General features: G+C 38.5%; 11 protein-coding genes across 15 annotated transcripts in view; 4 read left to right on the top strand and 7 right to left on the bottom strand.

Moving 5' to 3' along the window:
- The window catches only part of LOC146579191 (Fc receptor-like protein 5), an 8,351-nt gene extending 6,860 nt beyond the window's left edge, over positions 1-1,491 (bottom strand). Inside the window, exon 1 of the mRNA XM_085261797.1 lies at positions 1,310-1,491. Within this exon, the coding sequence (XP_085117923.1) occupies positions 1,310-1,340 (31 nt within the window). The 5' untranslated portion in view covers positions 1,341-1,491. The remainder of the gene's footprint in view (positions 1-1,309) is intronic.
- Positions 1,492-8,593: 7,102 nt separating this feature from the next.
- LOC146579190 (Fc receptor-like protein 5) lies at positions 8,594-15,856 on the bottom strand. Its single transcript, XM_085262042.1, has 5 exons — positions 15,820-15,856; positions 12,841-13,110; positions 12,452-12,721; positions 8,953-9,087; positions 8,594-8,683 (listed from the first exon to the last, which is right to left on the bottom strand). The coding sequence occupies exons 1-4, from the start codon at positions 15,848-15,850 to the stop codon at positions 8,969-8,971; spliced, it is 690 nt and encodes a 229-aa protein (XP_085118168.1). The 5' UTR covers positions 15,851-15,856; the 3' UTR covers positions 8,594-8,683; positions 8,953-8,968.
- Positions 15,857-40,902: 25,046 nt separating this feature from the next.
- LOC146579189 (uncharacterized) lies at positions 40,903-50,263 on the top strand. The gene is made up of 12 exons (XM_085261670.1): positions 40,903-41,058; positions 43,213-43,397; positions 43,818-43,955; positions 45,513-45,651; positions 46,011-46,188; positions 46,620-46,761; positions 48,162-48,305; positions 48,402-48,454; positions 48,538-48,612; positions 48,876-48,926; positions 49,044-49,157; positions 49,271-50,263. Coding segments are annotated over exons 1-12 (1,338 nt in total). The 5' UTR covers positions 40,903-40,941; the 3' UTR covers positions 49,273-50,263.
- A 2,443-nt stretch (positions 50,264-52,706) lies between these two features.
- On the top strand, positions 52,707-60,211 carry LOC146579188 (uncharacterized). Of its 2 annotated transcripts, XM_085261639.1 has the most exons (12): positions 52,713-52,961; positions 53,166-53,350; positions 54,247-54,384; positions 55,626-55,764; positions 56,002-56,176; positions 56,661-56,796; positions 57,547-57,690; positions 57,809-57,861; positions 57,943-58,011; positions 58,312-58,371; positions 58,484-58,597; positions 58,702-60,211. In XM_085261639.1, exons 1-12 carry the CDS (start codon positions 52,839-52,841, stop codon positions 58,713-58,715), a joined length of 1,350 nt encoding a protein of 449 aa, XP_085117765.1. In that variant the 5' UTR covers positions 52,713-52,838; the 3' UTR covers positions 58,716-60,211. The 2 variants fall into 2 exon arrangements, with proteins under 2 accessions (XP_085117774.1, XP_085117765.1); XM_085261648.1 differs by lacking the exons at positions 58,484-58,597; positions 58,702-60,211 and having other exon boundaries at positions 52,707-52,961; positions 58,251-58,371.
- Positions 60,212-61,692: 1,481 nt separating this feature from the next.
- Positions 61,693-66,550, bottom strand: LOC146579187 (high affinity immunoglobulin gamma Fc receptor I-like). Of its 2 annotated transcripts, XM_085261784.1 has the most exons (6): positions 66,424-66,550; positions 65,927-66,193; positions 65,545-65,790; positions 65,128-65,283; positions 62,789-62,891; positions 61,693-62,436 (listed from the first exon to the last, which is right to left on the bottom strand). In XM_085261784.1, the coding sequence occupies exons 1-5, from the start codon at positions 66,452-66,454 to the stop codon at positions 62,830-62,832; spliced, it is 762 nt and encodes a 253-aa protein (XP_085117910.1). In that variant the 5' UTR covers positions 66,455-66,550; the 3' UTR covers positions 61,693-62,436; positions 62,789-62,829. The 2 variants fall into 2 exon arrangements, with proteins under 2 accessions (XP_085117910.1, XP_085117901.1); XM_085261775.1 differs by having other exon boundaries at positions 61,693-62,891.
- Positions 66,551-70,767: 4,217 nt separating this feature from the next.
- Positions 70,768-79,476, bottom strand: LOC146579186 (butyrophilin subfamily 3 member A2-like). Its single transcript, XM_085261582.1, has 6 exons — positions 79,138-79,476; positions 76,976-77,326; positions 74,001-74,214; positions 73,593-73,657; positions 73,319-73,435; positions 70,768-72,093 (listed from the first exon to the last, which is right to left on the bottom strand). Exons 1-6 carry the CDS (start codon positions 79,187-79,189, stop codon positions 71,414-71,416), a joined length of 1,479 nt encoding a protein of 492 aa, XP_085117708.1. The 5' UTR covers positions 79,190-79,476; the 3' UTR covers positions 70,768-71,413.
- Positions 79,477-81,024: 1,548 nt separating this feature from the next.
- LOC146579185 (selection and upkeep of intraepithelial T-cells protein 1-like) lies at positions 81,025-92,798 on the bottom strand. 3 transcript variants are annotated; one of them, XM_085261610.1, is made up of 6 exons: positions 92,431-92,798; positions 87,211-87,561; positions 85,952-86,165; positions 84,459-84,523; positions 83,748-83,858; positions 81,025-82,508 (listed from the first exon to the last, which is right to left on the bottom strand). In XM_085261610.1, exons 1-6 carry the CDS (start codon positions 92,477-92,479, stop codon positions 81,844-81,846), a joined length of 1,455 nt encoding a protein of 484 aa, XP_085117736.1. In that variant the 5' UTR covers positions 92,480-92,798; the 3' UTR covers positions 81,025-81,843. The 3 variants fall into 3 exon arrangements, with proteins under 3 accessions (XP_085117736.1, XP_085117744.1, XP_085117753.1); XM_085261618.1 differs by lacking the exon at positions 92,431-92,798 and adding an exon at positions 87,665-88,100; XM_085261627.1 differs by lacking the exon at positions 83,748-83,858 and having other exon boundaries at positions 92,431-92,797.
- A 913-nt stretch (positions 92,799-93,711) lies between these two features.
- LOC146579184 (uncharacterized) lies at positions 93,712-103,517 on the bottom strand. The gene is made up of 6 exons (XM_085261595.1): positions 103,370-103,517; positions 100,967-101,317; positions 98,289-98,502; positions 97,640-97,704; positions 96,539-96,655; positions 93,712-95,348 (listed from the first exon to the last, which is right to left on the bottom strand). Exons 1-6 carry the CDS (start codon positions 103,416-103,418, stop codon positions 94,684-94,686), a joined length of 1,461 nt encoding a protein of 486 aa, XP_085117721.1. The 5' UTR covers positions 103,419-103,517; the 3' UTR covers positions 93,712-94,683.
- A 759-nt stretch (positions 103,518-104,276) lies between these two features.
- LOC146579183 (butyrophilin subfamily 2 member A2-like) lies at positions 104,277-110,190 on the top strand. Its single transcript, XM_085261763.1, has 6 exons — positions 104,277-104,513; positions 105,395-105,501; positions 106,337-106,672; positions 107,689-107,970; positions 108,051-108,141; positions 108,454-110,190. Exons 2-6 carry the CDS (start codon positions 105,456-105,458, stop codon positions 108,461-108,463), a joined length of 765 nt encoding a protein of 254 aa, XP_085117889.1. The 5' UTR covers positions 104,277-104,513; positions 105,395-105,455; the 3' UTR covers positions 108,464-110,190.
- A 10,942-nt stretch (positions 110,191-121,132) lies between these two features.
- On the top strand, positions 121,133-123,166 carry LOC146579182 (galactose-specific lectin nattectin-like). Its single transcript, XM_085261495.1, has 6 exons — positions 121,133-121,198; positions 121,293-121,369; positions 121,751-121,860; positions 121,961-122,095; positions 122,382-122,493; positions 122,825-123,166. Exons 1-6 carry the CDS (start codon positions 121,176-121,178, stop codon positions 122,890-122,892), a joined length of 525 nt encoding a protein of 174 aa, XP_085117621.1. The 5' UTR covers positions 121,133-121,175; the 3' UTR covers positions 122,893-123,166.
- Positions 123,167-130,359: 7,193 nt separating this feature from the next.
- LOC146579181 (ladderlectin-like) lies at positions 130,360-133,028 on the bottom strand. Its single transcript, XM_085261484.1, has 7 exons — positions 133,005-133,028; positions 132,834-132,900; positions 132,697-132,747; positions 131,313-131,422; positions 131,098-131,226; positions 130,814-130,922; positions 130,360-130,665 (listed from the first exon to the last, which is right to left on the bottom strand). The coding sequence occupies exons 1-7, from the start codon at positions 133,026-133,028 to the stop codon at positions 130,583-130,585; spliced, it is 573 nt and encodes a 190-aa protein (XP_085117610.1). The 3' UTR covers positions 130,360-130,582.
- Between the last annotated feature and the right edge of the window lie 9,351 nt (positions 133,029-142,379).

Below are 142,379 nucleotides of genomic sequence, written 5' to 3'. Positions count from 1 at the left end.
ACCAATACTCAAAAAATGGGAAAGTCCAAAGATCTGAATGAAGATCTAAGAAGTGACATACAAAGGCACAGACTAAGACACGCGAGCTTGACATTGGGACAGAGGGGGAAACAGACATGGGAACAAGACAAAAAGAGAAGATGGAGAGGACGAGAGACATGATGGGCTGTGGAGAACACACATGGATGCACATGAAGGACAGATGAGACAAGGATGAAACACAAGGAGGAAAACCTGGGACAACTAAGGGAGACAAGACACAGAGAGGGGGGGGGAGCGAGACCACAGAAGCCGAGCAGACATAGACATGAGTGGGGAAAGCTGTAAACTCAATGACATTAGAAGAACCAAAACTCAAACCTAAAACGTCTTAGCAAAGCAAAAAATCAAACATCAACAAATATGTTAACCTAATAAAGTAACCTCAAAGAGCTGGGTCAAAGACCCAGAAACAAAACATTCTGCCAATAAGAAAGTTCAAACTTCCCATCAGAGTTATGCCTGCAGCTTGTTGTTGGCTGTCACTAATATTTGTTAAATGTTAACCAAATATTTCAACCTTTTTTTGTTTAGTTTTTTAAAGTCATTAAAGATGTAAGAACAGTTGAAGAAACCATTAAAAGCCCACAATTACCTCAACATTCACTCCCCTGATGAGTGTATGGAAACTTCTGACCATGAATGTTCAAGAAGGGTTAATGTTAGCTTCAGGGAAAACTAATCCATGTAAATATTCCACAATGTATGAAGTGATGGGAGTTAGAACAACCATGACAGCTGATGTCGCATTAACATGTACGAGAGGAATTCAAATTCAAAATCATAAAACGCACAAAATCAGGAATCTGCCCAGCTTACAGGGGCTTAGAGACAGATTACACCCGAGGACTCAAGTCATCAGTCCATCACAGAGCTAAACATTCACAGACAACCATCCTTACCTGTGAACAATTAAAATAACTAGTTAACCTAACAGGCATGTGTTTGGACCGTGGGAGGAAGTTAGACTACCAGGAACTCACACAGTCCAAACAAAGACACAAACTCCACTCACAAGACCCTTTAACCCTTTGGCTCTAAGCCAACACGGCTCATTTCTCAAATGATTTACAGAAGAAAAAAACAAATATGCTTTCTGATGTTCACAAGTAAAGTGTTTTAAAGGATTTCAGAAACTGCTTTTAAAACTTTAACCATCATTTAAGAATTGACTCATTGCAAATGAGAAAAACTGCATGCAAGCTATAAATGTAAAAACAAACAAAGATCTGTTGTTGACAAATATGAAATAAAAAGTCAGTTTTCTTACTGATCATGAGGCAGACTGGTGCGATCATCATCCTGTTTTAAAGATGACTTTGTTTGAAGTCTGAAAAAAATAATTTAAACCACATCCTGCCAAAGCCTTCTCACACCATGCACAGCGCACACCCACAAAATAACATAAAAAAACTCATCAAGTACCCTATGCTGGACCTGCAACACCTTTGCATTTATATCTAGAGACCATAAAGTCTAAATGTCTTCTTTATTTCTGTTCCTTTAGAAAAAGTAGTTGAATGTGTGGACTGTAAAACAGAGTTTTACAGATGGAACATTTTCTGTATTAATATTACAAATATAAGCCACGGTTACATAAACCAGGCCTAAGGTTGTGCATGTGCACATTGGTATCTCTACTAAAGTGTAACAATCAATTCAATTTTATTTATACAGCACCAAATCACAACAACAGTCGCCTCAAGGCTTTATATTGTAAGGTAGATCCTACAATAATACATACAGAGAAAAACCCAACAATCATATGACCCCCTATAGCAAGCACTTTGGCGACAGTGGGGGGGGGGGGAACTCCCTTTTAACAGGAAGAAACTTCCAGCAGAACCAGGGTCAGGGAGGGGCGGCCATCTGCTGCGAGGGGTGAGAGAAGGAAAACATGCTGTGGGAGAGAAACAGAGATTAATAACAAGTATTAGGTGTTCTGGTAACGCCTAGTGGTAAATCCCGAATAAATCTTGCCAAAGGCTATTTGAGGCAACCAAGTCTTGCATACTTTATCTTGGCATTTTATGCCAATTTTGTATTAAAAAGTGGTCAATAAAACGAATAGAACAAGAAAATAAAATAAAATAAGTTGCTCATCACAACTTTGATGTCAAGTAAAACATACACAGATTGTCTAAAAAGCTGCACTTCTAAGAATTGATATTAAATGTCTTAAGCTTGCATTGTACCCAAGGATTCTGTAAAATATTTACATACTGTATACAAGATGTCAATACAGTGCTCAGAGGCACCAGGTTAAAAACTATTAACACCAAGATGCAGTTTACCAACATCTCTGTGCAAATTTGTGAAATAATAGTCTACTAAGGCCTATTAAGAAAGAGATCACAAAAATCACCAAAATCAAAAGTTTATTTCAAGGTAATTTCGCAGTCCAAATTAAAATCTGAAGAAATTCTCTCAGGGCATTGTGTGTTTATGTGGACGAGAGAGTCACACAGCGACAACAAAGAGCATAATGTAGTGGTTATCCCGAGCATAAAAGTATGTTTTGTTGATATAGTGCAATGTAAGAGCTTATGGAGTTTTCAGAGTCTAGACAGTCAAAAATGCTCATTGTGCACACAAAAACAGATATCAATCTGGATAGTGGTTAATTCAACAAGGACACTATTGGCGTGTCCAAAACCATGGGCTGTATCCTCCTGAGGACCTGGCCTTCGTGGTCTACGTGGGCCGGGTCCTCAGAAGGTCCAATAGGCCGGACGTAAAGGCCGGACAGTCTAGCCTACAGATTTGCGCCAGCGCTGTCTCGCTGGAGTTTAATCAACTCGGCCGTCTGCTCCTCGCTATCTAAAATATAACAGGACGATTGCGTAAATTCCCGACCATCTCACACTTCTGTTTAATCAGTTTTCTGTTTGACGTTTATTCAGCTGTGTGAAAACCCCGGAGGAACCCACCCGAGGGATTAATAAAGTTTTAATTTATCTAATCTAATCTAATGACTTTAATCCAGCCAAACTGATTTACTCCTGAACAAATAAAACACTGAAAAAAGCCAAACAATAACATTTTCAAGTTATCTAAGTGACTTATATATCAAGTTTAACCAGAGTAGCGAAAGACCGCGTTGCTCTGAAGATGATGTGCCGGGAGTTTGCCGTTCTCGGCAGACCTAGTGACCCTTGAGCTCCCGGCGAGCTATCGAGCTGGTGGGTAACAGACGTCTCTGAAAACATCGGAGCACTTTTGCAAATATGTGATATCTTGATCTAAGGAGCTTGGAAAGAAAAGCGTCTGGACTTCTTTAAGTTACTTGAAGACGTTTCACCTCTCATCCGAGAAGCTTCTTCAATTCTAAGAGTCAAATGGTGGAGAGTCCCAGATTTAAGCCCTGTGGGAGTTTCCCCCCAAAAGAGGGACAAAGGACCCCTCATGATCCTCTACCTAATCACATGAGCCAAGGTGTGAAAACGGGTGTGGGTCACAATCAGCCAGGGTTTCGGGTGAGCTCATTGTGAAACCTAGCCCCACCCTATCATGTGATTTCCTGAGGTCAAAGAAGCCATTTATGTCCACTGTGACGCCTTAACGCCCACTTACACTCTGGGCCATCTGACCTCAGGAAATCACATGATCACTGAAATCACTGTGAGCGACCATCTTTGAACAGAGGTGGTGGCCTATGACACCAACTGTCTGCCGTCTATAATCCAGTTTTGAAGGCGTCTGGGAATCGACGTTAAATCCATACTGTAGATCTGTGCAAACACAGAATACTGATTAGCAGCAATATAACAATTAATATAGCAATTAAATGAAATAGGCTGTAATTGCATGTAGCTTGCATGTATGCCGTTTTTCTTGTTTTCATAGCTCTGGTAATATGTGTTTAAACTCAGTGAGTTGTGAAGTCTTTTCTTCTTCCTCATTTTCAGTAGAAAATGCCCTTCTTTAATTATTATCAGTTCAAAGTTCAACATAAGTTGTTTTTTGGCAGAGAAAAAAAAATACATATCACCACACAAGTGATGGGTCTGCCTGGCACAGACCCCCTGCTGGAACAAGACAATTCTACTACAACAGCAAAAGCAAGACGCAAGTCACCAAAGTTCTTTGTGTTACTTGTGCACAAAGGAGAGAACAGTGACGAGCGCCGTTCCTTCGCTTGACCCCAGTTGCTCTCGTCTGCTCCCTCATAGCACTGCTCTTTATTGTCGTTACATGAATATGCATACGTTCATTAACCCACGACATCTTACATAGGCATACATGTGAACAAAGAGACAAAAAACAAAAAACTTTTCTGTGTGTCATATAGGTATGTGTGTGGGTGTGTGTGTGTGGGTGTGTGTGGGGTCAAGATGTGACCCTGTGAAGACTCCCCAAAGCTGGTGCCAGGAGTCTAGCGGTCCACCTAAACAAAAGGCACTTGTACTTAAACAGATACAGAGTAGGTGTCCTCCTATACCATAAATCAGTAAGAGAAGGTACGACCTCTCTCATGACCTTAAGATGTGTGTGCATGCCAGAGTGCTCTGGGTAGCACACAGAGTCTTTGCAGACTGTTAAGGATCAGACCTCTATCATTATGCAATCGATTATAATCGACTAAGCATTTCTGAGTACATATTTCTAAGCATAAATAACAATCAACAATATAACCCTAACAACTTCTTAATAGCAATGAACTGGTCTGCATTGGTGCATCATATCTTTATTCTCTTCCCCCTCCTGCCCCCCCCCCCCCCCTCTTTCTTAAATAGATAACTATCATATCTGATATCATATCTCACAGTACAATAATATTGAATGGGTTGCATTGTTGTATTTTGTCATGTTTCTCAGGTCTTTGTCTGAATTTCTACGAACATTATTGCTAAGGATTGTCTTATTGCATTGGAGTCACACTGGGTTAAATATGTACACTTGGGTTTTAAGGGGTATTTATTATTTTCTTCTTTTTTTTTGGGTTGTATGGAAGCCCCAAACGCAATTTCATTGTTCTTGACAATGACAATAAATAAATAAATACTAAATACTAAAGCAAACACCAAGGATCTAACTAACAGTTTCAAGGTTAATACTTCATAAAATTACCCAATGAGTGTTTGTGGACACACAGTCCAGTTTTGTTCTGTTACTTGACATAAACTGCCTCATCTTTGTTTTCAAATACATCATCAAGATTTTTTTTTCCATGTCCAGTTTTTAAGGACTAAAAATTCTGAAAGTAGAGGTCCAAATGGAACAAATTTTTACACCTCAATATCTTAATTAATAACAAGTGTGTGTGTGTGTGTGTGTGCGTGTGTGTGTGTGTGTGTGTGTGTGTGTGTGTGTGTGTGTGTGTGTGTGTGTGTGTGTGTGTGTGTGTGTGAGAGAGTGTGTGTGTCTATTTTTAGTTTTTGTTTTTTTATTTGCCAGGTAGTCATCTGATCATGCTGGAACTCAGAGTGCCCTGGGAAGAGCGGATCGAGGAGGCCAATGAGAGGAAACGCGACAAGTACCAGGAACTAGTGCAGGAGTGCAGGGGAAGGGGGTGGGAGACACTCTATGAGCGCATAGTAGTGGGTTGTAAGGGCTTTGCAGGATGATCACTCTGCAAAGTCCTTGACCAAAGTCCTTGTGGCTGGGGCAATGAAGAAGAGGTCCATCCAGGCTGTGAGTGAAGCGGCAGGGAAAGCCACAAGGTGGCTGTGAATTAAGAGGGCTGATCCGTGGCGATCACCCCCGGCTGCGTGTATGATGTTGCAAGATCCAAAATGCCTAATGACCCCAGGATACATCACTAAAGATGCATGCCAGTGCATCCAGGAGATGTTTCTTGCACAATCATATCAAATGTCTCTAAACACATATGTATTGTTAACTTAAAAAATGTCCATGACCAAAAACCAACACACAGTTCTTTTGAGATAAATTTACATTCTGCTGTGCGACCAAGCTGTTGGACAAGCTGTCAGTTTGGCTGTTCTTGCTCTTCTCTCAGTCAAATCTCTTCTTGTTGTGGTTCTGCTTGCTCATTGTTTGGATGATTGCTTTGTCCTATGTTTTTTCTTCCTGTGCAACATAAAACAAGTTATTTGCTTCTCAAAATTGATCATTAACATATTATGTTGTTTGGACACTCTGGTCAACATGTGGTTAAGCTAACAAACTTACATCTTAGGTTGTGGAAAACAAGAAATATTTCAAATTAAAAGCAAGAAAGACTAAAGAGAGAAAGTATTGGTATGTTAAAGAATTCATCAGTTTTTCTTTTGAGCTGAGAGGGAGGGCCAATAAAATTCACATTGAATAGCTTTAAGCTATAGCAGATCACCAACCACTCCACGCTTCAGTTATATGAGATACATTTATATTTTTAGCACAGACTGATTTTTGAACTTTTATTTCTTGATCTATATAAAGGATCCAGATCGTTGTAAACAAAGACTCTTGTAGGTCTGATATTAGACACCTTTTGTCAAGCAGGTGTATTCATATCAATCTGATTGATGTTTATTGATGCCCAACATTTACAGATTGCATTGAGTGATGTTAGGATGAAAATTGATAGTGACTGGAGATTTCAGAAATTTTATAATACAGCAACTGTAGCCATATATTTTACATTTAGTATGAGGTAACATGGAGGTTTTTGTTTTTATATTGCATGAGAATAGCACTGATGACAACACTGATATTACCACTCAATTACACATGGTAGTTTCTGTGTAATAAGCAGAAAGTTAATACTGTATTCATAATTAATGATTGAAACAAGCATCAGGAAGTCTTGAAGGAACTGGATTTAATTATTAGCATTTTGCCTAAGTCAGTTTAAAGGAATAATACATATTAATACATTAGATTCACGTGTGAGTGTAGAGAATCCTCTTTCACAGCATAGTTTATATCTGGATGACAATACATGATATGCTAAAAATATTTCAGATAGGAAAGAAAGTGGAAGACATGTTTAAAATGTCCAGTACACACAAATACAATGCCATGTTCTCGCACTTGTCTAATTCAGGGTTGCACAGGATGAAATCCACCGTCCTGTGCAGCATTCATCATTAACTGACCTCTAAGCATCCAAAGATCCTGTCAGAGTACCTCGGTTGACCAAGTGTTTTATATTTAGTTTCATATTTCATGTTTGGGCATCATAAATCAGAAATGATCTTTTCATATTTATATCATATAATATTATATTTATATTACATTATAGTTTTTGAGTGTTGTTTATTTAATATTTGCTGACTTATGTTCTCTACTAGTTTAATTTCTACCACTCTTGAGTTTATCTTGTTGTTTGGGTTGTCTTGTGTGTTTTATGGTTCCCTTTTATGTCATTGTTTCATCTGTGTGTTCTTCATCGGTGTCTCCCAGTTAAGTCAGTCTTGTCTTCATGTTGTTTTGTCATTTTGTCTTTCTAGCCATGTCTCTCCTTCCCTCTCTCTCCCTCCATGTTTCTCCCTCTCTGCGTCCCTCGCCCTCTTGCTCATGTGTTTGTTTCATCTCCCGTACCTGTTCCCATGTTCTCGTTCTTGTGTTTCATCCTTTGTCTTTCCAGTCCATCATGTGCGTCTGTTACTGTCAGTCTTTCCTTTGCTCTATTGTCAAGTGTACGTGTCCTTGTCTGGGTCTCAGTCTGCATTCCACTTCCTGTTTTTATTTTCACGATACCTTATCTCATCTGCATTGTGTTCAGTTTGCTTCCGCTGTCTCGTTATGTTTAATTTCTTCCTGCTGTGCTCCCATGTGTTTCCACTTTCCTTATCACCCCTTTGTCTAGAGGTTGTCTCAGTCTTTCTTTATCCCTGTGCTGAGTCTCTTCTCACCTCCCCTCATGTTTCATGGTTTCCTAGTATTTTTCCCAGTTCAGGTTATTTTTGCGTTCTGATTTTTGCTTATTTCTTATCCTTGTCTGCGCTTGGATCTGCACCTCGCCTCACATGATCTGCAACAGCAGGTCTTGACAGATGTAGCCTCTCCTGCAGCAAGCAGCACCAAGCTGCTGTTTGGAAGGTCTTTGAACAACCATTTCACAGAAACAGACTGTAATATAAAAAAAAAAATGCAGCATTATAATTTGTGTGTAAAGTAAAATTATTAATTTGTCTTTTTTCTTTTCTACCTAAAATAACATATTGGAATGCACTGGAATATTTAGATTATATTATTAGAAATAAACCACTACAAAAGTCACTGGGTGGAGCTATATTCTGAGGACACCACACCTCTGAGCCATTGGCCTATGCTGTTGAAGTTGGAGTTGAAACCAGTCCATTGGTTTATATAAACATGGATCTAGGATGCAAGTCCTCATAACATAGCTATCCACTCACAGCGAATTTCTGAGTGGCTCTTTTCTAATGATCGACATTGAATATTCCAATATGATATTTTAGAAAAAGCAAAAGAGTAGTTATTATTTTACTTTATACACAAGTTATAACAGTACCTTTTTTTAATAGGACACTGTATCTGTAAAATTGTTGCTCAAAAAACTAACAGTTACATTGTGCTTGCTTTAACATTGTTTTTTCTTTTGGATTTTTCAATATGCAAGTGGCTTGCTTGGCGTTACTTGCTGCAGGAGAGGCTGGATCTTTGGATGGTTAGAGGTCAGTCAATGACGAACGCAGCAGAGGCCTGTGGTGTTTCGACCCACAACCCTGAACTGGACAAACAGGAGAATATGGATGGCATCTTATTTTTCTGTACTGGACATTTTAAACATGTAATTTACCATATTATATATTATCATCATTATCATCATCAGGCAGTGTTGCAACCCTTATTACACAGAAACTACCACAGGTAATTGAGTGGTAATAACTTATAAATTGCCACAAATCTGTTCAGGTTTGTTCAGTTTTTTTCTTGTTGTTGTTTTTTTTATTGTGAGATGTTTTTTTTAAATTAAAAGAGAAGAAAACTGTTACTTACACTTTTGCCAAAGTTTCTAGAATTTGCACCAAGCAATGACAGCAATGACAGTGATGACAGTGATGACAACCCCACCAACAATGACACCAATGGCACCGGCACTAACAGGGTTGTTAGTGTTGTCATTATCATTACCTGAAAAACACAGAATCAATATGTCAACTTTTTTTTTTGTTTTTTTTTCTAACCATAGTCTTCTAAGAACACTTATCCTCCCATCAGTCTCACAGCAGCAACATATCTGCCAAATCTTATTTGCTCTGTTTATCACAGATTTATAGTGATGATAACAGCATTCAGTCACTGCCCACAACTGTGCTGAGTCTGCTAGATCAAAGAGGAGGTGACATGTATCGGACTGAAAGCCATTGATTATTTTTCTTTTTTTTTCTCTTTTTTCTTTTGTTTTTTCTTTCTTTTTTTCTTCTTTTCTTTTTTTGCTTTTTTCAAGTCTTGAGTCTCTTTTCACTCCATTTCTGCTAATGCATTCCCTCTTTTACCCTCCGTGAGTATTTACCTGTAAGCAAACAAAGCCTGATCACATGTGATTTGTCAACAAAGGTCTGACTACAGTGGGCTATAAATGGAAATCCAAAAGCTTCCAATATGAATACTTTGTTCATATTTTATGGACTATTTATAAAGACTGGCACAGCATAAAGTCCAGTTCACTCATGAGCAACTGTCACTGTTGTGGGTATGTGTGAATAAAGCCATAAATAGCATTACAAAAATGGGATAATTTCCTTAGGGATTAATAAAGTATTCTGATTCTGAAACTTCCGTTGTAATAAATAAGACAACAACTGATATCTGTGAAATAGCTACAAGTCTCCAGTGGATTCAAAAAGTAAATTTATGAGAGACGGGCTCCAGCAGCTTACTGGAGCGGACATTAAATCAGAGAGTATCTTGATACTCGTATTGGCTGCTGTTGAAAATATACTGCAATTCAATGCAAAAAGCATGAGAAATGTCTTTGTTCTGCACAATGAGCTCTTTACTCACTATCTGACGACCAAGCACTGGACCAAGCTTTTATTGGCAGGCAAGACACTGAAGAGCATGCAAATTGAGGCACACTGAAAAAGGAAGTCTGGGAGAGCTAATCTGTCATAGAGCTGCAGCACACTGAACAGTATAGCAGTATATTATGAGGAACAGATTGCATTGGTGTTCTGTTAGAGCCATGATTGTAACCATAACTGTCATGCAAAGCTTGAGTAGATGAGAGTATCAGAGGAAATGAGATAAGTGGATTTATGCTGGAGCAAGCACACGTGTGCATGTTTGGTTATATGCGTGGGTGTGCATGAGTCATGTGTTTATGCATCCCTCGCTTTTGTGAGTTTGAACACAAATACCTGGATAAATGTTAACATTCTAATTAATGAATATTAAGTATATTTAAAAAGTCGCTGTTAAGTGAGTACATTAACTTTCTAGATTTTTCAACAGGATTATCAGTATGTGTTTGCCACCAGGTTGAAAGCTCAGGAACTCCTCAATGAGTCTTAGTGGATCGGGCAGATTTATAGCACAGGTCCATGATGGAGGTGCTTTGCTATAACCGTATTAAACCCGGGTAGCAAGAGAAAAAGAGGGGGTTGGGCGCAATCTGATACAGGGCTTCCTCTAATCAGCCAGAGGCTCCACACTGATTATTTTTCAATAGGCTGATAACATCCAAAATAACAGTTACAAGCTCAGACAGAACGTTTTTTTCTAACCGTTCTCTAAACTACCATAACAAACCAAACGGTTTGTGCAATCTTAAAAATTACAACGGTTCCTGAAAGCAGCAACATTGCTTACCTTAATGATTTTAGCGTCACACTAGAGTCAGTGTCAACAGAAACATTGACAGTAGAGTCTTGTACAGTTATTTTATTTTCAACTTTAATTTATATATTTTATCTTATTCTTCCCAGTTAAATTTACCCTTCATTCTAATTTGTGTTGTACAGTTATTTCATTTTTAACCTTAATTTATATTTTATTCCTTCCTAGTTAAATTTACCCTTTTTAATTTTTCATATTTATTTCCTATCTTATTCATAGCCTTTTCCTTTTTTGTTTTCTTTAGGTCACGAGCAGTTGTCCAAGCATTTCACTACATATCGTACTGTGTATGACTGTGTACGTGACAAATAAAATTTGAATTTGAATTTGAATTTGCATCACAGCCGCCCAGGGTTGAGAAAGAGTAAGTGAGTGCGAAAGAGCCATACAGAAAACTGAATTTCAACCCAGATCAATGAGTAATGATGACAGGGTTTCATGGCAATAAGAACATTATGTGTTATGCCATGCTATTTTACTTTATAAATGACTCATCACCCATCACCAAATTAGAAAAAGACGAAAATAAGCAAGACAATATCCTGATTTGCATGTATTTACATATTGAAGCAACAACAAATGACTTGTCGCATACATGCAGGTTAATAAGGTTTTAAAATGGCATCATTGTAATTTAGACAGGAGTCATTTTTGTTTTGTTTTTGCTTATTTTGATTTCACATCATGTTTGATGGAAAGAGAATCCAGACTTTAAATCTGAGCAGGATGACAATATTACATTCATATTTTTTTAACACAGGTACCTTGTATGGATCTTTTTGTGTTTAAATTACAGCCGTCATGATCCTGGATCTGGTCACCCAGTTTTTATGTGTTGATCATTAATATTCTGTATATCTGTGGTTCTTGTGGTTTAGGTTTTTTTTTTGTATTTATAGCTTCCTAAGTTATCTTTAGTATTTTGTGATTTGTAGTCTTTAGGTTTGGTTACTGTGCCTCCATTGTGTTCCTTGTGGTATGTCTAATCACCCTGGTCCCCATGTTTGTGTATTTCCCGTTTTACTTTGACAGTCACGTGTCTTGTGCTAGAGTATCTGGTTGTTAAGTGATGACTTATGAAGCTAGCTTAGCACAAATATAGAAACATCCTCCAAAGAGCTGCTTTTTACTTTCTTGCTTTGAGTACATTTCAGAGACTTTACTTTTTTACTTTTACTTGAGTAAAGAAGTTGAAGCCAACTCTGCTTCCTGCTGCTTCCAATAAAATAAACCCATTGTAACTTCTTATTCTGTGTGTTTCACTTCATAAGAGAATTTTTCTGACACTTTGGTCCTTTGAGCCCGATTTCAACATCTCTCCTCTTCACTTCCACCAACGCTCACCAACACCGTGCACAGGGGAGACTATATGACTCCCGATAAAGACCTCTGCCCTATCACGTGCAAAGTGCTGTTTGGGAAGGTAAGGCCGGCAGCAGGAAGGATCTATAAAACTTACAGCTTTAAACCTGACTTTCACCAGGCAGCATAGAGGGACATAGAGAACTGTGATGTACGGTGGTAACAGGCTTTGTTAATTAGTTGTGGTCAGGTTTATACAAAAAACATCCCATTTAATCACTGAGTTATAAATGAAACTGCTTTATGTATGCAACAGTATTTATAAGCTGTCAGACGAAACCTTCATGAAACCTACCATCATCATCACCTCTCACTTCCAGCCAAACCTCTGGTGACTCTCCTTTTGTGGGATGTTCACACTTGTAGAAGCCTTCGTTCTCCTTGGACACATGGATAAAGCTCAACCTTCCTTCAGACCTATTTCCAATAACAGCACCATTTCTGTAGAAAGCAGTAATGAAATTGGACGTAGACTCCTTTGCATATTTTTCCTTATAGGAGCAGTTTAGTGTCACACTGTCTCCCTCAGTCAGAGGAACAGCAGGACCCTGCAGGATGACACCAGCTGAAATGCAGAGAGAGAAACTGTGGTCTCTGACTCTGGTTTTGCCCTTAGTTACAAAGTTGCAAAAATGTGTTAATTTTATTTTCTTTAATATAAACTATCTGTCATTGCAAGCTTACTTGCCACTGTGATGTTGATGGTGTTGCTGCACTCCCCGCTGTCAGACTCACACCAGTACACTCCACTGTCTGATGGGTAGACACCTTTGATGGTGCAGAATGATCCATTTAATTGGCCCCAGGTCTCACATGACACAGAAGACCTTGTGGAGGTGTTTCTCTTCACTGTCCAGCTGCTGAAGCTGCCTGGCACTGCACAGCTCAGAGTCACAGTTTCATAATAGAAGAAGACTGACCTGCCTGGATGGATGCTCAGAGTAGCAGCTGCAGCTTCAAAAACATCAGGTCGAGACACATCAGTTAACATGTAGTACACGCAGTGTGAGAAGATCAATGATATAGATGCTGAAACCTTTTCTGCCACTGCACAGATTCAAACCAGCGACCGTTTTGGACAAAAGTTTCCACAAACTCAACATTGCCAAGAACGACATGGTAATGTTAGGCTTTTAAGCCCCACGCCCGCTACCAGGGGTAAAAAGGAGGAGCTCACGTTTAATCAGTTATAACACAGTGTCAGAAATATAAGTCCGGACATGTGCGGTATCCACAAAAACCTCTGAATCTCAGTTAAAATCTCATATAAACCATTTCTACAAAAACTAAACAGAACGAAAACAAGTCATGATTAAACCAACAGTTACGTAAATGTCCGCTAAACAAACAAAACCAAACAAGAAATTCTCCAGACTTCATGTAACCGGCTAAAGAAAGGTGAGTTATCTTCCAGAGATATCAACGATTCCAAACACCAAGTTTCACAACACTCTGACCAAAATTCACTGAACGAGCCGCAAAAGAAGACCACAAAAACACAGAAAATGGCTTACTGTTCAGATTTCGCAGTTAGCTGTTAGCCACGTGATTATCAGCAGTTTCCACGGCTAACTAATGGCATCAGAGCCATTTCCGTCAACAACCTACATTTTAGACCCACCTACAGACACGTGACTGGATGGAGGTCACATGTAGTAATTTTGGGGCCACGTTGAGTTTGGCCTTGCAAGTTCTGATTGGTTGAAGTGACGGGAACGTGGCATCATTACTGTGATTCTATTGGCTCAAACGATTAAAAAGAGGTGTCAATCATGCAAATTTACCAAAAGAAACCAAAGTTACAGCCCCTCAGAATTTAAAGGGCCAGAGGCCAATTAAACGCTACATGCGCATGGCAGAAAAGGGCCATTGCCATGTAAATGTGTGGTTAATTCTTCAAAAAATGTATTAAAAAAAAAAAGCATTTTTAAGCAAAATTAATGAATTTCTGCTTAATTTTATTTTGATACCAAAATTGTAAGCACAGCGTTTGTATTGGAGGAGAAATAATCAATTAATTTTGGGCATTTCATTTTAGAGCAGGAAGCTCAGAAACCACTTTGGGGCTCAAGATTAATGATTTCTTTGAAATGTTTTCTTTCCACTTTAATCTCTAATCTTAACCTTATTCCATTTCAAAAAAAAGTAATTGGTTGCACAAATTTGAATTTATTTTCGATTTTCTCAAATCTGCACTGCACATAAAAAGAATACTTTCAGGTTCAATATACATACACTTAAATCTTTTAGTAAGTGACACGGTCAGCTTTTCATGGTTGATCATGATTAACTACAACTGGTACTTTATGTCTGTCAGCACTAACGGACTTGTTTCACAGCGTTCATCAGATTAACCAATACTCAAAAAATGGGAAAGTCCAAAGATCTGAATGAAGATCTAAGAAGTAACATACAAAGACACAGACTAAGACACGCGAGCTTGACATTGGGACAGAGGGGGAAACAGACATGGGAACAAGACAAAAAGAGAAGATGGAGAGGACGAGAGACATGATGGGCTGTGGAGAACACACATGGATGCACATGAAGGACAGATGAGACAAGGATGAAACACAAGGAGGAAAACCTGGGAACAACTAAGGGAGACAAGACACAGAGGGAGGGGGAGCGAGACACACAGAAGGCGAGCAGACATAGACATGAGTGGGGAAAGCTGTAAACTCAATGACATTAGAAGAACCAAAACTCAAACCTAAAACTTCTTAACAAAGCAAAAAATCAAACATCAACAAATATGTTAACCTAAAAAAGTAACCTCAAAGAGCTGGGTCAAAGACCCAGAACCAAAACATTCTGCCAATAAGAAAGTTCAAACTTCCCATCAGAGTTATGCCTGCAGCTTGTTGTTGGCTGTCACTAATATTTGTTAAATGTTAACCAAAAATTTCAACCTTTTTTTGTTTAGTTTTTTAAAGTCATTAAAGATGTAAGAACAGTTGAAGAAACCATTAAAAGCCCACAATTACCTCAACATTCACTCCCCTGATGAGTGTATGGAAACTTCTGACCATGAATGTTCAAGAAGGGTTAATGTTAGCTTCAGGGAAAACTAATCCATGTAAATATTCCACAATGTATGAAGTGATGGGAGTTAGAACAACCATGACAGCTGATGTCGCATTAACATGTACGAGAGGAATTCAAATTCAAAATCATAAAATGCACAAAATCAGGAATCTGCCCAGCTTACAGGGGCTTAGAGACAGATTCCACCCGAGGACTCAAGTCATCAGTCCATCACAGAGCTAAACGTTCACAGACAACCATCCTTACCTGTGAACAATTAAAATAACTAGTTAACCTAACAGGCATGTGTTTGGACCGTGGGAGGAAGTTAGACTACCAGGAACTCACACAGTCCAAACAAAGACACAAACTCCACTCACAAGACCCTTTAACCCTTTGGCTCTAAGCCAACACGGCTCATTTCTCAAATGATTTACAGAAGAAAAAAACAAATATGCTTTCTGATGTTCACATGTAGCAAAGTGTTTTAAAGGATTTCAAAAGGTTTTTAAAACTTTAACCATCATTTAAGAATTGACTCATTGCAAATGAGAAAAACTGCATGCAAGCTATAAATGTAAAAACAAACAAAGATCTGTTGTTGACAAATATGAAATAAAAAGTCAGTTTTCTTACTGATCATGAGGCAGACTGGTGCGATCATCATCCTGTTTTAAAGATGACTTTGTTTCTCTAAGAAAACTCTAACACATTTAAACCACATCCTGACACTGCCTGCCCACACATACACAACGCACACCCCCAAAATAACATTAAAAGAAAACCATCAAGTACCCTATGCTGGACATGCAAGACCTTTGCATTTATTTAGGCTAAGGTTGTGCATGTTATCTGTGCTAAAGTTTAACATCAAAATGTTCTGGTGTCACCTAGTGGTTAATCACCTTACTTACAACATATTTGCTTTGATGGTTGTACAGCAGTAAAAACATTCCTCTTTAATCCAAATTACATCAGTAAAGGTTATTCACAGTAATCATTGTAGATAACTGCTGTGAGTTTTATATTTCCTGTTTCCAGTCAATGGTTTTTTTTTGTATTCTTCAGCCTTATTTCACAGTTTAAATTAATCAAACTCAGGACACATGCGACATTTCACATTAATCTTTAACCATGTAGAGATGAAAAGAAATCTTTCCAACACTGCATACATTAGTGTAGCTTGGATGAGTAAAGAGCTGTGAAAGAGACTTTGTTAAATCTGAATGGATGAATAAGGAGACAAAAAGGTTAATTTTGTCAGATGGGGAGAGAAGAAGTCTCTTCCCTTCACATATATCAATCATACAGATATGACCTTGCCAACTGAACAACAGCTGACCCTGGTGGTGATGTCATTTAAATGCTTTTGACTACAAATCAATGCACCATTTAAAACCTCAATTTGAATATTGTGTGTACTGTCATCAATTTTCTTTTACTTTCTTTGAACATAGTGGACCATGAATATCCCCTGCTCCTCTGATGGTGGATATTTAGCAGGGGGAAGACATCCTGCACTTTTACAAGTCAGACTGGCTCATTCATGGTGATAAACAGCAAGCAGGGAAGTCACTGTCAGAGGTGACATCATGTTTTTGTCCACTGAATTTCAGTTTCTTTTCTTGATATATTGTACTGTTTAACATTTCTTGTAATTTTAACTGTGACTGAAAAAATGAGATTGACTAGATAAGCAGAAAGGAGCTGCCTCATCATTAGGCAGGTAAGGAACTCCCTAATTTGGAAGGGATTTCTTAATTAGAGCCCATTCACACCCAACAGAGCCAGCTGAGGTGATTGAACCAAAAAGCCTCCTAGGTGAAGTGTTTTGGGCACATCATAGGACGAGGAGGAGGTCAGGAGGTGAGGAGGGCACATCCATGCTGGAGAGATTACATGTCTGAGCTGGCTGATTGTCTGTTCATGTTAGTTGTGTTTTATTGGGGTCAGAATAACATAAAAAATATTTATTCAACATTACTGATAAACTAATAAATAAAAGGATTGTGAATACGTTTTTAAGTAATAATATCAAAATTTAATTCATGTATATAGTTCATGTAGAAACATGTCGATATACGTTTTTAGGTCTGTTACATTGCACCATGTTGTGAATTTGATTAAAAGTGGTTTTATAAAAATGTGATGAGTAGTGTTACCCCTCATGAAATAAAATACAGAATAGCTGGAGAGTAACACAACAATGTGTGATGCTGCAAGAACTTGCGCGTGTACAATTTGTAAAAAGAGAGAGAAAGCTGAGTACTTTCCGCTGATGTCACATAGTCCAAGATTTTCACTTTTTATTTTGTGGATAAAATGTGCGAGCGCATCACTTTTCCTGTCTTTTACTGTGGATAATGTCATCTTCTGCAGGAAATTCGCTTAATGTAGAGGAATTATAGTTTGGTAATAGAAACGTCTGTTGACCCACTCATGGAAATTCAAGTGACTTTTTGAGTGGCAGTTCTGCTCTTCAAGGTCCTTCACTGTGGTAAATGTTTTCTAATTTCATAATGTAGACTACTTATCTGTATCGGTCAAGCTATTTATTCATTAAAATGCATTTCTAATTTGATATGGGAAGTACAGAAACAACCAAAACAGTTTTTTTAAGTTTGGGCTCTGAGCAGACTCATTGCTCATGTTGTTTGTTTGTTTGTTTGTTTGTTTGTTTTTAAATGGGATCTGAAGCAGGTCTTTTATGCTCATGTAGCAGGTTGGATTTTATAAATGACGTTGTGTTCCTGCATAGTGAACTAATGACTGTATTGCTCTGAACGCAGCATGAACATTCACTCCTCCCCAAGCTGTCGAATCAGACTCCTGGTATTTGGCACTCATTCCTATGATAGATGGCGACGATCATGACCTTAGCGTTGCAGATCGGATTCATGCCCCCTGACCAATGTTTGGCTGTGTAACTGTGAAAGAGTGGTGAGTAGGATCCTCCTATGAGGTCTGCAATGTGGTTTATAGTAAGGTGGACCCTGGATGACTGCTCTTCTCTCTTGGTGTACCCTGCTGACGTCTTGTTGTCATCGTTTGTTATTTCTTGTGTCTTCTGGTACCTTGTTTTGTTTTAACTTTATTTTATTGTGTTTTAATCTTGTCGTGTCGCATTTGGGCCTCTCTTTGGGCTTCTCTGCGCTTTGATTGTTTCTCAGCTTGAGTGCCCCGGATGTTGCTTTTAATTGTAGTATTTTAAAGGTGTGTATATGTACTTCAGTTTTTATATTATTCACAGTTTGTTGTTTCTTTTTTAATTGCTTGATTTATAGGTTCATTTTACTTTCTTTTATTTTGGTAGAGAGACGGCCGCTTGTGAGCGTAAACACCGGGATACGAGCACATTTTAAAGCACAGTTTAAGTTGCAGTGCGAATTGCAGTGTGACGTCACGGGTGAGTAGCCGGTAGCAGCCCTTGGGCACACCTCCCTGTAGGCTGCCTGTTGAGCTGCTATTTTAACTAGAGCAACGTGATGCCAGTGAATCTTATCTCTTTAAAGGCATGTGCCGCTGGCCGCCGCCATTATGTAGTCATTTTATTCGGCCACACGATGGCACCAAAGTCCCTTTGTTCACAGTTAGAGTGGATGTTTCGGCTATGTATGACATTCTCACTGTGTTTAATTGTGTCCTTTCTGTGTTTGGAGCAAGAGATGTAAGATTGGCATAGTTCAAATTATATATGTCATGTTATCTGTATATTCAGATGGATGTGTTGGTTTATTTCATTTAATACTTATGTTTATCTTAGTGGAGCTGTTGCTGTATATATTAGGGCTGCACGATTTTGCATAAAATGAGAATCACGATTTTTTGGCTTAGAATTGAGATCACGATTCTCTCACGATTTTCTTTTCCAGTATAAATATTTATTGCACTTATTAACTGCACATCAACTTCGTAACAGTTGAGACTGAACATAAAAACAATAAATAAACATAAAAACAACAAATGTCTCACGTTTTGTTGTTGCCGCAAAATGTTGTACTACTTGAACTTCCGTCTCCACCATTGCTCGAAACTGCGTGTATAGAGCAGGTAGTGCAACAATAGAAAAATAGTTGCGGGACGGCACTGTGTAGCGTTTGTCTAGGGTGTTGATCATTTTCCTAAATCCCTCGTTTTGCACAGTGTTGATGGGAGCCATATCTTTGGTCAGGTGATAAGTGATAGCCTCCGTAATTTCTTTGTGCCTGCGGGAGTTCGACGGGTATAGGGAAGCGCTGTATAAGGTTCCTGTTATTGATGTTTGGGTGGTTGACCGGGACGGGTTTTCTCCTGTCACTTTCTCGTCATCCCTGACGTGCTCTCCGTTTTTTTTTCCCTACTAATTTTAGCATCACACGGCACAGCTTCTGTATCACGTGGTATAAGGCTCCGCCCTTGTCATTTGTTGAGCAGGAAGAGTGAGTGCTTGTTTTCATGCAGATTACGTCCCGGATCAAAATGCGGTACAATCGTCGTCGTTGTTTTTTTGTTTTTTTTTAATCGTTGTCATTTGGAAATGAGATCGCACATAAGTATAAATCGAGATCGCGATTTTCTAACGATTAATCGTGCAGCCCTAGTATATATTCATATACTCATGGCAATTTGTTGTTACTACAGACTGCTGGCAACACTGAGCATCCAAGTGGAAATAAAACAGATGGCGGTGACAATCCAGCAAAGTGGAAGCCTGTTGTCCTCCTTCCTGTATCCTGACCGATACACCATCTTGTTAGCGGCTGAACCTAAAAGAACTAGCCCTCACCAAGTACTCCTCAACAACCGTGATATGGATTTTAGGCCATATCGCCCAGCCCTACCTGGTGCCTCTGTACACTGTATTGAAGTCTTTTATACAGTATGTGAATATTTTACAGAATGTTTGGATACAATTTATTTTTTACATCAAAGTTATTTATTTATTTATTTTTAATTAACATTTTTTGTTATGCCAAATTGACATAATGCATTCAAGCCTTTATCCTTTCAATGTGAAGGGCTTTTTTTTCATTCAAATACAAATATATGGATCTTATGCTCCTGGGCTTTTTGTTTCAATGCCTTTCTTTCCTCTCAGCCTCAACAATAATTAACAGATGCTGAGATTTAAAATAATAAGAATAAGATAATAAGAAATGTTTTGAGGATTAAACTTTTATTTCCCACAGAGTTTATTTCCTTTAATAATCTAAGACACAGTGATGCTGATTTTAAGCATAAAAAACATCATGCATGCAGAACTCTGAATACTTTAGTGAGACAGTAAAAAGTCAAAATAAATAAAATCTTTTGAAAAACCTTCCTTTAGCTTGATGAAGTGGAAACAATTTTTTTTTGGATGAAATGGTTGAGCTGTCAATGCTCATCAATCAGAACCAATTTTATTGGAAACTTTTTTACACATTTACTCAGTTACTAATAACAGCGCTCTCCTGCACAACTGAACATTTTGAGAATGATGTTTGTCAGAAAATCAATTTCTGCTTCACTGACTAAGCAGACTGACACTATTCTTTAAATTTCTGTGAATCAAACATGTTCACGTTTTTAGATACAATAATAATAATAATACAAATTATAAAAAATGAATCATAATGGATTCAAAGTCTAAGCTCAATATATTTTATATTCAGATGTTCACGCAACAATAAATGATTAATAACCAAACATCTTTTGTAACACGATCCATTGAACTCACTGTGCTTTCAGTTTGAGTTACTCAAAGTGTTTTTATCAACACAAACATTTTAAAAAGCAGAAGTGAAACCATGAAGTGGCTCAAGAATGAGGAAATACCCAGACTCAGGTCAGTCTCAGTTTCAAACCAATCAAATCCCAGTTGCAGTAATGTGGGTGGAGTAGTCCAAACACAAACTGCAGGTTGGTACCAGAGTCAAAGCTCCGTCCTACAGTCATTATGTGTTAGGATGCCTGGGTCGTTGATCCAGGGTTTTTGAGTTTATTATATTATTTATTATCTCTAGTCTTTGGTTTCTTTGCTAGAGTTCTGTCTTATGGTTTATGTCTCTGTGTTCTCTAGTTGCTCTGTCTCCCCTGTCAGCTGTATCCCCTTGTCAAGTTCGCATCTCTGTGTTATGTTTCCTGTTTTACTTTGAAAGTCTGTCTCATATAAATGCGTCTGGTTTTGCTTCCTTTGTGTCGTTAGGCCTGATTTGCCCCAGCTGTGTTTCCCTCCTGTTACCCATTCACTGATTGCTCTCTCTGTGTATTTTAGGACTGTGTTTCTTTGTGTCGCGATCTACCATCATCTTGCTGTCTGGTGTGTCTGTCTGAGCATTAAAGCTGTTTTGAAGTACACTCTTGCCTCTGAGCTAGTGATGGGTAGATGAAGCTTCATGAAGCACTGAAGCTTTTCATCCAATTGGTTCACCCCAGTGCAAAGCTTCTTGAAGCTTCATTTGCTCTAGTAGGACACCTACTGGACGTAAAAATATTAGTTGGCATGAATTTGAAGAGTGTGGCCTTTTGCACACAGCCTGTAAATGTCAACTATAAAAGGAGTGTGTAAAACATGTATATTGTAGTGATGGCAGTATACTGTGTATATTTATAGTGGCAGTATGGAAAATGATCATTTGGAAATGCTTAAAATGGAAATGATCATTTACTGTGAGGTGTGGTTGGGGTGTGGACAGTGGTTGTGCTTTTGTAACGTTGAGGTATGGACAGCTACAGACTGAGGCCTCAGTCCTGCCTGTTCACATTTTATTCTGTAAAAACTAAATTTTCACTGCTTTTATGACCTTTTAGTGGGGAGAACATAGCTAGGATTTAATGATTTAACAAATCTTTTGAATCCTTTGTCCTTGACAATGCTAAATGGCTGGGAGTCCTCAATCACCATGCTGACCAGGCCTTCATCTATTTGAGATTGTTCTTCTGAGGAAAGACAATAAAGACAAAGCACAAATATAAATATCACACACGTAACTTATTACAGTTGTATAATATTGTTATATCATTTAGTAACATTACTGCATGCTATATTATCATGACATTTGATGGCTCACCTGGTCTTGCTCCACAATCGGTGTTCCCCTTATTCTCATGCAAAGCTCTGTAATGCCTAAGCATGGATGAGGTGTTGTTGTTATATCCCAGCTCCCTGGCACATAGCAAACACTTCACCTTGTACAAAAGTACAGACAGCTTAACATAAATTGTATTGCACCATCAGTATTATGAAAATACATCTGTAGAAATTTACATACCTTTGTTGGGAGGAATAAGATCAAAATGTTCCCACACAGGGGAGGACATCCTCCTCTTCTTAGCTGGCTCCATTCTCTCCTGACTTTCTCTCCTCACTCTCATAAACCTCCAAACTGTCTCCAAACTCTCACTAACCGCAACTCTCCATCAAACACCCACATTTTGAATGGAGTCTGAGGGGTTTATATCGCTGTCATATCTCGCGGCAAAGTTCGAACCACTTCATGAACCAGTCACGTGGTACAGCCGGGCAGCGAGGCTTCGGACGTCATCATTTTCAGCTCCTCCCATAAAAGAAGCAAGCCTCGATACGCGCATCGAGGAAACGCCCCCTCCATTACTCGACACAAGCTTCGAAGCCTCGATACAGAACGTCACATCACTACTCCGAGCGTCTGCACTTTGGGTCCTCCTTACCACAACTCCTGCCTGCACACAGCCCTAACCTGACATTATGTTCTTGTACTGATCTGTGTCGTGTCCTTAAACTCGCTCTTCTGCTTTCAAGGTAAACAGCTTTTATTTAGAATCACTCTCAGTCACATTAGCAGCTGTGTAGATTATAGACTATCACAGCTGATCAACTAGATTTAATCACATGTTGGTAAATTAATTAAATTCATAGTGAACATTTCTTCTTTCCTGATTGATGTTGTAGCTTAAAAGTGATGTTTCTCAAGTACCTGAAAGGTAAGTGTCTTTATTTTTTTTTATTTTCAGGAGAAATCAAGTATGATCGTATAATCAAAGTAAAAGTTTAGTGTAATCTGAAAATATGAGTTTCATGTCTGTGTTGAGATTTCATGGAGTTATTATGTCTGCAGGCTGAGTGTGAAGAGGAGAGAGAAACTAGACAAATGAAGACTCACTCTGGGTTTGTTCTCCTCCATCGTCTGTGATCATTGTGACTTCATGGAGTCGTCTCGTTCTGTTTCTCTGTGGATTTTTATCCTCTGCTTGGTTTTTGTGAAAGGTAAATAAATCTGTTTCTGTCAGACTCAAGTTTTAGTTAACTGTAAATAACTCTGTTTGACTAATAACTAAACTTTATGTGTTGATCCAGTGTCATGTGTTAAATATTTTTCCATTGTGACTTTTTTAATGCTCGCATGGTCTGTCCCCCTGCACTTCATCAGTGGAGACAGGAACAGAAGTCAAAATACTGATCACTGAAAAACTATGAAACAGTTTCAGAGTCTCTGTGTTTCCAAACTGAGCTGATAAATGTTTACAGTAACATCTGTGTTATTAGTTGATGTTGAGCTCCATCTGCAGGAGGGACACAGTTAAAATGTCATCAGTGTTTAATTTCCCTCACATTTATCATGTAGCAGATCTCAGTGGGAGTGGATGTTTGCTGTGGATGTTTACAGGCTGAAATCCTTCTAATGTGACATGTTTTCAGAGCTCACATGTAAATTACAACCATCCAGTTTCTTTTTCATGATTTCAAAACCTCTCAGTGAATCAAGTTTTCTGTGAGCTGTTTAAATTGACTTTAGATTTTGGTGGATGATCAAACTGTGGCTGCTTAACTGTGCTGACTGCAGAGATACTGAATAAGTCTGATCAACAGATTCATGATGAAAGTCATGGAAACAAAATCATCATCACAGTTATCTTGGTCATCTTCATTTCACTGACTGTGGAAACAAAGTGGATTTATTCATGTTTAAGTAACTCTGAACAAACCAACCAACACAGCATTGATTTTTGACAGTGTTGTCTCTGACTCACTGTGAAAGGAAATGTGGAATTATACTGTGGTGGAAGAACATGAAAAACTATCGTGTGGGAGGCTGTCAGAAAGACTGTTTGTTGTTCTTAACAGTTCTGATGTTGTGAGAGTGTCTGCTCCTCTCTGTCTCCTCAACAGGATCATTTGTAGTGGATGTGACACAGAGCTCCTATCAGGCAGAGGAGAACCACAACATCACACTGGAGTGGACGTTCACCACCAAACCAGACACGTCCATCTCAGCACTGGAGATCCTCTGTTACCTGAAAACTGGTCAAACATACTCAACTCTTTATATTCTGTTTGATGGTGTCGAGTTCTCAGAGGATGAAGAGTTTTCAGGACGAGTCCAGAGTGACAAAGACGCCCTCAGAGAAGGACGAATCAGACTCCAGCTGTCCAGACTCAGGACTGAGGACTCGGGTCTGTACCTGTGTGAGGTGGACACAGGTTATGGCCGCGGTTACAACAGCTGCAGAGTCACCGTCTCTGGTAAGACAATTCATTTATACACATGTGATCACTGGGAGCTGTTAAAATAGATCAAGGTTGGATCCTAAGGGGAAAAAAAATGGTGTTTATAAATCCTGACATTGAGTTTTTTGAAGAGACAACAAAAAGTTAAAATATAATTTTATTTCGGAATCAAACTCTGGGAAAACAGAAACAACTGGGCAACCTGGAAACATCGAACCACCAGGGCCCTGTTTCAGGAAGCCGGTTTAGTGCAAACTCTGAGTAAGTATACCCTGAGTTAACGAAAACTCTGGGTTTTCGGTTTCACAAAGCGAGTTTAGATTAATTCTGAGTGAGTTACTATGACGACACACTCCGTGAAGCTAACCTGCCCCCTAGCAGGTTTACTTCAACTAACCCTGACATTCTCTGCTCCTTTGTCGGAAACCTGACTGTAGGAAGTGTCAGACATGGCGTGCCCCTCCCTTGAAGAGCCAGTAGATGTTGAAGCCCAAATTCTCCGCAGAGCTCTCCGCCGGGAGAGAGTGATTAGAGCGCGTTTGGACATTTTATCATTGCCTGATGATTTCCTGTGTGAACGTTACCGTTTTTCAGCACAATCTATAATTTATTTGAATAACATCCTCAGGCCTAATATTGCTCATGTGACACATCGCAGACATTCTCTCAGTTCTGTACATATTATTTGTATTGCACTTCGGTTTTTTGCAAACGGGAGCTTTCTGTATAATATTGGTGACGCTGAGCACGTTCCCAAGGCTACCGTCTGTCGGGCAGTCAGGAATGTTACAGTTGCACTGAAACGTCTCCTGTACTCGTTTGTGGTGTTCCCTGGTCATAGACCCACAAGATTTATCAAAGAGAGATTCCACAAAATTGCAGGTATCAGGATGAACAAAACTTAATTCATGATGTGGTGATACTTGAACTACTACTTAAATTTTACATTTATTTTCAGGGTTCCCAGGCGTGATTGGCTGTACAGATGGCACTCACATTCCAATCATTGCTCCTTCAGTAAATGAAGGAGACTATGTGAACAGGAAGTCTTTCCACAGCATTAATGTACAGGTACATAGTTCCCTGTAGCATGTCAAACTAACAAATTATTTCATTATAGTAATGGATGCTAATTTGTGTTCTCTGCACTTTGAAGATCATATGTGATGCTGCCAACATTATCACAAATGTGGAAGCCAACTGCTCAGCCTCTGTGAGTGGTGGTGGTGGAGGACCCCCACCTGTTTTTCGGGCCTCCGCTTTTTTTCTAGTGGCTATAACAGGTCACATTTGAGCATACAGAGTAAGCAAATATGTACTTGTAATGTGCTCAGATAATTTCAATAAGTGCTTACAGAAAGAAAATTAATGTAGCCTCTAACTGCAATTGATTTACATCGGACACACAGACCAAGCACTATGGCTCATAATACAATTACACCTTACCTGTTTGGACTTTATTTTTATATTTCATTTTTACGTGCTGCCAGGAACGTTTGGGGCCTGTTGGGTTGCACCTGCGCTCACATCATGTCACAAAATAAAATGTATAAAATAAAAAATAAGATATAATAAAATAACGTGTTAAATGGGTGGAAATCCCTAGATCAATGTTTAAATTAACACTCACGCATTGACTCTGTCGGCTATGTTTTGCCATGCATGCTCTCTTTCTTTTGCAGCTGAGGCTGTGTTACTTTTTTTCTGCAAAATTTGCATGTTATCGGCATATGCTGCCATCAGAATTTCGGCCTCAAGCGCTGTGAAATACATTGACCGCGCCTTCTTTCCCTCCGTCTCCATGGTGACTCGCTTAATCTGTGCTCCACTAATCAGGGCTTTATGTATCCTCGTGCGCGTGCTTAACTTGGGGTTAAAGCAACTCCGCGTTGATTGAACTACTTGTTATCAGCCTTTCTGAAACCGAATATTCCGAGTTGGACAGTTCGGGGTTACTCAACCCTGAGTATCGTTTTTCACTCTGAGTTTTCTAAACCGGCTTCCTGAAATAGGGCCCAGATCTGAATAAAGAGACCAAATTCACACATAAAAAATAAACAAATAAATGTAACTTTAAAGCTTACAACACTTATTAGGCTCATTTATTCACTCATACAGTACAGATAAGGCAGGTGATCTGTGCCAAAATTCAGAGCTCCACCATCTTTAAAATACTACCCATAAACACATCCTGGGCTTCTGATTATCACAAATGTGTAAATAATAGAATAAAACTAATTATTACCCTATTCCGCTTCCTGTCTTTAAAATGTGATCTTTTCATTATTAACACTGAATAATGTTTTTCATGTTTGTGTAACTGTGGAATTTCTTTTTTTAGGGTGGGGAATAATTAGTGTTTCATGTATCTCCTGCTTGCTGATCCTGTGTGCATTTGTGTTTCTTCTGAAATATCTAAAACAAGTAAGTCTGTTTTAGAGAAAGATATTATTCTGTAAATATAAAAATATCTCAGTCACACTTTAAAGTTTCTTAAATTATATTCAGTATAACTCAGTGAATCTTTCAATTTTCTTTCAATTTTAAACAGATCAACACTTCCTCACACACGGCCAGTGAGTTCTTGATGAAGGATTCAGTAGGTGGATCATTGCACCCAGTCTCAGGACTGACAACAACAGCTGGAAGCTGCAGATCTCAGACTGTGAATATAAACTCTGCACAACAACATGATGAAAAACCAGATTTGAAGTCTTCAGTTTGAGGCTTATAACACGTTTTTACATGAACCCAGACACGCACACGACGTCCAGGTTATGCCTGAGTTCACTTGTTTTTGGAGCTGAAGTCTCGGTTCGGCTCCTGTGTGGCCCTTTGGCTCCAACCAGCTCTCATTCAGCTCCGGTTCTGCTTCTGGCCTCGGACACTACTAAAGTAAGAAAGGCGTGGTTAGGCACTGTCCCTGAACCCGTTACTCCTCCATCCTGCAGCTGAGCCACAAACCACCCAACTTACTGAACAAGGTAATAAGCTTTTCAGTAAGTTGGTGCCGAGAACTAACAAACAGAAACAAACATGTAAAATGTTGCATGGTCCCGGAAAAGCGGAAGGAAATGGATGGATGGATAATTTCTATACTCAACAAATGATAAATGGTCGCAGCTGTCATTAATACGTTTTTTGGAGTTATACAGAGTGCCTCTCATCTGTCAACAAAACTATATCACTGTCACATTTTGGACTTTACAATATTGCATCACTGACTTTTAATATTTAATGTCTCGCTATGCATAAATGTTTTTACAAATGTTTTAGCTGTTTAACTTCTTTTTCAACTTGTATTTGGCTGTTTTTGTTTGTTTTTCTTTTTGTTTTATGTTTGTGTTTTGATCTGTGAACCCTAAAGCAGTATTTTCTTTCATAAGGTGAATCATCTCTGGAAACTGACTCTGATTTTTTTTTTCCCATTATTAAAACTGCTGAACCCCTAATGCATTTCAAAATTCCGAAAAATGCAAACTGTATTATGGACAGTGTTGGGGAGTAACGGAATACATGTACCGCCGTTACGTATTAAAAATACAAAATATGAGTAACTGTATTCCGTTACAGTTACCGTTTAAAAAGGTGGTATTCAGAATACAGTTACTTTGTTGAAATAAATGGATTACACGGCGGTACTTTCCTGTTTCATATTGTGGCGGGTCAGGACTGTTTGAGTTTTGTTTGACAGCTACGTTCTGTTGTTCCTGGCGGCAGCGTTACGGTTGCCATGGTTACAGGGTGACGCTCTCTCTCTCTGCATGTTTCCTGGGTGAGAGAGCGCCTTTTTGTTGTTGTTGTTGTTGTGCTAAGCTAATAGGCAGAATGCTACAGCTCTAAAGAATGTAGCCTCATGGGCAGAGCGCGAGGTAGGAGAAAAAGGCGAGTGGGAAAAGTACGAGTTGTCATCGAGCAGAAACGGGAGCTGGAAGCATGTAAATATAATAATAACCACTGCAGCCAAGAAGAGTGCCTGACGAGCCCAGTTGTAAGTACGCTATTAAGACTCGACTGTACACCGTGTTCGTGTTTTCCTCCGAAACAATAAGTTCCGTTGGAGCAGTCTTTCAACGCCTCTCTTTGTCTCTCGCAAGCAAAGTTGACCCAGACAACAAAGTAAAGCTATTTTTTTCGGCTACGAGCCCAACACGAACCCGACGTATTAGCCAGAGATCCCTTTACTACGGGTTCGGAGCCACGAACCTTCAGTAACAGTAATAAATCACAGCGATAGTACATTCAGGTAGTTGTAAAAAGCATGATTAAGTAATCCAAAGTATTCAGAATACGTTACTCTCATCGAGTAATGTAACGGAATACGTTACATAATACATTTTGGGGCATGTATTCTGTAATCTGTAATGGAATACATTTTAAAAGTAACCTTCCCAACACTGATTATGGATTACCAATAAATAACTGTAGTGATTTACAATACATTCCTTTTTATTTCTGCCATTGAACATAGAACACATTTAATCTTCAAAATGAGAAAATATGACATTAGTTCATTTTTAATTTGATGGCAGCAAAACCACTTAAAACCATTACCTCAGTGAGGAGGGCTTATCGTGTACCCAGTTTGATGTATGAAAAATTATTTTTCTGAAATGTGATTGCATGCTGATTCAGCTCCATGTGTATCTATTAATTTTGTTCCCTTTGTTCTTTTTAAACTTCAAGAATTTGTAGTGCACTAAAAATAATGCATTTTGGGGTCATCTTGAAAGAAAGCACATGTGAAATGTAAATGTAAGGTCAAAGGTCAAATGTGACATGCTATTTGAATGCAAACAATAATAAGATAAGATAAGATAAGATAAGATAAGATAATCTTTATTAGTCCCACACGTGGGAAATTTGTTTTGTCACAGCAGGAAGTGGACAGTGCAAAAGTTATGAGGCAAAAATTAGAATACAATAAGAATAAATACAGTACACAACTGTACAGAATAGAATAAAATAAAATACTATATACAGTAGAATAAAATAAAATAAATATACAATAAGATAAAAATAGAATACAAATACAAATACTATATACAACTGAGTAAAAATACAACGATGACAGAAAGGATTATTGCACTTAGTATTATTGCATATGTATGGATGTGTGTGCTTGATCAATTAAAGTCTTTATTATGGAGTCTGACAGCAGTGGGGAGGAAAGACCTGCGAAATCTCTCCGTTCCACACCGTGGGTGCCGCAGTCTCCCACTGAAGGAGCTGCTCAGTGCTGTCACAGTCTGCTGCATGGGGTGGGAGATGTTGTCCAACAGGGATGACAGCTTAGCCGCCGTTCTCCTGTCACTCACCACCTCCACTGGGTCCAGAGGACATCCTAGAACAGAGCTGGCCCTTCGGATCACCCTGTTCAGTCTCTTCCTGTCCCCAGCAGAGATGCTGCCGCCCCAGCAGACCACGCCATAAAAGATAGCAGAAGCCACAACAGAGTCATAGAAGGTCTTCAGGAGTGGGCCCTCCACTCCAAACGACCTGAGTCTCCGCAGCAGGTACAGCCTGCTCTGCCCTTTCCTGTAGAGGGCGTCTGAGTTATGAGTACAGTCCAGTCTATTGTTCAGATGAACACCAAGGTACCTGTAGCTGTCCACAGCCTCAATGTCCATACCTTGGATGTTCAGTGGTTGCAGTGGAGAATGCTTGTGCCTGCGGAAGTCTACCACCAGTTCCTTGGTTTTACTGGCGTTGATCTGGAGGTAGTTCAGCTGGCACCAGTCCACAAAGTCTTGGGTCAGACCTCTGTACTCCTTGTCGTCCCCATCAGTGATGAGGCCGACTATTGCAGAGTCATCAGAGAACTTCTGCAGGAAGCACTGGGTGGAATTGTGGGAGAAGTCTGCAGTGTAGATGGTGAAGAGGAACGGAGCCAGAACCGTTCCCTGTGGAGCCCCCGTACTGCAGACGACCCTGTCCGACACACAGCCCTGAGTCCTCACATACTGTGGTCGGTCGGTGAGGTAGTCCAGGATCCAGGTAGTGAGGTGATGGTCCACTCCAGAGTTCACCAGCTTGTCCTTTAGAACCGAGGGAAGAATAGTGTTGAAGGCACTGGAGAAATCAAAGAACATGATTCTCACAGTGCTTCCAGCGGTCTCCAGGTGAGCGAGGGAACGATGTAGGAGGTGAATGACGGCATCATCCGCTCCAATGCCAGGCTGGTAGGCAAACTGAAGTGGGTCCAGTGATGAGCTTATTAGGCGCCGAAGCTGAGCCAGGACCAACCGCTCCAGGGTCTTCATCAGGTGGGATGTCAGAGCCACCGGCCTGTAGCTGTTGAGGTCCTTGGGGCGTGAAGTCCTTGGCACTGGTACAACACAGGAGGTTTTCCAGAGCTGTGGGACTCTTCCCAACCTCAGGCTCAGGTTGAAGAGGTGCTCCATCACCCCACACAGTTGGTCCGCGCAGGACCTGACGACCCTCGAGCTGATGCCATCTGGACCCGCTGCCTTCTTGCCATTAATCCTCCTCAGTTCCCTCCTAACCTGGGTGGTTGAGAGAGACAGGCTGGAGCCTTGTGTTGAGTGTGTATTGGATGCTGCAGTTGGGGGTGGGGGGGAGTGAGCAGGGTGAATAGAGGAGGTGTGAAGTGTCTGAGGTGGAACAGCAGCAGTGGGGGTGGGTGAGTCTGCAGCCGATGTTGCAGACTGCCTCATGGCTGAATCAAATCTGTTGAAGAAATGATTCAGTTCATTTGCCCATCTCACATCCCTCCCAGGCAGAGAGTTCTGCTGTTGGTGGCCCGAGATGGTTCTGAGGCCTCTCCAGACTTCACCAACATTGTTTTGTTGAAGCTGGTTCTCCATCTTCTGCCTGTAGCTCTCCTTCCCATTCCTTATCAGTCCCCTCAGCTCTCTCTGCACCCTTTTCAACTCCTCTTTGTCTCTGAAATATTTAGAATTCCCATATCAGTATTTCATACAAACAAATTTTAAGAAGTTCAAAATATAAAAGACAATTAATGATTGTTTGACCTTATTTGACCTTGATGAAAAGGTCAGGGGTCTAATGTAATCTTATATGTATAACCCCCATATATCATTCTCTATATTGTCAATACAAACAATAGCAGGAAGAGATATCATATCTGCTCTTGCTCTCAGCTAAGGCGGTCGCACTTTTCTCCTCTCCTCCTCCTCCTCTCCCTTAGCTTCCCTGCTTAGCCTCTTGTGTCCTTGTCTAGTCTCGTGTTTTTTGTATTACTTTTCCCTGGAACACTCTCTCACAGTCTGTTCTCTAAAACCTAAAAGAGAATTATGGATTTGATCAACTGGTCTCTGAATGCAATTGACACCCCTTCTCAACGAGAAGTCTGGGCTCGGGTGAGCCTGAGTGCTGAAGATATCTACCTATTCAGAACCATGGTAACAGGGTTCTTGCTGATCGGAGCTGGCTTGGCCCTGGCTTATTGAAGAATTAAGAAGGTGGAACCGGCTGTTCAAACCCCCCACAAGGCTGCCCGCTGGGATTGAAATGATGGGACGAGGCGTGAGTTTCTCAAAATGGGCTCATTGAGTGCAGCACGGCTGCCGTGAATACTCAGAACAAGACCTCTGAGTGAAAAACTGGATTACATCTGGAGGGACTAGCTCGAATAACACCTTTGAGCGCAAATTCGATCACATCTTGGGGAAGTGCACTGCGGTCGTGAGTTCTCAGAACCTGCTCTTTGAGCAAAAAGAACGACAACATCACGGAACGTAAGTTTGGATACCATCATAGAAAGCTCACGGCTCTCCAACGGGAGATTGAGAGACCAGTGTTGGACTGTTAGAACAGCTTTGAACTTCATATGAGTTGTTCGCACTAAAGTAAAAAGCACCATCACTTCATGCGAATACCCTCTCGGCGCCAGCTGCGGTCGCAAGGCTGGAGCCGAACAAAAAACACCCTGATAACGACTGTGTTTAGACTGTTCTTCCCATTCCATGCAAGGCCACCTGAGTTGGCTGGAAGACTGTTTACTTAGCCTAGCAGGGCGAAGGACACTGTCTCAGCTGAACTCTGGACACACACACACATACATATACACTGATATGCACACACTCATCCTCCCTCCCTTTCCAAACGCCTTCGATGCTTATTCCCTTCCGATGCTGACGGTGGATCAAGGAGACCAGCGCACGCAGGCCCGGATGTACTGTCTAATTTGGCTGTCTCTCACCCTTTACCCACCCCTGTGGCTTGTCATGTGTTTCTTTGGTGTATTAAGAGTTTTTTCATGTGCTATGTGCAGAGGTGTTTTTTTCTGTTCTCAAACTGTTGGAGCTCAGTCTGGGGGGAGTTAGTTTTTTCTCGTTATCTTTCCTCATGTGGTGCATTTTCCATTGTTATACCTCTCTGACCTGTCTTCCCCATGTGATCTTTTGTGTAATGTATGTATGGTCGGAGGGTAAGATGGTGCCGCCATTGCATGCAATAGGTCGGCAGCCTTATGAAATGAAATTTCCCCTGTGGGACTAATAAAGGTATATCAAATCAAATCAAATCAAACATTTAATTAGCTCTATGTGGCATTAGTATCACTTAGATCTTGAGATTAATCTATTGAACTTAAAGGAGAGGTCAGAGGTCATATTTTAAAGTACTTTCTATATGTTGGAAATACACACCACATTTGTAAGAATCATACGGTTATAAGTGTTTTTATACATTTGTAATCAATAAATCATTTATTTGACCTGGACTTTAATTGGCAAATCTGAAAACAACACAAAGGTTAAATAAAGAAGCTGTTGACAATTATTACACACTATGCAGTACCAGTACTTTGCTGAAGTGCCAATGGCATACTGTCAGAAACATACTTGCAAACTGCTAACATCATTAGAAATGAAGAAACCCCAAAAGAGACAACTAATTATATGATCTTCTGGTTGCGTAAGATGGCTGCACCGACGAGAGCTCCCAGTCATCTCAGCAAAAATGTTATTATTTATTTTGTACTGCTTTCTATTTCTGTGCGCACAGCGCGATCATACACTCGGTATGACAGACAAACGCTTTTGGAGCTACGTTCGGCAGCCAGTTCGGACTTCGGACTACAGCGGGTTTCGACTCCGTGGACGCTCTGCTGCCTGGGATCTTTTGTTTACTCGCGCGACGTTGAGGGAAACCAAAGAGGGGGAAACGCGCCAAAGTTTTGTGCCAAACGTGACAGAGAAACAGCAAGCCACCTCTGCCCAGCATCCTGCTCGCAAATCTCCAGTCTCTGGACAACAAACTTGACGAGCTGCGTGCACGGATTAAACACCAACAAGACATCAGGAACTGCTGTGTTCTGGCCTTCACAGCGTCCCCGACTGCGCCATCACGCCGGATGGATTCACTGTTTACCAGGGAGACCGAACGAAGGACTCAGGCAAGAAAAGGGGAGGAGGGGTGTGCTTTATGGTTAACGCTTTGTGGGCTAGAGATGTGTGTATCTTAAAAACGTACTGCTCTCAGAGCCTCGAGCTGCTGACCATTAAAGTCAGGCCTTTTTACCTCCCGAGGGAGTTCAGCTGAGTTCTCCTCTCAGCTGTTTACATTCCCCCACACGCTGATAAAGCTACGGCGATGGACGAACTGTATAACATCATTATTGGACTTGAGAACAAAAATCCAGAAGCTGCCTTTATTGTGCTGGGAGACTTCAACAGAGCCAACATGAAGAAGGTTCTACCCAAATACTATCAGCACATCTCCTTCCCCACAAGAGGTGATCGAACACTGGACCATTGTTACACTCCATTCAAAGAGTGCTACAAACCCCTCCCCCACCCAGCTTTTGCTAAGGCTGACCATTGCTCCATACTGCTGCCTGCATACAGACAAAGACTGAAAGGTCCTGCAGGAGTGCTTTGACACAACTGACTGGCAGATATTTGTGGATGCAGCTGATGGCAACATCAATGAACTCACAGACTCTGTCATTGGATATATTGGAAAGTGCATGGATGATATCATCACAAAAACCACTGTCCGCATATATCCAAATCACAAACACTGGGTAAATAAACACGTTCGCGCCAAGCTAAAAGTGCGGACCTCTGCCTAGAGAGTATTTTAAATTCAGGGAATTTAAAATAGAAAGTAGCTCGTCCACAGAAGGACTGGTAGCTCCCCTTACGATAAGGGTTCAGATCGCGCGAACAGGTGTGGGATTAGAGCTCTGGGTAGCTCCCCAACTGGGTCTAGACTGGGTCTAGAGAGTATTTTAAATTCAGGGAATTTAAAATAGAAAGTAGCTCGTCCACAGAAGGACTGGTAGCTCCCCTTACGATAAGGGTTCAGATCGCGCGAACAGGTGTGAAATGTGTGTGTTTAGTTAGTTTGTTTGTTTGCTTGTTTTAATCAATTTTAAATCATGCTTTTTATTTGTTTTTGTTTCTAATGTCTCTGTAAAGCACTTTGAATCACCTTGTCGTTGAATTGTGCTATACAAATAAATTTGCCTTGCCTTGCCTTGCCTTTAACTCCGGGGATGCTGATGCATATAAAGCAGCCAGGTACGACCTCCGAAAGTCCATAAAAAAGGCCAGAAAGGACTACAGGGACAACATGGAGTCCAGCTACCACAGCTTTGACACCAGGCGATGGTGGAATGGACTGCGCTGCATCACTGACTACAAGAAGGTCAACACAGTCAGTGTTCAGCCCACTGCATCTCTCGCAGACGAACTCAACAACTTCTATGCTCGTTTTGACGCAGACAACACAGAGCAGATCCTCTACCCTCAGGAGGACAGTGAGGCTGCAACTTTAACTCTGAAAACAGAAGCTGTGAGATGGACTTTTAAAAAGGTCAATCCTCACAAAGCTCCAGGACTGGACGGCATCCCAGGCCGGCTACTCAGAGTGTGTGCAGACGAGCTGGCAGAGGTGTTCACCAACATCTTCAACCTCTCCCTGAGGCAGTCAGTGGTCGACTACAGCTTGGTATTTAACACCATCATCCCCTCAAAACTTGCGACGAAGCTCGTCGACCTTGGGCTGGGAACACCAATCTGCAGATGGATTCTAAACTTCCTCACAAACAGGCCCCAGGTGGTGAGAGTTGGTAAGCACACCTCCTCACCACTCATCCTAAACACAGGTACGCCACAGGGTTGTGTGCTTAGCCCCCTCCTATATTCACTGTTCACACACGACTGTGTTGCTAAACACGAGTCCAACATTATCATCATCAAGTTTGCGGATGACACAACCATCATAGTCCTCATCACAGACAACGATGAGACGGGCCTATAGAGAGGACGTGATGGCGCTGTACGAGTGGTGTGTGGAAAATAACCTGACTCTCAACATCAGCAAAACTAGAGAGATGATAGTGGACTACCAGAAATGACCAGTCAGGGAAAACCAGCCCATCCACATCAACAGTGTCAAGGTCGAAAGGGTCAGCAGCTTCAAATTCCTTGGAGTCAACATCACTGAGGACTTCTCCTGGACCCTTCAAACAGACACTGCTATCAGGAAAGTTCGCCAGCGGCTTTACTTCCTGAGGAGGCTGAGGAAGTTTGGCATGAACGCCAACATCAGCTCAAATTTCTACAGGTGTGCAATCGAGAGCTTGCTGATGAGCTGCATTACAGTTTGGTACGGAAGCTGCTCTGCCAGCAGCCGTAAATCACTACAGAGGGTGGTGAAGGCAGCAGAGCACATCACTGGCATGAGGCTTCCTGCCATTCAGGACATTTCTCTCCAGCGATGCCTCTAAAGCACACAGCATCATCAAGGACCACAGCCAACCAGCACATCAGCTCTTCTCCTTGTTACCATCTGGCAGACGTTACAGGAGCCTGTCTGCTCGGACTACAAGACTTAAAAACAGTTTCTACCATCAAGCCATACGACACCTCAACCACAACACAGTCCACAGGACGCACTCAGAAGCTAACCTGCAGCTTCACAAGTACTCTGTATAATCTGCACTGGTCACTCCACTTTATTGATATTTATATTTTAAAAAAAGTGCAATACTGTAACAACTGCCACAAAAAACAAAAACTTTAGTTACTGCTGCTTATTCCTGTGCAATATCCCATCTGCCCCCCCTACATTCCTATTTAAGTTTTTCTTTATTTAATCACTAGTGTGTACATATATATATATATATATATATATATATATATATAGTCAGTTAACTTAAAATCTCTTTTTCTTTTACTACATCTTATTATTATTTTGCTCTTACTATTTTTCTATTTATTTTTTATTATTTTATTTTATTTTTTTCTACTGTACCATTCTGCTGAGTGACTGTCTTCTGCTTGTCAAATACATTTCATTGCGATGTTGACCCTGTGCTAACTTGCATATGACAATTAAAACTGAAAACTGAAAACTGATCAGGTAGATGCTCTGTCTGGATCATCAAAGTACAAACCCCTGGGCATAGATGTTTGGCAAATCATAAGGAACTTGTTTTTATAAGCAAGCTGAGATTTTTCTTCCTTTTCTTTTCTTTCTTCAATAATCAATAAATACTTTGAAAAGGACAGTGTTGTACCTTATTTAGATGTTAACCATAGTCCAGAAGTCTTTAAATAGTGCAGAGGTCTCTGCTTTGGGAAATCCATTCCAGAAACTTTGTGGGCCTTTTTTATTGGCCTTTTCTGAATGACCACGGTTCAGTTCTACATAAGTACCAGTTTTCTGGATATTTCACTACTTTGCTAAGTTCTGGAAGATGACCAAAACTGTCACCATCAGCTGAGAGGAAATTGATCGGGATGCTTGGAAACAACCGAGGAACCACCAAGACTCAATCCTGCCATGGAGACTCAATCATTCCACAGTAAAGCTAATTTTACATCCACATGAAGTGAGAGGGTGTTGACCAAGAAACAAAAAATCAACTACTCCAAAATCAAACAAAAACCTGTCAGGTAATGACGTTGATCGTTTCTATGATCACAGTTATACCATAGACATGTTTGGGTATGTCTACATACAATGGAGACATTGAGAGCAAACAAGGACACACCTATTCCAGCAGGTAACTGTCCTGACAGTTAAACCGCCATCTGACACGCAGACATGCTACCAGTAAATGTCAATACCAGTATAACAAAATAAGAGTATTTGTTATGCAGACAGAGAAATATTTTATTCTTGAAGCTCCTTTTGGCAGGGTAAACATTGGCAGTTGAATAGCATTGTCGGTCAGGGATTAAATGTCTAGTGATTAAACGCTTTTATCAGTGGATTTGAATGGAAGGTTTTCTGCTAAAAAGCTACAAAGATTTGACAATGCATAAAAAGGCGTTTTATACTATGTATTAATTGAAAATATGACAATAAACCTTTGGCTGCACCAGTGCAAAACGGGATAGGCAAAAAAAAAAAAAACCTAAGACAACGCAGATTCTGGTTAGACCAACAGATGACGTGTCATTGGGAACGAAAGCTCTGAAGATGATTGAGTTAATTTCCAGCTTACCGTTTGCCATTCCATCAACTTGACCTACCTCACAGCAAAACACAGCCTTATGTTTAATGTGTCCTTTTACACTGTTGCCTCGTGTTTCAGAACAGAAAACATAACAACAAAAGGGAACAAAGTTTTTAAAATGTATTTCATCAGTCTTCAAGACAAATGCTGCACACTGAATTCATGCTGTTTAATTTAAAAGATATGCACGTATTTATATAAAAATATTTATGCACATATAGAAAAATGGCCCAAACATAGACAAACAAAAAATAAAAACAACACAAATAGAGGAAGAAGAGAAGAAAAATAGTACATTCATGTAGTTGTAAAAAGCATGACAATATATCAAGTAGTCCAAAGTATTCATATGTTACTCACATTGAGTAACTTGTAGAAGACATTACAAACTTCATTTTGGGGCATGTATTTTGTAATCTGTAGTGGAATACATTTTAAAAGTAACCTTGTGAACACTGTTTGTTTCACAACCTTTTTTAATAACTGACTGCTCAGAAACCAAAAGAAGCTGAGTTTATAGGATTTACCCAAATTCAAAGCCGGTGATTCAACTAGTTTAACTCCAAGGGCGTGTCAGTGTAAGATCACCACAGTCAAGGACACATTTTGTGGTTTCATGCATTCTTTGTTTAACCACAGACTAATCCTTTTTATTTATTTATTGATTTAGTTTAGACTATTGTATTGCACTGTGAATCTGTGTCTCTATGCTTGACCACTCTCTGAAATCTCTTTTATTATTTAATGGTTTTGTATTTTCTGTGTTTCATAAACAAAGACAGATCAACATCAAAACCAAACTAGACAATGTCCATGTCTGGATATGCTTGCTTATTATGACTCACATCTCTGTCTAATTACAGGCTTTTGACATTTTCAGTTTAAAATTAGGACACTGCCAAAGATGAACTGTAAGAATGACCTCTATACACAATCAAGGGTGAAATGCCACAAAATGCCAAAGACAAAATTAGTAAAAAAAAAATACTATTATAAAATACTGTAAAATACACTATACTAACAGAAGTATTCTTTCATCTGCCTTCACACACATATGAACTTGAGTAATATCACATAGTTAATCCATGGGGCTTAATATGATGTTGGCCCACCCTTTGCAGCTATCACAGCAACTCTTCTGGGAAGCCTTTCCCACGAGGTTTAAAAGCGTTTCTGATGATTCTTCCAGAAGCACATTTGTGAGGTCAGACACTGATGTTTGACAAGAAGTCCTGGTTTGCAGTCTCTGATTTAATTAATTTAATTCATCCCAACTGTGTGCTCTGTCAGGTTGTGGTCAGGACTCTGTGCATGCCAGTCAAATCGTTCCACACCCAGCTTACCTATCCAAGTCTTTATAGACCTTGCTTTGTGTGTAGGAGCGCAGTCATGTTGGAACAAGAAGCACTTAGCATTGTGCTTGGTGATGTAAGGCTTGGATCCAGCCATAGAAATCCATTCATTTAAGCTGTCCACACACTGTTCTTGAGCTAAAGGTCAATATAGTTTATTTCAACTAATAAAAACAAACTATTGTCAGAACCTATATATCTGCCCCCAGTGACTTGGCTTAGCCTTTACCAAAATGGGGCAGTTATAAAGAAATTATGTATAACTAAGACATTTTGACAACATAGCTGTCTTATATTTGACCAAAGGAAAAAGAGTAGCCATTATTTGCACAGGTAAATGAAAGCTTTTCAAACGTTAAAATCAAGTAGGTTTATAACGTCTGAAAGGTTTATCAGCAGGTTGTTGTCCTACATGGGAGAGTACAGTAAATTAGACTTGGACATCTCTGACGATAACCACATTGTTATTGTCACTCAAAAACTGGTGAGTTCTTTTCCTGAAGTGCTCCATTCAGCAATGTCTGTAATGTGGTGGCAGTTATTACATTCACATGCTCCTCAGGGCAAATCAACACAATGAAAATTATATGTTTCTTATTCTGCTAAAACATTATTACTTTTATTTTATTGGTATAGAGGCAGTTGAAGGAATTTCTTATATTAGCATCACACTATTTTAAGAAGGTGTTTTCCATTAATACATAACAGTCAAGTATAAATTTAGAAAGGCATGAACATAAACAAGCAATCTTCTTTCATATGCTATTTATTTATTTTTACATCTTACACATTTGTCTTTTCATATTCACAGAGCACATTTATGCTCCCTCCATCACTTTTGTTATTCAGAACCATAATTCTTGCTTTTTTAAGAAATACTGTTTTAATAAACTGATATACAGATTTTATTTTCCCTAATAATAAGGTCAGCAATTTACTGTTTTCTGTACATTTTCACTGTTGGTATTAAGATAGAAAACAGCCTTCCATATAATACATTTGTAATCTCGTCTTTAGTCCATGTCTGATTAAACTAAGCAAAGCACAAGCTGATCTCTAACAGTTAGTCAGCCCAGGCTGCATGAGTTCTGTAACAGTATTGCAGTCCATAGTGTAAAGTTTTGTTTTGAGCTACCTTCAACTTTTTTCTCTTTTGCAGGAGTACTGATGAAATCAAGTAGTAATGATAAAGCTGTTAGAGACCAAACCATGAAAAACGTCTAACCAGTGTTGCTACAACTTACTTGAATTAAATAGGATCATGAGACAAATCTCTGCTTGTATCTATGAGTGATGATGTAAAACCCAACCAGAAGTCTCACTGTGTCTCCTCTACTGAGTGGGACATAAATGATGTTTTAAAGGGAGGGGAGTAAAGAAGGAGGAGCAGTGAAACAATCCTGTTTTTAACCGTTGTGCTCGTTTCATTTCAGATGAGTCCATTTTTGTACTGTATCGAGTAGCTGACTGTATAAAGCAGCAGTTAAACTGAGGACATAATGACCACAGGCTTGCTTCTTCTTCTCCTGGTGCTTTCTGGTTCTCAGGCATCCCATTACTTTGGGACAGTGATGACCTTTACCCCTAAAGAAAGCACGGATGATGGATCTCTAAGGGTAAGGGCACAGTGCAAAAATATTGATTGCTGTTATAATGTGTTCTTTTACAAAATTTGTATTTGTAAAAAAAAGTGAAAAGGTGCTCAGCTTTGTTTGATTTACAAAATGGGGGGAATTAACGTGATGTCGTGAGTGTAAATCAATCACATGGAAGTGTCAAAATCTGTGGGTGAACTACTGACAATGTGCGAACTTATATACAAAGAGGGCAAGTAATTCCAGATTTTACAGATCCGTCTCAGTGTGGTAGCTGAAGAAGAATCAGCATATATTTTCTACTTTTTTATGTAACCTTGCTATTAGAAATTGTTGGGAATTGTGCAAGCATTGCAGGATGGGACAGCTGCTCTCTGGATAAATTTGACAGCTTAGGTAAAGCCCAGGATTTATCTTGCATTCAGTTCTTCTTTGTTGTTCTTACCACAAAATGGTCCAGTCTGCTTAAAGCTGTGAATTGGAAAAATACACTGGTATCATTGTTGTGTAATATATGTAAGTCTAATGTAACTTTTCACACGTGTTAGTATTAGAGATGGCACGATACCACTTTTTTATGTCCGATACCGATACCGATATGATAAATTTGGATATCTGCCGATACCGATATGAATCCGATATAGTGTTTTTTAATCAACAAAACTGTTTTTTTAAATATCTTGCTGCATTTTGTATAAGTTCATACTCAAGTTTAAAACAACAACTACACTAAAGCTATTCTGTTATACCTGTATGCAAAAAAAAATATTTCATAGTTCAGCAATACTGATCAATCTAATAAACTTAAACCTGCACCATCCTCCCTATTCTGGTATTTTAAAGAGTACTTAGCGTAAATATTAAGCAACCTAACTAATAGGGTTCCAACTCCCAGCAACAACAAAAATAAATAAATAAAAAATAGGGAACCACCCCTCACGCTCCACCTCATGATGCTTAATCGACGTAATCAACCTTAATTTGATGCAGTGTGAAAAAAAATGCACAGAAATCAATTATTTTTCAAGAAATATTAAATAGATTCAACATCTTTCTTCAACCGAACTGCAGACTGCACAGATGGTACCTTCCCAAAGGAAAATGTACTATAGCTTACTAGGGTATATTAGACTTAACAGTTACTATATACAGTAATGGACTTCTATACATTTTACATCAGATTAAAACTTTGGGTGTAAGATTCAGATAATTATTTAATAACAGCCAGACATTTTAAATGAGAATAAGAAAGAAAAGTATGTCTTTGTGCCCCCTTTTCCCTGTTAATGCCGTATCGGCCCCCCTGGCTAAACTTTGCTAGATCCACCCCTGCACAGTTACAACCGTCAGCTGCGTAGAAAAAGATCCCGGTGTAGAAAGTAATATTAAATCAATTCTAACAACAGCTTATCAAGCTTAAACATGCTGCTGTTGTTCAGCCGCTGGTTTCCTCTTTCTGGTGCAAAGTGGGCCAAAAACAAAGAAGAGACACGGCCTCGTGACAGAAAAGCCGATCAGCTGATCATTAAGCAGTTTCATGATTGAAGTAGCAGCCGGAGAGGCAGTCGCTTGTTAAGCTTAACGCAGGAATGCTTTACAAAGATTCAGAGATGGACTTACACACTTGCTTTACTTCTCTCGGGGATAACTTTGTCGGAGATGAAATGCCGGGTTGCTAGCGAAGCTCCAAATGCTATCCAGACCACCGACAGGTCCCACATGCCACAGCCGCTCTATCAAGGTGATGCATACTGCTCCGACGTGCTAACGTTCTGAGGCGAGTTACGGTGTGTTGCAAGTTTTGTGAGGTGCTTTCGTGATATTTAATGGATCGGATTACATTTTTTATTTTTCTCCGATATCCGATCCAGTAATTTAGGTCAGTATCGGACCGATACCGATACGTAATATCGGATCGGTCCATCTCTAGTTAGTATGCAGTGGTTTTATTGTGTGAAGTGCCATGAATTCCATGATCAGAGGGTGATCATGAAGCTGTGTGGTTTCCAATTTGTTATTACAACATAATCAAGGTATTAGCTACCCAGTGGACAACACAGTACTGTCTATTAATTTTTTAAGTTGCAACAATCTTGTTATAATATTATAAAATTATATAACAATAGCATCATCTTTTCTTTCTTTCTTTCATTTTTTTTTTTTACAATATCGCAGGTGGTCTTTGACTACAAGTTGAGCTTTCGCTCATGCACAGATGTAGACAAGTGGAGCTGTGCCAGCGGTGACTGTGGTAGTGAGAGTGTGGAGCTGAACATCGTGGATGAAGAGGACAAAGAGTGGTGTCAGAGGGAAGGAGTCATGACTCGGGAGGTTTCCAGCAACTCTCTGTTTCAGCTACGGTCAGTAACACGTCAGCTGAAACAGCAGATTCAACAAAATGCCACTGACCTGATTGCATTCACTCAGTGGTCAAACTTGTATGTATCACTTGACAAAAACATAGTACACTGTACATCGGTTACTCACAATAAGAATTACAGAGTTTTGACAACAACTGTCCCCTTTGGAAGAAAAAACCTTAAGTGTATGTTTTTTCTGCTGTGGTGAAAGGAATTTTATCGAAATAACACCTATGGTTAAGAGGTTAAACATCCCTAATTGTTTAAAATCTCCAGGCTTTGGGGGCCTCCTGATCTGTAAAAATGGTCTTTCCCATATCTTAGAAATGTCTTGTGCTTATACATTACTTGGATTCATGTACAAATTAGTATATTAATGTGTGTACTATGGACCTTACAACCTTCAATTCAAATCCGTAGTTTGGCTGGTGGTGACTGGATTGACAACAAAAATGGTATTGGTAACTGGAAAGCTATAACTCAGGTGGACCTGAGGACTCGATCTGACACAGCTCAACCCAACAAATCACCTCAGACCACCATCCTGCCAGCTCTGAGGTAAAGCTATTAACTTTGTTGTGGCTAGTTTTTTTAGTATTTGCAAACCATCATTAGAGGAAAGCCTCAAACATTCATCATATATCTTGTTTGCAAATCAAAAATAAATTCAATACTTCATGAAAAGAATGAATTATCATGTAATATATATCCTAAAATGGGTGTCGAACTCCAGGCCTCGAGGGCTGGTGTCCTGCAGGTTTTAGACCTCAACCTGGGTCAACAAACCTGAATCGAATGATTAATTCATTACCAGGCCTCTGGAGAACTTAAAGACATGTTGAGGAGGTCATTTAGCCATTTAAATCAGCTGGATCAAGGACACATCTAAAACCTGCAGGACACCGGCCCTCGAGGCCTGGAGTTCAACACCTGTGTCCTAAAACATGTAACTAAAATATGGGTTCCTGAAAAATTTGATGTTTTTTCTTTACATAGAATCATGATAATAATCAGGACACCATTAGTCTGTTTAGGGCTAGGATTTAATTACATTTTTGCCAGTGTTGGTTGTTTTTTAGCAACATGGTAATGCAGTGTGTTATTGTACCAAATTGAATAATTACATTAGTTACTATTATGTTGTTATTGTGTTACAAAGGTTCTTCAGTTATCTGTGTGCCAGATAGAAAGAAAAACGTAAAAGAAAGATTTTTTTTTCTATCTGCTACAGTCAACCATTTTTAGTTGGTGTGCAGCAGGAAGACAGTGGTAGAGCAGTGCAATGATACAGCCATAGAGTTTTTGAGTTGAGTTTTTGGGCATTACTTTTATTACATGAAAGATGTGTGTGATGGTAAAATGGAAACTAGGACAGAAACTTTATTGTACTGCTAAGAGAAATTTGGCTCTTTGCAATCATCTGTACAGACAGCATGCTAATGCTAAGCTTGCCAACAACCCAGAGTGATATTAAATCTCAGTGTATGCTGACCCCAGCATAGCAGAGCCTGATCAACAGTTCACCAAGACAGTGATGAGCAGTCAGGCTGTGCCCTCTGTTTGTACCTTTTTATGTTTCTAAAGTAGAATCACTTTGGGGATCTGGGTCCTGGTTTTTCATCTTTCCTTTGTGCTGTTGGTTTTATGTTCATAATTAGGAACTGAAGAAAAGATCCCGTGCGTTTCCTTCTAGGGTAGGGATTTGTGTTATTGTTTGGGACTGTAGCCTTTAGTATGGTAATCAGTTGAAAATGCATTTCAGAACATTTTGCAGAGCAACAAAACAAGTGTAACAAGTAGTGTGCTGAATTACATTCACTGGCAAGGAGTTAAGTACCAATACACATTATTTTTAATAAAAATACATTACTTCTTACATTACTTTTAAAAGCTTTGTGTGTTTCAAACAGGCAAACATTACATAAAAGTGCTTATCCCTAGCCTTAGATAGGTAGCTATGTAGCTAATGAAGTAAAGTTTAATAAACAAAAGTGATTTTGGATATACAAAATCTTTAGAGCTAGAGAGAAATATATTGTCTTTGCACTTATTAAAACCACAAGACAGTTCTACCTTTTAGGCGAGAATTTTTGACCTGTGATATCTCTGTGCCAGAGTTCCTTCAAACTGTAAGAGAGAATTCAGCCTGTTGGCCTTTGATCCTGATGGAGACGAGGTTCAATGCAGATATGGAGACACAGCAGCAGATGAGTGTAATCCTTGTACACCACCATCTCTTCTAACCATCACACCAGTAAGTTAAAAGCATTTTCATCTGTCTCAAGCTAAGTGTCACAAAGTTAAGACGTTATTATTCTTCTGAGGTTATTATTTAATCTAATAAATAATGAATAACATCACAATAAAATACAGTAATAACTCTCATACACCCAAAGGTTACACCCCTAAATATAGATTTGGGGTCATTGCTGAAACCTCAGTGGGTTAGAACACACTTTATTGTTTTTTGCCTCATGGTCATGCCACCTTCCAATTTCTGACAATTTCAAAGATGTCCTAAAAAGCTATTTCAAAATAGCTTCTTCTTATAAAACATAAATTCAGCTATATAAACATGTAACTGGTTTCTCTCTGTGTTTCCTTCTCCTGTAGTCTTGCAAACTGACCTTTCATTCTGCGAGTAGGAGTGATGAAGGTGCATATGCAATACAGCTGGAGATGGAGGACTTTCCCAAGCAGACCATCTTTCTCCATCAAAGTGATGATGTGGAGACAACAAGGACTCCCAGTGATGCTCTCAGCAAAATACCAATCAGATTTGGTCTAATAGGTAGGTCGTTAACTTTTAACCTCTTAACTATTTCACAGTCCTTCAGAGTCCTGGATGAAAACTCCTACAGATGCAGTTGTCTACATCTGTGGATCATCCCATTCTTCTGCAATCATCTGACATCAGAAGAGTAATTAAATACTTACTGTGTAGGTCTTGGATTTGCATTTCTGTACTACTTATGACTCTTGACTCAATTGCTTTGCATTTGGGGGCACAATAACCAGCTAACACAGCAATACATGTCCCACACAAAGTTACAACATTGTTACATTTGAAGCACCTACAGCTACATTTACAGCTACTTGGCTATATTTTTGTTGTTGAAATAACTTTCAAAATCATATCTCATTTTAAATCCTAGCTTGCCAAATTAAGTCACTAACTGATATGATCTTGAATTAATATGCCACCTTTTTGTTTTGCTCCAGTGGACCCGCCTGTGCCATCCTGTTCAGAGGGAGCCTACCTGCCCAAGTTTCTGCCTCCAACCCCCGTCAGTGGGGCTCAGCTGTTGGCCTATATTAATGAAACATTGAATATTACCATTATGGCAGAGGCAACCAACACCATGTAAGTTAAAGAGAAAGACACAAAACACTGGCATATGTAAAGAATATTTTTGTTTCAAACTTTCTCCTAGATTGTGTGTGAGCATAATATAGAACCTTTAAAAAAAAAAAAAAAAACGTTTGTGACTCTTTTCAGTGTTTTTCATTTTCATTGCAAATTAAAATCAGTAATGCTGCCATATATGATTCCTTGCTTGTTCAGAATATACATTTCTTTCCAAAAAATTGTGTATATAAAAACTATATGAAAAACACATAACTTTAAGAAAAAATTCATTCATGAACATTTGTCTTGATTCACACTTTTAGTAAATATAATGCACTATTGAAGTACATCCCTGTCTAGTCACATTTGAAGAAAAATAGTAAAATTGATGTCTAGATCTGCTGAAGATAAATAAATTGCAGACATTAAATTATTAAATACATTTTAATACTAATAAGAATTATAGTTAAAAAACAAACAAACAAACAAACCAAAAAACAAAAAATTACATTTCTCACTGGATCACTGTAAAGTCATACATGAAGTAGTGGTAACATCCAATCCATCACTTGTAATAGTTTGAGGTGAACAGGGCATGAATTCAAATATGGTGCGATCATTATGTGGCATAAAAACATTTTAGAAATCCAGAACAAACAACATTAATTTCAACATGCAGAATAATTATTAAACCATATATTACATGAGTTTAATCAAATTACTACTCTTAGTTTTGATGTTATGACAACAAGAGTGGGAGTAGGTTGGGGTGAAAAACCCAATTTCCCAAATTCTGGAGGGACACTGAACTCTGACAAACTTTAGGTCATTATTGGTTGGCCACATGCAATAATGTCAGTATCAGCCACATAACCTGATCTTTGCTGATTAGCTGGGACAAAATCCACGTGGTTCTACAACCTCACAGTGAGTCATGGGAAGGCCAATTTTGATGTCCATCTAGGTTACCAAATATACATTTAATTTACCCAAGAAAGGGCAAGTAACCAAGTTAGAATATAACTTGATCTGGATCACCCTACACTACCCATGCAATGTCACCTATGTTGCATTGCTACATAGATGTCCTACATGAATGCCTTGACAGTGCAAAACATTTTTTATTTGATTTTTGTTTGCAATGTAGAATGTTTTGAATTGCAGGTCAAAAATAAATAAATAGATGTGTTTGAAAAAATCAGATGCAGGACTGGGAAAATTATTTAGCAGAGGCATTGATAGAGAGCTGTCTTTGCTTGCTCGTTTCCTCTTTAAACATATTGTTTAAGATGTATTTCTTTTTGTAAAAAGATACAATAAAAAGAACGGTGATGAAACAGTCTGCAATAAATTCTGATGTTTGCACTCTGATTTACCCCTACATGCCAAATCTCTATTTTATGTATTTTTGTAAGGGTCTCAAAGCTTTTGTTCAGTGGACCACACAGCGTTGTGAAACATGTTGTATCACATGGAGAGTTCATCCTGACCTGGACACCATCTGACAGGGAAGATGAAGAAAACCATCCCATCTGCTTCGTAGTCCAGGCAGAGTTAAAGTCAGATGGTTTAAACATTTTCGCACCACCATTTTTATGGACATATGTTGTACTGTTTCATTTTTTAATTACTATGTTTTGGATTTCTTTTCTCAGTACGGCCAAGTATCACTCTGAGCTACGCTGTGTGATTGTGAGCATTCAAATTAGTGAGTAAACTCCAAAAATGTGCATTTCCTTCATTGATTACTGTAACTGTTTATTTTTACATATTTGTTTATTATATTTTCAGGACCAATCACCACTCCTCTGCCAACAACTGTTCTGCCTTCAACCACCCCAGAACATACAACCACTCTTCTGTTCAGTACGTGAAATATAGAGGAGCTGATGCAGATCATGAATTTTGCCAAAGGCCTGTATCATGATGGCAGTTCAAACTCTCATTATTAGTTATTTATTATAACCAGTGGCAAAAAGACAGTTAACAATTGTACTTCCTGTCATATTGCTTTTTTTTGCAACAGAATATATGAGCTTCATTTAGATATTTGATGTGTTGAAGTAAAATCTTATGTTTGATGTTTGGATTTACTACATCTTTCACTACATTTCTCTGTTATTTAATAGTAAATGAAACAGAAGATCAGAAGAAGGTGCTATATGAGTCCACAGGATCAGGTAAATATGATTATTTTTCATAGCTTGAAAGTGAATAGCTGTCATGGAAATATTGTTTGAGCTTAAAAGCAGCTTAAAGATTGTCAGCTTTTATGTTTATCCTTCTTCTACATGCAGGTGACGACAGCATGGGTGCTGGCAAAGTTGTTGGTATTGTGTTTGGTGTTGGAGCCGTCGCAGCCATTGTTGGCATTGCCTTGTGGGCTTTAAATCGAAGTTCTCCTGTGCTCTGTGAGTCACAACATTTGCTACTTTTCCAAAATTTTTAAAAGGATTTTCTGATGATAAACATTATTTAAGGCAGTGGTTCACCTGTCTTTTTGGTTTGTTTTTGAATTTTACAGAAAAAAAGTTGGAGCTTTGGATGAAGATGGGGAAAACAAACCTGTAGAATCTGGAAATCACTGGTCTTCTAGCTACTTTCAGCTGCTCGCTTCTTGCGTCCCATTCCAATTTCTACAAATGTAAATGTTATATAATGCAGGTCTGCATTTTATTGTCAAAGCCTCACATAAATGGTCAATGAACTGTTTTGAGTCTTTGGCTCCATCTGTTGGTGAAATGATGGCATTAATGTACAAGGTTGTTCATTAAAGCTACAGGCAGACTCCCACAGATGCAGGTGACTCTGTTTTATCAGAGAAAAATTTAAATACTGGCAAAAGGAAATATCTACAGAGACAACATGTGAAAGTAAAACGTCATGCGTGAGAGCTAAAAACCTCAAAAGATATGAAAATTTTCAACCAACATGGTACAAAATGTAGTGTTGTAAGAGGGCGGGTATTTCTCACCACTGTGGTTTTTTCGTTAGTCGATCTTCACTGAGGACATTTTTATGTTGGACATTCTAAACCATAATCCTAATCCCAAATTGGCTCACAGTTGTTAAAAAAAATAAACAATAAAAAAATTATTTTATTTACGATAGAAGATACCAGCTCTCCCTCCACTCACCCCTAATTGATTGCAGCAATGGGAAGCCCTCCCAGAGCCTGGATCTGCTGGAGGTTTCTTCCTGTTTTAAAACATGTTTTTCTTTCCACTTTCACCAAGTGCTTGCTCATAAGGGGTCATCTGATTGTTGGGGTTTCTCTGTGTTATTGTTCGGTCTCTACCTTACACACCTTGAGGCACCTGTTCTTGTGATGCTATAAATAAAAATGAATTGAACTGAACAGAATACCAGATCATATTAGATGTTTGAAATGAGGAAATGAACCATTTCATGTTGGCCTTAACAAGATCTTTCTATTCCCTGTGTGAACTTCTTTGTCATTTTTTTGGATTTGTTATCTGTATCTCTTTAAAAAAAAAATACACAGATAATTTTGGAATTATTTAATTCACTGACATCATTAATTCGCCCTGACAAATTGTCTATCATTAACTTTCTGGGCAGTCCAGACTCTTTACAAGTCAAGTCATATATATGCTCAAAAAAAATTAAATGGATTCTTTGAAATGATTACTTTGGTTTATGAGCCTCATTTCCTATAGCTCAAGAAACATTTTGCTCACTGATGTATTCTTTGGATACTTTTGTGCAGCTGTCATTGATTCTCAGCTGATTAACACATTTACATGTTATGGCAACATTGATGTCTGTCAGTATCCTAAAACTCACAGTAGTCCCTGTTGAACTGTTATCAACAGGAGCTTTTCATTTAGCAACTCCTTGACTGCATTTTATGACAATGACCTTTGAACCTATGTTATTGGTTTCCTTATTTATTCAGTGTTCAGTGCAACAAACCTTTTCCACCAGAGAGGGAATTTCTGTGCACATTTTAACTCACTCTCTGATTCTCATTTCATAGTGTTGCCTTTAGTGACACTGAGTTTGACACATCTGTGGTAGATTATATACTGACAATGTTAATATTTGGGTTTTTCAACTAAAAACTACCTCAGTACTGAGGTCATCATGTACCGATCAGACCAGATTGTCAGCAACTGGTTATTTTCACTGCCTGTCAACATGAGAGCAAGTTTGTACATGATCATACATGGACATGTCTGTGTGTGTCTGCTCACAATGGAGACACTGTAAGTATGATAAATAAAGACACACCTATGCCAACAGCTAAATGTTCTAGCATTTATATCAAAGCCAAACATGCAGGAGTGCTACCAGCAAGTTGTACCATGAGTATCAAATATATGAGGGATTGTTCTGCAGATAGAGCAGCATTTATTATTCTTGGAGCTCTTTGGAGAAGAGCAAACGTTTTCTAGTTAACATACAAGTGGATAGTTTTGTCTGTCAATTTCCATTCCCCCCTCCCCCCTCAGAGGTCTGCAGTTAAAAGGCTAAAAAGTATCCTAAGTAAAGTAGTCTAAGCTCATCATACTAAATTTCAATGTAGGTGACTTTCAAAGTGATGACTAGAGAGCTAAAGTTATTTCCATCGGTCCTCTTTTCATGCAACGTGAAGCCAATTCTGTTCTGGTGCCTTTTGAAGACCAACCCACATTTTAACAATTTCCAGAGCTAAATATGACAAAGCATGACTTCCAGATGTTGGAGAAATTTAAATAGGAAAGAGATCATGGCAGCCACAATATGTGGGCATGTGTGAGTCACTGCTGAAATTCTTGTGCCAGGTCCTCCAATAGCCACTGACATCTGTGGCTCCAGTTTGGTGTCCAGCATTTCCTTGGTGCTAAAATGTTGCAGCTGTTTTTGCAAAAGGAAAAAGCTTGTTTCCCCAAACTTAAACATTAGAAAAACATTAGGCCAACTCGGACAACTGTGCTATTTATATTGTAAATAGCAAAGTTAAGTGAATTCCCTGCTGCTTTTCAATTTTCCTGAAGATCCTGCAGACATCTGTTGAACCTGCAGCTGGATGTTGAGGTCATATTAGTTTTGTTTTGTTTTGCACCATCTTTGGGAAAATGATGCCTCCTGGCTCCTTTTTTTTCTGGTGTCAAGTGTGACATTTATCATTGGAGTCTGTGCTTGGAGACAGGTTTTCTTCCACCAGATCACCTGTACAATCACCTGACAATGGAAAACATTACACACTCAATCTTTGTCACCTACTTTTAATTGTAGTCCGATGTGCTGCTGAGCCATTATTGGCACTTTAGTGATGACTTTATTTTTCAATCCCAGAGGTTCCCACTGGGTTGCACCACTGCCAAAGGAGAGCCTAACTGTGGCAGAGCAGTGGCTGAGACAAAACTGCATCATTTTAGACCTATGGAAATGAAAATGGCCTGAAAATCCAGAATCCATTATCTGTATAGAAATGAAATGGAATGTCCTACATAAAGATAAAAAAGAAAGTACTTTAGGACCTACAAGTAATGTGTAGTTGCTGTTTAACATAGTAGTGCACACTGCATCAGACTGCATGATTTAAGAGTAAATCTGCACATAATCACAGCACTATTGTGGGAATAATTAAAGCTTGTAACAGTTGGTGAGTCAGCTTCCTGCAGTGCCAGAATGTTTGGATCGTGGTAGCAGCTGGCACACCCTTCTGCTTCCTTCTCACGTTCAGGAATGGCAGAAGCCACATATCATGTTTCCACTGCTACTCTGTCAAAAACAAGAGAGTGAGAGAGAAAGAAATGTGAACTTTAAAGGTGGGGCTCCTCAATACAATCAGATTGATTAGAGCAAAAAGTTAGTTAACTCTAAGTAAACAGGATCAAGAGAAAAGTCGTGCTTGTACGATGAAGCCTTGACTGAAGAGACAGCCTCCGTTTGTCTGCTCTCAGTTTACAACATAACTGTGTCATAGTTATAGTTGTAAAGGGAGGAGACAAAAGTAGGAGGAGTACTGGGAGAAAAACACGTTGTTTGTTTCATTTCAGAGCCATACATAACTGGGTCAAGGACTTTATTTTACTCTATTTTAAACTTTATTTTAGGGCTACACAGTTTCACTGATCACAACTATGGATATAAACATGCTGCTCCTCGTTCTATTGCTGCTGCTCTTTGGTTCTCAGGCTAACCATTTCTTTGGGACAGTGATGACTTTTACCCCCAAAGACAAGACGCATAATGGCTCTGTCACGGTAGGTGTACCTATACCATTAATGCCAGGACTCTTTAGTTTAGTCTGAAATAGGGGCTCAGAGTTTTACTTATTAATTAAGGAGGATTGAAGTAAAGGCAAATTCACTGACATTCCAAAAGGCTCCTAAAAGCACTGACTTTATTTGAACAGTGCATGGACTCTTTATAATAACACAACAGGTGTTATTGTTACAATATTACAGGTGGCCTTTCACTACAAGCTGAGCTTTCGCTCATGCACCGATCAAGACACGTGGAGCTGTGTCAGCGGTGACTGTGGTACAGAAAGTGTGGAGCTGAGCATTGTGGATGAGGAGGACAAAGAGTGGTGTCAGAGGGAAGGAGTCATGTCTCGGGAGGTTTCCAGCAATGCTGTGTTTCAGCTACGGTCAGTAACACGTCAGATAAAAAAAGAAAGGTTTAATCCTCTGAGGTCTAAATTATCATAGATGATAACTCCAAACCAGCCCCTAATCCTAATTTGAGGCAATCAGATTATGTAACAGAGCTACTTTCATCTCCTCCCGCATTTGCAATGGGTTGCCACACTATTACAGGTAGCACTGCATATTTGATTTTGATTTAATGCCAGATGTCCTGCCAGACACAACACAAAAGGGATTTCTATGTTCTCTCTAGTCTTCCCAATCAGCGTAAGAATTCTAGTTAACAAACATTAAAAACCAAAAACAACAATTAACAATGCATCAAATGTCATGCATCACACCTTAATATATATGAGCCCTTTTTCATTCACAGTGTAGTCTTACCTGACTTGTCTCACCTAAAACATCATCAAAACCTGATTATACTTCATTGCCTGCTATTTCACAAAGATCTATTTACATACATCAATTTGTATTTACAAGATTTTCAGTAAACTTGACCTCTGACCTAGAAGGCCTATGCTCCACCAGGAGTCTACGAGAAAATTGATTGATTTTGACCTCTGACCTTGACCTTGAGTTGATAATTGCAATCATTTGAGACGCCTAGATGACCTCGTTATAAAATTATCACACAGACAAGGTTTTCAGAAAACTTGTACTTTAACCTTGACATTGAGATCAAAGCCATTAAAATTTAAATATATCCCAGATTATTATTAGGTGCACCTTTGCAACATTGAGTGTCTATCAGGTTCCCACCCACCCGCCCGGCAGGTTGATAACAATACCCCATCATTTCTTGTATGAATGAATACTAATTAGTATATGTTGCACAAGTTCTTAGCATAAGTTGCGTATAGAAAATAACCAAATTACCTTCTTTGAAACCCCAAAGATTGGATGGCGGTGACTGGATTCAAACCAAAAACAAGGTGAAGAAATGGAGAGCTCTGACTAACGTGGACCTGAGGACTCGTCTCGACACTAATCAGCCAAACAAGTCACCTCAGACCACCATCCTGCCAGCCCTGCGGTAAGCTTCTTTATTGTTTTAATTGTCATAAACTTACTGTAATGAAGGCAGGAAAGGACCCAAATGCAGACTCATAGGCAGGACGTTAACACAAAAACACAGTTTTATTTGCTGAGTGGAATAAATGATACAAAACTAAACAGGGAAATTTCAGGAATACTGAACTAACAAAGAAACACACGGAGAAGCACACAGCCACGACAGATGAGGGAGAATGCAACACTGGACAGAGGGAAACAGAGGGCTTAAATACACAGTAAAATCATGAGGCAACAGAAAACACATGGGGAACACAGCTGAGACGAATTATACACAACAAGACTGGGAAAACAAAACTAAACACACTGAATAAGGAATGCAAGACTTTCACAATAAAACAGGAAACAAAGGAACACCAGACTGACACATGAGCTTGACAGAGGAGTGGAGGAGAGGGGGCGAGAGGATACATGACGGGCTGGGGAAACATGGATAAACATGGACACGAAGAAAGACCTACAGGACAAAGACACAACAGAGAGCCTAATCATCAAAGACTTAAACAAGGAACATGAGAAACTCGAAACAAGCTAAGACTACTAATGAACAGGAACATAAACCATAATACAAAATATCACCAAAACAAAGAAACTCAAAATGCTGGGTCACAAGGACTCTCTGGAAAGGTTGTCATTCCATCACCGAGTGAACACAGAGAGACAGGCAAACGTTTGCATTCACATTCACACAAATGGCTAATTAATAAATGACATTTAACCTAACCTGCATGTCTTTGGACTGTGGGAGGAAGAGAACCTGCACAGGCACAAGGAGTATAAAATAAAATATGACTTGCATATTATTTTTTTTCACATAAAACCAAGTCAGTAGCAGACAGTGGGGCACCAGCAAAACATTATGGCTACCTAATTTTAAAGGCACTTTTCACCTTTCAACCAGTGCCTCACACGTTTTGGCATTACAGCTTTGCTGTTACAGGATTTTCCATTTTCCAATATTTTTAAAATATGTGGAGATATCAGAGCTCTATCCCGATCTATAACCCTTAAAGAATATCCAGTGACATGGTGAATGTTAACAGGGTTAAATGGGTGATTCTTGACAGTCCTTACATGTATTTTATTTTTGTTTTCCTTGGAGGAAGCCTTGTTGAAACTGCAGTTGTTAAAAACCAAAGTTACAGTGCTGATTTTTGGGTGAGTTTTGTATTTACTGTACTGCATGTGATTCCTATGTGCCAGAGTCCCTTCAAACTGTCAAAGAGTCTTCACCCTGTCGGCCTTTGACCCTGATGGAGACAAGGTTAAATGCAGATTTGGAGACATAGACGCAGATGAGTGTAATCCTTGTACACCACCGTCTGTTCTGACCATCTCACAAGTGAGTTTCACATACACTTACAGCATGATACTACAGTAAAAACTAGTCACAGAAACAGAGAAATGTTGTAAATTATTAATTCTTAGCTCTTCTAGCTGAAGGACTGCTGATGGTAAGCGCTGATAAAATGTCTTTCTTCCATCCATCCGTTTGTCTCTCCACAATTCACAAACATTTCTACCCCTCAAACTCAAACACAATGCCCACTTTTAACAAGTCTTCACCAAACTTGTGCAGGCTTGCACATTGTCATTTAATCCTGTCAGCAGGCAAGATGAAGGTTCATATGCAGTACAGCTGGAAATGGAGGACTTCCCAAAAAAGACTATCATCATCAGTGATTATGGTTTTCAGACAAACATCACTCCCAGCGAGGCTCTCAGCAAAGTACCAATCAGATTTGCTCTGATGGGTAGGTTTTTTTTTTCTTTTTCAAAGCTTTTTACCATTTGAGGATCCTGTTTATTCAAAGTAAAATCAGCACAGGGATGTTATACTCCATAGTGCTGCAAGAAAAGATGAACTCACTCACGGCTGCTCCCTTTATGCCACAGCAGATCATCTTCCTGCATCTCACCCTATACCAGCATTCTCCTCTGTCACACCCACCCTCTGCATGTCCTCCTTCACCACATCCATCAATCTTCTCTGCGGTCCCTCTCTTTTTCTCCTGCCTGACAGCTCTGTGTTCAACATCTATTGCCCAATATGTCCTCTATCCCTCCTCTGCACATGTGCAAATCAACTCTGACTTTCTGTCAGTTTTGGAACCTTACATATCAAACCAGTGTCTTAATTGAGCAACCAAAATTTGATAAACTTCATATCAAGGTTAAATTGCTTGCTACACTACTTTGCTAGCTATCTATTGTAATGACCTAAAAATCTTTTTCCAGTGGACTCTCCTGCACCATCATGCTCAGAGGGAGTCTACCTGCCCAGGTTTCTACCTCCAACCCCAGCCAATGGGGCTCGCATGTACACTAATGACACAGTGAACATTACCATTATGGCAGAGGTGAAAAACACCATGTGAGTAAACACAGAACATATTTGAGTACCATGTTTACCTTACAAAGAAATAAAATTTTTGCACCATTACACGTGTGTTTTTTAAAGGTTTAGTGGTTAGATCCCTCCACTTAATACAAAGGTGGAGCGCCCACGAAGTTAAATCCCAAGAATCAATTAAACAAGCAACAAGTGCTCTCAGAGAGTCTAACTTCCCCAAAACTGAAGGGCTGTACTAACACTTTAACGCTTTATGATGTTTTTATTGCAATATGATGATGTCACCCTGTTATTGAGTCATTGCAACATTCAATTGAAAAAAATGAAAAGATATGGTTTCTTGAAATTTGACCTTTGACCTTGAGTGCTGAAATTGAAGGTCAAGGTCAGTGTTGTGAAGTTCGAAGAAAATAAATTAACATTACATTACAAAATTGTGGCTAATATAAAATTTGTTTGTTTGTTTTTACAGATTTTCAAATTTAGTGTGACCTTGACCCAGTTTTGACCCAAATTAAATCAGCTGTTTTTGGTATCTACCATCACACAAAATTGGAAAATTATATCTTCAAAACTGTGGATGCTAGAATTCTAACAAACAGACAAACAAACTGAAACAATTAAATACTCCCTTCATTTGAGGCAGAATAAATATAGTACTACCTTATATTGTTGTTTTTGGGTTATTGGTATTTAGGGTTTATCTTTGTCTTTTTATTTCTATATCTGATACTTTTCAGCATCAATCTCTCCTTTGTGTGTGTTTTTAAGGGTTTTAAAGCTTTTGTTCAGTGGACCGCACAATGTTGTAAAACACAATGAATCACATGGAGAATTTATCCTGACTTGGACGCCATCTGAGAATCAAGATGGAGAAGATCATCCCGTCTGCTTCTTAGTCCAGGCAGAGAAAGGGTCAGTGTGGGATTTGGATCCATTAATAATAATAAGTGAAAAGCACATCATACAGTAAATACACGAGGACTGGAATATTTAAAATTTATGTTTTTGTACTATTTCAATTGTTCATCAGTGCAGCCAAATATCAGTCTGAGCTACGATGTGTGATTGTGAGCTATCGCACAGGTGAGCACACTCACATTATGTTTTTCCCTTCATTGCTTTTCACGATCAATTATTTTTACATGTTTATTATCATGTTTTCAGAACCAGTCATCACAACATCTATGCCAACAACCGTTCTGCCTTCAACTACTCCAGCGAGCACGACTACTGGTGCGTCAAACACAGAGAGCATTAATATTGTGTTAAAGTCCTGCATCACTGACGTCTGGTTATTGTAACATGTTATTACCATTAGTGGCGTTCAGTTATCAAATGCATTTTTTTTGTGTAATTCTACTAGGAGTGATCAAAACAAAGATGTTTGTTGTGCCCAACAAGACAGAGCCATTCAGCCATCACTAGCTGTAGCTGCAAAATAATGCATGTTTTTCTCCTTGGTGGTGGTGCAGGACTGGAACGAATCTGAATGTGGCCATTTTCCCACCATGTCGATATGTTTGTCTTTAACAGTAACCGAAACAGAAACACTGAGCATATCAACTATGGTGGCAGATGAGCCCAAAGCATCAGGTAACTATGAATACTTTTAATGGGTTGAAAATGTGCAGCCAGGGTATAAAATGAATGAATACAATGTACTTGATTACTTCAGCTATTCTCCTTCTGCCATGCATACATGCAGGTGATGACAGCAGTCGTGCTGGCAAAATTGCTGGTGCTGTGTGTGGGGCTGTAGGTGTTGCAGCGACCGTTGGCATTGTGGTCTGGGTGGTGAGAGGAAGTCCACACGCGTTCTGTGAGTCAAAAGTTCTCCTGTTTCTTAACTTTAACTTTTATTTTGGCTTAAAAACAACAGTGTAAAGTCAGTCGTTCAACAGTATTTTTTCTTTATTTTTACAGATAAAGTAGTCTAATGGAAGAAGAAAGAGATTAAGGAAAAACAAAACTGGCTATAAAATCTAGAGAACTTGGGAAAAGGATATCACAAACGTTGTTACTGCACATTTTTTTTCTGAGTAAATAATCACATTTCTACTTATGTATATACTATATGATATAGATGCATATTGTTTACTGATGAAGAATCGCACCATCGTGTCAATCTCCAGTGTACTGATATTAGTCTTTGGCTCTATCTGGTGGTGGAATGATGGCATGACATACATGTACAGAGTTGTAAATAAAAGCTACAGAGAGCAGCTTTTAGATGTGTGTATTTCATCCTTTAACATCTTACAGACTTAAATGTAAACATACAAATGAGGCAGGTTTAATATGTACAGAGAAAATGGTTGGAAGTAAGGCACTGAGGTTTGAAGCCTGAAAAGAAAAAAGAAAAGTTCTTATAATGCACCTTTCTGCTACAACTGAGCACTAAAAGCACTTTAGTTCTGTTGCTTTATTGTTTATGTTTTGTGATCTGGATGGTGAAGGAAAGTCAGGGCTGTTAGGGCTGACAAACACATCTTTTAACCCTGTGAGGTGGAAATCAGTGCCGGTGATAACAATAAACCTAATATGACCAGAATCTCATCATTTAGACAAACACAAAACAGCCATTATCTTTCTCTTAAAATGTAAATAGTTTTTGAATGTTTGTCACTTTAGATTTTTTTTTTTGAGTGCATACAAACTATAGGGGTTTGCTCATCTGCCTTCACATGCATACAAACTACAGTGACATCTCATTCTTTAGTCATAGGGCTTCAACTCTTCTGGGAAGGCTTTCCACAAAGTTTAGTAATGTAAGAGTTTTTGATCATTATTCCAGAAGTGGATTTGTGAGATCAAAAACTAATGTTTGATAAGAAGGCCTGGTTCACTTAACTCTAATTCATCCCAAAGGTGTTTTCTAAGAGGCTGATGTCAGGACTCATCCATGTATTTATGGAGCTTGGTTTGTGCTCTGCTGCAAGTCATGTTGGAACAGGAAGTGGCCATAGCCAAACTGTTCTGACAAGGTTGGAAACTTAAAATGGAAACAGCTCTAGAATCCATTGGCAATGTGCTTTTTGCCACTGCATCCAGTTACGTTCCAATACATCTCTAGATAGATAGATAGATAGATAGATAGATAGATAGATAGACTTTGCTTATAGGTGGTAACCCAAACCCCACTGTGCCAGTGTGTGTGTGTGTTTGTGTGTGTATTTTATTCATTTCTATGTTTAACATTAAATGTCTGTACTATTAAATCATTTGGATTGCTTGTATTAAGAGAAAACCAGCAGATGGTGCTAATTCTATTGGTTACCTCTGGCCAAGCTGTAATTCACATTCTTTGCTGGAGCAAGTTTGACATTTGATTTGTTCTGAGAATGAGTGCGATTTAGTGAGTCTTTTATAAGAATATGAGAATGTAGATTAAAAGTGTATCACACAACAGAAACCTAAGAGTGTTTCATATTAGCGTTTTTGCAAATCTGGCCAAATTTTTCCACAGGAAGTGGTTTCAGTCAGACAGACTTGCCCGTGGTTTACATTTGTATTCGGCACAATGCAGCTGTGATTGTGTTGACCAAGACATATTGTTATATAAAATAACAAAAAAAAAGAACTAAATTACCTCTATTTTTCTGTCTTTACTTCATTCATCGTCAATTCCCCCTCCTCTTTCCCTTCTTATGTACAAAATGTTGGAGAATATTTAAATAATTTGTAATGTGAAGACTTTGTAAAGATTCACTATGATTTACACAGCAGTGCACTCCATGACAGTGACATCAGTACTTATTCAGGGTCAGAAACCTCTGGTTCAGTGTTTGAGATAGGTCCTATTGTTCCCACCACAGAACACAACAGAGAGCAGCTTTACTCAGAAACCAGACCACAGGATTTTCCAGCCACACAGCAGAAAACTAAATATAGGTCAAACAAGTTTACCTGTCAAAACAAGCACTTATACTCGTTTGCATTTTTTTGTTTTTTTGTTCCATTTTTTAAATCGTTTTTGCCATTTTAAACTGCACATGCTTTCAGTATAACTGCTGAGCTGTTTGTGTTGTGGGTTTTTAAACTGGCACAGTGTCCTGTGTCTTCTCAGAAATTACACTCCCCTAGATTGAATACACTCAATTTAACCACAGCTGACCCATATTGGCTGAAAGAGCTGATGGAGCAATAATCATTGCATTTCTCTGTTTGCAATTTAAAGAAATATTATTAATTTTGAGTAAAGTTTTGAGCCCATGCTGTACGGAGATGAAAGTGTGGACAAAAACAACAAGAGACAGCCGTACAAAAGCTGATGAAAATAAAACCACAAACACTTCGCCGAGCACTGAAGGCCCCTACACTTCCTTTTCACACACAGCGATTATGCATTTCACATCCTCTGTAATCTAACAGTTTGATATTTTTTCAACAAACATTCTTGCTCTTATGAAAACAGAGGAAAATTGTCACAAAAGGTCAAAAGCGTCACACGTCAAAAATAGCAGATAGCAGCCATGTCTGGGACTTTTACTATGGGCTCCATGTCAACAGAAATGTCACAGCATGCTTTACACCTCACTGCTTATTACTGATTTATGACTGAGTGGAAACTTGACTAAAGCCACCTGTGGCCAATAAAAGAACTGGCCAGTTTTGCTCTTATGTGTCTCTTCATATTTCTGCTCTCCTACTGTCCCCTCCCACACCACAACAGGAAGGAACTGAGCAAAGTGAACAGCCTTTGTTGAGCAACAAAACACAGAACCCGGGAAAGCTTACTAACATTTATTCAGTCCTAAGATTTCTGTGATTTTAAGAAAAGTCACTCGGCAGGGTTGATAATGTGATCGGAGAAACTGGTCATGAAAACCTTAATAGTGAGAAAAAACAAAAGAACCACTCCAGACGAACCAACAACACAAGAATGAATCAGAGGCATCTCTTCATGTCCAGACATGAAATTTATTTTTAAAATATATTTATTCTTGCTATGAAATTAAGAATTCAACTAAAACAATTTTTAAAAAATCGGTTAAATCTGTACAAAAAGATCATAATAGGTGAAAAACTATTGACAAGAACCTAACATATCAAATATTAATTCAAAACCTTACCACTGTTTTAAAATAAACCAAAAACAAAAATTTGATTAAAAAAATCTCCTTACAGGAATAAAAACTAAGACACATCTTTGTCTCCTCTAAACACACACTTGCACTTTCTGTTTTTTAAACTCCTAACATTCAACAGGTCTCTGGTGACCCATCTAGGGTTATTAACCCACGGTTTGTTTTAGCTAGATGCTAAAAAAGTAAATTAAGTATGCATTGTTTTGCACTCTGGTTATTCATTTTTGGTTTTCCAAACAGATAAAAATTCCATTCAAATGAGTGGATGTTAACTGAATTCAAACCTTTCTCTCTGAGCCTAACTCATCAATAGTCCCCAATGACCGGGTGTCATACATCGAAGCAGGTGAACCATCGCCTCAACCTGTCGTGGTGTTGGCGTCACATACAGATGATGTTATGGGTCTTTTGTCCACATTGCTATTAAGTGGTCCTTTTAATGGAAAATGATTAAAGTCGATTAGAGCCACATCAGGTCGACCTGAGATACTGTTGAAAGGGCTATAAGTGGTAAGATATGAAGAAAGATTGCGCAGCAGGCACACGCAGTGGCATCAGGACAGGAAAAACCCTTTGAGATAAAAACCAAGGTTTATACTCGAGTGTTAGTGAACATGAAGTCGTATTAAAACATTATCCTGATATTCAGATAGTAACTACTGTTTTCCTGATAAACAAAGTAAACAACATGGTGATGGGCTTGCACACACACAATAACAATGCAAAACATGAAATACTGTGGCAGAATACAGCAAGACAATAACATTAGTTATTAGAAGACTCAGTTTGTAGAAGTGTTACAAACAGACCACTTGCGCAGGCCTCAGCTCTTTTTTTTTGAATGACACTACGGTCCCCGTTGGCCCTGCACAGATAAATGCTGGCAAATGTCAACTGAAAGCTGGTGAAAAATGAATACCCACGTTCAGGACACCCCGTGGTACATGTTCATCAGCTTGTTTGGTTAAACAACCATTTCCATGATGACATGATCCGTGCTCATTCTCTTCACAGCATTCTGAGCTGCTGTGAAGAAAAAACAAACAGAACAGCAACATGAATTCTTGCAGCTTTTGTCTTAACAGTCGTCAGCAAACAGCAGTAAAAGGTTTTTAATCAGATCAAGATTGCCTCATTTTTCTAGAAGTAACTTGTTTGTCAAAGGTCACCTGCAATACCACATTGTAACTTTGGAATTTACCTGCAAACCTCAATAACCTCAGCAGCTGGTGTCAAAACACAGTTCACCAGAAAAAACATGGCTGCTTTATAATAACGTGGCACCTAAAGAACAGACTTTTTTCTACCAATAACATCTATTGCTCATGAGCACAGTATAAAAAAATGGACATGACCACCGTGAGATCAACCAATGATTTATAAAGTCTCATTATGAAAGCTCAAATTCACACTTTTGTAGCACCATTTGAAACCAGATTATTAGTTCTTATAACCAAGAATTATGTTGTGGAGGCCGTCCACCTTCAGTTAATACTGTAAAATGATAAAGCCAGACAGGAAATACAATTTAAAAATTTAAAAATTTAAAGTTAAAGCCCTCCGGCAACCATTAAAACATGTATAATGTGAAAACGAACATACAAATGTTATATTTGACATAAGAAAACGAACATATCTACTTTCCTTTATCTCTATTTCCAACTTCACACACAGCAACACCCACACACACACATATATAGTCAATATATCGTAGAGTGAACTACAAATACAGCATTAGGTGAGCAGATTTTAAGGAGTATTATCCATTGCCATCATATCAACAAAAGGAGGATGACATTACACAGTTAGGCATGGATGATTTGATTATTTGATGTAAGCGCTGAAACCAAACAGTTTCCAAAAGCCTCCCTTTTATGAATTCTAAAATTGTGCATTAATGTAAATGGACTGGTTCTTATATAGTGCTTTTCTAGTCTAATTGAGCACTCAAGGTGCTTTATACAAATAATTCATTCACCCAATCACTTTTTCCAAGCTGTTAGCCTATCTAACATTCATACACAGTCACACTCGATGGATGCATCGGAGAGCAACATGGGGTTAGCATCTTGCTCAAGGATATTTGGCATGCAGACTTGGGGGAAGCCAAGAATCGAACCACGAACCTTCCAATCAGTAGATGACCAGCTCTACCGCTACAGCCACTTTTATGAAGACTTTTATGAATTGAATTTGAATTAGTGGCCAAATTATATGTACAGTACAGTGAAAAAAAAGGATTTGCATTCCATTTTCAATGCTTTTCTTTCTTTTACTGATATTTGTCACACTTAAATGTTTCAGAGCTAATAGTTACTTGGCAGTAAGGGCGGAATCAAACATTTGGCAGTGAGCCTGTGACATTGCTGTGGAGAAATTTTGTGTGCATATATATATATATATATATATATATATATATATATATATATATATATATATATATATATATATATATATATATAAGCTTAATCTGATGGCTGGGCCTTCTGGTAGAGAGGAGAATTCATGGTTCCATCAATTATGGTAAGATGTCCGGGTCTTGAAGCAGCAAAGTTGTCCCAGACTATCACACTACCACCACCTTGTTTGACTGATGGCATGATGATCTTCTTATGCTGAGAAAAGGTGAGATGAGAAAACCTTCCAAAAACTTTGGTCTTGTGAGTCCAGAAATTATTTTGCCAAAGGTTTTGGGGATCATCGAGATGTTTTTGACACTGTGAGATGAGCCTTTCTTTTTGGTTAGCAGTGATTTACTTAGAACTCTCCCATGAATACAATTTGTATCCATTCTCTTATTGTTGAATCATGAATTCTGACTTTTACTGAACCAAGTGAAGGCTGCAGTTCTTTAGATGGTGTTTTGTGACCTCGCTTGCGGTGTTCCTGTAGATTGTGGCATGATCTGTTGCTTTTTGTAATCTTTAGGCTGATTCACTTTGTCACAAAGGTTCTGTTTAAGGAAATTCTTAAAATGAACAGGTTTGGATACATTGGACTATTATTTTCTTAATGATTTGATGCATGTCACTGTGCCAAATATGCAAAAAAAAATGAAGACAACAAAATAATCAACAATAGATGACATATCTATTTTATGTAACATTCTATTTTCAGACAACAGTTTTGATTAACAGAAATTGTCACTGACAACAAACAAAAGCCTCAAGAAAACAGTTTACTAGCAGATAGCACATGTTGTTGTTGTTATAACCCAATCTGATAAGAAATACCTCTTACACACTTGCAGGGTTTACTTTACCTCTCCTCCTGTCTCGGTATATAAGCCCCAGTAGAACAGTGGACACCAGGTAAGGCGTTCCCACCAACAGGTGAAATACTAGTCTTAAGACAGAAAAAGAGCAGGGAGCGGCCGGTTCAGCTGCAGATGTAGATGAAGGAAACTCCTGAGATGAAGCTGTAAAGAGATGAACATGGAAATTATACATTTAAATGCTTTATTAAATACATGTTTTCTTTAATTGTGTCTTTTTTAGGGGTAGAATGTTTTTCTCTCTTCATCATTTGCAGATGTACAAAACACAGACAAATATGCAAATTTTGGAGATTTAGATATAATTCCTCTAACAGCCATTTTTTTAAATTTCTTTTTTCTTAAAATGCTTAAAATTTTTAAATTGCTCAACATTGTGTATGTGATGGGATTTTTGTTGCTCACCATCAACTGCCAGCCAGCTGCCTAGTGATTCTTCACCTCCTGAAATGCTGCATTTATAGAGTCCTTCATCAGATTTAGAAACCCTTTTAATGGTGATTTCTCCTGTGGAGTTCCTTTTGATGCAGTGGCCATCTTTATAGAAATCAAAAAACTGGTTGAAGGACTTTGTCTCAGGTGTACAATGCAGTGTTACAGTGGCTCCCTCGGACACAGGAAGGGCAGGACTCTCCAAAATCAGAGGCTGATCTTTGGAAAATGCAGAAAATCAAGATTTGTCATTTTTATAGGTTTTTTTTGCTTCGTTTCTAAATGATCTGCCTTAATAAGTGTGACTTTAAGTTTAAATGTTGCATAGCAGAACTTAACGTAGTGTTATTCATACCAGTAATGGTAATGTTGACCACATTGCTCTGCTCCCCACTGACAGACTCACACCAGTACACACCGCTGTCTGGTGGGTAGGTTTGTCCGATGATGCAAGTCGAACCCGAGGAGGCATAGCCCCAGCCAGAGGAGCAGGGTCTGGTCCCCCCTGCGAGCGTTTTCCTCTTCACTTTCCAACCAGTGTTGTTCAACTGTTCGCCACAGCTCAAAGAGATGTTGTCATACCTGAAGAACTGAGACCTGTCAGGGTTGACCTGAAGACAGGCTGTAGGGAAGGAAGGGAGAGAGAAGGAGACAAGAAAAGGGTGAAAATTAAAAAAACAAACCAAAAAACAACAACCAAAAAAAAAACCAGAATGAAAATAATTTATTAAGGACCGAATAAAAGCAGTGTTTAAGAAATAACAGTGTAAGCAGGGATAATGATGGATTATAAGAAAAAAAAATTGTACAAAATTGTTCAAAATATCCTTAAATGTTGAATTTTGTACTCACTCAGCATCAGGCAGAATGGTGTTAACTGCATCCTGTGTCAACACCAACTAACAGAAAAACAGACGCTGATCTCTCACTTCCTGAAGATTTTGGTAGGCGTGGTTGTTTTGTTTGATGGCAGCTGCTGCGGGAAACACATCGAAATGTGTTTGCTCATCAACAGTTATCATGGCATGCGACTGATTTGATTAATGCAACTGACCTGCTTACTAAATGCATCGATTTTATTTCGGGGAAAGTACACCAAACTATAAAACAACCCAAGAAGTTGCCTATGCAAGTAATGCAATCATATATCAACAGTATCATCTGTTTTAATGCATATAAATGCTGGTTCCATTACTTGATTTGATCTCCCTTACACCAATTTATCTTTTTTACAAGATGCGAGCAGCCACCTTAACCCTTAAATGTGTAAGTGGGTCAAAAATGATCCTCCGATAGGTATCATAAGTTTCCTAGAAACAAAGGTCGTAAACAGAGATGGGTAACGCGTTACTGTAATCTGATTACTTTTTTCAAGTAACGAGTAAAGTAAGGGATTACTATTGCAAAAACGGTAATTAGATTACCGTTACTTTCCCGTAGGAACGCTGCGTTACTGCGTTACTAAAACCGTGATTTTTTGCGAGAATGTCTCACGACAGTGACATCAGCAAGTGCGCGTTAGTGACAACAGCTGTCTGCAGATCAACAATGGATCACATATCGATTGTGGGAGAGAGTATGAGCGTTCAGCGTTTAAAGCGTGGAAGTACTGACCTTACTTTGAGTTTGATTCCATAAAAAGTGACAAAAACATTAGCGTCCATCGTGCGTGGGAAGAAAACTTCTTTTTACAGCGAAAAAAACCCCTAAACTTCCAAGCAAGCACCGAGTGCGCCATGACGTAATGGGAAACTCACAGAGAAAGTCGTGGATTCTTCAACTGACCGCGGCACACCTGCACCAGGGTAAACCTCCGCCTACCGCAGTCCTGCTATACAGGTGAAAATAGAGCAACAGCACCGATGAGTCTTTGACTTTATTTATTTTCTGCTGTGTTTTACTTGCATCTATTTGAAAGAGTGAGTGTAAACACAAAAAATATTTTATTTTATGTACTGGAATGTGCAGAAAATAGCTTTAAATGTTAAACTAATTTATTCAAGTCAGAGAATGTTGCATATAATTAAATTTTTGCTTGATGCATAAAGTTAAAAGATTAAAACTGATAAAACAAGTTAAAAAAAGAGACTTTTCCATTTGATTACATTTTGTATGATGGATTATGCAGAAAAAGTAGAATTGGGCTGAAAGATCTATCGCTTTATCACCTATTCAGGTTGTAAATCGTGTTTTTAAAAAGTAACTCAGTAACTAAGTAATTAATTACTTTTGAAAATAAGTAATCAGTAAAGTAACAGGATTACTTTTTTGGGGAAGTAATCAGTAATTAGTTACTGATTACTTTTTTCAAGTAACTTGACCAACACTGGTCGTAAAGTTGTAAAGTAAAGTAAACAGTATGTGTGTAGTGATTGTAGCTCGAAACAGGTAGTTTGTCACAATTTAAACAGCGAGCAGATAAGGCAAGAAAACAGCAATGTTTGACTAACTTATTTAAAAATGTAGAGTCCAGTCACTCGTGGATCTAAGAGTTAATATCAGCTGCTGATTTGTGGGCTGATTTATGAGCTACTAGTGATGGGATTTCTGGCTCTTTTTACAGAACCGGCTCTTTCGGCTCCCAACCAGCTCTCCAGGTTGTTTTGTTGCTTTAATTTATTTATTATTAACAACAATTAAAAATTATGCACAAAAGGAATTACTAATGTAAAAAAAGTGGTTTTATTTATATATGTTTATATATAAATATATGTGGTGGCCCTAGAGACAAAGCACATACAAACACATTTCTAGCGTTAACTGAACTTCCAAAACAGAGCTACCTAGATCACTTAAATTACACAATTGAAAGCATATGTGTATTGTTTGTGTATTTATACACAAGCACTCATATATATTCAGATAATTTAAAAAAAAAACTGTTACTACCACACACCAAATCCGGTCGTTGGTACTTGCTGGCTTGTGTAGCCACTAGGTAATAAAAGCTCAACACTGTCCCTAGCATTCTGGAGCACTTCTGTTTGGTTTTGTACGTGCTTCGGAGTTTGTCCTTGCTTCTGAGTTTTTACGTGCTTTGGGGTTTGTACGTGCCGTAAATATACTTTAAATATACTTTTATTTATTCACTCCACATAAAATGTAATAAATAAATCATATAATAATAAAAACCAACTATTTCCATTTCAACTTTTAACTATTTAAATTTTCAGCTTTTTCCTTTTAAACAAATTTAAAGTGAAACAACATAAAACACTGCAAACCACAACACAATTAAATATAAATTAAAATATGAAAACAAAAAGAAGATGCATATTCTCTGTCATATGGGCCTGCATGAATAAACTTTCTGAATCCTTTATCATCCGCAACTGAAAATAGTTGTGAATGATTACTACACCTTTCTAACGTGACGTTGTTGTCTCTGGCTCTCTTTCCCTCCTGCTCTGGTCCTGTGTTACTGTGAGTGTAACTACCGCCCCTCTTCCCAGCGCAAAGCACAAGTCCTGTGCGGAGTGAAGCTAAAAAAAGGGAGAGAGAGGGAGAGAGAAAGAAAAAAGAAAAAAAAACCTTGTGTCGTTCACTTCAAAGAGTCGGCTCTAGGAGCCATTTCGTTCGCGACCGACACATCACTATTAGCAACCATTCTGAAGCACTAGTTTTAGCATTGCAGCTTTTCTTTGAGCTAAAAGTATCCAAAGATTGAATGCTCTGTTGTTACTAATGCTTGCCAGTGAGATGCATGCATAAACAACAGGTATGAACACAATGACAGACTAATAAAATGACAGAATTTGTCAGAACTGGTAACAAACATCTTCTTGGATGGTCTTTTAGTAGACAACAAATAATCACACAAGCAGTTGCTAGCCTAGCAAGCACAGCTAATGTCTTTTCACTGAAATGGCTAACCACTTTCATAACAACCGACCCTTTTGCACTTTAACATTTTTTTCCACTGATAAAGAAATTGGAAAAGTGCTTTTTTAAATTTCAGTAGAATTCATATTTTATTTCTTCCGGCTGTTAATTTAACATTTTAACACTAGATTAACGTTTTGGTTACACAACAGATATTTAGCACAATGCAGTTTTAAATAATATAAGCCCCCATATAAATCGAGATATTTAGTGATTGTGGAGAAGTAAGTAAATGGTAAATGGACATGTATATCACCTTTATATCACCTTTCTACAAGTCTTACTCACCCAGTCACACACATTCATGCTGGGCTTATGTCTCAGCACTTTTTAACATTTACATGAATGTACTGGGGTCAAAATGAGGTTCACTATCTGATACTTTGGTGTGCATTCAGTATGAGAGCATTAAGAATGAACCACATCATTGACAAATCAGTGACAGTGCTTTGAGGTCTGTGGTCTCTTTGAGCATGTGATTCTTCTTGGAGAGGTCTGCCATCCTGTGGCAGTTGGAGGACACTACAAATGTTAAGCTTTTCGAGGCAGAGGGAAAACTCGGCTGCTAAACACTCGGCATGCCTTCAACTTCTCAGCCTACCATCTTTTTTTAATTGAAGACGATGACTAACCTCATTTTTTTGTTCCCCTTATACATCAATACAGCTTTTATACATATGCTACTAAGAAAAACACAAGGATGTGTTGGGGGAAAAAAATCACAGATTTAATCTTTAATGCATGTCCTTCTTTACTACATTAATGAATCTTCCCTTTGGTCCTCCAAGAGATCCACTACTCTGTCAAACATTAAATTAATCTGTGTGCATCCCACTCAACGAACTGTAGTTTACTATGGGTATCTTTTGTCATGGTCCTGGGTCGGTGACCCAGCGCTTTTAGTTTATCATTTTCTAGTTTATTATGATGATGATTATTATTGTTTGGGTTCTATGTGTTATATTTGGTCTGTGTCTCTGTCTGTCTATGGTGTCACCCTGTCTGTTTGTCATACATACATACATATTTGAGAAAATCATATTAGAATGCAGGACTTTGTTGGGACATTGTGCTGAGAGATTTGTAAACTACTTTCACAGCTGGGTGAAGTTGGTGGAAAGTTACATTTTAATAATAACTTAAATGAATGCATGCCCTTGTGCAAAAACATCACCAAACAAAAATGATATCATTTGGGATTACAGATGATAGATGACAAACATTTTTACATGAGCCACTGAAACCGAGCTCACTGTCCAAGTTTAGCAAATGTAACCTTTCAATTACAGAAATACAAAGATACCCTTTTGCACATTTTATGCAAAAACCTGGAAATATTTTTAATTAAAGAACAAAAAGGTTAATGTATGAGCAGGATGAATACATCATGATATATACAATAATTCAATAACAATTAAAAAAAAAAAAGAAGAGAGTGAGCTTACTTGAGTTAGATTCTTGGAAAAGATCTCCTATATCCATGCTAATTTTAGCACAGAACATTTTGTTTTTTCCCCCAAATCATGGTAAAGCATCATGGTCTCTGTGATTTTGCAAATGGTAATGCAAAAAATAAAAAAATAAAAAAAATCAAAGACCTGTATCTCTTACATACTTTCCTTAGTGATTAATAAAGTATTCTGATTCTGATTCTGTAGGACTAGCTTAGTTTTCTAGAAATACACCACCGGGCTGGCTCAGTTCTTTTAAATTCCATTTTTCTACTACTTATTTGAACTCTTATCTAGAGGTAACAATCTAAGCAGTGATGCCAAGATCCCCCCTTTTCCAACAACACCGAGGCACCACAACAGCCAGTGCAATACTCACGTCACTGCAGCTGACTGTCAAGCTCCTACTCCACGCTTCAGTCACTGGTGTTAAATTTCAGCACCTATTGCTCAGTTAAGGAGTTTCAATCATTTGAACCAAGTGAGCATTACCTTGCCATGCACTTATTCTAGTACAATTTACGTTTCCTTTTGTTTTCATTTCTTAATAAACCTTTCTGTTCATCTCCTTCAGGTAAATTTCTCAGGAGGTTGTGATGGTTATTGAATTCTGTTAAATGTGGAAGTACTGAGGAGTGTCTACGCTGAGGAAGGCGGGTGCTTCGATGCGGTGAGACACTGGAGTTGATCATCTGGTGGCTACTGAGAGCAGAAGAAGGGTTGGATGTTGATGAATGTAGTTGTAAAATATCTGGACTGCTGTACATACAGTGGTTTCTTTGAGATATGTGACCAGGGTCTGGAAAGCTGTCTTGTCTTTTGATAACAATTTTCGAACCCCTGCTTTTGAGTAAGTTGCCAGATTTTGTAGTGTTAATGCTGGTTGAAGCTGAAGATGGGTTTGGATTGTACACACTGGTGACGTTGTTAATGTCAGGGCTATGATTTAAGAATAATTGTGAGGGTTTTGGAACATCTCCTGTGGTTGTGGAATGGCGTCGAACAATTGTTGCCCTGTCGTAGTGAGTAACTTTGTTGTTCTGTATTTTTATGGTCTCATCGTCCATAAGAAACTCATTCATCTGCCCATTGTGGCCATTTACCAAGTTGTCCGTTGTCAGTAGGTGGTAGCTTTCACACGTTATACTTCGATCTGATGACTTCTTGGTCTCTAGCTGCTTTACAATAGCTGTAAAATAAAATAAAATAATCAGCTGAATAATCTAGTTGTAGAAAGAAACCAAGATGTATACAGCTACAAGAGAATTACCCTGCTTTTCACTTTATTTATGACTTCAGAAAACACTTTCCCAATCACTGTTTTGGGAAAAGAATTCCCAGGACTTATTTGTCCAGCATGTCAAACAGACAAACAGATTGGAATGAGATCTGGGGAATTTGAAGGGCAAGTCAACACCCCAAATTTATTGTTGGGCTCCTCAAACCATTCCTGAACCATTTTTGCTTTGTGGTAGGGTGCATTATCCTGCCAAAAGGTTCCACAGTTATCAGGGAACACCTTTCACATGAAAGGGTGATTGTCTACAACAATGTTTAGGCAGGTGGTACATCGAAATAACATCTACATGGATGGCAGGACCCAAGGTTTCCCAACATTGTCCAAAGCATCACATTGCCTCTGACAGCTTGCTCTTCTCCATGATACCAGGTGTTCCCCAGGTAAGCAACACAAACAAAGCTGGCCATCCAGCTGGCCATTTCTTCAATTGCTCTGTGGTGTAGTTCTGATGCTCATACGTCCATTGTTGGTGCTTTCAGTGCTGGACAGTGGTCAGCACTGCCACCCTGACTGGTGTTTGGCTATGCAGCCCCTTATGCAACTGCAATGCACCGTGTATTCTGACACCTTTCTATCAGAACAGGCATTAACTTATTTTGCAATTTGAACTACAGTAGCGTGTCTGTTGGATTGGACCAGACAGACCAGCCCGTGTTTCCCACAACAATTAGTGAACCTTGGCCACCTATGATCGTGTTGCTGGTTCACCACTGTTCCTTTCTTGGACCATTTTTCATAGATTTTGACCACTCCAGACTAGAAACACTGCACAAGATCTGCAGTTTTAGAAATACTCTGACTAGCCTAACCATTACAATTTCTTAGACTTGCCAATTTTCTCTGATTCTAACATCAACTCTGAGGACAAAATGTTCACTTGCTCCATATTGTTTCCCACCCACTAACAGGTGCTATGATGAAGACAAAATCAGTGGTCATAATGTTATTAAGAATCAGTGTGTGCACTTCCCAACACTGATTACTGATCACTGGACATACCTCACTATAAAATATGTCTAAGCTGCTCAGTATATATAAAAGTATATGGCTCCGTGGCTTGCCTTGCTGTAGCACTGTTTTTGTTTTCGTCTTTTAGTTGAGAACTGTTACTTACCAAATTTGCCACATGGCTTAAACAAAAGAGCAATCAGTCCAGCTGCAGCTAAGAGAAATCCAGCTGTTCCTCCAATGGTGATGACAACCATTTGAAGATCAGATTTCATACAGCCAGCTAAAATGACATAACACTGTGCAGTTATATAAATAACTTGGAATATTTTGAAAATGTAAAATACTCTAAAACATAAACCTCACATAGATGAAAAATGCAAATAAAACATGATTTTAGGTGTAAGATGTACACATGTCACAGTGAAGTCCCTGCATACCTGGTATGAGGATTGTTGTTTCCCTTGTCAGGTTAAACTCTGGTTGATGAACTCTGCAGGTGACACTAAATGACATAATTAGTGTTATATTAGTGAAAAGCTCATTTTACTGTTAGGTGGTTAGTAAAAACATCATCTGTAGTATTGTGCAAAAGTCTTGAGCCAGTCTTCATTTATATGGGAAAAAGTGTCCTCGTGGACCGTGACCTTTTCATTGTGTGAAGTGTCCTGCAAAATAATTATTTTTTAAAGCTGTGTTTTACCATCTTCCTGGCAGAATAGAAAGAGAGAGGTTCAAATGTTTTGCAGAGTACTGTAAAAAAAATTAATGCCAAGATGAATATTTTGTTTCCTCATTTCTAAACCACTTTATAGATGTTTTAGAAAGTGTAAGTATATATGTATAACCTGCTGGTAGCTCTTTGCAGAGTGGCTTTTCGTGTCACAGTGAAACATCCACGGGCATCTTGTTCTCTTTTTGGATTTTCCTCAGAGATCTTTTTTCCTTTGTCATCCAGAAATGTTATCTGAGGCTCTGGCAGCCAGCAGTTTCCTTCGCAATGCAGAGCAATGTCACCGCCCTCCACTGAAATCACAGAAAGCTTTGGCTCCGAAACAGCCACTGTAAAAGCAACAAAAACAGATTTATGTATCTGCCACACATGTATCCTAATTTATTGCTTGTTCTACTCTTGTTTTTATACTAAAATATATGATGTCTAATCCTAAATCTTTTTATAGAACTTGCTTCTGAAGAAGAATGAAAGGCACTCTAAGTGACACATATCCCATAAAAACTGCTGTTAAAAACAATTCAATTATTTGCAGTGGCTTGCAAAAGCAGGACAACGACCCTAAACATAAAGCCAGGGCAACAATGGAATGGTTTAAAACAAAACATATCCATGTGTTAGAATGGCCCAGTCAAAGTCCAGATCTAAATCCAATCGAGAATCTGTGGCAAGATCTGAAAACTGCTGTTCACAAACGCTGTCCATCTAATCTGACTGAGCTGGAGCTGTTTTGCAAAGAAGAATGGGCAAGGATTTCAGTCTGTAGATGTGCAAAGCTGGTAGAGACAGACCCTAAAAGACTGGCAGCTGTAATTGCAGCAAAAGATGGTTCTACAAAGTATTGACTCAGGGGGCTGAATAATTACGCACACCCCACTTTTCAGTTATTTATTTGTAAAAGATTTTTGGAATCATGTATGATTTTCGTTCCACTTCTCACGTGTACACCACTTTGTATTGGTCTTTCACGTGGAATTCCAATAAAATTGATTCATGTTTGTGGCTGTAATGTGACAAAATGTGGAAAAGTTCAAGGGGGCCGAATACTTTTGCAAGCCACTGTATATGGTGACAAATCACAGTAACAGTTGTCTCAAGGTTATTATTGTTGAAAGGGTCTTTAACCGTACAATAATTTTAAGAAGCTGTGCTTTTCATTAAGTAAACTACTTTTTTTCAAAAGCTACATGGAGCCAAGCCAAAGTAGATGACTGTGGTTTGTCAAGGTGTCCCTTCATCTGAAAAAACGAATTCTGTGCCCTGTGGAAAGGAAATGTATTTTGTGTGAACCAATCTTTAACTTTTGCAGGACCTTAGATCCCATATTTATCAAATATCATTAATATCATAAAATATGCAATTCTGTCAAGTAGTAAAAAGCAACAGCAAGAAACTAAATATAGCTGGTTATATGACCATCTTTAAGACTAAACACTAGATATGGCTGGTGCTGTTTAAAGGTCAGCACGCACGTTTTAATTTCAAATTCAACTAACAAAATACTTGGATGTTTCATAACACACCAAGACCAAAATTTAACTGATAAACATGGTAGAGGTATTATCATGGTTTTGGTTGTGTTGACATTTTTAGTCATTGAGGAAACACTTCATTCAACACTGGCAAAGATTAAACAAGGTGGGGAAATACTGGATATGTTTTTGCAGACCAATTCACTGTTGGGCAATTGTCATGAGGTTAATAACAAACCAGTTCTCTCTGCAATGCCACACCTGACCATATAGTCAGATCTATATCTATACTTTGAACTAAGAGGCTTGGTAGAAGATATGAATCTGTTGCTGTACTTCAAGCTTAAAAAATGACTCAGAAAAAGATAATATTTTGTGGCCCATTAAGATCAAATGCGACATATGAATGTACTAATTAACCAAAAAAACAAGGTGATTCTGAATATAGTTCATGACTGACCTCCACACCTAATGCCTCTGATTTCCACATTAACCGCTAATATAATACTCTTTGTTTGCTTTTTAACATGCACCGTATAACGATAGTATTAAAATGAAAACAATAAAATAGCTAAATTTATTTAATGTGCACAGTCATATCAAAAACAAGAACAAGTTCCCACTGATGATTTCACAAAAAAACATTTCTACATCTTTTGAAGTCTGCAATTGAAATCAATTAAGAGATCTTCAAATCACTCTGTAATGTATTCCATGAAGATGGGGCAGAAAAGGAGAATGCCCTCTTTCCCAGCTCCGTATAAACTTATTGGAACAGTAAATGTAATGATGTCCCAACGCTGCAGTCTATGACTAAATATGTACTCTGATAAATAAAAGGTCAGTAAAGGAGAAAAAGATTGATAGATAAAATGATACCAATGAACCATGCTGCCAATGAGGACCAGTCAACCAGTGAACATAGAGCACAGTGGTGAGCTAAAAGTTTACAGCCAGTTATAAATCTTAACGCCCCATGATGGACAGAATCCAACAGATGAAGATAGTGAGCAGAGGCATTCATGTAAATGATACCAATGTAATCCAGGAAGGGTAAAAAAGTGGCATTAACAAGCCTTTTCCTTGCAATGAAAGAGAAACATGATCAGTTCATGAAAAAGAATCCCAACTTCAATCAAGTCAATAGGATGTATTGGAACCTGGTCCTGCTTAAGAACAAGTCCTCTGAATGATGATGATGTGAATAGCTTATCCTGGTAAAAATATATCGGATAAAACAGCTCTCCAAACTCATGGCAAGCAAAATGTTATATAAAATAAAAAAAGGATTGTAATATCTACATTATGTCACCATGGAAAACCAAAGTCGGTTGTCTTATTGTAAGCCTAATTGAACAGTTTTGGTTTCTAAACCCTAACCCAGCATCAACTAAAAATGTAGTACAGGTAAGTTATAAAAAAGGGTCTTTTATAGCCTTACACATCCTCTATTATAAGACTTGGTGCATAGCTTTACTTCATAATTAAACTACATGCTGCTAAGAGCTCTGACTCTAATATACATATAATAAATGGGCAAGGATTCAACTCTCAGGCTGGTGGACTACACAGTTCACAGCCGAATTACCAATGTGGAAATGAACATTAGTAGACATACCCACAACCAGCTCCACTTTTGTAACCTTCCTGATGGCATTTTTCTGGAATATGAGGCACTGGTACTTTCCAGTATCAGACACCTGCACATTGGAGATCCGTAATGAAATGTTTCCATCTTTCAGCTCTTTCACGATGAGGCTTGTCCTGTAATCGAAGGCTGGATTCTTCATCTCGTAGGCCTCACAACCATCCCGGTACAAGAAGACAACATCTGGCTTCAAGCCTTCCTTGGACCACTCAACAGTCGGAAAGTCAGTGTTGTCAGAGATATTAAAACTGCATGGTAGAATAACATCTCCACCAGCAAAGGCAAGAACGTGCAGTGGCTGACCATGAGCACGGGATTCACCTAGAAAAAAACCCACAAGAGGAATAATCAACCATATTTATACTAATAAAGCTGTGTGCAAACTCCATCTGGATTGCCTCCTTTACATTATTCTATGTGTTATAGGTGAAGAGAGCCGAGAGCTACAAGGCAAACTCTGCAATTTACCAGTCTTTTTAAAATACTGGTCAATACTCTGCATATTGACCAGTAGGATTACAATTACATTACAGAGAAAATGAAGTATAACCTATATGTTTTTATCCCCATGTTAAATCTGTAAGGGCATAAATCTGTCACAACAAAGATAGAGGTAAACCTTTGACTTCAACAGGAGAAAAAAACCTTTTAAAATTTTGAAAATTCTTTTTGACTCCTCAAGGCTCCTGAAATTGAAGTTAATTTAGGTAATATTTGAAAATTACCACCCTAATGACAGCCCAACTGAAAAAGAGCACCAAGACTGGCAAGGCTGTTTTTTTTTTCATAGCACTTTAAACGCTACAATCAGCTGCATTTCTAATGATCTTCTCAGCTGCATAAATTACAGCTGTAGTTTTCTGTGATGCAAGTACATTGGAGGCTTAGTCACTCGAATGCATTTCTCATCGATTTCCTCATAAACATTTGATATGCACTGACTTTTCTGTTGGGGTTCACACGAAATGCATAGTATTTGGGTAATGGTACAACTATTGGGACGAGTCCATGTGGTGAACTTTGCACAGTGTTCCTGATTGGTTTAGGATGATTAAGATATTGTTCACCAATAAAAAAAACACAGGTTGAACTAGGGGTGCACATCAGTGAACAACACTGTTCCACTTCTTGACAGAAAAGGAAAGGTATAGTTCATGAGGTAAGCTGGTGAAGACCCCAAACCTGTAAGATGTATAGTTTTTATATGAAGATGTCCCACACTGTCCCACACAAACATACTGTATGTTCACTTTGTTAGGACTCAGAAAACTGTGACATTCAATTAAGATAAACATGTCATGTCAATAACACATGTACACACTCACCAGCCAGTTTTTAGGTACAGCTGTGCAACTGCATGTTAATGCAAATATCTATTCACACGAATCACATGGCGACAAATTATTGAATTAAGACATGCAGACGAGGTTAAGACAACCTGCTGATGTTTAAACTGTTTAAAAATGAGAAAGAAAAGTAATTTCAGGAACTTTAAACTTATACACAGTTATAATTTTACATTTCACTCAGTTCATGCATGCAGATGAATTATACTTGGGGTTATATACATAATCATACATTCCTGTTACTGTATGCATACATGATATAAAATCCCACCTATAACACCCAAGAGGAACTTTTTCTGCTCTTCTTCTAAGTGTCAGAAATATAATCCACAAATTTTATTAATAACGTTTTGATCGGACATCATTTTCCAGCTAATTGACTTACAAAAGGTAGCGGCATCAGGTGAAGCAGTTTATATAAACACTTTCCCATAGCAGTGGAAGATAAACAGTAGCAGTACTGCTTGCATCTCCTCAGTACATACACTGAAACATCCTCGTGATGTGCTTTACTGGCTTTAACCGGCTTTTCCGGTTAAAAAAAGAAAAAGAAATAAGGACATTTAAAGAAATCCAAACGCATGCTTGTTGTTTTATCGATTGGCTCCTGTGATTCTTATTCTGCCAACAGCAGAAAAAAAGCATTTTGCCATCAACTGTTCTATTAATTTTGTCTTTCAGCGAAATGCTTAATTTGTTTCTCAAGTCACGTTTCCATTTGAATAACTGTAATTTAACTTTGACATGCGCAACGTTAATTTAAAGCAACCCGGCTCTCTTTCTTACCTATATAAGCTGACAACAGACCGGCAATCACGAGAAGACGATGATACATCATCAGTACACAGTTATTAATAAAACCAGTTAAATGTTTCGAAAGTAATCATTCTCTCCTCAGACACAAGCGACTCTTTAAGATCAGACTTGCAAAAACAGTCACACTGAATGAGAACTGAATTGTCAACTTCAGACTTTGGACCTGGGCTTGGGTGTGTGCTATGGGTGGGTGTGTTAAAGATTGCTACACTTTTACTTCTCATTCGCTTACACATGAAACGCCAACACCAGCTCTAACTTCCCTGTAAAATACAACAACAACAACAACAAAACAAAAAATGAAAACACTAACTTGAACTCCAAGACGTTTAAAGGATGGCTGGAGGTCCATAATATTGAATTTGCAAGTCAAGTGGGTGGGTGGTGGTTCCGCTCTTCTACTTAGAGCGGTATTTCCTGAGATGAGCTAAAACACACACACACAAATATTTATGAATATTTAATGTAGCAGGTTCACAAATAATAATTAAAAGACCTCAGCTACAAAAAGTAGAAAATACAGATTTATCATAACTATGATAGTATTAGACAAGCTTTCACTGACAGATCCGTGTTGGATTTTTTTCCTTTCATTAATTGTTAGAAGACTTTTTTGTGTAACCCTGACTACACTGCAAAACGAGAATTCATTTATTCTAACAGGTTAGAATGAGATGTGCCATTAAAGGTGGTGTGACAGCTACCTGAAAAATCTGATTAAAAATTATCTTAAAATATAGTGATTATTTTTTTTTCTACGTTTAATTAGACAATCCAGCAATATCCACAATAATACTTCAATAGAAAAACTTAACACTTAACAATTTTTTCAGATACTGAACTATATTAAGCTATTTGGTAATTTGACTCCAACTACCCATCAAAGCAGACATAATCCCAGTGGTGACATGATTTAGGACAGGATCCCCAGACTCTACATGGGAGTGAAGATGAAGATTGCAGCTTGGATGGGTCCAGGAGGCTTATTGCACTAATTGGAGAATGAAAGACAGAAGAACACTAAGAACTAAAGCAAGCAAAGTAGAGCCTGGTTGGCTCGGAGAAGGCAGGCAGGAACATGATTAGATTAATGACATCAGTCACGAGTTTGACAGCGTCATTTACAGTGGAATGTTTCAGTTCCGCCACAAGAGGGTGCTCTTCTTCTGTATTCTGCCTTAAGGTGATCATCTAAATGTTCCTCAGTTTCACATTAAAACAAACAAACAATTGATTTATGCCAAATAAGATGAGGAAAAACGGATGAATATTAAATGTATTATTCTTTTTACCTTTCAAATTGCTCTTAACTATAAAGATTCAGTAGAACTTAAAAATCATCTCAACTGTTAACAGGTATGTCAAAATATAAAGATTAGAAAATCCAACAAACTCTTAAACTGTGCAAGGTCTGTGTGTGTGCTCACATGCATGCATGTAAGTGAGTAACTGAGTAGTTACAGAAACTTTCTTCACATAGCATCAAGTTAATTCATGTTTGAAGTCAGAGTATCGCACTTCATTAGCTTCTTATATTCAGGAAATGTCTAACCTGCCCAGAGGAGGTGGTATTTCTGGATCATTTTCACATGCTCAATTTCCCTTTGGGATTAATGAAGTTTCTCTGATTCTGATATGTCTTTTCAGCTGCAACAACATGTTGTTGCATCTCTGGCAGATGCAGTTCCGCATTTTAAGTGTTGCACTGAATGCTTTCGTGTTCTTTTTCCCTATTAAAGCCCAAAGATGCCACCCAAATACACATTTAAGGGTTGAACTATAAAAAATAGGAATTTTTTGCAGTTTTTCACAATTCGCAGGTGCTCTATGAATGTAATCCCTGTGAATTTTGGAGGTTTCCTGTACTTCAGTAGTGTTCACACTTTATTTTCTTTCAGGTTTCAGACTAATATTGTCTGAAGAAATAAACAATGAACTTGAGTGTGGAAGACATAAAAGCAGAAGCTTGAGAAAATGATCATTTTTGTTTATATAACACATACAAATATTTCATTAAGTATTTAGCTTTTGAAACCTGAAACATTAAGCCAAATAGAACATTTTAAATTTGTATTACAAAGCAGTTTTAAATAATGTAAACCCTCAATACAACCTTTGACATCAAATGTTATGGTAACATAAAGCAACATTTACAATACAGTAAAACAGAAATCAAAATTAAGGTACTAAGATTCAATAAAACATCAACACACACACACACACACACACACACACACACACACATACACATACATGTTGGTTATATAATACATCCAAATCTAATTCATTCAAATAGTCTATGTTTAATGCTCATTAGTTTAAAACCCAAGACTTCATTTTCAGCTCTTACCTTTTAAATAACTGTTGGTGTAAAAAAAAAATAACCATCCATAAACAAAAATACAAAGAGCAAACAGGAATTAAAACAATGGGTTCATGAATGTCTGTCTAAGTGTTATCCATCAGCATGCCAGCCATGCTTTACATGGATTTTTCCCCATAGCACACCCAAATGAAAATCTTATAAAAGAAGAACTATAAGGCCAAAGTAATTTCAAAGTTGATATCTTCTAGTTTCTGAAGCCAAGCTTGTAAAACATCTGGCTAAGATGCAGTCATTAGTAGATGTTAACTGAAAGTTTTCCAGTTTTTGTTCTCCTTTTGTGAATTGGCAGCTCATGACTCTTCAGTTAAATCTTCCAGTACATAAAAGCGGTTATTATTGCAAGCTAAATGAGAACCTCCTGAATAACTTCTATGCAGTGGCGAGAATGCATCTTGATCTAGGAGGGCTTCAGCCTCACTCTTTGAGCTGCTAATGTGGTCCAGCATTTTCTCTGCATTGCTGGTTAAAGACAAGCTAGGTAACGCTAAAGACATAATAGCAGGACTACTTCTGTTGCGATGTTTTCTTTGGATTGGTTGGCCCGGTGCTGGATTGCTGTTTTGCCTCTTGACTCCTAAATGTGAACCTTTGTGGTGTAAGCTGCCAGATTTTGGAGGGTAAGTTTTGGTTGAAGCTGTGAATTTTGGATTATAGTCATCAGCACAGTAACTAGCGTTGGAGTCAAGGTCAGAATAATGATTGAAAGGTCTTTTGGGGATGTCTGGTTTGGACGTGAAAAGGCCCCAAATTGGTTGGTCATGCTGGGTAGCAACAGCACGAGACGGCTGATCATTTCTTTTTAGCTGGCGAATGATCTCTTCTTTCTCCTGAAGCTCTGACTTGAGTCCAGCCAATCTTTCTTTTAGCTGCTCAGTTAAACTGTTTAACATATTTTCAGTGCTGCTATTCTTTCTTTGGTCTGATGACTTCCTGTGAAGACGCTTCTTTTTTTGGGCTGTGTAGACAGAAAAGAAAATGTGTCATTAATAATGTGACATTAATTTACGGATTAACAAGAAGGGAAAGTAAAAGCAACCCAAACTATTTTTGTAAAAGAAGACATAATTTTAAAGTGACTTTAGCTGTGAAGCAACAAAATGAAGATTTTTCCCACCAAACATTTGAATCTGAAGGTAATAAAAACATTAAAACACTTATAGGCAACTTTTCACAAGCTTGTCGCCCGTCCTTAACTTCACTGCATAGTTGTACTTTCTTTTTTTCGATTGGTGACAGTTACAGGACCACCACCAAGGGAGGCACTGGGCACCCACCAAAATTGTCTGGCCCCCCCAAGTGACCCCCAGCACCAAGAACACAAGTGAACACAAGAGAGGGCAAGACACCCTACAATGAGTTGAAACATTAACTTGTTATTTATTCCTGCCTATATCATTTTTGTCACTTTAGATGTCCCTCACTGTTCTGTCTTTGCTGTGCCACCCCGATATTTTTTTGGCCCCCATATGAAAGATTTCTAGAGGTGTCCCTGAATAGACATGAAACAAGTAGAGATACTAAATAAAGATATTTTGGTGATTATGGAGAAGTAAATGTTATGGACTGGTACTTGTATATCACCTTTCTACTCAGTTGAGCAGACATCTAAGTCTCTTTCACCCAATCACATGTGTTCATGCAGCGCTTAAGTACTTTATTGCATTTACATGAATGCACTGGGGTCAAAATGGGGTTCGGTATCTGAACACGGATACCTCAGCGCGTAGTCAGTCAGACGAATCCACCAGTCTTACGATTGGCAGATGACTCGCTCTAACACCTGAGCCACAGCTGCCACTATGTGTGCACCTTTGGCCATTAAGAGCACTGCAACTATATTTCTAACTTTTGTTTTATAATATGTGACATTAACAGACTTTCACAAGTCTTACAGGACATTGTTTTTTTTTCTTTTGAAGAGTGGGTTGATGAGTTTTTGATAGCACTAAAAGCAAAGCTGTTGCTATTGTTTTTTCTACTGAAACAAGCTGTCTTTAAGTACAAGTACTCAGCAACAGCACTTTGAGCATGTGGTTCTTGTTTGAGAGGTCCATGTCTGCCATCCTGTGGCAGTTGGACGACACTACAGACGTGAACCTTTTCAAGGCAGAGAAAACACTTAGATGCTCACCACTTCGCTCATGTCTTCACTTTTTAACTGTATCATCTTTGTTAAATGAAGACAGTGACTTACTTGATTTATTGTGTTCCTTATATATCAGTAGAGCTAATATAGCTGAAAATAAGACAGAAGCCAGCCCTCCAGCAGCAAAGGCAGCGGTGCAAATGTCAGAGCTGCAGGTGGCTGAAATAACACCATGCATGATGTTAACATCTGATCACATTATCTGCTAAATCACAAACATGATGTCTGCAACATAGAACTGGTTTTCCAATATCTAGGAACTATGGCAAACTAAGCAGCTTCCTTTCTTAAGAAGTGTTGCATAATCACGTAAATGGCTCCATGTATACAAAATAAAACACATTTATGTTTTTATTTTATTACAACAAGATGTTTCCCGAGCTAATTATTGGAAGACTTTTCAGACTATACCTGAAAATAATTGAATCACCTTCAACTTCCTACAACTCAGCTGTGAGATAATGCAAGAAAACTGTTTATTTAATGAACAGATTAATCAAATTGCATATGATTTGATTTGAGGTTGGATATGTATGGTGGTAGTTCTTTTTTTATTTGTTTTAGTTAAAAAGGGACAATGTATTATATAAACATGATTGTTGTCATTTGATGCACTGTTCCAGAGTTTAACACTAATTGCATCTGCAGTTCATGAGCAGATTGGAGTTTTTAAAAGTAAGTGAACTTCCTACAACAGGCTGCATTTCTCTTATTTTGTTAGCCAGCAGGTACATGTGTGATGTTCAAGTCCCCGTGTACCTGATACGAGGATCTTTGTTTCTCTGGTCTGGTTGATCTCTGGCTGGTGAACCCTGCAGGTGATGCTGTGAGAACAAATGCAAGTTGGTTAGTTTTAGAGTACATTAGTAACATTTTATGTGGACAAAGGTGTTTTGTTTTCAAAAGATTTTTAACAATAAGTGCCCTTTGTCACCGATTCTGTTTAGAATTTTTATGGACAGAATTTCTAAGCGTAGCCAAGCGGTGGAAGGCTTTCACAGAGCTTTTCACAGAGAATCTCATGTCTGCTTTATACAGATGTTTTGGTTCTGTTGGCATCATCGAGTAATGGCCTCCAGCTTGCACTGGAACGGTTCGCAGCCAAGTGTGAAGCGGTGGAAATGAGAATCAGCACATGATTCTCATTCCGGAGGCCATGGTCGTCAGCTGGAAAAGGGTGGAGTGCCCACTCAGGGACGAGTTCCTGCACCATGAGTGATTGCAGTGATGCAGACGCCAAACTGGTCCATCATGATGAAGGGAGAGATGAGTGTCAAAGTGAAGCGCTCTGTTAGCCGATCAATCTACCTCCCTACCCTCAATTATGGTCATGAGCTGTGGGTAGTGACTGAAAAGACAAGATCGCACATAGAAGCGACAGAATTGGGCTTCCTCCGAAGAGTGACTGGCCTCTCCCTTAGAGAGTCGGGCCATTCGGGAGGGGCTCAGAGTAGAGCCACTGCTCCTCCACATCGAAAAGAGCCAGTTGAGGTGGTTCAGGCATCTGACAGTGTCAAATGCCTGAACCACCCGGGCCTCCTCCCAGTGGACACTCAGCTGCTTGGGAATGCCTTGGTGTAGCTCCGGGCAAACTGGAGGAGGTGGCTGGGGAGAGACAGGTCTGGGCTTCTCTGCTTAGACTTCCGGCCCCGGATAATTGGAAGAAGATAAATGGATGGATAGATGTTTTTTAAGAAATTAAATATAATGATGAGTTGGGGAAAAAAACTGGCTGCTTGTGTCTGATTTACTTACCAAACATGGTATATCACTGGTTAAATCTTTTATGAAAACAGGATCAATTTAATAGAACCAAATTTAAATGTTGTTTTTTTGGGGTGTTCCCTTTAAGGGTGACTGCAGCAAGTCATCCATGCGCATCTCACCCTCTGCCCTCGCTCTTTTCTTCACATCTCTTGTGTCTATTGCTTTGGACGTTTAAGACTTCACAGAGAGAAATACGTTCATACACAAGAGTTTTAGCTTTAAAGAAATCATAAATGCCAATGACCAGTCAAAATAAGGTCATAAGATTTAAAACTATTCCTGTTCACATTGCACTAATGATGTCTTAACTCAACAAGTCTGTTTCATGATACATGATGTACTGCATCGCAACCTCTCGCATATGAGAGAGCAACTTTTGATGTGTCTGAGAAATGTTTTGAGGCATAAGGAAAACATTTTGTTTATGTTACACAAAATAAATTATCAGTGAGTTTTGAAAGACGGAGCAATGATGTCAGTTGAACCTGCTGTTTCCTTCCTGCAGAGTAACTCTTTGTTTGATGATGAAACGTCCGATGGCATCTCGATCTCTTTCTGAACCTTGAGCGGGGATGTCGTTTCCTTGGTGATCCAGAAATGTTACCTGAGGCTCTGTTGGCCAGAAGTTCACCTCACACTGCACAGTCACCCCACATCTTTCAACCGAAACCACTGAGAGCTTTGGCTCCGAGACTGCACCTGTAAACAAAAATATCTAATCAGGTGTGCCAACTGAATCTTTCATCTGTCATCACTTCCTGAATAACCAGCTTCATGACTAGTTTTATGTGCATAATTCAAGCCATCGTCTTAATTAAGCTTCAGGCAACCAACTATACCAAATGTAGTTCACTGTGAGTAGCTAAAGATAACCAAGTTATCAAAAGGTAAATAGGTAAAGATTAAAATCTTTCTTAATAAAATTAAACACTATAAAAAGTCTTCTTTAGAAGCTTCATTAGAGTGAAATATCAACCAATTAATCACATAAACTTGGTAAACAACTTCAAAGAGACATGATTTTTAGAATAACTACATGGGGAACAAATAGTGTACACAGTTTACTCTGTACACAATTTAAAGTACTGGAGAGAGCACATAATGACAACATAATGAGGACAAAACCAGTTGAACCTGAGACACTCTGACGCACATGTGTGCACAGACTGAACTCTCAGCCTTTGTTGACACAGTACTTCACACAAGCTTAGAAGTGTCAGTTACTCCATTCACAAGCTTCATTTCATACTCACAGTAAACACAGGTTCTAGATTTACCCACAAAGTGTAATGGAGCTGCTAAAAAATGTTTTCTATTATGAAACTACTATTGAAGTATTAACAACTAGCTGGTTTTTGTCATTTTTATGGGCCAAAAATTGCTTAGCACTGTTGCCTCACAGAAGCCAGCTGTACTGCAAAAATGTCTATCTAACCATGTGTTACAATCTTACAATCAGCCAAAAAGCCTTTTTGATGCTGTTTTGAGAGGCGAATACTACGAAAATTACACTCAAGCAAGCGTGTTATCCTCTTTCATCATTTAGACGTGACTTGGCTTAATCCATCAAAATGCCGTCGCTGGGTCTATTTGGACACTGAATCTGAATAATTCACAGAAATGTATAAAAGGAGTCATTCACATTACTTGGTTCGTTCAGCCTACGATTTGATAAACTAGACAAGGTCCAAGGCCTGTGCAGCATTCCTAGCTTTGGTTATTAATTGAACTTGAGAGGACGTACCAACAACAAGCTCCACTTCTGTGACCTCCCGAGGAGCATTCTTCCAGAGCTTGAGGCATTTGTACTTCCCTGCATCAGACATTTTCACATTGGAGATCCTTAATGAGATGTTTCCATCTTTCAGTTCTTTCATGATCAAGCTTGTCCTGTACTCAAAGATTGGATTCTTTATTTCGTAGGTCTCACAGCCATCCCGATACAGGAAGACCACATCTGGGTTCAGACCTTCTTTGGACCACTCAACAGTCGGAAAGTCAGTGCTGTCAGAGATCCTGAAGTTGCATGGTAGAATAACATCTCCACCAGCAAATGCTAGAACCTGCCCCTGTTTACCATGTGCAGCATGTTCACCTAGAAAAAAAATACATAAATATATGAATAAATGTTTTCATTTAATGCTACATTTTATACTACTTATTCATCTCTGGGTGAGGGACGAGCAGTCTAAACAGACCTGCCCAGACCTCCTTCTCCATGGCATTCCCAAACCAACTTAATAATGTAATTACTCCAGTTATTTTCAGGTGTGTCCTCAGGAATTCTCAATCCCGAATCCACCCAAAACACCCCACCTAGGAGTCATCCAGTCATAATTATTTCAAACGGCTTCTTTGAAGGAGAAGCAGTTCTACTCTGACTCTGAAGGCCTGAATTTGTCACAGTCCTGGGTCGGTGACCCAGTGTTTTTGGTTTTTGTACTTTTACTTTTGATACTATTATGAATTATGACTGTTTGTGTTTTGGTTTCCCAGTGTTTATTCTGTGCTCCCTCTGTTTTGTGTCATCCCTGCCTGTGTATCCCCTCTAGTGTAGTCAGGTCTCTAAGTCTGTGTCTTTGCATGTGTGTGTGTTTCCTGTTTTACTTTGAAGGTCCGTGTCTAATCGCAGTGTGTTCAATTATCACCTGTCCCGTCATGTCAGATTACTCCCAGCTGTGCCCTCCTTCTGTGTCTCAGTCCCTCGTTATCCCTCTGTGTGTTTAAGCCTTGTGTCTGCCTGTTAGTTGCTGGTTCATCTGCGTTATCTCCCTACAGCATCTTATGGTTTTCTCTCTGTGTCTTCCTGCATCTCTGTTTCTGGCTTCAGGTTTGCTTTATGCTTAGTCTTCCCAGTTTAGGTTTTCTCAGTTCTGTTTTTTCGCCACCGTCGCCTTTTTGTATTTTCAGTCGCCACAAATAAAGCTACCTCACATCAGCAGTGCCTGCATCTTGGGTCCTTTACTAATTCCACACGGCTCGCCCCGCTGACCTTGACAGAATTCTTCTTCTTTCAGTCACTATATTTATAACTTGGGCTTGTTTTCATTTATTTCAGTTATGCAGTTAACAATCAGACAAATAATAAAAGAAAGACATGATTTTTTCTTTTTAAAGCTGCACTGGATAGCACTACTATTCCACTGACTCCTAGAGGATGGTATTGCATTTACTTGTAATAATGAGACCTTGGACCTTATTTGTGCAACTGGAATTGAACTTTTTTTTTTTGCCATACTTTTCAGTTTTTTATACTAGTCAGTTTCCTACTTGCGACCAGATTGAGATATAGCATTTGCATTTGCCAATTGCTGTTTGGCTCTTTAAATTATTCAGTGGCTTGCATTTGCTTTCTTGCGCAAGAACAGTTGTTTGCTTACGCAATCTTGTGCTTTGTGTTTTTCCTTCCTTGATATGGCAGCAGATATCATGTCATCATGATTGTCTCATCAGGCTGCACAAACGTGAGATGATTTGCAGCCACCGACTGTAAAAACTATAAAATGAAGAAGGGCTGAGTGCCTTTCTTTGAGCAACACTGTATCAGTCACAAATGTCAGTGCATAACCAGATGAGATAAAAGAGATGGTTAATTAATAATGATCGAGGAATTACAAACAACTGTAAAACCAAAGACAAACTCTACCACCTCACGTGGCAGATAGAGAGCGCTTCCTCATACTTTGAAAATCACGCAGCATAAACAAAAGTTAAAAAAAAAAATGTCCACTGCGTCAGACTGACAGCTTCATGGTTTTATGCTGCGATAACTTAGTGCAACAATGCATGTAGGAGATTAAATAAACAAGATCCATTTTCACTTGTGACACAACAAAGGTAATACGATTATGATTATTATTATTAGTAGTGATAGCTAAACAGTAAAGCTATGGGTTTGTTTTTTGTTTTTTTTACCTATGGCGCTCATTCTGACTGTGAGACTGATGGAAACTCCAGAGAAATGCAATGTAATTGTGCACATTTAGGAAATCTTCCAATGAATATGCCTCAAGAAGATTTAAATCATAAGAATCATGCTAACATTTGTGGATGCAAGAAAAATGCTTTAACAATCAAATACATTTATTTTTAAAGAGGGTTCAATTAGCTATACTTCATTAATTTCCAGGACATTAAAAAAATGCAACACACAACACCAACCACGTCACCAGTGGATTAGTTTTCTTTTTTTTTTTCTCTCTTTTTTCTGGTTCTTGTACAGGAGATGTGGAAGCAGTTCAGTTAACTTCTATAATTATTTTAATTTCATAACTTAGAGATGACTTTGACCTAACAGTAACAGGTTTGACATTTTGGTCTAATTAATTATTCAGCTTGTGTACTTTGTGTTTTTCTACAGATGACATTTGAGTTTAGCAGCTTGCAGAAAAAGAATCACAAACTAACAGATAAGTTGACAGACTGCAGGTAAATCACTCAATAAGTCAGTGTTATGCCTCTTACAGTAATAACTCATAATCCAGTTGCTAATAACTGGAGTGGGTGGGTTGTTTGCTTCAATTACAGAGCATTATGTTAACACTTAACATTTTAAATTTTCTTCTTTTTTTCTTTTTTCCTCTTCTTGCCTGGGTTCCTTCATTACATGAAGGAACCTTTAAAAAAACAAAAAACAAGCGTCCATGCTCACAGGTGTACACACGGGTGATCACACCCACAAACTACACCCTTTTTGGCTCCTACCTCAAAGCACACTGTGTTGTGTTGATCTTATGTGCTGCACAATAATGTTTAATATTTAGTATTTACTGTCATATTCCCATATATCATTGTGATGTTGTTTATTCTATTACTCTTGTTCTCTTCTGCTTGTTTTCTTTTTTCTTTCTCAGCAGGTGATCCAGGTGATCGATATATGCATTTTTTTTCTCTTTTTTTTTCTGCCCATTCTGTTGGTTTTTGTCTTTTGCCCTTCTCCCCAGTCCCTCTTCTCAGCTGTTTCTCTTTCTCCCCTTCTTTCCCCCAGTCAAGTCTGTCCTGTATTCAGCAAGTGAAAATAAAATAAACAATAAAAGGTGAATCAAATGGACCATTACGGCAAGGCTGGGATGGTCAATTTGGTAAAGTAAATCCGTTGGGCATCTTTCTTTGCCTTTAGACAACAATTCTGATGGCAAAAGAGCCAAACGGGACAGGCAAAAAAAAAAAAAAAAAAAAAAAAAAAAGTGGATTAGTTTTCAAATAAAGATCTTACATTTCAGGAGTCCCCAATTTTTTAGATTGTATAGTTGTTTCTGTTAAAGGTTTTTCCATAAACATTCTTTAAAAAAAAGTTCTAAATGTGACCCGATTAATGTTGATTGATGTTGCAAAATTTCCAATAAATTTCCATTAAGGGTGCTTTGAGTGCTGGATTGCTCTTGTGCCTTTGCTTTAACTGCATAAAATCAAAGGCAGCTTGGTCTTTGTGACTGAAACGATACTTTGACAGTCACATTTATGCCTCAGAGTCAGATACTCAAACAACTGGCACAAAAATAATGCAGTATGATAAGGCGCAATAGCAGGAATCCCTGTAAACATACAACTATTCAGAATATCTGGACAAGGGACAAACATTGTGGTGCTGCACACGTTCTGGTTTCCTGGTTGGAGTTCCTTTGATAAATCATAGGCGCACCAAATATTCTGGGCCACCCATGAGATCCAGAAAATTTGGCTGTTGCCCTTTAATCCAAGTTAGCAAACTAGCACGGACTCTCAAACAACACTAGTAAGGAATAATAGTAGCAGTAGTAAAATATTAAAATATAACAATATTGTAAGCTGCATTATTACAGTGATGATCACATGAAACAGCCGGAGGCATAAAGCAAAATCTCTGCTCCTGGAAAAATATTTGCACCTCTTACAGAAGAACAATGATTTGTATTGTTGACATAACCTTTTGCATACATCCTACCACAAGGTATAAATGTGAAAACAGGTCTTAAGTTAATCCGACTCATCAGTGGAAACTATGCAATAACTTATCTCATATTCCAACACTGTGAATGCAAGAATGTGTGAGTCATATCTCCCTCTTATCACTCTGTGAGCCTGTAATTACTGTTATAATAGCAATAACACGAAGGTGGTTCTGTCAACATACAGTTTGTAATGTAATTGCATTCACATGTAAACATTTTGCACTTATAAAAAGATTTAGGAAAATCCAATTAGAATCGGGGACTTTGTTGGGACACCGAGGCCATCTGAGAGAAATAATCTCTCCAGTGTGTCCTGGGACATGCCTTTAAGACCTCACCCAGGAGGTTTGCTTTTACACTCAGCTCTCTCTTCACCACAACAGACCGGCACAGCATCTGCATCCCTGCAGCCGCAGCACCAATACGCCTATTGATCTCCCCTTCTCCTGTCACATGTGAACAAGACCCCAAGACTTAAACTCCTCCAATTGGGGCAGGAACTCGTCCCTGACTGATTCTGGGACCACCCAGTTGAAAGCCTTCTGCCACTTGCTGCACCTAGAAATTCTGTCCATAAACATTATGAGCAGAATAATTTTATATCACTCCATTTCAGTTTCAAAGCAAATCAATTCATTTTCAAAATATAAAATTCAATTTCAATTTAGTGATGATCATTTTCAAACCATAAATTCAAATTCAAATTTAACTTATTCAAATTCAGTTTCTGATGGCACAGATTTCTGCCCATAGACTATCATTTTAACAATAACACAACGATCTTCTTGCTGTCATGTTCATGGAATTTAAAGCTGGTAAAACAAGTTTGTCTTATTTGTTATTTAGCCTTAAACTTGTGTTACTTAAACGTACAAATCATGGACATTTTCCTCTTTGCTCTTCTGTGTAACTTCATTTGTAACCTTTTTTGTCATTACTATTGGGATTATATAAATTTGCAGCTCATTTATATAACTATAAACACATGTAATATAATGTAATAATAGCAGCTGAAGTAGTATTCCCCTCCTTACCTGTAAAAAATAGCAGCAGCCTGGCACACAGAAAAAGGCGCTGATACATCACCAAGGGGAAAAAGCTGAAGTTTCCCTTTAGTCACTGAAATGGTGTAAAAGTTCATAGAAAGTGTACACCGGCCTGAAAACAGGACGAGCCCATTAAAGACAGTACGGTAGACAGGACGCACAGAGACACTGCCTGGAGTTCATTCATGTGGTTTCACTATCGGTGTGTGTGTGGTGCTTTCAAGTACACTCCGTGTTTATAGCTACCTAATGTCCTAAACTGTCATTAAAATATAAAATAAAATAATAATAATAAAATAATAATAATGGTAATAATAATAATAATAATAATAATGGATTGGATTTATATAGCGCTTTTCAAGGCACCCAAAGTGCTTTACAATACCACTATTAATTCACTCTCACATTCACACACTGGTGGAGGCAGCTACAGTTGTAGCCACAGCTGCCCTGGGGCAGACTGACAGAAGCCAGGCTGCCATATCGTGCCATCGACCCCTCTGGGGCATACAGTGATAAAAGCATTTTGTGCTACCAGTTTCACTGTAGCACAATGGACTAAACTTGCCACTTGATGCCTTGACTTTTTTCTTTCTTTCTTTCCGTTTATGAGTGTGGGAGAACATTTTCTCCCAGCACACAAGGACGTTCCAACCTGAATATACACACGGATAACACAAGTCACATGACAATGCATTGGGAAAATGTATGAACGGGTGCAAGTGCTTATTTTTGACTGTGAATGCACTTCAGGAAGCCTGAGGCATATTCTTGAAGACTACCTAAAGAAATTACAAGAAACATTGCCTAAGAGCGTTCGGACTTTGTACCCATTTGTGTTTGTACTTTTCAATGTATTAATCTTTGTCGTCAGTGTGTGCAAATTCAACAAACTTTACAAACCGAGACATGTTTTTGCCCTACAAACTTTACAAACTACAACTTTTTAATAATAATAATAATAATAATAATAATAATAATAATAATAATAATAGACACAGTTGAAGACATAAAAGTAATACTAAAGACTTACATCAATATAGATATGAAAAGATACAATGAAATAAATAAACACTTAACACCTGGGTTAAGTGTTCCTGGTGGAGTCATCTGACACTTAAAATCGGGGCAGCGATAAAAGCATTTCCTGAGTAAAAAGTAAAGTCAGGGAAATTAGCTCTGATTCATGCCAGCAGAAAGTACACTGGGATAATCAGGGCAGCAAACAAAGGCACAAATGACCTTGTGCAAAACATTAGCAAACAAGAATGATTTGGGAGTCTTTTTTTTTTTTTGGATAACAAAACATTTTTGTTACATGAGCCAGTGAAACAGAGCTCAATGTCCAATGTTTCATCTATAAAAATACAAACATATCAATTTCCATTTGCACAGTTTATGCAAAAACATAATTGGAAATATATTTTTTCTCAAGCCCATTGATACATAACACTATACAAAAAAATACAATAGCAAGTAAAAAAAAGGCTTTAAAGTGCAATTATTTCATCTATTGGAAAAGCACTCCTATATGTTAACAAAGTGATGGTGAAATGGCCTGCATTTGTATAGGTTTACTAGTCCCTAAGGACCCCAAAGCGCTTCACACATCCAGTCATCCACCCATTCACACACTGGTGATGACAAGCTACATTGTAGCCACAGCCACCCTGGGGTGCACTGACAGAGGGGAGGCTGCCGGACACTGGCGCCACCGGGCCCTCTGACCACAGCCAGTAGACAACGGGTGAAGTGTCTTGCCCAAGGACACAACGACCGAGACTGTCCAAGCCGGGGCTCGAACCGGCAACCTTCCAATTACAAGGTGAACTCCCAACTCTTGAGCCACGATCGCCCCACAGAGTGTTAACAATGTTAACAAAGAACTGGTTTTTTTCTCCAAACAAACAAAAACATACAAACTAGCCCCAACTCTTAATATGAAAGTAAAAAGAAACAGCCTTTTATATATATAAGCAAAAGTATCGCAAGCACCATACATCATGGTCTGGTCCCATTTTTTGACTGGTAATGCAAAGAAAAAGAACGAAATCATGCTTAATATTAAAAACATTCAAAGAACAGGAGACACTGCAGCTGACTGTCAAGCCCCTACTCCGTGCTTCCATCACTGGTGTGAAATTTCAGTTTCTAGTTATTGCTCAGTTAAGGAGTTTCAGTCATTTAAACCGAGCAAACATTGTCTTGCCTTATGCTTGAAATGTACAGCTTACATTTCCTTTACTTTTCATTTCTTAATAAACTTCTATGTTCATCTTCTTCAGGTAAATTTCTCAGGAGGCTGTGACGGTTATGAAATTCAGCTAACTGTGGAAGTCCTGGCGAGTGTCTACGCTGAGGATGGTGGGTGCTTTGATGGGGTGAGACACTGGAGTTGATCATCTGGTGGCTACTGAGAGCAGAAGAAGGGTTGGATGTTGGTAAGTGTAGTTGTAAAATAGCTGGACTGCTGTATATACGGTGGTTTCTTTGAGATATGTGACCAGGGTCTGGAAAGCTGTTTTGCCTTTTGATGATAAGCTTTGAACCCCTGCTTTTGGGTAAGTCATCAGATTTTGGAGTTTTATAGCTGGTTGAAGCTGAAGATGGGTTTGGATTGTACACACTGGTCAAGCTCTTGTTGTCAGGGTCGTGAGTTAAGAGTAGTTTGGAGGGTTTTGAAACGTCTGCTGTGGGTGTGGAATGACATTGGACAGTTGTTCCACCGTTGTAGGAAACAACATTGCTGTCCTGTAGTTTTTGAGTCTCATCTTCGATAAGAAACCCAGACTGTCTTTTCATCTGTCCAATGCTGCCATTTAACGAGCTGTCTGTGCTGTTAACTCTTGTCGGGTGGATGAGGCTTTGATTTGATGTCTTTCTGTTCACTGGCTGCTTTACAATAGCTGTGTAAAATAAAAAAAAAAAAGCTGAATCATCTTGTGGCAAATAGAATTCAAACTGTATAGATGGCTATAGGAAAATTATCCAACCTTTCACTTGATTTATGACTTCAGGAAAACAAAACAAAAACTATGATCACTGTACAGACAAAGGAACTCCAAGAAATACACAGATCAGGCAAAACAATATGATCACCCATTGAATATTGTTTTGGTCCCTTTTTCACTGTCAAAACATCAAGATGTTAGAAAAACGTCTTTCAAGTCGTGGAAGTTGTGAAGTTGGTCCTCCATGGACTGGACTTCTTTGTCCAAACACATGTCACAGACGAACAGATTGGATTGAGCTTCATAAACCATTCATGATCCGTTTTTGCTTTATTACGTTGTGTATTATGTTGCTAAAAAGTTCAGGGAACCATTTCCACGAAAGGGGTACATGGTCTGCAAAAACAATTCTTAGGTAGGTGGTACGTATCAAAGTATTACCCACATGGGTAGCAGGAGCAATGATTTTCCAGCAGAACAGTATAACAGGATCTGCTGCTTGCCTTTTTCCAAAAGTACATTGTGGTACCAAGTGTTTCCCAAGTGTTTCCCAGTGTATGTATTCATACACCTTTTATCAGAAACAACATTAACTTTAATTAATTCTTTAATTTGAGCTCCAGTAGCTCGTCTGTTGGATCGGACCGCACATCCATCAGTGAGCCTTGGCTCAACATGAACTCGTTGGTGCTCTGACTTCGTCATCTAGCCATCACAATTTAGGCCCAAATTAACTTGCTCAAATGCCTATGCATACCAGTTGTTCCTGCTTCTGACATTAAGTTTGAGGACAAAATGTTCACTTGGCTCCCTAATATATCCCACCCACTTACTGGTGCCATGTCAGTTATCGTTAATGTTATGCCTGATCAGTGTATACTATTGAGTCAGTCACAAAACCCCTGAGTTTCCACCTTACACACATGTAATTCTGTCTTTGTGTTCTCTATGTAAAGAGCAACTACATTTTTCTTCATCCTTAAAACAAAAACAACAACAACAACAACAACAACAACAACAATAAAAAAATAAAACACCAAAACCACTTTGCTGTCATTTAAAAATGTTTCTCAACTGCTCACTGGCAGTCTATATCAATGGCCCTTGCTTTGCATTTTTTTGTATAATTCAGAACTGTGACTCACCAAATCTGAAGCATTTTATGCATGAAAGGGCAACGAATCCAGCTGCAACTAAGAAAAACAGTGCTGTTCCTCCAATGGTGATGGCGATAGTGTGAGGATCAGACTTCATGCAGACACCTGAAATGACATAACATTGTGTTGACATATGAACAGATAATTCATATTATACTTAATATAAAATACCATATATCTGCAAGTTTTTCTTCAAGTCTAATGAGTCCTTATTGGTAGGAAATAAACACCCAGTGCCCTGCCAGGTTTCTTAATCAGGCTACTAGATTGAGACAGTGACACGTGCTAAACTGTACTGCCAACAAACTCAACAGGACTCCAGACAATGTCAAGAATAGAGGCGATATGCAAACTGGCAAGCATGTGGTGCAGAGGCCGTACATAGGTTGTATTGGAGTAAAGATATAATTTGTTATCATGATCTCTAAGCAGCACAGTGGCACGGTGGTAAGCACTGTTGCCTCACAGCAAGAATTCAATTCCACGATCAGGCCGGGGTCTTTCTGTGGGGAGTTTGCATGTTCTCCCTGTGTTTGCGTGGGTTCTCCCCAGGTAATCTGGCTTTCTCCCAGCATCCAAAGACATGCATAAGTGGAAGAGAATGGATGGGTGGATGGATCGGTCTCTAAGTATAGATATTTTGGCTAGAACTACATGATCAATCACAGGTGTGTTCTGCGGTGCCGTTGCAGGGAAGGCAGACGCACCTGTGCATTGCAATCAGCCTAGAATCTGTGTAGGGTCCTATGTTTGGGGATCATCGTTGATGTGTATGGCTGGCAGCCAAGCGTGTACAGCAAGCGTGACAGAGATAATAAAAGATGCGCAAAGCATGAGGGCACACCCAGGTCTGGTGTGGATTTCTTACAGCTTAAAATAAAGACAACAGTGGGTTAGGGTGTCAATCCTGGTGTGAAGTGACATGTGGAAAGCAACTAGAGAGCAAATGGTTAACATAGTGGTCATCTGATAAAACTCCACACACGAAATCCCAATAAAACCTACACATAAACCCCAAATAGATAGCAAATGCATTTAAAAAAAATGTGAATATGGGTGTTTGAATGCACACGTGAAGATCTGGCATACCTGGTATGAGGATCTTTGTTTCCCTGGTCTGGTTAAACTCTGGTTGATGAACTCTGCAGGTGACACTGTTTGACAAATACACAGTTTATAAATCACATCATATAAGTGAAAATCTAATTTCACAGTTAGTTGGTTAAACATAATCTGCAGTATTGTGCAAAAGTCTTGAGCAAGTCTACGTGCAATAAATCACTGCACTTTTTCCCACCTAAAGAATTATATGGGGGGAAGTGCAGTGATTTATTGAAAAGTACAAACACAAATGGGCCCACAGTCTGAACTCTTATAGGCAATGTTTCTTGTCATTTCTTTAGGTAGTCTTCAAGAATAGTCATCGGGGTTGCTGAAGGTCATTGAAATTCTCCTTTGGATGTTTATTTTGTGTTGTGTCCTGATGATCTCACAGTGTGAATATAGGGGCCCTGGCTCTCAGGAGGCCAGTCCACAGCAGATAGGGTTACACTGCATGAGAACTACTCCTGACAGTTACCTAATGAGATTAGAGCCAGAGAAACAATGAGTTCTGACGCTGTGTTTTCCTGTTGTCCTATCAGAATATAAAGAGACAGATTCAAGACTTTTGCACAGTACTGTAATAAAATTTAAAAATGCTTATCCAATTATTAATGTCTAAAAAAATATGTATAACCTGCTGGTAGCTCTTTGCAGAGTGGCTCTTCGTGTCACAGTGAAATATCCACGGGCATCTTGTTGTCCTTTGGGGTTTTCCCCATAGATGTTCTTTCCATTGTCATCCAGAAATGTTACCTGAGGCTCTGGCAGCCAGCAGTTTGCTTCACAATGCAAAGTTATGGCATCACCCTCCGCTGAAATCACTGAAAGCCTTGGCTCAGAAACAGCCACTGTAAAAACAACAAAACCAGAAGGTGTGATCATTAAATCTGCCATCCGACGCACCTGTCCTTATTTCTGATAAACCTGTTATTGTTTTTATGTTAAAGTTACATCTATGATGTCAAACCCACACTTTATAACACTCTTGGCTTCTGAAGAAGAATGAAAGACACTAAGTGATACACAGACAATACAAACTGCTTTTACACAATTAAATTAAACTATTTATAGACAGTATCAAATCACAACAGCAGTTGCCTCAGAGCAATTTAAACTGTAAGGTCACAACCCTATGATATTTATATGGAGCTGTGCTTTTTATAAAGTAATCAACTTTTCTAAAGCTCCTTGAAATTGAGCGTTTAAGTAGATGAGTGTCTCCTCCTATAAAAAGACTTTGGTTCCTAAAAGTCTGTTCCTCTGATGAAAGAAAGATTATCTCATGTGAACCAATCCTTAATCATGGCAACTTTTACAGGAGTTTAAATCTTACATTGGTCAAATATTATTAATAGTATAATATGCACTTCTGAACAAGGCCAACTGGCCATATTCCCAGTAAAATAATGAAATAAAGCTGGTGTCATTTGAAGGTTTAGCACACACATTTTACTTTACAGACCCCCCAAAAAATGATGCAGGTACCACCATGGTTGTGTTAATATTTTTCATTCATTAGGGACAAAAATATATCCAAATTTGTAACAATAACAGAATTGTATCTACTATCCCTGGCAGAGGTTTGGTGATGCAATGGTTGCTTGTTTAAGGTCTAATGACTGTGACTCAACTTCAGGGATTTAATGGAGACATGAATGAAACAAGAATTTCAAGAAATGCAATAGTCTCATTTCCTGTTTTTCATTATTGGCAGTGGCAGCTTGATTTAATGTCCACGTTTGGTCCAAATCACATTTAAACAGAGAGACATGAAACCAAATGAGGACACACCGGATATGTTCTTCCGGTCCAGCCCACAGGTGGGCGATTGCTACATGAGCAATGAGGCTAATGATCAACCAGTTCAACCTGTTATGAAACGCCCAACTATTAAAAAGAAAAAAAAAAAAAAAAAAAAAAAAGAGTCAAATGTGTACACACACTGAACTCAAAGGACATTCCTGTGGATGAAGCTGTTGTTTGTACTTTAAGCTTCAGAAACGACTCAGAAAACAGTCACATATTTTTAACCCATGAGGATTAAATGTTATGTACACAATGTATTACTTAAAGAGCAAAGTGGAACTGATTCTCAGTGTTTTTCATAACTGCTACTATATTTACAGCCCATACTCAGGATACTTGCCACTAAAGTGTGATATATAGCTGAAAGTAGTGGATCTGTGTTTAAATAATCTCTGTTCTGTTCCTTCCATTTGTGGGCGATCGTGGCTTAAGAGTTGGGAGTTTGCCTTGTAATTGGAAGGTTGCCGGTTGCTTGGACAGTCTCGGTCGTTGTGTCCTACTGGTGGTGGTCAGAGGGCCCGGTGGCGCCAGTGTCCGGCAGTCTCGCCTCTGTCAGTGCGCCCCAGGGTGGCTGTGGCTACAATGTAGCTTGCCATCACCAGTGTGTGAATGGGTGGATGACTGGATATGTAAAGCGCTTTGGGGTCCTTAGGGACTAGTAAAGCGCTATATAAATACAGGCCATTTACCATTTGGAAATCTGTTTAAAGTTTCCTTTTTTTGATCTATTATGCTATGTCTTTATCTTTGAACTCAACTAGAGCAGCTTTGTATATGTCACAGTCAAAATATGGTCTACTCGTCTTTCATTGGTGGTTGGTGCAACTCTTCTGTTCAGCTCCACTGTCTAAAAGAAGCCAGTTTCCCCTGTTTCCTATGCTTTCTTCTGTTGACCTCCATAAACAGAACATTTGAACAGAAGGAAAGTTTTCTCTAGCAAGATAGTGGCTAACCTTATCAACCAATAAAGCTTGATACTCATCAAGACTCATTTAACTTTGAAGTAGTTTTAGACTGTTGACAACTAAAGGCTGAAATGTGAGAAGTTTTACAAGTGTGTGGATTTATGGACGTATCATTGATTTTTATTCAGTTGCTATACGACCCGAAGAACGGATTCAGATTTTTAGGTATAATTAATAGCTCAATTGTTTATTCAAAAGGAAAATCAAATAGATAGAAGATGAAATGAGATACAGATGCAGAAAAGAAGCAGCTCACAGATACTGTCTATGTTTAAAGAGCTCTGTGCTGTTAGGGGTAGGGTCAACTTATATCAAGGACCACCATCTAACCTAGCATAAACTTTGTGGAGCATGGTTTATCCTCCTGTAATTCAAAATTGTGCCCATTCGAGCTCTGACTCTAAAGTAAAACCCAGATCCTGATCGCATGTTAAATGAATTTAGCTGAATTGGACAAGAACCCAACATTTAAGTGGGTGAAGCACACTTAGGCAATTCAATGGTGAACTCTTTGTGTGGAAATGAACATGAGTGGACATACCCACAAACAGCTCCACTGTTGTAACCTTCCTGGCGACATTTTTCTGGAATATGAGGCACTGGTACTTTCCAGTATCAGGCACCTGCACATTGGAGATCCGTAATGAGATGTTTCCATCTTTGAGCTCTTTCATGATGAGGCTTGTCCTGTATTCGAAGGCTGGATTCTTCATCTCGTAGGCCTCACAACCATCCCGGTACAAGAAGACAACATCTGGCTTCAAGCCTTCCTTGGACCACTCAACAGTCGGAAAGTCTTCCTTGTCAGAGATATGGAAACTGCACGGTAGAATAACATCTCCACCAGCAAAGGCAAGAACGTGCACTGGCTGATCCTGAGCAGAGGATCCACCTAGAAAAAAGAAAAGAAAAAAAAAAAAAAAAAGAAAACACAAAAAGGATAAACAACCATATTAAAATGATAAAAACTAAAGTTAATGAAGTAGGCAATAAACAATGTGAGTAAAACTTTACTAGAAGGTATTCAATGCCTCCAGGTGGATTGACTCCTGTATGTTATTCTATGTGTTATAGGTGAAGAGAGCACGGAGCTACAAGGCAAACTCTGCAGTTTACCCGTCTTTTTCAAATCCTGATCAATACTCTGAGTATTGACCAGCAGGATTACAGTTACATTACAGAGACAATCAAGTCTATCCCATATATTTTTAATGCCACGTTAAAGCTATAAGGGCATACATCTGTAACAAAAGTACGACATCCAGAAGAGAAAGCCCCTTTTTAAAAGAAAAAAAATTCTGACACAGTAAACTGGGTTTTTTTTGTTGTTTCTTTGTTTGTTTTGGTGACATTGTTGATTTATTTTTTCTCTTATCCAGGTTTGGCCATCTTATCTTATTTGAAATGAAAGAAAATTACCACCCAAAGAGCCCGACAGAAAACAAAGCTGCAAGACGTTTGTTTCTGAGGACTTTGAATGCCACAATCAGCTGCTTGCACTTATTATCTTTTTCACCTGCATAACGTTGCAGCAGTACTTTCCTGTGACGCAACAATGACGGCTTAGTCACTCAAATATTCTCTCATCCAATTAATCATGAACTTCTGAATGCACTGCATTTCTGATGGCATTTATTTTTAAATGCATAGTATTTGGTTAATGATACAACTATTGGCACGAGTCCATCTATTGAGGTTTGCACTGGTTGGTTCAGCGTGATTAAGATATTGGCCAGTGATGTTCATGAGGTAAGGTGGGGAAGTCCCCAAACCTGTAAGATGTATACTTTGTACATACATGAAAATGTCCCACACTGTCTCACACATACTCTATGTCCCACACTTTGTCAGGACACAGATAATTGTGACATTTACGTAAGCAAGATGCATAGAAACACACTTTATGTGGTACACCAGTTCAACTGCATGTCAGTGCAAATATCTATTCACACAAATCACATGGCAGCAACTCCTCATTAAGACATGCAGACATGGTTAAGACTGAACATCAGAAACTTTGAACATGGCGCACAGTTCTGCACCAGTTAACAAACCGTACATTTAATTTGATTCAGGCATGCAGTGTGTGCATCTTTAACAATTAAAGAACAATTATGATTAAATGATTGCACATCATTGCCGTTCACAATTATGTTTGTGTTTTTTCCTCTTTCAAGTCCCCCAAATTCCCTCTGCACTAGACTGTGGCATATTTAATTGACATATCTGTTATTTTCTCTTCCTCTCTTATCCATTTATAGATGTATTATATTCGTATTGATTTGGGGTTACTTTTAAATGCGTTATGGTTTTGTTTTTTCAAACTTTGTGAGTAATTACATTAAATAACCATAATTTCAGCACTGGTTAAAAATACTATGACTACAGTGTTTGTAGTAATTATACAGCACTACTACAGAATGTATAATATGAAATCCTGTCTATAATGTTGAAAACTATTCTTTTATTCTGAAAATCTCTTAACACGTCCTGAGATCACTGCAGATTTGAAGCTTGACCTAAGGACACCGAGTTATTATTTTCTAGCTAACTGGTTTGGCATGATTTACAGAGGTAACGGCAGCAGGTGAAGTTTAAACAAACACTTTCTCGCACTAGTGGAAGACAAACAATCGCAGTATTGCTTGGATCCGCGGCTCGTGCAATGAAAGGTCATGTTGAGCTTGTGCTGTTAAGTATCCTGTTGACGGCCAGGAGTCACTGTTCACCGCTTGGAAAAGTTAATTTAAAGAAATCCTGAAAGAAAAACCTGTTGGCTCCTGTGATCTTTATCTGATAACAGCGATGCATGACGAGGGCGTTTTGCAGTTAACCGAAAATCCCTAACGTTCTTTGGCCCTTCTGATTTACTTTTCTCTTTGACTGAACGTGAATTAAATCGTTGCTCTAAACAAAATCAGCATAACCCAGCTCTTTTTCTTACCCATATAGGATGACAGCAGACTGGCAACCACGAAAAGACGACGATACATCCCTAAAGGACAAAAGACTTTCCCCCTCAATTACTGAAGAACCAAATTAAATGTTTCGGAAGTTATCATTCTCTCTGCAGACACCAGAAGCCTTTCAGATCAGTGTGATCAGAAACACTGACTGACACTCACAACCTCAGACTTTTGATCTTGGTTTGGCTGTGGGCGGTGCCGCAGTTACGCTGTTTCTCACCTGCTGACACACTGACGCTTCGACACCAACAAAAAAAAAGAAGAAAAAAGGTGGTGCTCCTGACCTCTCCAGGGGTCGCCATCTGGTGTTAAAAATGAAACATTACACTCGATTTACACAGTAAATGGGCTGATGGTGCTTCATCGACATGTCAACTTTCCAGCTCCATAGTTTGATTCGTGGAGTCTGCCGTAGTATATAGTTCGCTTATCTTTGTCGAAGCCCTGTGTATTACTTTAGTTATTATTAGGTCTGAGGCAGTTTCAGGCTGAATTACAGAGCAAGTAAAGCACGTCGTTTTTGCAAAACCTCAATGCAATTTTGCACTGATAACGAGCCTTTGTAGGGTGTTTCTGTTCTTATAGAGAGAGACTGTACGAGTCCAGTTTCAAGTTCATGTACAAAAACGTGTTGATTTAACCCAAATGAAATATATTTTAAAAATAACATAATTAAATCGATTTATTTTACAGCCTTCAAACAAATTTGTCAAAATATGAAAATGATGAAATCAAAGACCACTGTGTGTGTGTGTGTGTGTGTGTGTGTGTGTGTGTGTGTGTGTGTGTGTGAGAGAGAGAGAGAGAGAGAGAAAGAGAGAGAGAGAGAGAGAGAGAGAGAGAGAGAGAGCGGGAGAGAGCGAGCGTTATAGAGAAAAGTGACACCAGAAATGCCATATCAGTGAAAGTGCGCTGAGACACGAGGTTTTATATATCTGTTGCTATATATTTACATATACATGGCATCTGCAAACAACGTTTAGCTTAAAACACTGAGCCATATTATCGTCGTCACGATTTCCTGGTTTTAGACAGGAAGCTCACGCGGCTGATCGCACGTGACAGTGTAAACAAACAACAGAGCTCTTGCGCAGCAAGTCGTAGACTTTTGTTCTCTTTGAGGTAAGTCTTCCTCTTAAATACTTTTGATTATTCTCATCAGAACTGTTATAGAAGTAAAACAGCTTACAGTGTCAAAGGTTTTAACGTTTATGTGCAATTATATAAATATATCGTAACAAATAATACAAAGAAGAAACAAACAACAATACAGTGAAAGTGAACGTGGTATCCGTAACTTTCAGATAGGGTCCAACAGCAAAAGAGGCATCAATGCCTTATAAAAGATGAATGCAAGTAAACAAGGACACAATAGCAGTAAGTCGCAATTCGCAAAAGGTCGATTCTGTTCATCCCGATGTAGCGTTTTCAGTGGGAGAAACATTCCGTTACCCATCCAAGTACAGTCGATTTAAATGTTAAAGAGTTTTCTCAGCTGACGGAAGGGGAGCGTCACAGCAGTTCAGGGGATTTTAAAACCGTCCAACATCGTTTATGTCTTTGTCGTCTTCTGGCTTTGAGATTAAAACAATAGAATAGAATAGAATAGCTTTTTTCGCATTATATGACATAATAAAATCACAGTTGCGTCTCTCTTGTGAGTCTAAATTTTGATTTAACTTTGATACTTAATGTCATTTAACACAAAAGCAAAACAAAGAAGCTCATGACTAGAGCGACAAAACTAAGCCCGAAGTCAATGCAGAAACTTAACAATCGGTTTATATGAAAAGATCTGGAAGGGGAGTTCATTCTTTTAAAAGCAAATATAAAAAACGAATTAAACACGACCAGAAGAGGGAGAAAAAACAGTCAATGATGAAGAAAAGAGGACAAAACGAACAGAAAATGCTTTTTCTCTTGGAGCAAAATCGCATAATTAGCATGATTTATTTTGATTGTCTTTAATCTCGTTAATTTTACAACTTTTCTTTTTCTTTAAGATTTCCAAGATGCATCTGTGAAGATATAAGATATAAGATATCATTGAGAGGCTACAGAGCCATGATTTTACAGCACATGATTTTCTGCCTTCTCCTGATACACACAGGTGAGTTCATAGTTTTATCAGCATGGTGTCACTTCACATTGCACACGCTGCCTCTTAACTGCGTGCAAAACATTTGTGGTTGAGATCAGTAACTTCCTCCTCCAGAATCAAAGAGCCAACCCACAAAGCATTTCACAATACAACCCCTATCAAGCATTTCTTTGTGTAGTCTTTTGTGTTTTGAATACTCTTTTCTACTGAACGCTCATTTGATGTCGCCATTGGATTATTAGACATTTTTACTGCATAATTGCACTATATGTTTTGTTATGCAACCTTTTGTGTTTCTCCTCCTTAAACCAAAAAACAGAAGCAAAGGCCACATTTTTGGTTGCCTGAACAGGTCATGATTGTTGTCATATATTATATTATATTATATTATATTATATTATATTATATTATATTATATCGAAGTTTGTCTTTTTTTATTATATCCTGGGGTCAGATGCCTTAAGTGGTATGGGTGTAAACAACTGTCATGTGGTTTGACTGCAGTTTACAGTACAGTTTGTACATTTTTTTCATTTTCTTCTCTGAGCTCAACGTCACCAAGGTTAAGTGCTTGGTAAGTTAAGATAAGATAAACCTTTATTAGTCCCACACGTGGGAAATATTTGGGTCATGTAAGAAAGTACAAGTTTAAGAGTAGAAAAAAAACCCACAATAGGTTAGATTATTATTATTATTAGTAGTAGTAGTAGAAGTAATATTTCCAGTTTGGTCTAATTTTATATAAATGTCAACTTGTTTGTAAACTGTAAGAGGTTTGACAGTAACTGTGACTTACACTGTCAGGAATGCTCACTTTACTCCGCTGTTTCCTTTTCCTCCTCAGGGCGGCCTCTCATTGTCGTTCCAGCAGTCGTGGCCACAGTTGGGGAAGAGGTTGTTTTGCCGTGCCACATTAAACCAGAAATGAATGCTAATGGCATGAGGCTGGAGTGGGCGAGACCTGACCTAACGCCCGGGTTTGTTTACGAGTGGGCAGACGAAAAAGAACACGTGGTGAACAAGCAGCCGTCGTACAGAGGAAGGACATCAGTGGTTAAGGAAAAACTGGAACATGGAGACATTTCACTGAAAATCTCAAACGTGACCGTCTCTGACGAGGGAATATACAGATGCCTTGTTCCACAAGTGGGACAAGAGGCCTTCATTAAACTCATTGTTGGTAAGTAAATGCACGTTATATTATTTTTTATGTCCTTTCATTATGTATTAATGTGTTTTAAAGTACTTTGAGTGCTCAATTTGAGTTGAAAAATCTCATGTAACTGAAAGAAAAGAATGCAGACACTGGCTTCTTGTTCTCATGGAAACATTACAAACAGCTTCAGATCAAGTTATCCTTTAGTGTCATGGGACTGGATCCCTGCATGGAGTAGAAGGATTTTTCAGCCTTTGAGGGAAGAACGCTTGGGATCCTCTTGTCAATATGTATGGCATGACTCAGGATATGTCATTAACTTCGAGAGGTCTAATTCTCCACTGATGACCTCAAATAGATCTCAAACCCAAACCATACGTTTTGTCAAAAAAAGCAAAAATTAAAATAAGACTTTTTTTTCTGTGCTTTCTGTGCGGCTTAAGAAGTTAATTTATTTATTGCCCCCTTAACAACAAATGAATACATTTATGTTCAGCATGCTGTTGCAGTGATACCTCACAGTAGTGTTTTGGGTATTAGCTCTGATGGGTTTGACTGGTGTTTTCAGTGTGGTGTTTACATGTTTTTCCCACAACTGTGTGGGTTCTCTCCCAGTACCCCCACCTCCTCCCACAGTCCAAAGACATGCAGTTAGTGGGGTCAGGTTAACTGGCAGTTCAAAATTGTCTGTAGGCGTGAATGCTTTTTGACTTTATGTGTTAACCTTTCCACAGATTAGCAAACTATCCAGGGTGTACCGTGTCAAAATGCAATAATATTTTCTTCAAAATGCAACACTATGATAGTAATTTGCTTTCATAATAACTAACTTGTATAATTAACTTAAGTGTATATGTGTCTCTCTGGTTATTTTAGCAAAGTTGTTCCATCGATTCATTTTCTTCTGCTTTTCCAGTTCACTTTTCTAAATTACTGGTCACACTGATACCTTTTACAAACATAATCAACCAATAACCACAATGTTGGCACTGTGAATTTAAAGTATTTCTCCCGGTCTTGGTTTTCTTTTCTTTTTTTAGGTGCTGTCTCCTTTCCTAAAGTCACTGTAATAAGTAAAACCAGCAGTAAAGTGGTGTTACAGTGTGAGTCTGCAGGCTGGTATCCAGAGCCTGAGCTGCTGTGGTTGGATGCTGAGGGAAACCTCCTCTCTGCTGGACCTACAGAGACCCTCAGAGGTCCTGATGACCTCTATACTGTCAGCAGCAGAGTGACTGTGGAGAAGAGACACAACAACAACATCACCTGCAGAGTCCAACAGAGGAACACCAACCAGAGCAGAGAGACACACATACATGTTCCAGGTAGATTTCATGATGAAATGCTTCATATGCTATATGTGAAACTACTGTGGTTTTTAATAATGTTACATGATATGTTCCAGTCCCGTCCTGGTCTTTGAAATTGGTCTTGGTTCCGGGCTTACTCGCCGTGTTTCTGAGTATTCTACTGACCATTCACAGATGCCGAGTAAGGTAAACAAGTCTCTCTTTTTTTCCATTTTAAAATAGTGTTTTTGTCATTACAAGAACATGAAATTTTCTCTACTGAGATCTGAGAAAACATGGCAAGCATGTCAACAATGTGCCATGACCCTAAACTTCTTTTTTCATTTATGAAGAATTAAAATAAAACCAATTCCAAATAGGGGGCAAATACTTTAAAAAGTGGGATAAACTAAGCCAATATTCAAACACAAGTGAATCCTCCTGTCTGTGAATTGTATACATTGTTCTATGTGACCACAAAGAACACAAAATGACAAGTTAACACTGTACTTTTTCTAGGATTCTTTAACATGATGAAAAAGAGGTGATGCTCAAGAATCCAGATGTGTAAACACCACAAGGAACAGCTTTGATAGAAAACCACACAACTCCAGAGGGGCAAGAACTTCGGATCAAGTAAGATCAGGAAGTGGAGCTTCTGAAATATCTGGAGGAAGCAGGAGAGCAGCTGAAGAAGCTACACATTTCAATGACAGGGAAACAGGCTTTGAGAAAGAGTTTATATGAATACAGTGACTGTCATTGTCAGTATCCCTGAACAAAGCACCTGTGCCTAAACAGTCTTCAGCATGGCTTTAGTCTCTCTGTATGTATTTCTAAATGGCAATAGCTCAACTCAGTTCATCTGTGCAAATTGATTGTTACATTTCTTACTGTGTTAGATGACCTGTAGTATCTGAAGTTTCATGTGATGAGGTCATGTAATCACTTTTATTGCATTATAGAGAGTGGATAGCGTCAATATTTTTATCTGAGACATGCAGTTCTGACCATGAGCACAAAAGGTCCCCTTACCATTCAAATCTTCTGTTTATGAGGGAAACCAGTCAGTTAGACAAAAGGTGGCTTATAGGGAGAGAAGCCAAGAAAAGACAGAAGATGAACTGAAAAGTCAAACTGAGGCTTAAAAACAAAGATAAATAAGTATTATTTTGAACTGTGAACCATCCGAAGCTGCTTAGGAGTCCAAGAATAAAACATATTGTCTTGGAAACAAGGAGAATATGCTCCATTTCCCATTCCAGTGCATTATTGTAACTTTGTAACTACTTTTCTGGTTGTAGACACACCATTTCAGGAAAAACAGCTACTTTGGGTCTCACCCAAAGTCACAGACTGACAATCCTAGTGTAGCTAATTTTGCTTTAAAATGGCCAATCAGGAGCGATGAGCCTCAGGATTGGACCATGTCCATGGCCATAATATAGGAAGTAAAATTAAAATCACTGTAGAAACCTCAAAAGACCCAAAATGTTTTAACTTCATCTAGGCAACCAAAGAAGGGCTTCTTACCTCTAACCTACAGTTGATGACTGTCACTTTCACCAGCTGTTAAATTTGCACTGAGTCTAACAATCTGTGATAGCTACAATGCTAAATCAGAAGCAGCACTTTTCTGTGAGGCACCATTCATAAAGGTCTTGTATTGGAAAGAGTTTTCATAATGAATTTAAGTGCCATGCATGGCAGAGTCGATCTGATTAATAAGAGCTAAACAACATAGTTTTAAGGTCTAAATAGGCTATATTTATATACAGTCCAAATCAAGAAAACTTTATTTGCAAATGAGGCAGCACATCTGTACAATATATAATCTGTAGATAAATAATAAGTTAACAGTTTTATTTATTTTGGTTCTCTTTGTATTGACCTATTCTTAATTATTGTGACAGTCTTTCTTTTTAACTGTATGCACCTCTGTTTCTCTCCTTTGATATCAAATTAATGTATTTCTATTGAAAAATAATACTTGTTAATACAATCTTTGTAAATAATACATTCTTTCTCATTTTTCTTAAATATAAGCCTATTTATTTACTGTGCATGTATCTTGTAACTCGAGCAGGTGCACCTATGTTACAGCTGTGCTACTTAGTGGTGCAATGAGCAGCTCAGCTTCAATTGAAACTGCTCTCTTATTTTATTCTGAGAGAGGACGAGTTGCAACATGTCTCTTGTCATCTTGTTATTCCAGTTTCGTTTTTTCTTGGAATAAATACAGTTTGTTCTACCACATGCTAAGCCCTGCTTCACTAATGTCATTTTTCCTTTTTTAAATATATGTCCTGTCTGGCAGTTTTTGCAATCAGAACTCTGATCTGAATGCTTCGGTGCCAAACACATTTTACTTTTTGAAGATCAGCTCTATACATTCTCTATAGGCTCCACTTGTGTTTCATTTATCTGTTTATTTATTCATTTGTATTTGTTGTTTCCATTATAAAATTTTATATGGTATGGTATTATAATATCTAATCAGGGACAGGAAGAAAAAAATATCTAGGCCATCCACAGCCCCCAAAACTACTGAAAACCTGAGACCACACATTTCTTCAACATCCTGCGAAGAAGGAGGGAGGCACCAGATGGGGCAGCCATCCAAGAGGACCAGAGGCAAGGGAGGGCTGTTGGAGGGGTGCTATTAGTATCATTATTATGGAGCCATTCATCCTGTTTTGTTTGTTCCATTATGTAACCTTTAGATCACAGCTCATACCGTCTTCCAGACTGTCAAACAGACTGTACTATGATGCAAAGTGTAGTGCTATGCTAACATTTGTATTTTTGCCTAGAACAGGCAGATTAGCAACTTTTATAAAATGTAAATACCGTTATTAAACAGTACTGGTATGTAAAGAGTGGGAAGCCTTTTTCTCTTTAATTTAACAAGCTAAGTGGCCTATTTCTTTGCTTCTTCATTTTTGTGTCTCATGACCCCAACGTTAACTCAAAATTCTGTTTTGGACTCTAGGTTTGGCTGTAACATTCATCCTTTTCGGAAGTTGGAAACAGCTGAGTCATATTTGTATTATTCTCGTCTTTCCTCAGGCCAGGAGGTAAAGTCCTTCAATAGTATTGCAGCATGATATAATAACTATAACTCTTTATTTTAGAAAATGTATACCCATTTAGGCAATCAGTTGTTTAACCTGCTTTTTCCTCCCACTGCCGCAAACTGTTGCTTAAAGCAAAGAGGAGCAAAGAGGTGCCCTTTGCCAACCTGCCTAAGGACAACGTCTCCACAAATATTGACATTCACTGGTCAGTTTATTAGTATTTGTGTAGTGACAGTGTCTGCTGATCCATATGAAAGAATGCAGCAACATTAACAGAATATTTACCCACCAAAGTGCAGCACATTTTTTAAAAAGAAATCTTGGCAGCTTTAAAATTTTGGTTCGGAAACAGAGATTAATTCGTAGAAAACTGTTACTAGAGCAGGGCGTGGGTCAGTAAGGGAAAACTAGGAATTCACAGGTGCAACTGGAAAAAAGCGGGTACGTCTGAGAAGAGAAAAGAACAAAGCTAGAAAGGTGGCGAGGTGAAGGGCACTGGGGGAAAACCAACAGATATCAGGTTCCTGATGGAATTTTCCAGTCATACCTTTGGATCATGACACTTGGTCTGTGTTACAAAAAAAAAAAAAAACCTCATCTTCCAGTTCCTGCTGCTGATACACATAGTGGTAATAGTATCATGCAGTAGGGCATGACACCACTACCACTATGCTTCACTGTGATGGTGGTAGCCAGCTGATGCACAGTCAGTGCCTTTTATCCTCTAGATATATTGACCAGCAAATTTTGTTTATCATGGTCTGGTCATGGTTTCTCTAACCCTAAAATATGTATGAAAAGCATTAAATTAACTAATTAATTAATTTCAAAGCGTCAAAGCATTTTGTATTCTGAATAATCAGTGTTTTGTTACATTCACTACAATCTTGTATTTTTTGGCTAAGTCTACACACAAATATTTTTTACACATACAAATCCTGATTTACAAGTACAAAATATTTATAACCACAATTTGAGCCCATACAAAACACAAACTTAACAATGTGGTGTATGCTGTACAGTGCAGCGAGGAATGCCCAGACCTCTACATTGGAGAGACCAAACAGCCACTTCACAAGCGCATGGCACAACACAGAAGAGCCACCTCCACAGGACAAGACTCAGCAGTCCATCTGCATCTTAAGGATAAAGGACACTCTTTCGAGGATGCCAATGTTCACATTTTGGACAGAGAGGACAGGTGGTTTGAAAGAGGAGTGAAAGAAGCCATCTATGTCCACTGTGAGCGACCATCTTTGAACAGAGGCGGGGGTTTACGACACCAACTCTCTGCCATCTATAATCCAGTTTTGAGATCCCTCCCCAGACGCCTTAACGCCCACTCACATCCTGGGTCATCTGACCTCAGGAAATCACATGGTGGGTGGGGCCAGGTTTCACAATGAGCTCACCCGAAACCCTGGCTGATTGGGACCCACACCCGTTTTCACACCTTGGCTCATGTGATTAGGTAGAGGATCATCAGGGGGTCCTTTGTCCCTCTGTGGGGGGATACTCCCACTAGGTTTATATCTGGGACTCTCCACCATTTGACCTTAGAACTGAAGAAGCTTCTCGGATGAGAGGTGAAACGTCTTCAAGCAACTTAAAGAAGTCCAGACGCTTTTCTTTGCAAGCTCCTTAGACTACAATCACCTGGATGACTGTGTATGTGACAAGCAAGGCCACTAGAGGGAAGCAGAGTATCAGATTGATAACCAGTGATTTCCATTAACTTGGTCTTTTCTAAGAGTGTAACAACGATTGGTTTAATAAGAATTTAAAAACACAGATTTTAAATAGATATTTAACTGATCTTGCTTTCTTTTTTCTTGTTTTCCAGCAATTCACAGAATAAAAATATTTGTGTAAGGCTTCCTCATTACTGTCAACCAATTGGCCTGGTTTGCTGGCTGCTTGGGGCAATCTGCTGTGGGAGCGATAGCGGTTGCTAACCTGTGGCCGCCCTGATTACACAGGCGTGGCTAGCTACAGGTTCATTTGAAGTCTTTTAGATGCTGGTATGGTTCTTGTATATGCATCTAGTTATCTCAAATCTCTAAATGATTTCACACTGTTTGTTCTAAAATAAGATGAAGCGAGAATCCTTGAAAAACTGGTAAGGTCAGAAATTATAAAGAATAATTCTGCATGTTCTTGAACTCTTGCCGTTTGCCTGCAAGCCAAAGAGTGGAGTAGAAGATGTTGTGTTAACTTTATTTTGCTTGTTTGTTAAGCATCTTGCAAACAGTTATATATTAACCAGTTAAAGGGATTTGAGACACCAGGGCTATTATATTTTTATAGACCAGTCACCACCCATGTAAAATCTAGGAGGACTTTATTTTTTTGTCTGTGAAACACAATATCATTCTCTTCTTAATAAAAGTGGCAGATAAAAGCATTGAGAATAGAGAATAAAATTTGTAATCATTACTTTGTTTCAGCATGGCTTGTATTACTACAACCAGTCACCATCTGATAACCTGATGTATTTCAAGCTAAACATGCAATTTCCTGTTTTAAAGCACTTTCATCCAGTTGAGGGAAACTGGTTAGTATAGCATGAAAATGATCACCCCAATGTGAACTTTAGGCCAGTTTTATTGTGACCAGTCAAAAGTTTTGATCAATCACTGCAGAGGTGCATTTTTCCGGAGTAGTAGCATGTGCATTTAAAAAAAGAGGAGCCACTCCAGATGTTACTTTGAAGCAACACGAGGAGTAGCTCAGCTGTTACCCTTCAGGTAAATTCAGCTTTCATTCTTATTTAGCAGTTTTTAAATGAAACAAACCAGAGCAGAATGCTAGAATTGGCTATCTTTGATTTGTGGAGAAGAAAAAGACCCAAAGGAAACAAAGATTAAAAAAATTAAAAAATACATTAAAAAGTTGAGTCTTTGGTGTTGATCTCTAGTTTCCAAACTATAATAAAAGAGAAGGAAAAAGTCAAAACTCCTTCTCCACCAGTTCTTTCAAAGCTTTGAATTTTTCAGTATGCAAGCAGGTGGCTTGGTGGTGCAGGAGAGGCTGGATCTTTGCATGGTTAGAGGTCAATTATTGATGAATGCTGCACAGGACAGTGGTGCTGCGCCTTCCACAACCCTGAATTGGACAAGAGAACATGGAAACATGGATGGCATCTCATTTTTGTGTACTGGACATTTTAAATATGTGTTCCCCTTTCTTTCTTTTCTTTCCTACCAGAAATATTTTTCAGGTTGACAATTGTATATTGTCAATTTGTATTCATATTATACTGTATTGACTATTTTCTGGTAACATTTCTGTAAACAGACACTCTATTTTATAAATACAGGACAGGTTGGGCAATGAAGTACCAATTAAAGAAATTAAAAATACTTTATCATCATTACACTGAATTGTCACACAGTTAGTCTGAGAAATAAAATCTGCATACCTACTGACTACTTGTGAGATAAAGCAACAGAAACTAACATTGGAAATATAACGAGACGTTTCAAAATAGATCAGTCATACAGCAAAGTTATTAATGAGCTGTGATGACATTGAGCTGTGTTTGTTTAATAGGAGTTGGTAGCAAATGGAGAGGTGATTCTTTAACTGATACAGTGGCTTTGTAAACATTCTCATATTACAGTACACAGAGTAAATCATATATTATTATGTGAAGTGGCGCGATATAAATAAAACTGAATTAAAAATTGAAAGGAATCATCTGTGCTGTAGTTGTGTTTAACTCCTGCATCTCTGTGATCACTTCTAATGACACATAAATCAATGTTCAGAATTCATGAAGTTCAGAAGTCATGCTATTGCTGTATGTGAGAAACTGACAGAAAGGATCATTAACCTCTTTTTCTCTTCGTGTCTTTTGAGCAGCTGCTTTGATAAACTACTTTTGTTTCGATTGTCATGATCACCATTGCTCTCACTGTCTGTGTGTGAGGAAATCTGAATTCTGTTTTTATGTGAATGACGCCAATCTCCCATCTGTCTTCGGCACTGCTGTCATGTGTTATCATAATCTGTTATCATTCCAGCACTGAAACAAACTAACAGTTCACCTGTAATTCAGTTAGTTTGTAATCCATATGTCTGAATTACAGATGAACGTGATTGGCTCAGACGGCTAATTTTTCTGCATTTTTATTCTCTCTTTTGTTCTGCAGCTTAAGGAATGAGGTAGTGTGTGCATTACACCAGAGATTTGGGTTTTCTTCTGCTTTTAATAAGCCTGAATAAAAAGAATGCTTGGTACTCCACTCTATTTTGCTTGTAACTGTAGGGGTTTTTTTTATATGAAATAAAACCATTTAAGCACAAACATCATAAATTATCTAAACATCATATATTATCTGAGGAGTACCAGCGAGATATAGTCAGGGTCACCTTAATGCACAACTTGGGCTCTGGAACACAAAATCTTACCATTTATATAAAGAAATTTAAAACGTTGACGCACTGATCATCAGACACCTTCACTAGACAGTGACTAATAAATCAAGCATGAGTATGAGTACGCAAATATTTGTGGAGACTTTTTTCTGAGGTAGGGTTACACCGAAGGACTGCTTTGTCACTCACTCAAGGACAAATCCTTCATCGGATGCAATATTGACCTGTCAAGGATGTGCTTATAGTTTTTATTATTGCCAATCAAGCCAGTAAAGCAAGATGTTCTTACAGCATTTAGTCAGTTGAGCAAGGTTAATAAGGTTTGTATTTTTCCACATATGTTCAGCTTTTCTACATTATCATCAATGAATATAATCATGCATCTAAGAGGAAGGATTGACAGTTTGAAATAAGCTGTATTTTAAAGGGGCTACACAGTGGAGAGCTAATCAACATATATTATTAAAACAACAAAGGTTATCACAGATTTTTGAAAGCTTGGATGTTTAGATGGATAAATAAGTGCAGAATTCAAATATCGCTTCTGAACTTCAGAATTAATTCAGAATTTAAAATATATATATATATATATAACCCATGTCTTCAGTTGTAAAAAATATAATGAAAGAAACCAATGTGATGAAGGAGGTGGTTACGTTATTGACCTTAAATAAATGAATAACCAAAATGGTGCAAGTAAATTATTTATAGACAGAACAGTTAAAATATAGTGTAACACGAAAACTGTTGGACTTGAATGACTGAACAACCCTTTGGATTATAAAACAAAAAGAGAAAAATGTTTTTTCCACAAAAAGTAAAGTTCACATAAACTATTTAAAAAACACCTTCTATGTGTTCGTTTAACTGGAGATTTGAACATTGTTTTGTGGGTCCAGTGTTTGTATGTGTGGATCTTGTTTCAGTTTCTCCAACAGTTCAGCAGTGTTGCCAGGCACTGTTATTTCCAAAGAAGAAAAATCACTGGTATTCTTTATAAAATACATAAACTGTATATCAGAGTAAAACAAGTTGTACTTACAAGGTGAACTTGAGTTTCTGCCTGAAATAAAAAGAAAAGAAATCAAAAAAAAAATTAATTCTGGAAGTAGTAACTTGGTGGAAATTGAGTATTTCTTATATAGCTTGTTTTTGCTCTACCTGATCACTCACACCATTTTATACAACATGCCTCATTAATCACAAAAGCTTTTTTTCTATAGTTAAGTGCTTTCTATCCCACATTCACACTACAGTGGAAACACTGGAGAACAACTTGGGGTTAGTATCTTGCCCAAGGATATTTGGCATGCAGACTGGAGTGCACAGGAATCAAACCCCAACCTTCTGATTAATAGATGTGCTACCTTCGTAGCTCAAGAGTTGGCAGTTCATCTTATAATCAGAAGGTTGCCGGTTCGAGCCCTGGCTTCGACAGTCTTGGTCGTTGTGTCTTTGGGCAAGATACTTCACCCGTTGCTTACTGGTGGTGGTCAGAGGGTGGTACGAGTGTCTGGCAGCCTCGTCTCTGTCAGTGCGCCCCATGGTGGCTGTGGCAACAATGTAGCTGCCATCAACAGTGTGTGAATGTGTGGACGACTGAATGTGTAAAGTGCTTTGTGGTCCTTAGGGACTAAGTAAAGCGCTATACAAATACAGGCCATTTACCTTCTGAACCACAGCCACCCTATGAGATCATATCATTCTAATTACAAGGAATTATATGGCCACTACCAGCTCCACCAACATCATCAAGTTTGCTGACGACACCGTCGTGGTGGGCCTGATCTCTGATAACAACGAGACGGCCTGCCTGAAGGAGATTAGGAATCTGGAGAACTGGTGCCAGAGGAACAACCTCCTTCTAAACGTCAGTAAGACAAAGGAGCTGATAGTGGACTTCAGCACTAAGCAGGAGAGGAACTACCAGACCCCCGTCATCAACGAGTGCCCAGTGGAGAGAGTGGACAGCTGCAAATACCTCGGAGTTCACATCACGCAGGACCTGTCATGGTCCTGTCACATCAACACTGTGGTGAAAAAGGCCCGTCAGCGTCTCTACCACCTCAGACGCTTGAGAGACTTCCAACTGCCCTCCAAGGTGCTCAGGAACTTTTACTCGTGCACCATAGAGAGCATCCTTTTTTTTTTTTTTTTTTTTTGCCTGTCCCGTTTGGCTCTTTTGCCATCAGAATTGTTGTCTAAAGGCAAAGAAAGATGCCCAACGGATTTACTTTACCAAATTGACCATCCCAGCCTTGCCGTAATGGTCTATTTGATTCACCTTTTATTGTTTATTTTATTTTCACTTACTGAATACGGGACAGACTTGACTGAGGGAAAGAAGGGGAGAAAGAAAGAGGGAAAGAGAAACAGCTGAGAAGAGGGACGGGGGAGAAGGGCAAAAAACAAAAACCAACAGAATGGGCAGAGAAAAAAAAAATGCATATATCAATAGAGAGCATCCTGACGGGAAAACATCTTAACCTGGTTCGGGAACAGCACCATGCAGGACAGACGAGCTCTACAGAGGGTTGTGCGGTCAGCTGAGCGCACCATCCGCTCCGAGCTCCCTGACCTGCACTCAATCTACAGCAGGCGGTGCTGGACCAAGGCCAGGAAGATCGTGAAGGACCTCAGCCATCCCAACAACAGACTGTTCTCTCTGCTGAGGTCAGGAAAGCGATTCCGCTCCCTGAAGACCAACACAGAGAGACTGAGGAGGAGCTTCTTCCCGCAGGTGATACGGTCTCTCAATCTCACCACCACACAGTACTGACCCACACATACAGTTCTTACACACACACTGGACATTCTGGACATTGTTTTCACTTCATCACTTAAATCACTTTAAGCATATTTGCACTGCACAAGACATAATGTGGATTGCACAACACTGGATATTATATTCTTCATTTCCAGTTAATACTTGTACAGCTGCTGTTATTGTGTGTGTGTATATATATATTTATTTATTTATTTATTTATTTATTTATTTATTTATATTTCTTCATACATTCTTATATAGTTCTATATTGTGTATTTTGTTGTACAGTTATTTTATTTTCAACTTTAATTTATATATTTTATCTTATTCTTTCCCAGTTAAATTTACCCTTCATTCTAATTTGTGTTGTACAGTTATTTCATTTTTAACCTTAATTTATATTTTATTCCTTCCTAGTTAAATTTACCCTTTTTAATTTTTCATATTTATTTCCTATCTTATTCATAGCCTTTTCCTTTTTTTTTTCTTTAGGTCACGAGCAGTTGTCCAAGCATTTCACTACATATCGTACTGTGTATGACTGTGTACGTGACAAATAAAATTTGAATTTGAATTTATTTTTTATTGCCTCAGTAGTTGGGATAATGGGCAATGAATATGACTGAACATAGGGAATGGGAGGAGCTGGTGACAGCATGAAAAGTCAAATTCTGTTGATAGCCAGAATAATTACAGTAAACATTAGAGACTGTTCATTTCTTTGTAAACAAACATTCAAACAGCAGGGCCTCATATAATATTTTCTCCCGCTCTTGTTGAACAGCTGGGTGGAAATGCTTAGAGAAGAGGAGCTAATGCTACTATCTTTTTATATTTTATGTTGTTTTTATGTTGTTTTAGTGCAACACTGGGGCCGCGAGAGCACTGCAGTTTCAAATTCTGGTGTATTATCTGTACATATGAGTTTTGCTATTAGGCAATAATTTTCTACATGGAAAGTCTGTATAATTAAAAGAAAGCTTTCTATACAACTTTGTTTTGCAATGTGAGCTTTACTTCTAATTGTAGAAGTAAATACAAATATTTTTTCTCTTATACTCGGTTTAATTCTGTTGAAAAGAGTGTCCCATTGGCAAAGCTAGTTGGTTTAGGCCTTTATTGATTTTCACATTATCTCTGAGCTGCAAACAGAAGCACTATTTAGGAAGGAAATAAATCTCGAACAGAACGAACTCTGAGAAATTCAAACATCTTCCGTCACAAGGTGAGAGTGATGAGAGAAATAAAGAGCTTCATTAAACACGTTATTGGGATAAATTCCTTTCACCCTCTGTGCAATACACAGACAACCTCACACAGGCACAGACACACACAGCGCACACTGTGGACACAGGCTGAGTACACACATGAAATGAGCACTACAAGCCTTGGGTACATTTGAGAGCTTCAGATATATAGAGTTACTTAAGGTTATTGTTGAGTGTTAGTAAAAGGCGTATACGTGACAGGCGTACTCTTTGACTTGAAATGTTTCTGAGGCCAAGGTAAGAGGGCCAGGTAGGCAGCCAAGATCAAGAAATGGACCCATCAGACCAGAATTTTTATATGTAGCAAAGAGTAGCACTTTCCATTATGAAGGACATTTGAAATAGCAGGGGTGGCTTAGGCCAGAATACGAGCCACTCTTCCACGGTACTCATGTGGCTCTGGGGCACACCACTTCTCCTGGTTGCCTGGTCCACGTCTTTGCCTTTCACCTTGAATCATGTACGCTGAAGGCTGTACTTTCCATGTCTCACCTGTGTGGACAAAACAAAAAAACAAAAAACAAATCAACTGTTAGACAGCCTATATGTTTGTCAGCAAGCTGGCTTTATTGTCCTTATTAAGGACATAGTTAAAGTCTTGTTTTCCTGAGCGAGTGATTCCGTATCCTTTTCTGAATTGCCTCCAACACTTTTATGGCATACAAACATTAGATTCATTCAGAGACTATAAACTGCCCAAAGACTGATTATTTTTATTAGTCACTTTCCCAAGGAACTTTTGTCTCAACTCCTGAGTCTGCCTTTTCTCAGCTTTTTATTGTTTCAGTTTTGAACTCAGTCAGTTAGCTGTCCTACCCCATGTGGGGTTACACCAGAGCCTGTGCCTAACCCTGCACTCATCCTTGCTCCAATGGTCAGGGTGGTCAGGACCCAGTCTATTGTTGCATCCGTACCTGTTCCTCAGGTGAGAATGACTACTGTCCATCTAACCTCTGCACCCACACTCTCCCAGGGTAAGGGAATCCTCCAGTCACCAGAGGAAGCAGCTGAGTTCAACCCCTGACTATGCATCCAGAGCTGTCAGAGTATTCAGAACACCTAGAGTTCCCAAGGTACTGTAGGAGAAATATCAAATGACAAACATAGACTCAGCAGAGACGTAAAGCTTCATTTTATCTTGCAAGAGGACTAAGAGCATTCAGAGTCTATGCAGAAACCTGAATTGGGGAAGTCTGTCACTCTTTTATACACTTCTCCTTCCTAGATGAAAATCATTGTTCATTGGTGTACTAATAGACAATCTAATGACTTTTATTTTACATGGAAGTCATTCCTAACTGTCCTTTCCTGTCTCATTTTCCAATTGGCTGTTCGCCGAATTACTCTTCAGGTTGCTCCTCAGTTTCAGGTGTGTTCCCAGTCAGAACTGGGAAGAAAAAAGAAACATACTGTTGGCATGTTTTGCCAACAGTATGTGTGGATAATGATGAGTAAAGGACAAATACATTCACCATGCAAAAAACGAAACAAAACTGTGACACAAAGATCAGGTGATGTATCTCTTTGTTGAGTCAATGTGCATAATTAAACAGCAGTGGAATTTTATCTGGGTGGAGGTGGAAAGGTTGTTATAAAGTGAAATACAAGAAAGCATGGAGCTAAAATAAATAACAGTGTATTTTTAGTGTGTTTGTTCCTGGTTTTGAGTCAAGATACAGAAACAGTATATAAGTGCTGGTGTCAGGTTTGATCAGCACCTCCACACTTGAAGGCTGAAGTTACAAGCTGATGCTGATAAGAAGGAAGATAAGGTATTATATCAAAGGCTTGCTGGAAACTGTCAAATTACTGTCTATCTTTTCTTTAATAAACTACTAGCCACTTTAAATTTTCTGATTTGTGTAGAGATACTAACATCACCATGAAGCTGCTGACTGTGTCTACACTTCTGTGCGCAATGGTGGCTCTGGGCACTGCTGCTAGTGAGTATTCCAGTATGCTGTGCATCATCTATACATCTTATGCATGAATATATTAAACTGAAAATGAATGACCAAAATCAACATTTGCTGATGTAATTTGTTTAGCACGTCGGGGTAAAGTGGCCAGTAATGGGACAGAGGCATTAATTCCAGCAGGTCACCCAAACTAATCACATTTTTATCATTCTGAACAGAAGAAAGAGTACATCAGCTTTCCTCTGTCAGTTTTACATAAATTATTTTTCATGTATGATGGACAAGTACATTTATAGCTAAAAAAAAAGTTAATCTTTAACACTTAAACATATTTTTCATGAATTTATATTTTAACATTTTTTTCTTATACAGTAAAGTAACTCAATAATCTTTGATTGCCTTCAGGAGGACATTATCTTGAGAAGAGAGCAGCATCTTGTCCAGGTGGCTGGACTCAGTATGGGAATCGATGCTTTCTCTACAATCACGATCAAATGACTTGGGCTCAGGCGCAGGTAAAGGCAGTGGTCTAAATTTATCATTTATTCTTTGTGAAATCTTAAATCTTTCTGTTTACGTTGTCATTTCTATGAACTCTGTTGATTTCCATTGTAGAGAATCTGCCGAAACATGAATGCAAACCTGGCATCTGTACGCAGCTACGACGAGTATCAGTTCATTCGACGCGTCATATCTAGTGCCACTCATGAAAGTGGACTAACATGGATTGGTGGCTCAGATGGTCAACAGGTATAATTTCACTTATCATTATTCAGATGACCCTTCCCCATTAGCAAACACTTGGTGACAGAGGCGAAGAAAAACATTTTTTAACAGAAAGAAACCTGAGGCAGAACCAGGCTCAGGGATTAGCACACATCTGCAGTAGATAAAGAGGTCTTTAAGATCAGATGGGATCTGATTTTTCAAGACTTTTAAATTCATTCTTGATAGTATTGTCTATAACTGCACATTTAGAACTTGGAACTGTAGCTTAATTTTAAGTGTATTCTTGTCTGCTTTTTCTGTTTTCTAGGAGGGTTACTGGTTTTGGATCGATGGAACCTCTTTCACATTTACGCAGTGGTGTCGGGGAGAACCTAACAACCATAGGGGAAACGAGCATTGCTTGCTGGTGAATTTTTCAGGTAAACCTTCTGTGAAATCCCTAAAAGTACAATGTATGAGCACTGTAAATGTTAAAGAAAAAAAGAAACAATACCCACAATTCCCCAAATAATTTTTATGCATTTAATGTGACAAACAGTAATGTGTGACAGAAATGTAAAACAAGTAGTGTCATTTATTTTTAACAAAGACAGCAGTTCAATTTTTTATCATATTGAATATTTACATAGTGTTTTGATGCAGCAGTAAACACATGTGGTGCTACTGTTATACAGAACAAAATATTAAGATTATTAATCATTTCTCCTTGTGATTATGATTTCAGTTCATTCTGATTTTATCTACTTACAGGAAGCAAGTGTTGGAATGATGGGACATGTGACAGCCGATTCCCATTTATTTGTGTCAAGGCCATCTGATGATTCCTGGGCTGTCATGAAGGTGTGGCCCACCTGACGACAAAGCAAATACTCTAATATATCACAATAAGAATCTGGTTCTGATTTGATTTACTTCTTTTCTTTTACTGTAATGCTGCATAAGGAATGAAGCGACACGTGACATAAACTGGAGGATCTCTTTTATCAGGAGCAAATTGCATGTGTACATGAAAGAATGCTTTTAGCAAAACTTTGTTTCCCAGAATGAATTGTTGTTTCTCATCTTCTTCATCATTAAAATCTTAAGCATTGAATCAAACTGGTCTGTGCATTTAAATGCTTAATACTCATGAGTGTACTCTTAAATTTCACATACATCTGCACTGTAAAATCTAACTAGTTCTCTGAGCTCAAAAAAAACAAAACATATGCAAACGTGTTGCCTAGAAAAAAAACTAACACTTACTTAAGATGACTAAGTTAGGACAACTTAATCATTGTGAGTACAAAGGACCAGAGATGACTTATTTTTTTCTGAGTGAGCAATACTAATTGTTTAACCACTGAAAAAGATTTCAAATTTAAAAAAATATATTTTGTGGTAGCTTACTAGTTTCAATTTTGCTTATGTTTTATCATCCTTGAACTTGAGATTTGTAGTAGAACACTTGAACACTATAAACACTATAAGTATAGCCAGGAAAAATTAACAGCACTTCTTGTAATGCAGTTAAACTCAGTCCAACTGTGATTTTCAAATGCAAAAAAGTATATCAGTAAACATCCTGGACATTGTTCTGCTCAATAACAAACAAGTATATTCCTACTATTGTAGCTTGTGCTATTTAATAATACCTAAAATAATTACTAAATTTGCATTTGCATATCTTTTGTTACACAATTGAAAACTTTAAAAAAAACTTTAAAGTATTTCTCACCCTCATGCACTAGCTCAGGGTCCCTCGACACTGCAGAATGCTAAAAGAAAGTTCATGAGTGGAAAAATTAAAGAAATGATAAGCTGTCAGCTGACCATAGTTGGTTTTAGTACATAAATATTGGCTTGACTGTATCTGGTGGGGCCAGGAACCATTTTGACAATATTAGCAGCACTAAGTCTACCCTGTTGTTGGAGTTGCGCAAGGGACCGTGATATCTTTCCATTCTGAAAGGAATTGTGTCTGCTGGTGCTTGAGAGGCAACAGCAGGGCCACCACTGTTATTCTTATCACATGAGAATGAATCAAAATCAGGGTCCTTCTCAACACAATCCTCTGTCTCTGACACATTCTCCTCTGTGTCACTTTGACTGTCAAAGAGTTGTGCCAAAACCTCACTGACAGTAAAGCTTTTCCCAGAGGACATTTTTTTTAGAGAGCATACAGATTGCAAAGTACACAGTGCGAGTAATGATTTAGATAGAAGGCTCCCTTATTTGGCTTTAGCTGTCAATGTCCTTGCTGAAAAATCCTGCCCACATTCCCCCTCACAAGAAATATCCACTCTGATACTTGGATGTGAACAACTCGCAAGCCACACTGTGGCAAATATCATAGTCCTCATGGGAATGTTGTTGGAGGCTGTGGAGAGCCGGTCCAGCCATCGCCTGCAGCTTCACTGCTTCCGCTGGCGGCTCTGGAGAGCCCTTGGTTCTTCTTACCTTGCCTTTCCCGTGTTCTGTGTGTTTTTTCCAGTCAGTCATGTCTCAGTGTCATGTCTGCGTTTCCATGTCTGTCTTGAATTTCCTGTTTTACTTTAACAGTCATGTGTGAGTGTATTCAGTTTTAAGCCCTCGCTGTCTTGTCTCATCAGATTTGGTTCAGACTAAGTTAGGGCAAGTTGTTCATTATGAGTACATGATATTAAGATAACTTTATTTTTCTGACTGAGCAATACTAAAGGAATTCCACTGACATAACATTTTTTAATGTAACTGTCATGGTTCTAGGTCATTTTGACCCAGCATTTTCAGTTTCTTGTATTTTTATATTTATATGTATTATGGTTTATGTTCTGATTCTTTAGTTATCTGAATATTATAATTCTATGTTTCAGTTTTTTGTGGTTTAGGGTTTTGTTTTTAGGTTTTGTGTCTTGTGCCCTCGTGTTTAGTGTAGGTTTAGTTCAGTGTCAAGTCTGCGTCTGAATTGTTTCTTGTTTCCTATTTTACTTTGAAGGTCCATGTCTTATTTCATTGTATTCAGTTTTGCTTCCCCCCGTCTTGTCAGGCTTATCAGGTCCCGCTGTGTTCCCCACCTGTGTGTAATCTCCCTGTGTTCTTCTGCATGTATTTAAGTCGTGTCTACTTTTGTGCTGATTGCTGGTCTGTCTGTGTATCAACCGTGTGTTCTCCCTGCTGTCAGCCTTCATGTGCCATCGCCCACCTTCCTTTGTGTTCAGGTTTGCTGTTTAGTAGTGACGGGCAGATGAAGCTTCATGAAGCACTGAAACTTTTCATCCAATTGGTTCACCCCAGTGCAAAGCTTCTTGAAGCTTCATTTGCTCTAGTAGGACACCTACTGGACGTAAAAATATTAGTTGGCATGAATTTGAAGAGTGTGGCCTTTTGCACACACTCTGTAAATGTCAACAACAAAAGGAGTGTGTAAAACATGTATATTGTATTGATGGCAGTATACTGTGTATATTTATACTGGCAGTATGTAAAATGATTATTTGGAAATGCTTAAAATGGAAACAATCATTTACTGTGAGGTGAGGTGTGGTTGGGGTGTGGACAGTGGTTGTGCTTTTGTAACGTTGAAGTATGGACAGCTACACACTGAGGCTTTGAGCCTCAGTCCTGTCCACATTTTATTCTGTAAAAACTAAATTTTCACTGCTTTTATGACCTTTTTAGTGGGGAGAACATAACTGGGATTTAATGATTTAACAAATCTTTTAAATCTTTTGTCCTCCACAATGCTAAATGGCTGGGAGGCAAGGCAAGGCAAGTTTATTTGTATAGCACAATTCAACAACAAGGTGATTCAAAGTGCTTTACAGAGACATTAGAAACAAAAACAAATAAAAGGCATGATTTAAAATTGATTAAAACAAGCAAGCAAACAAACTAACTAATTAACAAACAAACTGCCACCAGAAGTTCTTAGGTGGCTGCCTTAAAACTGTTTTGCATGCTCCTGTGTCGCATACTGTTGTTGGAGCGACAGTTGAGGCTCATCAGCGTCGTGAGTCCTCAATCACCATGCTAACCAGGTCTTTATCTATTTGAGATTGTTCTCCTGAGGAAAGACAATAAAGACACACAAATATAAATATCACACACATAACTTATAACAGCTGTATAATATTGTTATATCATTTAGTAACTGTTGTAATAGTAATTTTACAATGTATGTTGAAGGGATATTACTGCCCTCTGTTGGTGTCTTTGTGCATTACATGCAATAAAAGGTGTTCGTTAAAAACATCAGGTTATGGGCCCAGAGGTCGCCAAGGGAAGCTGCTAACATGTTTTCTTTTGGGAGTCATAAACAGAATTGTGGGATTCACAATGGAAGATAGACTGTTTATTGACAAGCTGAGCAGACTGGAGAATTGGGCAACGTGGAAATTTCAACTGGAGCACCTGTTGAAGGCAAAAGGACTGTGGGGTATGATAGGGGAGACGGAGCAGTTAGCTGTGGATGCTAATGCCCAAGCACGAGCTGAATTTGAACGGAAGAAAGAAAAGGCTTTTTCAGTGCTGGTACTGAATGTAAGTACACCCCAATAGTACTTGATAACAAACTGTAAGACCCCCAAAGAAGCATGGGAGATGCTAAAAGCACAGTTTGAAAGAGATACTGTTGCTAACAAGCACCGACCGGCTTTAACTCTTTAAAACCGGTCAGAGTGGGCACGCTCTGTTTTGCGTAACTATTTTTAAATCCCGGTAGCACTGCAACCACGTAAGCTAGCGCAATAATTTTCATAGTTCACGTCCATCAGCGTGAACTATCGCATCTCCGCCATGACCTGCCCGAAACCGGAAGTGACGTCATTTTCGCGGAAATGTAGTTTTTTACCATCAAGGCCTCATGAGCCTATACTGGTGTTTTTAAAAGTTATGTTTGACTTTATGACTTTCTTTGTCGTTTCTGGGATGCTTAGGACTCAAATTGCACTGCTGGAAATAGTTTATTTTGATGCATATGCTGCTTTTTTGCAAATTTGCATTATAATATTTATTTTCGTTTTTCCTGCAGTGTATAGAAATTGGTGTATTTCATAAATAAAACTATGAAGACACTTAAAATAAATTTCCTGTGGTAGGAAACTATTTTGTGCAACTTTTTTGTATTTACAGTTTTGAGGGATAAGCCTCTTAAATTTCTCTAACTAGAAATATATGTTAAAAAACAAAAATGATTTTCAATTTCTTTGTAGTTTATTGCACTTTTTTGCAATTTATGTAATTACTATGCACTTAATGCATGCATATTATTAAAATTTGGGCTATAATGGTTGTATTGACGTATAGCAACTTGAAAAGCTCCCAAGAATGGCTCCACAGCAGGTAAAAATATAATATAAGCTCTGGCGGACTTGGTTCTATGGTAGGTCTTAAAGGGTTAATACAGCTTTTTTCTTTCTTTTTCTCTTTTTTAAGCCAGTTTATTCATTTACCAGTTTATTCATTTACCAGTTGATTTATTTACGTGCAAACAGGACAGGAAGCCTGTGTTTAAACATTACTCATGGCACATTCTCTAAGAATAGTCATACATTAGAAGGGTTGATCAATGTGTCCTCAGATAATCCCCTCTGCCTGCCCTCCCATGGGTCTAACTGGATACAGCTTTGACCTCTCTGAGAGAGTCTGTTTGATCATCTTCCTGGGCTAAGCTGCCATCACATCCTGACCACCGTTGATAGGCCCAGCTGGTTACAGGAAGTGGTGAGCTTATAGACTGCACAGTCATGTATTGCGGAATAGTCTGCACTGCAGAAATATAATAATTGCAGTGCTGGGGTTTATGTACTATGATCTAATTTATCTTAGCTGTATTCCACCACTCTTCTGTTAGTGAGACATTATGACAAAACCCTGTTAGCACTCTGAGTATCCCCTGTGAGCACCCCCCCCCCCCCACCCCTTTGCTTTTTCATATCTGAAGATGAAACGAAATGTCCCTAACTGACTTAAACCACCTTAAGCAGCAAAAGGATCAAATTTGCAGAACTATTTTTAGGATTTCTTTAAGAATTTATTTTGTGGTAAACTGATGACGGTATCGCTCAGGTTTCACAGAGCTTCATGTAAAGCAGACACTCCCTAGCAGATCGTTACATGGAGAAACCTTTGGAATGCAAGCATGCTGATCCACACAGGTGTACACATGGGTATTCACAGACGCGGACTACAGCTTTCTTGGCTGCTGCCTCAAAGCACATTGTGCGCTGTCTATCTTGCGTGCTGCACAATATCGTTTATTATTTAATATCTACTGATATCTACTGCTAGCTAGTTTATTGTGATGGTGCTTTTTTTTTTCTTATTATGTTGCTCTTTGTTGTTTGCTTTCTCTTCTGTTTTTTTTTCTCCATACAGGTGATCCAGGTGTTTTTTTTTTTTTGTTTGTTTGTTTTTTTTCTCTCTTCCCCCCCTTCTCACCGTCTCTTCTCCCCTTTGGTTTTCTTTCTCTCCCTCTCTTTCATTCTTTCTCCCTGTCCTATCCCACAGTCATGTCTGTCCCGTTTGTAACAACTGAAAATAAAATAAATTCATAATTATAATAAAGGTCAATCAAATGGACCAATATGGCAAGGCCATGATGATCCACTTGGTAAAATAAATCCGCTTGGCATCTTTCTTGGCCTTAAGACAACAATTCTGATGGCTAAAGATCCAAACGGGACAAAAAAGAAAAAAGAACACTAATGTCTTTTTGTGGTTTATTCACATGCAACTATGGGCACAACTAATGTTCTGTGCGCACATTTTGGTTAATCAGTCACTGCATACACAGACAAGTCAGATACAAAGTAAAGTGTGCATGTTAGTCCCCATAGGGAAATAGTTCCTCTGCATTTAACCCATTCACCCAGTGAAGCAGTGGGCAGCCACCAATGCAGCGCCCGGGGAGCAGTGTGTAGAGACGGTACCTTGCTGAGGGGTACCTCAGAGTAGCCGTTCAGTGGAGTCGAACCCCCGACCTTCCGGTCATGGGGCCACCACTCTACCTACTGAGCTATCCCTGCCCAAGGGGATGTAATCATCCTAGGGAACAATCGCTAGTGTGTATGCGTAATTATTCCCTAAAAGAAAAGGGATTCATAAATATTGCAAAGTTCAGTATATTGAAAATGTTGGTCAAAGGACTGTCAAATTCCTCTTATTTGCATGTTTCGTTGCTGTCTCTTTAAAAGTTCACATCAGGTTTATGTTTATGTCCAGTACAAAGATGACTTGAATATAATAGCATTTCCTCTTTATCAGATGTTAGTCACTGTGGTTTTACACACAGGCTATTCATGACTGCATTTTGAGGTATGGGTTGCATGTTAGATGCAGACATACCAACCATAACTTCTAAAATGCTCGTTAAAACCAAAACTGTTATTGCACCTTTACCTTCATTGTGCAAGACAGCATGCTGGTAGCCTACATTTAAGAATCATTATTTATGAGCTTTGAATTTTTGATGCTTTATTACACTTTCTTTTTTGAAAAAGGCAAACAAAAGCAAACAGCCAGAACACAAAGTTGTAAAACCCACCCGATCGACCAAAATCAACTCAAAATTCTCCCACACAACAGAACCTCCTCTATTCCTCGCTGGCTCCAAATCTCTCAGTGGAATGATCAGTGGTTCGCTATCTGTCACCATCAAAACACCACAAATCCCGTGAATGATTCATTTCCTTATAAACCATTGAATCAGCAGTTAGACTCTAAATGAAGCTTCGGACGTCACTGATCGCATGACTCTGGCCAGACGAATCAAGCTTCGACACAGTGCTTCTGAAGAAGTGTGTTGATTTTTTTGACACCCGCACCGGAGCGTCAGCTTCAAGCGGGCCATCACTACTGTTTAGTTTTCCCCAGTATAGATTATCTTTAGTTCCATTTTGCCATTTTCACCTTGTGCTTTATTTTGCAATAAACCTTCTTCACATCTCAGCCTGCTCTTGGGTCCCCATATATTTCCTCCACACAGCTCACTTCACTAGCCGTGACAGTAACTACATGAAAATACAGATTTTGTTATAACTTACTATTTTCAAAATTGTTTCTAGCAAATGTATTGCAACTTAAGTACCACATTTCTTTTTTTTTTATCATACCAAGTTTAACTGTTACAGAAAGACTAACAAAGACATATAATTTCCAAATCAGCATTACTGAGCTAGACAATAAAAAACAGTAAGTGCAGGTAAATATTACCCACTCAATAAGTACCCCAAATTAATGCATGTTATGACTATTGAATTTATATGTAGCTACACAACAGACACAGGTAGATGCTTGCCCAAAAGCTTTAATGTAGCAAGAAGGAAACTTAAAAACAAAGAATTAAAACAGAATAGTTTTCTTGGAAGACAATACAAAGAAACATGGTAAAATCAGTCTACTGATGACACAATCACACTTCTGTTGACTTGTGATTTTGTTGTTTAAGTGTTAAACAGAGAGGAAAATAGAATGCTGCACATAAAGATATAGGAGCAAAACAGAAACATTGTATTTCAGTCTGCTGTTTTGATTCAGATTTCATGTGTGTCAGTCCAGGAGTCCTGATCTCTTCTTGGCACAGACAGAAGGACGGAGATTATCACACCACACATCATCCCAGCATTTGCCATCTGTGAGGTTCAAAAGCAGAAATCAGTAAAATGTCACACAAAGTGTTAAAGATGCAATCCAAAGCAAGATTGTAAGTTTTGATTTATGTAGTATTTTATTTAAAGCACTTAAATTATTCACAAATTAAGCAACCATGTTCTGAATTACCACTATAATTAATCTGTAGGCAAAATGGACGGGAACCACTAATGGGCTCTCCTGGGCACCAGTTTGTGTACTGGAAAGGCCTCCCATCACTCCAAAACCAAATATGCTCCTGAAATTAAACACAGCATTAGTTCAAAAGGTCAAGCGTTGTCACAGTCCCTGTATCAATGTAACCCATCTCCACCCTAGATCCTCTATTCACATATTTTTTTGACAAAATGTAACATCTTCTATCATTAATACAAAAAGAGAAATACTGTGTAAAAAAAAATTTAAAAAAGTACCCCTGGTGCATTGGTTCCTCCAACCCAGGTTGTTTGGTAGCCATGAGGAGCAGTCATCTTCTGAATCATATGGTATTCGCTGCTGCTGTGCACAGATACGAGGTTTGCGTCCATGGACAAGCAGTTTCTCTTCAATGGAGAGTGGAGTTTTATTCATGTATGTATTTTATGTATTTTAATCAAGTGTTGAAGACAATACAAATAAGTTAACCCACCTCAGCTCTAGGCCAAGTCATGGATGTTGGAACGTAAACAAAGCAGCGATCTCTAAACTCAGTCCAGCCATGAGGGCAACCACCGGATGTCTTGATTAGGTCACGCTTTGCTGGGGGTCAGTAAAAAGTTGTACATGTTGTGTCTCCAGTTGATATCTTATTTTGTAATATCTTAATCCTGACATCTACTATAAATGAAAACGATCATACAAGAAATATCTTAAAAAATAAACATTAGTTAAATGATCGACAATGAACAGAATATTTTGACTCCTTTACATTTATATAAGTGTAATTCTATGCATGCCTCTGTAAACTTTATAGTGATTATTAGTGATGTGCGATACCACTGATTCCCTTTCCGATCTGATACCGAGTAAAATTCAGGGTGGTATCAATGATACTGATCCGATACTGGTACTCTGTACAAAAACGTAATGTTTCATTGTATTTCATAATACAATATATAATTGTATTATGTAATTGTAATAATAATATAATAATAGAGCTTCATAATGATTATAGGACATCAGATAACTGATGTCCTATACGAGGTTAGTGGTGCTGCCACAACATCTCACTGTCTCGCCACATATATTGCAAACCACGTCTTGGCTGTTTGTGGAGGTAAAATACGTCCACACATGACTCCATTTACGCTCAGCCATTGTTGTGAGTGCGCACGAGGTGCTGCAACACATTTATACAGTTGTATTTTGCATTTGACTATGAAAGGCGTAAGAGGAAGTAGTTCCTTCCAATTTAGACAATCCGAATGATATGGTTTCTTTCCACTCTGTTCCTGTTAATGATAAACTACAAATTTATCGCAAAGTGCTAAAATATCGATATTTTAATATGAGAATCAATTCTAGAACATAAACGACTTGTATCGGAAGAATCGATAATTCAGTATCGATCCGCACACCACTAGTGATTATTAATAATGCCTTTCTAGGTATTAAAATGATAGATTATTTATACAGTACCTTTAAAAAGGATTTGCAAAGTTGACAAACACAATCAAGGAAGAAGGTAAATTCAAACAGAGAGTTAAAATGTGAGTTTAAACCAAACTAAGTACAGTATCAAGAAAATGTGAATTAAATAAAAAAAAAACCACAAAACTTTGACTGTGTTTGTGAAACGCAGAAACTGCTCTGCGTTTCATTTTCTCTCACTCTCTCTCTATCTAACTTTCCCATATTCTCTAGTGCTACACGCTCTTTTATATTCAGCTATTTTTTAGAAATAAAATGTATTCTTTTCTCTTCTTATAGTGTGTCCTTTGTACTATAAACTGAGGTGCACATCTTCCATGAGAAAGGTGCTTTTCTTTTCTTTAGAGATGTGATTACTTTTAGTCAGGAAAATGTCCACTAACCTCTTGGGATGAATCCCTTTGCACCACTGCTGACCTCTTTATCTGGCAGAGCTGAACAAATTAAAACAGCAATTGTTGACTGATTATTGAAATACTTACACACACTTGCATATTGCAACTTGTCCTGCAGTACTCACCAGCAGCAGTGGTCAGAGCAGTCATTACACAAAGAAGTGTAGACACACTGAATAGCTTCATTTTCATCTGTGTAAAAAAACAGAAATGTTAAAATAAGTGATGGTTCAATAAGAAAAGAGAGACGATAATTTATGGGTCTCCTTCTACAGAAAGGTCTGCTCTCTTTTCACCTTTTCAGTCAGTAGCTTCAGCATGGAGGTGATAACAGCTCTAAGATTATTGGTTATATACTGTTTCATATATTTACATAGTTGCAAAACCGGAAACCACCCTCTTTCTCAACAAGAGATGACACAATACCACTTTTTTATGTCCAATACCAATATCATAAATTTGGATATCTGCCGATACCGATACGTTTCCGATATAGTGTAATTATAAATAAATAAAACTGTTTTTAATATCTTGGTGCACTTTGTATAAGTTCATACTCAAGTTTTAAAAAACAAAACACTAAAGCTATTCTGTTATACTTGTATGAAAAAAATAACTGTCTCTCTGTCTCTCTTCCTTCTCTCACCCCAACCGGTCGCAGCAGATGGCCCCTCCCCTCCCTGAGTCTGGTTCTGCCGGAGGTTTCTTCCTGTAAAAAGCGAGTTTTTCCTTCCCAATGTTGTTAAAATTGAATTGAATTGAAATTGAATTAACTGTTGTTTAAATATCTTGTTTAAAGTTCAAAGAGAGAGATTAGTGATTTCTGGTGCCACCTTCTGACCAAAATGTTTTGTACTCCAAAAATAAAAATGTAAAGTTGTTGCTCTGTCTCAGTTTTTCCAGATGATAAACAAATTGTAATTTCTTTAATTGGAAGTTCATTGCCCAACTTGTCCTGTATTTATAAAACAGAGGTTTCTTTAGACAAATGTTAACAGAAAACTGTTAACATTTCCTAAATTGAACAAAAGTGCTTTAAAAACAGGATATTCCACATTTAGGTTAAGAAATACATCAGGGGGATTTCAGAGGGTGACTGGTTGTAGTAATAGAAGGCATGTGTTAAAAACCAGTTATGATTAAAAGCTTTGTGTTCATTATCAATGCTTTGTGCAGTAGTTGGCACTGTTTCACAGCAAGAAGAATCCAGCAGCCAGCCAGGCCTTGCATGTTCTTCTTCTTCCTCTGCTCTTTTTGGGTTCCTTGCCTTCGTTCTAGAATACAACAACATAAGTGTTAGTTTCATTCTAAATAAATTTCTGAAACATTAATTAAGTTTTATTAATGTCAGCTTGTTTATGCATGAATGCATTTTAGAAAGGACATGCAGGCATTCTGATATTTCCCTCTGCCTTATTACTGTAGATTTCTTTTTCAAAGTTCAAGTAGAGAGTTTATTAAATACCAGCAACAGCAAAATCCATGAATTTGTCCAAAGGATACTGTCCATATTGCCGCACAAGAAGCAACACAAGTGGCTCCATTAATCACATTAATCACTCAGAGAATCATGAAGACAGAATCTAAACCATATGAACTTTCTTTGTTGGCATCACAGTAAGTTACATCTAATTGAGGTAGGTACTGTTTAATAACACAGATTCATACTGCACACAATGTTACGCCCCAGTCTAGGGGTACAGGAACATAACATAAGGGTTAGAAAGGACGTGACCCTGCCCTGGTCCCCAAAACCCTAAACTAATCTTTGAAGGGAACGGTGGTTTATTTGTCTCTACACTGAAAAGCTTAAGTCCAGGGTGAACAAAGGCCAAAATAACAAACAAAACAAGCTAAGTTAGGAAAGGAGGTGCTATCTAAAACCCTGTGAAACAAAAACCAAACAAAAGACACATGCTACACCTAACTCACTAACTGAAACAAACAGGAGAAAACGGTACAAGAAAATAATAAGGCAGCTCACCCCTTCTGTTTCAGTGTCTATTTACAATGTACTATTTACAAGTGAAGACTAATTTACACACTATATACAACGCTCAGTAAATCTCAGGAACCACACACAAATAACACAAGGTTTGGAAGCCAGGGCCAGCTGCTGTGCTGCTGCTGTCACTCGCTGCCACCAACAACTGTTGGTGAGGGATCTTTTAGGGGAGTCTCTCGCAACAATCCAGCATCAAGGAGCGCTCAGCCACACTGTTAAGCTCCCTGACGAGGCATGATCAGCTCCAGGTGTGTGTGATCCTCCTCCACAGGTGCTCTGTCACACCCACACAAACCCACCTACACACAAACACATGGAAAACAAAGGACAGCAGCAACAAAAATACACATGTCCATACTTATTCAAAAACCCTGGGTCCCTCAGACCCAGGCCCGCGACAAATTAATTTTCCCGTCTGAGCCTATTTTGTCTTTACAACTTTCCAATGCGATAGCTTTTCATCATATACTTTCCACCATATTAGATGAAAGTTAGAGATAGAGTTAATGGTTTCAGAAAAAAAGGAGGCCAGCTTCATGTGGATAGTCTGTCCATCTCGATTTTACCATGTGCTCTTCACATTATCATACTCATCAACCATTTTTCACTAGAGAGAATATACAAATCGTTGATGAAAGATGTGTATTATATTATGTTTTAATTTACAGACAAAATTACAATATCAAATTAGCCCTGTAGAAATCACAATCAACGAAGGGCTTAAACAACAACCCTCATAAAATTCTTAAAAAGCTTCAACCTTTGAAAATTCTCTTTAAAACTTAAGTTGAAATAAAATTTCATAGCAGTTATTATTCAATCTTTGATATGTTGTATTTGAGGCCAATGTCAAAAAACAAAAGATCTCTATGTGACATTTCAAAAGCATTTTTGTTAAGACCACTTGTAAATATATATATATATATATATATATATATATATATATATATATATATATATATATATATATATATATATATATTTCTGCCCCGGGGCTTCCTCCGGGTGTGACATGCTTTGAAAATCTCACCCAGGGGGCATCCTTGTCAGATGCCCGAACTACCTCAACTGGCTCTTTTTGATGTGGAGGAGCAGCGGCTCTACTCTGAGTCCCTACCTAATGGCCGAACTTCTCACCCTATCCCTAAGGGAGATGCCAGCCACCCTTCGGAGGAAGCCCATTTCTGCCGCTTGTATTTGCGATCTCGTTCTTTCAGTCACTACCCACAGCTCGTGACCATAGCTGAGGGTAGGGACGTAGATCGATTGGTAAAATGAGAGCTTCGCTTTTACACTCAGCTCTCTCTTCACCACAACAGACCGGTACTGCGTCCGCATTACTGTGGCCGCTTTTTACTGAAATGGTGCACCTCAAACCAGAGAAGTAGTTACAAAGTTACAATAATGCACTGAAATGGGAAATGGAGCATATTCTCCTTGTTTCCAACACAATATATTTTATTCTTGGATTCCTAAGCAGCTTTGGATGGTTCAGAGTTCAAAATACTTTGATTTTAGCCTCAGTTTGACACTTCAGTTCATCTTCTGTCTTTTCTTGGCTTCTCTCCCTATAAGCCAACTTTCATCTGATTGGTTTCCCTCATAGAAAGAAGATTTGAATTGTAAGGGGACCTTTTGTGCTCATGGTCAGAACTGCGTGTCTCAGATGAAAATATTGAAGATATAACCGAATAAATGTGAATGTCTAGAGCATTATGAAGCGTTCGGCTTACATCTGGATTCTTGAGCATCACCTCTTTTTCAGCATGTTCAGTAATCCTAGTTAAAAAATACCATGTTACCATGTCATTTTGTGTTCTTTGTGATTACATAAAACAATGTATATAATTCACAGAGGAGAGAATTCACTTTTGTTTCTTTAATGGTTCAGTTTATCCCACTTTTTAAAGTATTTTTCTGAAAATTTGGAATTGACTTATTTTGATTCTTCATAATTGAAAAAAAGAAGTTTAGGGACATGTTTGCGATGGTTTCACAGATATCAGTATAGACAATTTCATGTTTATCTAATGACAAAAAACACTATTTTAAAAAGAGAGACATGTTTACCTTAGTCACTATCTGTGAATGAAAAATCCCTCTACTTCATGGCACTAAAGGATAACTTGATCTGAACTACTTTGTGATGTTTCCATGAGAACAACAAGACAGTGTCTCCATTCTAAAGACAAAAATACAATATGTGACAACAATCATGATCTGTTCAGGCAACAAAAACCAAACGATTTCTTCAAAATGTCATTTTTACTTTTTTTTCTTAGTAATAGTTAAAGCAGGGGAAATACAAAAGGTTGTTTAATAAAACATACAGCACTTAACAATTACGCACTAAAAAAATTAATATGCATCTAATGGCGACATCAAAGGAGCGTTCAGTAGAACAAAGTATACAAAATACTACACAAAGAAATGCTTGATGGGGGTTGTTGTGTGAAGTGCTTTGTGGGTTGGTTGTTTGCTTCTCTATAGGAGGAAGTTACTGATCTCATAAAGCCACAACTGTTTAGCACGTAGTTAAGAGGCAGCGTGTGCAATCTGATGTGCAAAGACAACACGTTAATAAAACTATGAACTCACCTCTGGGTATCAGAGAAGGCAGACAATTATGTGCTGTAAAATCATGGTTCTGTAACCTCTAAAGGATTATTGACACCTCCACAGATGCATTTTGGAAATCTTAGAAAAAAGAAAAGACATTAAAGTCAACCTTGAAAATTAATCATGCGAATTATGCAATTTCCCTCCAAGTAAAAGGCATTTACTGTTCATTTTGTCCTCTTTTCTTCATGTTTTTACTGTTTAACTTTCTTCTTGTCGTGTGTAATTCTTTTTTTTGAAATTTGCTTTTAAAACATTGAACTCAGCCTCACGGATCTTCTCATACAAACTCGTTAAAGTTTCTGCACAGGCTTCCGGTCAGGTTCAGTTTTCTTGCTGCAGCCATGAGCTTCGTTGCTTTGCTGTTGTGTTAAAGGGCATTAAATATCAAAGTTTAATCAAAATTTAGGATCACAAATAACTGTTGATTAGATATATCTACAGTTATTAAGACACTTCTTCCACCCAGCTCATCAGCTTTTCAGTTTAATGCTTTCAGGCAAGCAGTACAGGTCGATGAGAGACTGCACTATATCTAAGAAAAACTTTTTCAAAAAAGATTTTTCAATAACTGAAAAATATGATCATGAAAAATATAGAGTTATTTATCATCAAGAGCATTTTTCTCATTTTAAGCCAAAAAATAAGTTAACTTTTTTATGGCCAAAAATGCCATCTGTTTATGGGCCTGTGTGTGTGCGAAAATGTGTTAAACCATAGCAGAGTACTTAGTTAAACTTGTGCTTACTTTTTGAAAGCTCTTTGTTTTTCTTTATCTTTTTTAGACTCTGAATTAAGCCAGCTGGGTTCTATCCCCCTTTCTCTCAATGATATTGTTAAGTTTTTTCATTCTTGCTCTCCCGATTAACAGTTAATTGTACACAATAACATTAACCATCTTATATTTTTCAAACTGTTTAGACATCTCAGAATTGGATGATTACCGTTTACAACATGCTCCCGTGGCAGGACAGAAAAATGTTTGCCTCTCAGACACGGAAACACACAAGTTGTTAACAGAGCTAGGCCTGTGGTGCAGCACTCAACGCTCCCTCTGGCAACCAGCGAGACCGGCGCCCTGTCTTGGCAATGCGACACACCCAAGCCCCGCCACGTTAACTGTATATATCCCCGCAGACACGGTGAGTTTCCTGGTGTAACCCATGTGAAATACAGGGCTGCAAAATCCCTTTTTGTTATCTAAGGCTTTAGCCTGTTATTGTCACAAGTGCTGTAATGCAGTCTTGTGTTCTGACAACCTTGCGTCCAGTGTGCAGGAAGCATTACCTGTCTCTTCCTGTGAGATCTTCCCTCTGATGGTGGTCAAGTGTGTGTCGGAGCGCATGGAAAAAATATCTTGGTATGCAATGCTGCAACCCCGTTAATGAGACCAGATTGTGTTACGTATAAATGCTAAAAAGTTACTGTTTTATTAGGCCCCGAACTCTGACCACAAAGGGAATAATGTCTGTCAAGTTATTTGTGTTGGAAAATCCCGGTGAGTCATATGCTTTTGTTAGGTACCTGTTAAGTTAGATAATGTATTTCACTAGCTGATTCAGCTCAGAAACCTTTGAACGAAAAACAATCGGGAGCTTTGAGAATCTGGTGTGTTGTTTTACTTCTCTTGTTGTTCTTTACAGTGTGTTATAAGTGTTGAATGCTTTGAGCTAAAGATGTTTTACTGTCGATGCTCGATGCGATGCTAGCTGCTAATAGCTGTTAGCCACCCCACCCCCCGAAGCCATATTCCGATCGGGGAGGTATTCAGATAGAAGCACTAGCTCTGTTTATATTAGAATGGTTAGGTCTTGATAGAAATGGGCATATTTCAAGTTTAGTTAACCTTAGGGTTAGGGTTAGGGGGTTAGGATAGGGTAACCCAGACCTCTACATCAGAGAGACCAAACAGCCACTTCACAAGCGCATGGCACAACACAGAAGAGCCACCTCCACGGGACAAGACTCAGCAGTCCATCTGCATCTTAAGGATAAAGGACACTCTTTCGAGGATGCCAATGTTCACATTTTGGACAGAGAGGACAGATGGTTTGAAAGAGGAGTGAAAGAAGCCATCTATGTCCACTGTGAGCGACCATCTTTGAACAGAGGCGGTTGTTTACAACACCAACTCTCTGCCATCTATAATCCAGTTTTGAGATCCCTCCCCAGACGCCTTAACGCCCACTCACATCCTGGGCCATCTGACCCCAGGAAATCACATGATAGGGTGGGGCCAGGTTTCACAATGAGCTCACCCGAAACTCTGGCTGATTGTGACCCACACCTGTTTTCACACCTTGGCTCATGTGATTAGGTAGAGGATCATCAGTGGGTCCTTTGCCCCTCTTTGGGGGGAAACTCCCACTGGGTTTAAATCTAGGACTCTCCACCATTTGACCTTAGAACTGAAGAAGCTTCTCGGATGAGAGGTGAAACGTCTTCAAGCAACTCAAAGAAGTCCAGACGCTTTTCTTTGCAAGCTCCTTAGATTACGATGACCTGGATGACTGAGAACCTTCACAGACAATACATTACAAGGAAAATCACCTTAAGAATTAAATAATCATGTATGCACACACACACACACACACACACACACACACACACACACACACACTAAAAACCTACACTGGAGTATTTATACATACTCCTTGTTTTAAGATTTAATAATTAGGATTAATGTGCAACTTTTTACCGTGTTATGACCTGTTGTGATAAGGCAAAACAAAGGGTTAATCAAAGATGGCCCATCTACAGATAACATTTAGTGATGGGGACCTTGGTACTTGACCCTGCACCTTCTGTTTTTGGCACTTCTGCCCCGGTGCCTGTGCAGCCCCCGGTGAGCTGGCTGTGGTGTCTATAATGGCTGGGACCTGTGGAGAAAGCCCAGAATAAAAGGGGTTAGCCGCTTGAAAGACCTCCAGGAAGGCCTTGGGAAGCAGTTTCTGTTATAGAAAATACTGGGGTCAATCCAGATCACTAAATAAATACAATACATTTGTAAAAGTCTGTCTTACTTGTTCTTCAAGAAGTAGAGGCAACCCCCCTGGATTTCAGAGACATTGGACTCCATCTCCCAAATGTCCTTTCTCCGTAGGGAAAACATGACATCTATATTTTCTCTCAAGAGTTGCATGTTTTGTTCTCTCTTTTTTTTCATTGCATTAGTCCAGATACTTATTTTGGCCATCCCATGCAACATCAACATACGGTCATACCTGTCCAATTGGATAGGGAAAGAACAAAACTAAAAACCCCTGATGTTAAAAATAAATGTGTAATTTGAAATAACAATTTTTGATGTCGCTGATAATGAGAAGCAGGAACCATTTCATTAAACTGGATGAAACTGCTTAAAAAAACAGGAAATTGCATATTTTGGTTCCTAAGTAATTCATTTGAGGGTTATCAGAGAATGACTGGTTTAGTAGTGACACAAGTCATTTTGAAAAAAGGAAGTCATGATTTAATTGGCTGAATTTTTGAGTAAGAAATAGACATTTTTTATCAATACTTTGATCTAAATTAATTTTTAAGAACAGAATTGCATGGCGTTTATAACTGCACAGTACAGTATTGTGTTGGTGGTGAGCATTGTTGCCTCACAGCAGGAAGAATCCAACATATAACTGCGGCATTTCTGTGTGGATTTGGCATGTTCTTTCTTTATCTATGCTCATTCTGGGTACCATGGCTTCTTTCCACAGTTCAAAGACATCCGTGTTAGGATAAATTTAAATTGGCCATAGGGATGGATGTGAGTGCAAATGTTTGTTTGGCTGTCCGTGTTGAACCTGTTACAAAAGGGGTACCATGATGTATTGTACAACTCAAGGCATCACTGATCTCTTTGACCCGGAGCAATCTAGTGGCGTTGGATGGACTGAAACATAATGTCCTAGACATCTTTCATTGTTTTCCAAAAATAATTTGAATTTGTCTGACTACAAAACAGTAATTTTGCAATTTTGCCTGTCATTTTAAATCAGCTTTGGCCCCATGTTTGTATGTTTTCTGTGCTCAGTTATGGATAAAATCTAGGCTTGTCAGTTTGAAACATCAATGAGTTATTTCATTTTCTTATTTATTTATTTACTCATATTTTATTCCGCATTGAAACTTCTTTGGAACTGGTGTTCTACAATTTCTGTCTAGACAATATGGTGTTTTGTAACTTCCGTTTTGGAAGAAAAATTTATTTCATCATCGCTTTTATGTACACAACAGTTCCCCTTTTTACTTGATAGTTTTATTAATTCATTTATAAGACAAAGACTTAAAATTGCCTGAGAAATTTATTTCTCGTATTTATGATATTATTCTAATTGAAATAACAATAAAACTGAAGTAACAAGTAACAGTTGAATCAACTTCAGATATTATGTCTAGTTCATTTGTCATGAAAGAATAAGGGAGTAGGCCTCATCTGGCCATGCTTATCAGTCAACTGTCCCATTGGAAATGGTGAACTGTGTATAAAAATGGTCCTGATTGTTAAGTAGGTCATGCAAAATTTATGGATAACCCCTTTAGTTAAAGTTGAAAGTCTGCACTTCAGTCACATATTGATTGTTTGATTTACAATGCACTGCGGTGATGTACAGTGGCTAAAAATATGTCTTTTACTTAAACATTAGCAGGGTCCTACATAAAGAAAAAATATGCTTAGTTGTAATATTTGTTAGTTTGGCAAATTTGTAAGAGTCAAAAGTCAAGCCTCCCACACAGCACAGTGACTTATTGTCAATGTAAATAAAGTTTTGTGGCTATTGATAGGGAGCTTGTAATGGAAACCATTACCTTGTTGGCACTGTTAGTAATTAATAGATGGATTGAGAATTTAAAATAGTATAAAGAAAACACACATTAGTTCTTATGAATTCTTTATTAGGTTCACTTGACGTATTGACAATTAAATTGACAGCTTGTAAAAGTGAAGAGTAGTGATGTATCCTGTGTGTCAGGTAATCTCGGGGGAGTTTTTGTGAAGCGCGTATCGAGGCTTGCTTTGATTACGTATGCAGTGACGTTCGAGGCCTCG

This window comes from Mchenga conophoros, linkage group LG3, assembly GCF_057382185.1.
Source record: "Mchenga conophoros isolate Kocher_MC1m ecotype Shallow Benthic linkage group LG3, M_conophoros_male_GT1.1, whole genome shotgun sequence".
Classification (NCBI taxonomy): Eukaryota; Metazoa; Chordata; class Actinopteri; order Cichliformes; family Cichlidae; genus Mchenga; species Mchenga conophoros.
This window is presented reverse-complemented; position numbering and strand designations above follow the sequence as displayed.

What these genes read in the sequence shown, in the direction of transcription:
- LOC146579190 (XM_085262042.1), bottom strand. Translation starts at nt 15,850, where the DNA reads ATGATGATCGCACCAGTCTGCCTCATGATCA. An exon ending in ACCAGTCTGCCTCATGATCA is followed by an intron (nt 13,111 to 15,819) that starts GTAAGAAAACTG and finishes ATGTTTTTGAAG; the next exon opens with CTGCAGCTGCTACTCTGAGC. An exon ending in AGTGAGAGGTGATGATGATG is followed by an intron (nt 9,088 to 12,451) that starts GTAGGTTTCATG and finishes TGTGTTTTTCAG; the next exon opens with GTAATGATAATGACAACACT.
- LOC146579189 (XM_085261670.1), top strand. Translation starts at nt 40,942, where the DNA reads ATGACCACAGGCTTGCTTCTTCTTCTCCTGGTGCTTTCTGGTTCTCAG. An exon ending in AACTCTCTGTTTCAGCTACG is followed by an intron (nt 43,398 to 43,817) that starts GTCAGTAACACG and finishes TCAAATCCGTAG; the next exon opens with TTTGGCTGGTGGTGACTGGA. An exon ending in TACAACCACTCTTCTGTTCA is followed by an intron (nt 48,613 to 48,875) that starts GTACGTGAAATA and finishes GTTATTTAATAG; the next exon opens with TAAATGAAACAGAAGATCAG.
- LOC146579188 (XM_085261639.1), top strand. Translation starts at nt 52,839, where the DNA reads ATGGATATAAACATGCTGCTCCTCGTTCTATTGCTGCTGCTCTTTGGT. An exon ending in AATGCTGTGTTTCAGCTACG is followed by an intron (nt 53,351 to 54,246) that starts GTCAGTAACACG and finishes GAAACCCCAAAG; the next exon opens with ATTGGATGGCGGTGACTGGA. An exon ending in GATTGTGAGCTATCGCACAG is followed by an intron (nt 57,862 to 57,942) that starts GTGAGCACACTC and finishes TCATGTTTTCAG; the next exon opens with AACCAGTCATCACAACATCT.
- LOC146579187 (XM_085261775.1), bottom strand. Translation starts at nt 66,454, where the DNA reads ATGCAGTTAACACCATTCTGCCTGATGCTGA. An exon ending in GGTCAACATTACCATTACTG is followed by an intron (nt 65,791 to 65,926) that starts GTATGAATAACA and finishes CATTTTCCAAAG; the next exon opens with ATCAGCCTCTGATTTTGGAG. An exon ending in ATACCGAGACAGGAGGAGAG is followed by an intron (nt 62,892 to 65,127) that starts GTAAAGTAAACC and finishes TTTTCTTCACAG; the next exon opens with CAGCTCAGAATGCTGTGAAG.
- LOC146579186 (XM_085261582.1), bottom strand. Translation starts at nt 79,189, where the DNA reads ATGATGTATCATCGTCTTCTCGTGATTGCCGGTCTGTTGTCAGCTTAT. An exon ending in TCTGTTGTCAGCTTATATAG is followed by an intron (nt 77,327 to 79,137) that starts GTAAGAAAGAGA and finishes GTTTTTTTCTAG; the next exon opens with GTGAATCCCGTGCTCATGGT. An exon ending in TAAGCCATGTGGCAAATTTG is followed by an intron (nt 72,094 to 73,318) that starts GTAAGTAACAGT and finishes TTTATTTTACAG; the next exon opens with CTATTGTAAAGCAGCTAGAG.
- LOC146579185 (XM_085261610.1), bottom strand. Translation starts at nt 92,479, where the DNA reads ATGTATCAGCGCCTTTTTCTGTGTGCCAGGCTGCTGCTATTTTTTACA. An exon ending in GCTGCTGCTATTTTTTACAG is followed by an intron (nt 87,562 to 92,430) that starts GTAAGGAGGGGA and finishes TTTTTTTTCTAG; the next exon opens with GTGAACATGCTGCACATGGT. An exon ending in TAAGGAACACAATAAATCAA is followed by an intron (nt 82,509 to 83,747) that starts GTAAGTCACTGT and finishes CTGTCTACACAG; the next exon opens with CCCAAAAAAAGAAGCGTCTT.
- LOC146579184 (XM_085261595.1), bottom strand. Translation starts at nt 103,418, where the DNA reads ATGTATCGTCGTCTTTTCGTGGTTGCCAGTCTGCTGTCATCCTATATG. An exon ending in AACAGTGGAGCTGTTTGTGG is followed by an intron (nt 98,503 to 100,966) that starts GTATGTCCACTC and finishes TTGTTTTTACAG; the next exon opens with TGGCTGTTTCTGAGCCAAGG. An exon ending in CTGCAAAGAGCTACCAGCAG is followed by an intron (nt 97,705 to 98,288) that starts GTTATACATATT and finishes TTTGTCAAACAG; the next exon opens with TGTCACCTGCAGAGTTCATC.
- LOC146579183 (XM_085261763.1), top strand. Translation starts at nt 105,456, where the DNA reads ATGATTTTACAGCACATGATTTTCTGCCTTCTCCTGATACACACAG. An exon ending in CCTTCTCCTGATACACACAG is followed by an intron (nt 105,502 to 106,336) that starts GTGAGTTCATAG and finishes TTTCCTCCTCAG; the next exon opens with GGCGGCCTCTCATTGTCGTT. An exon ending in GACACACATACATGTTCCAG is followed by an intron (nt 107,971 to 108,050) that starts GTAGATTTCATG and finishes GATATGTTCCAG; the next exon opens with TCCCGTCCTGGTCTTTGAAA.
- LOC146579182 (XM_085261495.1), top strand. Translation starts at nt 121,176, where the DNA reads ATGCTGATAAGAAGGAAGATAAG. An exon ending in CTGATAAGAAGGAAGATAAG is followed by an intron (nt 121,199 to 121,292) that starts GTATTATATCAA and finishes TGATTTGTGTAG; the next exon opens with AGATACTAACATCACCATGA. An exon ending in CTTGCTGGTGAATTTTTCAG is followed by an intron (nt 122,494 to 122,824) that starts GTAAACCTTCTG and finishes ATCTACTTACAG; the next exon opens with GAAGCAAGTGTTGGAATGAT.
- LOC146579181 (XM_085261484.1), bottom strand. Translation starts at nt 133,028, where the DNA reads ATGCTGAAGCTACTGACTGAAAAG. An exon ending in GAGGAACCAATGCACCAGGG is followed by an intron (nt 130,923 to 131,097) that starts GTACTTTTTTAA and finishes GTTTAATTTCAG; the next exon opens with GAGCATATTTGGTTTTGGAG. An exon ending in CCTACAGATTAATTATAGTG is followed by an intron (nt 130,666 to 130,813) that starts GTAATTCAGAAC and finishes TGAACCTCACAG; the next exon opens with ATGGCAAATGCTGGGATGAT.